General features: G+C 35.8%; 1 protein-coding gene across 1 annotated transcript; it reads left to right on the top strand.

Moving 5' to 3' along the window:
• Positions 1 to 75239: 75239 nt before the first annotated feature.
• Positions 75240 to 136148, top strand: TACR3 (tachykinin receptor 3; the record flags this gene model as incomplete). Its single annotated transcript, XM_082653141.1, has 5 exons — positions 75240 to 75784; positions 99491 to 99679; positions 101433 to 101583; positions 134211 to 134407; positions 135836 to 136148. The coding sequence occupies 5 exons, from the start codon at positions 75240 to 75242 to the stop codon at positions 136146 to 136148; spliced, it is 1395 nt and encodes a 464-aa protein (XP_082509267.1).
• Between the last annotated feature and the right edge of the window lie 8031 nt (positions 136149 to 144179).

The following is a 144179-nucleotide window of genomic DNA, read 5'->3' as shown; positions in this document are numbered from 1 at the left end:
TGGCTTCTCCCGTTGCGGAGCACAGGCTCCGGACGCGCAGGCTCAGCGGCCATGGCTCACGGGCCCAGCCGCTCTGCAGCATGTGGGATCTTCCCGGACCAGGGCACGAACCCGTATCCCCTACATCGTCAGGCGGACTCTTAACCAATGTGCCACCAGGGAAGCCCAAAATTATTTTCATATGATACAGATTGAATTGACATAAGATATGAATATCAGTAACCATTGTATGGGATTTTTCTTTGTTATGTTTTTTGTTATTTCACCTTAGCAGATAGGAATGGGGAGCAACTGTTAGCATATTTTCGGAGTGCAGGCAAAAGCAGGCAATAATCTGGCAGCAGGACTAGTTAATCCACAGTATTACTCAACTTTGTTTCATTAAAGCAAGATTAAGGAGTTAAGACATTCAGAAGCACAGCAACAAGTATCAGTATTTTTTTGTTACAAGTAGCGAAATGCCTAGGTGAAATTTACTTAGAGAAAAAAGTGTTTGCTAGTTTAAAACCGAGAGGTACAAAGTGTATTAACCTTAATTATGGATTGATACAGGTCTCAAATTATTTAAACATAAAATGAGTATGCCACCTCTAATCTTTTTCTAAACCACATCCTTAAAGTGGGCTCTCTTCTCAGGACTGCATTATTTACAGAATAATTGTCACAATTCCATCTGGCACACCTTCTCTTGTCTACATCATCTGGTAAGGGAACGTCTTCTTTCCCCAATAACTCAAGGAAAAGCTCTGTAATCTAATTACACTGACTTGATTGGCTGACTTGGGCCATGTCCTTCATCTATCTAACTATCATGATCAGCAGGAGATGGCAATGAATAACTCAGCAGAGGTCATAAGTTCCACAATTAGAATTGAGGACAGAGTAAGTTTTATTGGAGCATCTAGGATACTTTCACCACAACAAATTAAAGTACTAATGCTAAAATAACGAGTGGACTTGTGGCTGCTAAACAACAAATGTGTACTACCTATCACAATCTTGAATGAAATAGAATCCTGACAAATGCCCCTTCACCCCTACATTACCCGAAGACTCATGTGGAGAGAATAAGAGCAGTCATTGTAAGAAATGGCTAAACACAGATTTCTGTAATTCATATCTTGTTTACCTGGATGCTGTTTTGAGAGTGAACACTTCGGCTATCTCCTTGAATAAACAAGTGACGCTTAGAAACCAAAAGCAGCCAAGCTACAAACCAGAAGGTGTCACTACCATCATATGTTATCAGCTGGCACTACCTTTATATGTTATCAGCCACATCCACCTTGAGAAAGGACAACTACACAGAGTAGTATGTCTTACAGGCAGTGATGTATGTGTAGTTGAATGGGCTTTTAGTGTCATCATTATTAGCTGTACCCTATGAAATAGAAAGTAGTCCTGATTTTGAATAGACTGCTGTTGGATGCTTAATTTTATCATTGAATATAGGGAGTATCAGGGTAATTTAGAGTAAGATGGTTACACACACACACACACACACACACACACACACACACACACATACACTTTTTAATTTCAGCCAAAAATTTAGATTATCTAAACCAGGCACATTTTAGAATATTTATTCTACTGGCAGATAGGCACCAATGCACGTAAAAGGGATGCCCCCAAAATATAATATTGTTTCTGTCTTTAAGGAACTCTCATTCTAACAATAATGGTAAGATTATTGGTAGTCACTAAGTACTTCATAAGTTCCTGGTAACTTAACTGACAATAACTCATTTAATCTTCATACCAAGTCTGTATTCTACAGGCTACTATTATCTCCATTTTAAGGAACAGGGAAGCAGTGGCATAATGCAATTGAGCTAATAAGTGGTAGATTTAAATTTAGGGACCTTGGGACTTCCCTGGTGGTGCAATGGTTAAGAATCTGCCTGCCAATGCAGGGACATGGGTTCGAGCCCTGGTCCAGGAAGATCCCACATGCCACAGAGCAACTAAACCATTGTGCCACAACTACTGAGCCTGCGCTCTAGAGCCCACGCGCCCCAACTACTGAAGCCCACGTGCCACAACTACTGAAGCCCACGCACTTAGAGCCAGTGCTCCGCAACAAGAGAAGCCACCGCAATGAGAAGCCCGCGCACCGCATGAAGAGTAGCCCCCGCTCGTCTGTACGCGGCAACAAAGACCCAACACAGACAAAAATAAAATAAAATAAACAGATTTTTAAATAAAGAAATAAATTTAGGGACCCTGATTCGAAAAATAGATTTCTTAACTATTCTGTGATACTCTACAGTCTACTAGGAACAAAATAGAAATCGAGCATCACTCTAGGGGTAAGAAAAACTTGTAAACACATATGTTTCAGCAGAAATAATGTGTCATAGTAAATGTATGATTATAGTAGGAAAATTCTGTAATGAGTCCATATAATATTAGAAATTGAGGCATCATTTTCTCTTTGTGATGATTCTAGCATGTTTTGTTGATAGCGTTAGTATTTGTGTCCTCAGCTGCACTTTTATCATGCTTTACTGTGGCACTTCACACAACATAAAATACTGATGTGTTTACAAGCTTCATCTTCTCCATTAGTCAATAATTTATGCCAGAGCAAGGACCTAGACTCTTTCATGATTGAATGTTTACCATTCAACACTACGAGCACAAAATAAGTATTTATGTATAAGTAAATTCACATTAAGAACACTTCTTTGACTGGAAGCAAAATATTTAAACCCCCAAAGAAGACATTTGCAACCTTAGATACATATTTATTTTACTTCAAATAACTCCAAATAATGTTAGTTAACTTATAAAACAAAAAACTATCCACAAAGCCTTTACTAACTTTAAATATCTACATTTTCTCTACTTTCAAATATGAGTTGGATGCCCTGAAACCAATGAGTTCCCTGTTTCTATTACAGCATGCCATTCATAATATACAGAGCTCTACTCATGTATACCTCAAAATACTACCAGAAAGTCACTGACAATACATAAAACATCTTCCCCCATCTTTGATATACCCATTTATTTTCTTCTGTCTATGACTGCTAAATCTTATTTAGAAATAAGACCTGTGTCCTTCAGAGTTTCTACAAATATATCACAACACATTCTTCACATTATTATGTGAATTTCCAGGGTCAGATTAAGTGGCCATCTGTATGTCTGTTTCCAAGATATTTATTAAGCAAATAATTCTAGGGAATGCAATATTATTGAGAGTCACATTTCTGAAAGATACAAATAAAAACAAGTTATGATTTAATATTAAAGGTGCTATAATGAAAATTAAAAGGTGCTATGGCAACTTTACCTAACCCTCAAGAAAGGAGGAGAAAAGGTATGAGCTTGGGTATTTCACAAGCAGACCAGTTTCGCTGTAATAGGATGATGGTAAAATGGGTTGAGAAAGTGTCAGAGAGTAGAAAGGCAGGCTAGAATCTTTCCCACCAGAGCAACAAGTTTGTATTTTAATCTATTTACAAGGGGAAGAGTGAACATCTTTAGGCAGCAAGTTGATGTAATATTGCATTTTAAAGAACATCACTTTGCCTGCTGCATGGAGAATGAACTGCAGTAGGAAGCATAGATTTAACTTCGAAAGATGTATAATCAACTCTAGTTTTTCCTATCTCCATGGGTATCTCTAGCCACTCAGATTTGTATCTAGAAATCCACTCAAAATAATGTTAATCATGCTATAACATAAAGTCAGTATGAAGAATGACATTGAGGGTACTGGAACTATTCAGATATGCATAGCTATGAAGTTATTTAGAAAGTTTAAGTACAGGAATTAGTAACTGACTCAACGTGAAGCTCAAGGAAACTCATATTGCATCTAGTGAACTAGGTAAATGCAGGCGTATCATTCACTAAAACAGAAACTTCAAGATGAAGTTTGTTTAGGAACAAGCAGGTTTATTGTGGAACATGTTGTTTCACTTCCATGTAAGACATTCATAAGTAGAGAACTGAAGATACTCATCTGGGATTCAGGAGTAAGTCTGGGGCCAGGATTAAAGATTGTTGAGGTATAAAATGCAAAAAGATGAAAAGAAACAAACTTAGTATAAGCAAGCAAGGGTGCCAAAATCTATGGGGCCAAAGATAGAACAAATGGGAACTAATATTTATGAAAGGAAAGACAAAACACAATAAACAAAAGAGAACCTCATAAAGGACACCAAATGTTATTGGCCACTTGACCTGAAAGAACAATTCTAGATAACATATAAATGCCATTCTTCCCATATTGATATGATCCAGATATACTGGTTTTCCACATATATGGGCACTGAGTAGCTTTTGATAGAAATATGAAAAATGTATCACTTGCATTACCACTCTTCCAACATCTTAAGTGGCTAATCTCATTATTTCAGGGTTCAGTGTGATATCTGATTTTGTTCAATTGGATAACACCAGCCAACACTTTTGGAACACACATTTCATATGACAGCCTGATTTATATATGAATTAATCTAATGAATAAATCTTAAATTATAACAGCAAGCACCAAATATTGATAATGTTTGGTCATATGTTTTTTTAATTCATAAAGTTACATTAAGAAAACGAATTATTAAATGGTAAATGGAAAACTAATTTTTAAATGAGGACTATAATATGCTCATAAAAAATAAACTAAGTAAAATATTACACAAAACCTATATTCTAACAAAATTTTTTCTCTTTCTTAGCTGCGGCATATAAGAACTCTAAGATGTAATCTTTGTCTCTCTATATATACTTTCTCCAATAATTCCTCTCCACACATCATACAGTCAAGCAGTATCTTCCCATGGGCATTTTTAAAAAAGGTTGTCTGTTGTCTATCTCTACAACTTTGTACACAATGGGAATATGTGCCATTCATAAAGCTTCAAAGTTAAATCTATTGTCCAATCAGGATCACAAACCATATCTGAATGATTGCATTGCCATGGGATTATATGTAATGAGCTCCAAACTACTGTAACTTTTACTATTACTGTTGTCATTCTTATTGTTAATTTAAAAAAAATCTACATAATAAAATTTTAATAATTGCTATTCTAAGTGTTCTGGTTATATCAGTGAACAAAATAGAAACAACAGAATAAAATTTTAAACACCTACTACCCTCATAAAGCTTACATTCTTACAGAGGAGATAGAATGATAAGCAAATTGAATAGCATTCTACATGATAATAAATATGGAAAAAAGAAAATCTATAGCAAAGTAAGGAAGAATGAAGTGTGTTGAAGGGTGGGTGTGGGGTTGGTTACACTCTTAAATGGACTCATCAGGATGGGCCTCATTAAGAAGATGTCATTTGAACAAAGACTTGGAAAAGTGAGGTTAGCCATGTGGATATATGAACAAAAGATAAATAACTGCATTTACTCAGAAAATCTAGGACACCATTAATCAAAAAATTGTTTTAAATTCAGCAAAGAATATCTTGACTAGTGTATTTTTTTGTAAATAAAAGACACATCTTTTGTCTTATAGATAGTAAATATTCTGCAATTATATTTTCATTTAACTTCTGGAGGCTGATATTGTATTCATCTTTCAGAACCCCAAGCATAGAGGAGTTGTGAATTTGCTCTATGTATGCATCTGTAACTGAACAGGACCCTATGGGGTCTTCCCAGGATAGAGCAACCCTACCCCATGTCCTCTGCCTGTCTCTTGTTTGTAGAAAAACTTTAGCCTCCTAGGCCTTCCCTGAGTTCCAAAGAATTAATTTAATCAGAGAAGTGAGAAAATGAAGAAACAAAGGAAAACAGTCAAGCAAGATAAAATAATTATAATTTAGCCATTAAACAAAGGACCTTTTAGTTCCTTTTCAAGGGCTATAGATAATATTCTCAGCCAAACCCTTTGAGCTGTTTTGTAGTTACTGAAATCCCCACAAGATGGAAGAAGTTAACTGGATGCTGCCCCCAAGCACGTAGACTTCAGACTGATTGGAATCAGAAGGTTGATGATGTTGACTCCCAATTACCATTACCTCACCACCAACCAATCAGAAGAATGTCTACAGGCTGATCCCATACCCCACAACCCTCTCCCTCACCCTGTCTTTAAAAACCTTTCCCTGAAAGCCATGGGGAGTTCTAGTCTTTTGAGCATTAGCTACCTGGACTCCTTGCCTGGCACCTGCAATAAACACTGCACTTTCCTTCGCAACTCGGTGTCAGTAGATTGGCTTTTACCGCACTTGCAAAAGGGGACTCAAGTTCAGTTCAGTAACACATCCATGAATGTTTAAAATAATGCTCAGTTTTCTCAGTTACTTTTCCCATATGTGCTATTCAATTGATTCTTTTATAAATTATTTTCTCTCCCAAGGTTAAAAGTAATATTTTATCTAACTTAGCCTCACAGGCAAATAATTCTAGATTCTGAGAATGCAGGCATCACAGTGAGGCACAGTACAATTTGGTTCAGTGTACATTTCATTACGATGGAGTTTCTGGAGTTCTAAATAAAATAAATGGCTGTGAGGGTATGTTATGGATGTTTCTGATTTTTACAATATTCTTCTGAAATCCCTGAATATGATAAAGTCAAAGCCTGCTATTTATTCAATACACTGATTCAAAAGGAAAGTATTATTTTCACACTTTATAATAATTAGCACTAAGAATTATTAATCGATCAACCTTTATCTGGGAAAGTTTTGTTCTTTTTAAAATTTATACAGTCATAAGAAAATCTTATGAAAACAACAGCTGCAATAATTTCACTTATCTACTGCCTTACAGAAACATGATTAGTAAAATATTATTTAGCATTTCTTAACTCTTCCAGTTGAGTTAATATTAATGTTTCTTATCTCTTTAAATTGGTTTATATCACCACATTTATGGACTCTGAGAAGCAATATTCTTTGAGTAAATACATATCATTCAATATTTTAGAAATGTAACCAAAATATGTACTTCTTCAGAGGTCACACATATATATACTTTTTCAGAAGCACTGTTGTCCCCAGTGTCTTAATTATGAACTACTAACATTTAATGGGTAAAATACCTGTGGTGAGCTTTATAATACTAGAATATATAAAAGGGATATTTACAACAATATTTCCTGGCATAGTTTTAGTATATTACACTTTTTAAATGGACTAAGCTTTAGAGGACTGATTTGACTTACACTATATGAGTGACTGAGCCTAAATTAAAAGAATCCTTCTTAATGAATTGTTAAGATGACCCCAAAGTATGTAAATTGACAATAGAGAATGACAGAAGAGGTAACTTTCAAATGTATGTATATTTTTTCAAAAAAAAATTCTTAAAATAATTTTAAGGTTTCAGTTAATCCCATACATAAAAATCGGTTTTACCCAGTTAACTGAATTTACTATTTAAATAAACCCAAACATATTTGAGGCTTAAACACAATTGATATTTAAGTACTTTCAATGTGAAGCATAAGATCTGAAAGTGGCTTTCAGTTTTCAACTCATCATCTGACTTAGATTTATTTATGTATTTACTGATGAAGATTTTAATATAAAAGGGTATATATTGGTACTGGACAGATACAGTTAATCAGCTGAAAAGGAACATAGGGAAGAACTCAACTTGATTTGTCCAATAGCCAATTCTGTACAATCTCATTGTATTTATTGCCATTCTTTCACCTCATGGTCCATTTATCTTAATATGACATTGTTGAGAGAACAGCTAAAATGCATGTTCCAGAAAGACAGTGTGGTCATCCTTTATGTAACCCAAAGAGAGAGTGTATTAAGTTGAATCTAAAATTGCCCCCCAGTGATTCTCATCTCCTGGTATTCACACTCCTTTGTAATGACCTCCCCTTGAATAAACTGTGGGTCTAGTGACTTAATTCAAATGAATAGAATACAAAAAATGTTATATCACCCACTTTTAATTATTATTTTTATTTGGTTAACTTTTTTCAATTTTTTGTTGTGGCAAAATACATATGACTAAAATGTATAATCTTTACCATTTTTAAGTGTACACACCAGTGGCATTAAATACATTCATAATGTTGTACAATCACTACCACCATCCATCTCCATAACTCTTTCATCTTGTAAAACTGAAACTCTATATCCATTAAACAATAACACCCCATGTCCCTTTCCCCCCAGCTTTTGGCAGCCACCATTCTACTTTCTAAGTGGAATCATACAGTTTGCCTTTTTTGCTATGGGTCTATTTCACTTAGCATAGTATCCTAAGCTTCATCAATGTTGTAGCATATGTCAGAATTTCCTTCCTTTTTAAGACTGAATGACATTCCACTGTATGTATATATAACATTTTGCTTATCCATTCTTCAGTAGATGGACACTTGGGGTGCTTCCACATCTTAGCTATTGTGAATAATGTTGTTATGAACATGGGTGTACAATTCTCTTGTATCTCTTCAAGACTCTGCTTTCAATGTTTTAGGTATATCCCCGACAATGGAATTGCTCGTTATATGATAATTCTATTTTAATTTTGTGAGAAACTGCCATACTGTTTTCCACAGTGGCTAAGAATAGCATATTGAAGCCTACAACTATTACTGTAGAACTTTTTATTTCTTCCTTTAACACTGTAAGTTTTTGCTTCATATATTTTGATGATCTGTCATCAGGTGCATAAATGTTTATAATTGTTATATATTCTTGCTGTACTGAACCTTTTATTAATATATAATGTCCTTTTCCATTCCTTGAAAACCTTTTAAACCTAAAGTTTAGTTTGTTTGATATTAGTATACCAACCCCACTCTACTTATGTTAGTATTTGCATGGAATGTCTTTTTTCATCCTTTCACTTTCAATCTATTTGTGTCTTTGCATCTAAACTAAATCTCTTATAGACAGCATATAGTTAGATCATGTGATCTTATTTATTCTGCCAATCTCTGTCCTTTGAATGGAGAGTTGAATATAGTTATACTTAAAATAATTACTGATAAGGAAGAACTTAATTCTGTCATTTACTATTTGTTTTCCACATGCCTTATAGGTTTTGTCTCTCAGTTCCTGCATTATGTCTTCCTTTGCATTTGTTTTCTGCAGTGAAATATTTAAATTTTTTTCTCATTTCCTGTTTTGTATATTCTATAGCTATTTTCTTTGTAGTTACCATGGGGGTTATATTTAGCATCCTAATGTTATAACATTCTAATTTGAATTTATACCAACTTAACTTCAATAACATATAAAATCCCTAATCCTTTAGAATTTCATCACCATTCCATTCAGTTGATGATGTCACAAAATTACATCTTTCTACATTGTGTGCTTTAAAACATAAACTCATAATTATTTTAAGTGCATTATAGAGAATTATATTACATGGAAATTATATAGAAAAATAAATGTAGTTACAAACCAGTTATAATAATACTAGCTTTTAGACTAATAATTGCTTTTTAAATATATTAGACTCTTAAATCATGTAGAAAGCAAAATGTATAATTATAACCTGCTTCATTAATATTAGCTTTCATATTTGCATGTGTATTTACCTTAATTGAATATTCATTTCTTTACACAACTTTAAGTTACTCTCTAGTGTCCTTAATTTCACCCTGCAGGACTTCCTTGAACATTTGCTAGTCTAGTGGTAATGTACTCCATCAGATTTTGTTTATCTGGAAATGTCTTAATTTCTCCTTCATTTTTGAAGAACAGTTTTGCCAGATATAAGATTCTTTTTTTTTTAGTTTTTATTGGAGTATAGTTGATTTACAATGCTGTGTTAGTTTCAGGTGTACAACAAAGTGAATCAGTTATACATATGTCAACTCTTTTTTAGATTATTTTCCCCTATAGGCCATTACAGAGTATTGAGTAGAGTTCCCTGTGCTATATAGTAGGTCTGGATTGACATATACACACTACTAGATATACAATTCTTGTTGGGCAGTTTTTTTCTTTTAGCACTTTGAATATATTTGTCTACTGCCTTCTGGCCACCAAAGTTTCTGATGAGGAATCTGCTGCTAGTCTTATTGAGAATCCCTTGTATGTAATGAGTTGCATCTCTGTTTCTGCTTTCAAGATATTTTCTTTGTCTTTGTCTTTCAAAGGTTTGACATAAGCTATCTAGGTGTGAGTTTCTTTGAGTTCATTTTCCTTGGGAGTTTGTTGACCTTTTGGATGTATATATTCATGTCTTTCATCAAGTGTGGGAAGTTTTCAGCCATTATTTCTTCAAATATTCTCTCTGCTCCTTTCTCTCTTCTTCTTCTGGGACTCCCAAAATGTATATGTTTGTCTGTTTAATGGTGTCTCACAGGTCCCTCAGATTTTATTTACTTTTCTTCAGTCTTTCTTCTTTTTGTTCCTCAGACTTGATAATTTACATTGTCCTATCTTCAAGTTCATTGATTCTTTCTTCTGCCTGCTCAAATTTGCCTTTAATCCCTCTAGTAAGTTTTTCATTTCAGTAATAGTACTTTTCATCCCAGAATTTCCTTTTGGTTTCTTTTTAGGTTTTCTATACCTTTATTTATATTTTCATTTTGATCACGCATCATTTTCTTGATTTTCTCCACATCATCCTTTAGTTCTCTGATAACCTTTAAATCAGTTGTTTTAACGTCTTTGTCTAGTATGTCTGCCATCAGGTCTTTTTCAAGGACAATTTCTATTCATTTATTGTTTTCCTTTGAATGAGCTATATTTTCCTGTTATTTTTTTATGTCTTGTGATTTTTGATCAAAAAATGGACATCTGAATTACTAATGTGGTAACTCTGGAGCTCATATTCTCCCCTTTCCCCAGGGTTAGTTTTTTTTTTTTTTTAATTATTATTTTCATTTATAGTTTGTTTATTCGTTGTTATAGGCTATCTCTGCAGCAGATCAGCCTGAAGTGTATACTTAAGGTCTTCTTAGGTATTATCTGTGCCTTGCCCTGGGCATCCATGGTCACTTTCTGATTTTCCCCATACATGCAATTGTTTTTGAATATTCTAGTCTTTAATGTGTGGCTCCCAAAAGGGGAAAAGAGAAAAATGAAAGGGGGGAGAGGTCACCAACCTTTAACTCTCCTGGATTTACTTCAGCTGGAGGAAAAGGGGCTTGCAACAATGGGGGAAAGTGCAAAATCATTGGACACACACCTCTTTGCCCGCACCTCTGTGATTAGAAGTAGCAATCATCAACCGAAGCACAGATCCCCAATATTTGGAGGACAGAATCCTTTTTATACCCATGTTGGCTCCTACAAGCTGTGTGTAAGCTGCCCAAGTGCACAGCTGTCTGCCACAGGACTGGGAATGGGAGATGGGCAGCTGTTACTGTTCCAAGAGCTGAAATTGACCAAAATTAACCTTAATTACCATCCAATTCTTCCCCTGGAAGTTGCAACCCTTCAATAAATCACAGAATTCTGAAATACTTACATCAGATAGAGTTTGCCAGTGAAAGCGATGTCTAGGTGGGGAGACAGATTACTGGTGCTTAATATTCTGCCATCTTCCCAGAATCCCTTCCCTAGGACATTACTTCAGAGACTGGGTACAAAAATATTGTGACTTATATATTGGGTGCTCTATCTTATTTGTTTTGCTCTTACTCTGAGTGAAGCCAGCTACCATGTTGTGACCTGAGATATTCAGTATCCTCATAGAAAGGAAATGAGGAAAATCTCCAGTTAACAGCCAGAGAGGACGTGAGACCTTCAGTTCAAAAGCACACAAGAAACTAAGTCCTTCCAACAACGATGTAATTTTTTCCCAGTTAAAACTTCAGATGAGAACCATGGCCCTAGTTGACTGACAGTTTGAGTGCAGCTTCATGAGAGACATTGAAAGTCTTCCAGATCACCTTTGTCCAAATTCCTAACATACAGAAAATGTGAAATAATAAATATTTGTTGATTGAAGCTTCTGAATTTGGGGATAATTTGTTATGCAGCAAGAAATAACTAATATAGAGAACACGATATATTCTGATTTGTCTTAAGTGTTTAAGTCTATTCCTTGATTTTTCAGTGCTTACTGAATTTTTTACCCTGTATCATTTCTTAATGTGTATTGATATTTTCTACCAGCTACAAAAAGAAATGCTTCTTCTGACTGGTCCAAAGTTGTGTCAATTTGCCTCTTCATTCTCAAGAATCAGGCTTATATTCCGCATTTATCTATCAAGATTTTGCTCATTTAAAACTGCCATTATTTGGGCTTCCCTGTTGGCACAGTGGTTAAGAATCCGCCTGCCAATGCAGAGGATATGGGTTCGAGCCCTGGTCCAGGAAGATCCCACATGCCATGGAGCAACCAAGCCAGCGTGCCACAACTACTGAGACTGCTCTTTAGATCCCGTGAGCCACAACTATTGAGCCTGCGTGCCACAACTACTGAAGCCTGTGCGCCTAGGTCCCATGCTCCACAACAAAGAGAAGCCACCGCAATGAGAAGCCCGTGCACCACAATGAAGAGTAGCCCCCACTCGCTGCAACTAGAGAAAGCCTGCGTGCAGCATTGAAGACCCAATGCAGACAAAAATAAGTAAATAAATAAATAAATAAATTCATTAAGAAAACCTGCCATTATGAAACTTTCCCTTGCTTCCTAATATTCTGCCACTGTTTCCTTAGCACTTTGCACATATCTGTTATTAACACTTATCACACTGTCCCACACTTTTGAATTTATGAGTTTTTCTCTCCATTAAGCTGTGAGATCATCAAGAGAAAAACCAGTTCTGATGTCTCTGTGCACCACTAGTGCCTGCCTGTGTAGCCATCTGCCATAGTGCAGAAACACAGTAAAAGTTGTTGAATGACTGGGTTTCCCATAGCATAGGGCATTCTAGCTAATATCACATATTCTTATGTACTGGTATTATTGTAAGCACTATATGCCTATTAACTCATTTTAGTCTCACAAGAATGTTATAAGTGGTACTATTGTAGTCCAATTTTACATATGAAGAAATTGAGCCACAAAGAGGTTGTTACTCCTGAAAGATTATATACCCAACTGCCTTGCCAATAACATGACACATAAACTTCAAATATATTCCCTCCATTCCACATGACTTTTATGACTTAACTATTAACTAAACTTTCCTTCTTTGAATCTCCCATTCTTATACTTTATAATTTAATAGTGGAAAAAATAAAACCAGAACTGGCTATAGAATTAAACATAAAGAAATATGTCACCATTTTATACAAGTATAAGATAATATTTGTTTAGTTACCACTGTGTACTTGATGCCCTTTTCAAAAATGTACAGCACCTTGATGTCTTTATTGACTGCAAAACTTGAAACTTGAATTAGTCTTGGACCTCAAGTTCTTTCCCAAATTCACTAATATACTTAAACACCATCCAAATTTTCCTGAGACTTTTGGGTTTTCAGTGCCTAAAACTAGGACAGGCCCAGGAAAATTAGGACAGCTGGTCATCCTACATTTATCTGACAAACATATCACTTCTACATAATATGAAATCACTGTTCCCAGCACAATGAGTGCACAATTTTCCCCTAGGCTTAACAACTGAAATTTGAAATGTATTTGACATTTTTCTGTTTATTCACATTACAAGGTCTCCAAGTAGTTTATTCTTAGAAACATATATATTTGGCATTGTACCTCATGTTAAAAATAACTTGTTTAAAGATTAATTCAGTCTCAGTACTAATGCTCACTGACACTCCAGGTATTTCTTCAATATGAAGGTATCCCTTGCATATTGAGTCATTCTTGTTATTTCTCTCTTTTTTCTTAGTGAGTCTAGCTAAAGGTTGTCAAATTGGTTTATCTTTTCAAAGAGCCAGCTCTGAGTTTCACTGATCTTTTCCATTGGCTTTTGAGTCTCTATTTAATTTATTTCCACTCTGATCTTTATTACTTCCTACTGACTTTGACCTGCACTTGTTCTTTTTCTCCTAGTTCCTTTAGGTGTAAGGTTAGATTGTTTATTTGAGATTTTTCTTCTTTCTAGAGGTAGACTTGCATTGCTATATATTTCCCTCTTAGTACCACTTTTGCTGTATTCCATAGATTTTGATATGTCATATTTTTATTTTCATTTGTCTTCATGTATTTTTTATTTCTTCTTTGATTTCTCCATTTATCCAACAGTTGTTCAGTAGCATACTGTTCAGTCTCCACATACTTGCGATTTTTCTAACTTTCTTCTTGTAGCTGATTTCTAGTTTCTTAACATTCTGATCAGGAAAGACACTTGATATGATTTCAATCTTTGTAAATTTATTGATTTGTTTTGTGTCCCAACATATGGTCTATCCTTGAGAAAGTTTCATGTGCACTTGAGAAGAATGGCTATTCTGCTGCATTTGAATGGAATGTTCTGCGTAAATCTATTAAGTCAATCTGGTTTAATGTTTTATTTAAGGCCACTGTTTCCTTATGGTAAAGATTAAGTAATCACTGTGTCATAAAAATAAATATTCAGTGATCAACTTCATCATATTAGCTCCTAGGTGAGGATGAATGTATCAAAAAGTAAAAGATGAATTGTGTCCTCAAGAAGTTCATAATGGTTTAGTAATTCAAGGGTAACACATAAAAACACTTAGAAAAATGGTAAACAGACTGCCTAATTTGGTTAACTTGTGGGAAACCAACCCTAAAGATTTAAGATTTTGAAAATTGAGTGGGTTAATGTTATCAGAGAAATCCCCACTCTGGAGAGAAAACTTGGGTTAGACCTGAGAAAAAGAACTTTTGAATTATCAGAGGTGAGATAGGAGAATGAAGTAAGAGAGACACAAAAAGGGTTTACTGATGTGTTTACAATGGGAGTGTAAAAAAGGAAGTAGAAGGAAGAAGAGTGTTGGTTTTTAAGAATATAAACTTGTAATTAGTAGTAAATAAGCCATAGAGATCTAATGTACAATAGTAATAGACAATGATATATATTATGTAACTAAAAATATGTAATGTGATAAATATCTCTACATCGGCAATCATATTACAATGTATAAATGTATCAAAGTAACAGGCTGTATACCTTAAACTTACACGTTACACATTAAATTTAGTCAATTAAAAAAAATAAAATGCATTGCTCCACAAGGCCCTATAGTACTTACCACAATTTGGAGTGCATCATAGATATTCATTTATTTTTTATTTGTTGAATTCACTTGTATTTCTTTACTCTAAAAAGTTTTTGGATCAACTTGCAACAACAGTATTAACAAAATAATTTATTAAATTTATTGAAAAGTTTTAAAAAAGAATTGTTAGATATTATAACCATCCCCAGACTTAAAGTGCCCTAAATAAAAATTCAATAAAATGGTTCAAATTATACTAATATATCTCCTTCACAAAAGGAGAGGAATTATGTTTTCGGAGTCCAATTCTGGATATAGTTTTAGTACAGAATGGAAGAGAAATCTAGGCTTTTTAATGTGATTGTATGGAGCATTTAATGAGATGTACTTTCTTGTTTCCCCCTTATTTTTAAAAAACATTTGTCCAAAGATATCCTCTGAATATGTATCTTTTTGTATTAAAATAATACAAAACTCTTCTTGACATGACATTGCTTAAAATGGCTCAAGTCATTCTCTGGCTCACCAAAGTTCAGGAGAGCAGTATTGTCATTACTATACCTGGAAGACAATCTGTCTGCCATTCAACCTAGAAGGAGATATTGTACAATACTTGAAAAAGCTTTCACAGAAGTGTTTCTCTTCCTCTAAAAGAATTATGTTTATTTAATTCCTTACCAAATATTTTATAGATTTTTTAAAAGATTAATTTTTATCATCATAGAGACGAGTTAAATTACTAAAAATTATAGAGCAAAGCTGAAGAATAGAATCACAGATTAACTTAGCAGGTGTGCAAAGGCACCATCAGCCATTTTACAGGCCCTATCAACCATATTTTTTGCAAAATAGCACTAATTATAGCTCTTGTAATTAGAAACAATGCTATGCATTCCCAAATTGCCAAGATTATATAAATGCCTATCTTGGCAGAAATTTTAAATCACTATAATTTCATTCTATATTTTGCTTACCATAATTATACTTTATTAAAACAACTAACTCACAAGAAAATGATACCAAAGCAGATGAGTTGTATTTTTTCATTCATTTGTGTTGTTACTGAGGTAAGTAGAGTCATAATGAATTGGGATTACAAAATTTTTGACTGAAATTGTGTTTTATCTGTGGCTCTCTTTTACACTAAAAGTGTGATGAAATTTGAATAATAAGAAAGAGTTTAGAGTTCAGAGGTTAATGACCTTGCATATATATACATCTATGCCAATTATTTCCCTTGCTTTCATCAAATGGGAAAAAAAAAATCTCCCCCAAAAATGGATCCTTCAAATTAGATTAAAAATTTTACTCCAGTATTTATTTCATTCTTTACTTTCTCCAATTATTCACAATAGAGTTAATATTCATTCAGTGGATGATTGCTTTTTGGTGCACGTGTGTGCGTGCGCGTGTGTGTGCTTTCTGCTTCTTATTACACCATAAGTTATTTGAAAGAAGGAATCACATTCTGTGTGTTTTTCACTCTGTTTAAATGGTTTATCCTCGTCATATCTGACTTTCTGTTTCTGTCTCACATACACTCACAGCACACATGCACGCACAAACCCAGAAGAACTCATCTATTGAGAAACTATGAATAATGTAGTGAATAATAGGTGAACAAGTAAATAGTAATAATAGTACTAACAAAAGAGTTATGATAGTTTGAGTGATTCAATTTCTGAAGATTTTCTAGTGTTTGATGAAAGTGAGGGGGGAAATCACATGTTGATGTAGGAAAAACATGAGGGGTAGGAAAGAAAGTCAATTTAAGAATTAGTTTTGTCCCCATGTAAGGATGACTTCTGGCCATCCATAAAGAAAAGAATATAATGCTGCCAGGTGGCCGACTGCTCTGCATAAGGGAACAGTTTGGGGTCTAAAGGTGAGCTACTGCCACTGAGCACAGGGCTCTCAATAGTGGAGAGAGCTGCAGAAACCTTGGTGAAAGGAAGGAGACGCAATGTTGAGAACACATTCTATCCATGAACATTTAGCTACTTGCATCATAAGGACAATATTGAACAAGTCCTGAGATGGTAGGAAAGAATGTGCATGTGTGACTAATCTCTTCAGGAAAAGGAAACAACTTTAGGTATCTTAAGGACAAAAGGATCTAAAACAGGAAAATAGATACTTACAAATCATTAAAAGAGCCAAAGGCATGGAAGTCAGGGGCATTAACTGCACTGCTAGATTCAGGTTTATTAACCACTATGCCTGCAATCTGGACATGCTACTATTTCTACCTCTGCTGCTTCAATACAACTGCCACACATCCATGAAGCTGTTGACTAAACATTAGAACATGGAGCTTCACCATCACAAACTTGCCTGTCTGTGAAGAGTAGCTTGTTAACTACCATAGTCATCAGAAGATGGCTTCTACTCCACTTCCATCTTTCACATATCACAGATCTGCATCTCCCTGGAAGAACCAAACTTTCATTCACAATCTTAAGTTTTATGCCTTATGAAAAATGTAAATTTTGTCCTTCTAATTCTTGTGATAAGGAAAAAATATTGAAGGGGGCGAGAAGAAATTCTACTTAACAATGGGCAATATCCAACAAAGGAGGCTGATTAATTTAACAAGAGAGTTATTCTTTCCATTCTTCTATGCTATCCTGTTGCTAAGCATTTACATTGAACACAATTATTTTCATGCTGTGGGTTTATTCCAAATGCTTCTCCCACATACCTCTGAATCTGGGGGATCTTTATCTCTATCCCTCTATCTCATGCAAAGTGGACAAGAGAATGGTGTTCTTTTTGAGAGAATTTCTCTATTCTATTGCTATTAACAACATGTCATGCAGAACCATCTAAAAATCAGGCTGTAATATTTTCACACTCAGTTAAGTTGCTTTAGAAATCATTCCATGAAGATCATACATGTTGGTTGAAGGAGGGGTGACAGTGACTAGGATTAGGCATGCTGGGAATGTGGGCAAGCATCCTATGCAATTTACATGTGACCCCAGGGCCTATGCAGGCTGGCTCTGAGTACCTTATCACATGGTGCTGTCAGTTTTGCCTGACTTTCTATCTAGGAGGAAGAAATCATACCCAGTTGATATTGGGTGGTTTGGATATTGGGAGTTGCAGAGTTACTACCTGATGTTTTAAGATCAGCTTCAGTCTTTTTCAAAGGTTATTATATTGCCAGGAGCAATTCCTCCAAGGAAAAGTACTACATTAATAAGTGTACAAGAGTTTTGTTCCCAAAACCTAAAAATCTGTAATGTGTCTCCTATCTCCAAGCAGACCTTGCCATAGGCTCTTTGCAGTATCCTGTAGCACAGATGCTACTGTTATAGAAAAGCCAAACATTAAGCAGCCAGGCTGCTTAACTTGCAACATATACCAAAACATGAGCCAAATTCATATGTGGAAGTTCTGAGTTACGTAGTAAATGCTATGGAGCAGCAAACCCGAATGTAGTGTGCATTGCCTTGGCAATACAGAAAACCATGTTTTGTTTTGTTTTGTTTTTTTCCTGTCTTAAGGAAAATGACAAATGGTTTAAGATGCACCTCTCCATACTTTGGTGGACACCAGGAGAGACTCTGAGCATGGATATATGAAATAGCATTTGTCGAGTGCGTTTCAGCCTATCAATTTCCAACGTTGTGGCTGGACTGGCCCTTGTGGCTCTTATTATGATTGCAAGACGCCTTCAGCAATAACCATCAGGAAGCTTTGGAAAAAAAAAGATTTATTACTTATAAGTCCTGGAAATCCCATGGCACACCTGGGGCCTCACAACAAGGTCATGGGGGAGGTGGTGAGGTGGGGGAAGAGAGAAAATGGGCCTGGGGTTCTGCTTTTATTGGGGTTGAGGGTCAGGACCTGGGGTTTCTTGGTCTCACTCTACATTGGTGAATTTAAAACATGAAAGCAGGAATTTAAGGAGTGAGAAGGAAAAGAAAAAGCAGCCCAAATTGTCAGTTATCAAAATCCACCAAGAGCTCTAAAACAAAGGAGCCTGGGGGATGGGTGGGGAGAGGGAGAGGGAGGGGGGAAGTGACTGGCCTGGTGCTTTATCTAGCTGTATGGCTGGGGCAATGTGTTTACTTGAGATAGCCATCTCTGAAGTGAATGTCTTGGCACTCAAAGCTTAAGTCAGGCACTTATAACACAAAAAAGAAAAACCAACTCTCAGGGCTTACACTAAAGCACTGCACACTTAGAGAACAGCAGGTAATTCATTGCTGACAGAGCACAGATTATAACTGAATGTTAGGAGACTGACAGATACCAGTCACAATGGATCTTGCTAACATATTAAGAAATTTAAGCTTTATTTGATAGGAGATGGGGGTCTGTGCTTTGGGGATTAATTCCAGCAGGCAGGAATTTATTCTTATTTCAGTAAAAATTACAAATGTACCTGGCCTGGCACTGACTCCTAGTCAGCATGTGACATATTGATTAATAGTGCTGCTTGGTAGCCATAAGACTTTGAAGTTTCAGGGAAGTTTGCACCAGCTTCTAAACAATGAGATTTATGAATTGCCCCTAGTCTTGGTAAGACCCCTGCATTATGTATCCAGAATATGCCTACATGACTGGTAGGGTATAAGGAACCCCAACTGAAACTAAAATTTGGGTCCCCTTATTCTGAGGTGTTCCATTCACACATTGGTGGTTTCTGGTTCAAGAAAGGACGTGTGTCATGGGAAGACCCTTAGAGAGGGAGGACAGCTGGAACTTACTCCTGGCCTCTCCAGACACGTTACTGTGAGGCAGGCTTTGGCTGTGATACATTTCCTTATTTTAATGCTGTGACTATATCGTACATCTTTCCTGCAATGAACTGGAGACTTGTCAGCATTGCCACTTTGGATCCTGTGAGTTTCCTTTAGCAATTAGCACTGTGTACCTGTCACACTAGGGCAGGCCATATGAAAGTATTAATCCATGAATGGTATATTGTTGGATGTAGATGCGAGGGAGGGAGACCACTCACATGTTTCTGGTTTGGATGACTATAGATAGAAACACCATCAACTAACATTGGAAACACAGAAGACACAGATTTTCTCTGGAATATAATGTGCATAGTCTCATCATAAGGTTGGATTTGGGTGTATTTTGAGCATCTGAATGAAAATATTTGGACAGTTGGATATATAAGTCTGAAAGTGAAGTAATAGTTCTTCTTGCAGTTGTAACAGTCATTTACAGAGATTTTTATAGAGCAAGAGTAATGAGATGAAGACTGATGATATTTAAACAGATGGTAGAACCAAAAGAGCCCATATTTCCAATCCTTAATATCATTCTCCTAGATTCAGATGTCATCATTGATTCTGGACTAGATTATGTTGTTTATGAACATTTTCTGATTGTCAGGTTGAAGTTTCCATTAACTGCAGTCAGGTAAGCATTTCACCTTTGCAATTTTATAGGGTTGTAAAAGTAAATTACCATGGATTGATCCTTTTTAACCTATAAAATACATTATCACAAAGGTACTGATTCATCAATTACATTTTGAAATGTGACCTTTAAAAATAACTGTGTCAAATGAAAATTGGCTCCAAGATAATAATTAAAATATATTTAAATAAAAATGACAGTGCAAATAGATAAATTTATCTGCTGACAAGAGAGTAGGGATGTAATAACAGAGTTATTGGTTGCAAGAGGCAGAAATCCAAATGATAAACAGCTTAGGAAACAGTAGGTAAATTATTTACTCTAGTAAAAATGAAACAAGAAAAATAAAGTTGGAACTAGCTTCTGGGTCCTTTGGAACTTGTGGTTAATTATCACCAAGTTATCTCTCTGTTTCTCTGTCTCTCTCTTCTTTTCCCTTGTCTATAAATTTCATTTACCACTGCTGATATCATGCCTACTAGTAACTCCCACTTATCTTTTCAGCCTTATCAAGAGAGACTAAAGGAACTGTTTAGTTCTATTTTTTTTTTTAATTCTCAGGGAAGGACTTAAGATGGCTTGTGTCACAGACCCACTCCTTCCACAAAGCATTTTTACGAAGAAGTGAGGAAATATAAGAATATGGCATAAAAAAAATGAAATTCTGCCATTGCAGCAACGTGGATGGACTTAGAAAATATTATGCTTAGTGAAATAAGTCAGACAGAGAAAGACAAATACTGTATGATGTCACTTGTATATGGAATCTAAAAATTAATATAAATGAATGTATATGCAAAATAGAAACAGACTCACAGATACAGAAAACAAATTTGTGGTTACCTAAGGGGAGAGGGGAAGGAGGAGGGACAAATTAGGGGTACGGGATTAACAGATACAAAGTACTATGTATAAAATAGAACAAGGATATACTGTATAGCACAGGGAATTATAGCCATTATCTTTTTTTTTTTTTTTTTTTTTTTTGCGGTATGCGGGCCTCTCACTGCTGTGGCCTCTCCCGTTCTGGAGCACAGGCTCCAGACGCGCAGGCTCAGCGGCCATGGCTCACGGGCCTAGCCGCTCCGCAGCATGTGGGATCCTCCCGGACCAGGGCACAAACCCGTGTCCCCTGCATCGGCAGGCAGACTCTCAACCACTGCGCCACCAGAGAAGCCCGCCATTATCTTATAATAACCTATAATGGGATATAATCTACAAAAGTACTAAATCACTATGAAATCAATACAATATTATAAATCAACTATACATCAATTTAAAAAAAAGAAGAAAATGGCAGCTGATACTGAATCATAAGTGGGGATGGTGAACAGGACTGGAGAAGAGTGAATCCTGAAAAGAGGATGATACTGTTCTCAGGACAAGAAGGAGGTACTGGGGAGAGACAGTAATTTATGTATGCTAAGAAGGTTATAGTAATCCCTTGATATTTTTGCTGTTGACATTAATGGTTTAGACTAACTGTAACAAAAAATAATGATGTTGTATATATATAGTTGATTCATTTTATTATAAAGCAGAAACTAACACACCATTTGTAAAGCAATTATACTCCAATAAAGATGTTTAAAAAATAATGATGTTTCCTTACATATGGAAATATATATTTTTATTGAGAAAAATTCAATCATAGGTACTCAAGACTAGTGATAAAAACCTAAACAACAAAATGAAATAAAGCAAAACTTCGTCTGACCCTCGCCCTACCACATGTAGAGCAATCAGGGATATAAAGCAGAGATAGCATTTTACTAAAAGTTGGAAGTTCTAACAATGAGTTTGAGAATATGTAAGAAATATTTTATTTTCCACCAGAATATGATTTAGAAAAAAGAATTTTTAATGAATAACTTCATATTAATTAAGGTTTGGGGTTTGAGAAATTATCTAAAGGCAGATATTAATAGTCCCTTTGTACATACTTGTTTTTATAACATAGATTCTGTTTGCTTACTTTTTATAAATTGTCCTTAATTTTTTATATAAGACAGTACAAAAGCAGCTAAAGTAATATGTGGCAATTCTAATAGAAAGAAGATATTGTAACTTGGTAAGAAGCCACCACCATTTTTGGTAAGTGTAAATTATTTATTTGGGGACAGTAAAATGCACATATCAGACACCCTTAAGGTAATCTAAACAAATATATTTTAAGGAAAGTTTAGTTAGGCTTCAATTTTTCAATCATCTGAAATGAGAGCATTTACCTAATATACTGGAATTATATTGAGAAGATAAGTATTCTTATCACATCTTTGTTATTAAATAAATGTGTTTTGGGACAAGATACTTATTCTCTTTGGGTCTAGTTTCCTTATTGAGAGATTTGGAATAAAATACAGCTTTTGAAATTTTTCGAGTAGCAGAATTATTTTACCAAAGGCAAAAAAAAAAAAAAAAATCCAATATATAAGACAGAGAAAAGCACATAGCTACTATGACTGAAGTCAACAGCCCTGTACACTTCACGACCCATTATCTCAGGTCCCCTCACCGCTCCCACTCATCTTTGCCCAAAAGAAAACTCCCAGAACAGAATGTTCTGGGGAATATCACTGAACATCTGGATTAGATGGTTCTTAGGGTTTTATACAGTTCTAAGATGATTTTTAACTCTAAGAAAAGGTTGGGGTGAGGGAAATGGGGAAATGATGGTCAAAGAGTACAAACATTCTAAGATGAATGAGTTTTGAGGATCTAATGTACAGCATGGTGACTATAGTTGACAATACTGCATTGTATACTTGAAATTTTCTAAGAGAATAGATCTTAAGCATTCTCACCCAAAAGAAAAAATATGACCATATGAGGTGATGGATGTGTTAATTCACTTAATTGTGGTAATCATTTCACAATGTATACATATATCAAATCATCACATTGTATACTTTATATATAATTTTATTTGTCAATTATACCTCAGTGAGGTTGGTGGGGGGGGAAGAGCTATTAATTATACTTAGTCTCTAATATTAGTTTAATGCTGTGAAGAATTAAACATTACTATTATTGTAAATAAAATATCAAAATAAAGGTAAGTTAAAATCTTACTCCTTAAAGTTAGACCATAACTATAGAGGTTCTTATGCCTCTGGTGTCTGGTGCATAAGAGGTTGGAATCAGTGTGAGCTTTATTCTTTCCATCCTCCATACTATTTAAAGGCAGCAGAGCCCTGTTAGCATCCACATAGAGAAAAAGAAAACAATTAACTTATAAGTTTGAATGTTATTATATCAGAGCTGCTGTTCAAATGGGCTTTGGAAAACACTGCTGTCCAATGAGTAAATGGAATCAGAAATCTAGTGATTATCGCTTTTAACTTCAAAATAGATTATCATTTATTTATTTTTGGTAATTTCCATATAGTGTTCAGCACTGTATCTGACTGCTCCAATTTTCTCATAAGCATACCTTACAAAACAGTTTTTCTATCCCACTGACAAAAACAGATTGTCTATTTTTTATTTTGAGTCTGTGAGACACGGATCCGTCCTTTTAAAGTGAGGTCTCTACTGTGCCAATGCTTAGGTCAGGGCATGCATGGCCCTGTGTGAGGTTTTCCTAATATGTGAATTAGGCTGTTGATTCTGACAAAGTCAGGAAAGGCCCTCTAGAGCATCACTAGGGACAAATTACAGGAAATCAAGAACTTTCTCAATTTCATTCAGACTCCATCAAACACTAGATCATATTTAAAAAAAAAATAACTGTTAGCTTACTCTCCTCTGATCTCAAGGCTGAAGCTTCTGGCTTCCCTAGAGTGTCCTATCAGGCATTCATTCGCAGAGTTGATACCAAGCCATTAGGTTAGTTTAACTGCTCCAGCAGTAACTAGTAGGAACTTAACGCTCCAAACTCCCCAACCCACAGTAGGCTTTATCCCAGTGCTGGCTGTCTATGTGTTTGTTAGGCATTTACCGCATCATTGTCGATAATATAGGGCATTTCCAGTGAGCACACCATCTGCCATTCCCCTCTCTGTTACAATAAAGAATTCACTTACAATGTGGTATCTGGGATTTTCTCAGAGTGAGGTGAGGGAATAGGATGGAATATTCCCTTCAGGGATCAACCATAGCTCATTTGGGTCTTCACACTGGTGGACAAGTTTTCCCAGAAAAGTTTGGTGGCAGTAGATCAGAACATACTATCATTGGGACTTCCCTGGTGGCACAGTGGATAAGACTCTGCGATCCCAATGCAGGAGCCCAGGTTCGATCCCTGGCCAGGGAACTAGATCTCACATGTGTGCCGCAACTAGAGTTTGCATGCCACAGCTAAGGAGCCCACTTGCCGCAACTAAGGAGCCAGCAAGCCACAACTAAGGAACCCTGGAGCCGCAAATAAGACTTGGTGCAACCAAATAAATAAACACGAAAATAAAAAAGAACAGAGGGAACCAAGTAGGATTCAAAAAAAAAGAACATACTATCATCATATATAATAGTATATACAGTATTTTCAGCAAATTGCTTTAATATACACTTGTGAGGAGAAAAAGAGACTACAAGGGAGAAAAATCAAAGTGCCAATAATATCTATGCTCTAAATTTTCTGTTCTGAACTTTCCTGTGTTTTCCTCATTCTCTACAATGAACACATGAAAGAAAAAAAATAATATTTTGTGGTGCTGGTTAGAAAGAAGGTACACATCCTGAAGTCAGGAGCTTAGGTGCAAAGCTGATAGGAAGACAGCATGTAGTTTCAGGAGCCAGTGCAGGTGACAAAAAACAAGTGACCCAATCCATTAAGAGAACAGAAAGAACTGGGTTTAAGTCCCAATAAATGGCACCAATAAAATAGCTAATCAGACCCCAGCCCTTCCTGGCTGTGGTATGGTGCTCACAGTGGGAAAAAGAGGTTGATACACTTCTGATCAAATGGTTCATATTCAAAGTGCTTTGTTTTACTGCACTGAAATAACAGAAGTCAAAACTATTGAGAACTTATCAATATGCCAGGGACTGCTCTGAGCATTCTGTATGAGTTGTATGATTGAATTCTTATAAACACCCTATGAGATAGGAAACCATTATTATGTCCATTTCACAGATGAGGACTCAGAGGTAAGGTATCCAGCTAACATCACAAAGTTATGTTCCAGTCCTGTTTTATTATAATATACTGAATTCCTATTTCTAAATGTTAATGATTTATTGCATGAAGGTTGTTGTCCCTTCTCAATTTAAGAAAGATGAAACAGTCACTGGAGAACAGGAAGATCATGATAGAAACGATACAGTGGTGCTAGGGCAGGGATGCTAATCACTGCATTCTGACATCTGAGTTTTTCTAATGTTGGCAAATTTCACTTTCATGTGCCGGACTGTGTAAAGCAGCTGCACTGATTTGTTTTATTTGCCTAATTAGTCTTTTATTTTCATTTTGTGCTTATGCCCAAATGATAACATGAATTGGAAATCTGTGATACTGGAAAAAAAAAACTACATCTTTTAACTTGTCTTTTACAAAATGATTAACTGAGGTGACATATTTACAATGACAGTACTTAATTTTCTTGCTTCATCCCTAACTGGACTTCCTGTCTGGTTTATGTTAGTGCTGTATGGTAAGAGATCAGGACCAAAGATTCAAAGCAAAGCAGGAAACAAATAATGGTCCTGGCATTGAAGAAGCTTAGGAATTGGAATTGGCATAAGTTGGGGATAAAGAAGCAGCCAGTCAGAAACCTCAGGATTAATGCAGGGAACAAACAGAGACAAAAGTCAAGGTCAAGTTAATAGTTATGAAAGCAATTAGGGTAAGTAGTACTTGTAGCCTCAGATACAAGAAGACCTATATTCAGGTGACTTCTGTCTCAGTAGGCAAACATCATGGTTTCTACCTATCAAAACAGTCAGATATTATGAAGGTCACCCCAGGGCCCATGAATAAAAGTGAGTGAGCCCAGAAGTGTGTGAAGTGGTACATAGCCTTGCTTTGGGAGAGTGTGTAAGCAGTGTAAAGAAGATTCTATATATAATAATTCTTATTGGCATACCTAGCAAGGTGCAAAGAAAAATGTGCAGCTATTTATCTGCTTACAAATAAAACTCTAAGCAGCTAGAGTTGAGATGCTCTTATTAGACCTTCAAAATTATTATATCATAAATAAGAAAAAATATTTGACTTAGTTTTGGCCCAATTTTGGTTATGTAAAGTAAATTTATAACAATGTCAAATTATGTAGTCACTTGCAAACTTTAATTTCTCTTTCCAGTATATATGGCCATGATGACTAGTCCTTGAAAAATTGATGAAAAACAATCCCACCAAGACAGTGAAAAAGAAGGGAATTCAATCTGTGTTATGAGGTCTGGTTCGATGTAACTGTTTCACTTAAATACTTGAATAAGCAGATGAAAGGCATCCTAAAGAAAGTATACAATTTTGGAGATTAGTTCAAGTTATCTATTCCTGTGAAACAAACCACCTCAATCTTAATGGCATAGGAGCAAGCATCCTAAGCCACTAGAAGTTGCATCACTTCTTACGACCTAACACCAAAAGCCACATGGTATCACGTCACTATAGTCACAAGGTCATCGAGATTCAAAGAGAGAGGGCATACACCCAACCTCTCCTTGAAAGAAATGTTGAGGTAAAAATGCAAGAACATGTGGAATGAGAAAGAGTGTGCACCTTCTTTGGAAAATACAATCTGCCACAAAGTATGAAACACATTTGACAGTAAATACATCATACAAACAACATAAACAGGTATAAATAAAGAAGAAAATATTATGAAATTAAGGTGATTTATGTCCAAATGCATGCTGGGAATATAGAACCTGCATATATTTATAAAGAAAGAAAATGTAAACCCCACTGTCTGATCTTTAGCCTCAGTGCCTTCATCTTAGAGATTAGGGGTCTTCAAAGCTCTTACATTTTCTCATCATGGCGGAAATGTCCACTTTTGTCCCTGAACTTAAGAAATGGCCTTTCTCGAGATTAGCAATGGGATGGGTTGTGAAAAGCCTATTGAAGGGCGAAAGCACATTGGAAAAATTCCATATCACTACTATCTACCATTACAGTTTAATTTTGTTTAAAAATCTAGGTTTATTTATACTAGTTTTTCAGAGAAACTGAAAATAATTGTGGACAAATTGGTTCAGAAGATACTAAAAATGGTGGAGGGGAAATCACATAAATTGAAAACTACCTAAGACACATTGATTTGGTTGATTTTTGAAAATACTATCAAGGGGAAAACTGCTAAAAAAGATGTACATACTGATCTTAGTCAATTGCAAAGTAATCAGTATTCTTTAATCCATTTAATCATTAAACAATGAACCCTAAATTTTAGTTAATCTAGGTATGAATGTTTCTGGTATTACATTTTTTTCAATTATGTAGATTTAATTTAAGTAACTTCAAGACATATCTAACAGACATAAGTGTTCATATTCCAATGGAAGTCAGAAATTGACATAAATTTAAACTAGCCGGGACTTCCCTGGTGGCGCAGTGGTTAAGAATCCGCCTGCCAATTCAGGGGACATGGGTTCGAGCCCTGGTCTGGGAAGATCCCACATGCCACGGAGCAACTAAGCCTGTGTGCCACAACTACTGAGCCTGCGCTCTAGAGCCCACGAGCCACAACTACTGAGCCCACGTGCCACAACTACTGAAGCCTGCACACGTAGAGCCCATGCTCTGCAACAAGAGGAGCCACAGCAATGAGAAGTCCACACACTGCAATGAAGAGTAGCGCCCGCTCACTGCAACTAGAGAAAGCCCGCAAGCAGCAATGAAGACCCAACGCACCAAAAATAAATAAATTAATTAATTAATAAAAAAATAAACCAGCCATACTTATATTGTACAATACTTACTTTGAAATTTTTCCATTTTTTGAATTAGTTATAAGTTAATATTTCACACCTTTGAACCAAGCTCCACCTGACCCTCAGTGCTCCCCTCAACTGCAGGAATCTTGAAATGCAAAACCTGTTCAAGGTAACAGGTTCATCCTTTACAACGGAACTATCAAAAGAATCTTCAGTAATGCCTTTACAAATGGCTGTTTCCTGGTAGACAACAGCATTATTGTACCTTCAGTCTGAGTTCCATCTGAACCTAAAAGATGAATGTTGTTGTTGGCAAATTTTTTAAAAAATTTATTTTATATGGGAGTAGACTTGATTAACAATGGTGTGTTAGTTTCAGGTGTACAGCCAAGTGATTCAGTTATACATATACATGTATCTGTTCTTCTTCAAATTCTTTTCCCATTTAGGTTATTACAGAATATTGAGCAGCGTCCCCTGTGCTATACAGTAGGTCCTTGCTGGTTATCTATTTTAAATATAGCAATGTATACATGTCAATCCCAAACTGTCAATCTATCCCTCTCCCCAACCCTTCCCCCCTGGTAACCATACTTTTAAGGAAAGTGTGGGCAAATGAAGGACAGAACATACACAAGAGATCACAGAACAGTTGCAGTAACATTGAAAGCTCTCAATAACTATTTTAAAGCCTAATTCCTTTCATAACTATTAACCTGACTTTGACTTTTGTCTCAGTTTGTTCACTCCATTAATCCTGACTGATGGTTTCTGAAGGTTATAACATTTATCTGAAGATATCATTTATTTTATAATTTAAGACAAGTGTAGCGGAAAATTTAATAACATTTTTGATTTAGTTTACTATGGTAATATTACAACTTCTCTGATGAATATTTTAAGAAGTATAGAAATTCTTTTTGGGAGAAGAAATTTCCCGATACGGTAGAAGCATCTGTCTCTATTGTTAAATCAAGATTATCTTTTTGGCTCCAACTCGTCTCTTCTCAATACTGTATAATTTCTATATTATTGGTTAATTTTATTTTCTTCTAAGTAAAAATGCATAGTGGGGAAATAAAGGGTGTGTGGAAGTAAGAAGTAAAATGTAATCTGACTGCTGTAGCTGTTAAGATTAGTTGCAAAGAAATGAAAGCAAGGGTAAAAGAATGTAAACATGTCAACCATTTCTTAATTTTTTTTTTTTTTTTGGTGAATCATACACATTGTATAGATTAAATACAGACCACATTCAGGGAGAAATAAATCTTGCTAAAAGAGCAGAAAAAGATAGTATATAGAGAAGAAAACATATCTAGTATTGCTCACCCAAGAATATTCACTGTAATACTCAAATACCATCTGCACACGAGGTATGCGTTTGTGTGTGCGCAATAATAATACACATAGAAGTTATCTCACAGCTCTATAAAGATTAAAAATGAATACATTGAGTAAATATAAATTCACACCTTAATATCATCACCACTAACAATAGCAGCCACCATTTATTGTATAAAATATGATGATGTTTTGAGCTTTACATGAATTCTCTTTCAATCACTTTACCATCTCCATGGGGTAGGCAACATAAGAACTTTGAAGCTTAGACAGTATAGTTTGCCAAATCTTTGCTTCCTGTACCTGGGAATCTGTTTTTTTTTCTTTAGCTTTAGGAAGTTTTCAGCCATAATTTCATCACATATATTTTCTACCCTTTCTCTCTTCCTTCTCCTTTTGAGACCTCCTATAATGTGAATATTAGTATTGCCTGATGTTGTCTCACAGGTACACTAAACTGTCCTCATTTTTTGACTTTTTTCTTTCTTTCTTTCTTTCTTTCTCCTTCCTTCCTTCCTTCCTTCCTTCCTTCCTTCCTGTGCTGCATGGCTTGCAGGATCTTATTTCCCTGACCAGGGATTGAACCCAGGCCCTCGGTAGTGAAAGTGTGGAGTCCTAACCACTAGACCACCAGGGACTGGACCTAACTGTCCTCAGTTTTTAAAATTTGTTTTTCTTTTCGTTTTTCTCATTGGGCAGTCTCCATTATTTTATCTTCCAGATCATGTATGTGTTCTTCTATGTCACCTTGTCTGCTGTTAATTCCTTCAAGTATGTTTGTCATTTCAGTTATTGTATTCTTCAGCTCTATCTGGCTCTTCTTTATATTTTCCAGTACTTTGTTAAAAATTCTCACTGTGTTCATCTATTCTTTTCCCAAGTTCCCTTGGCATTCTTATTACTAATGCTTTGAACCCTTCATCTGGTAAATTATTTATCTCTGTTTCATTAGTTGATTTTTCAGGGTTTTTCCCTTTTTCTTTCATTTGAAACATATTCTTCTGTCTTCTCATTTTGTTTAACTTTCTCTGACTCTATGAAATTAGGTGAAACAGCTACCTATCTCTGTCTTGAAGTTGTGTCCTTGTTTGGGAGCGTCCCTATGCAATCTACATGTGCCCAGTGGCTTTGTCTGTAGAGCTGGATTTGAAGTAAGCAAGCTGCTAGGGGCATGGTCCCAACCTGATTCATTCTCTGCCCTTTCCACCCAACTCCATGTGGATCTTTATAGGATTGGATGTAGAAGAGTCTTTCTGCCAGTTTCCAGTTTGTTTTCATGAGAGTCGCTCCACATATAGATGTATTTTTGATGTGTTACTGACGGAACGTGAGCTCAGCTTCCTCCGACTCCACCATCTTGATCACTTCCCCCTTCTTTTCCATATGTTATCTAAGGTTTTGTCTTCACCATTTCTATACCTAATATTTTGCTTGTTAAAAAAACAAAATTCAACTGAGTAAAGATCTAATTGGCTTTATCCAATGACTCATGAATTGGGCAGCATCCTATCTAGTAAATAGAAAGACGCTATGAGGAGTTGTACAAAATGGAGGGTTTTTATAAGAGGAAGGTGGGACAAGGAAGTTATTACCAAAAAAAAAAAAATTGTTTCAGGACAGGCCATCGTGTTTCAAGGGAAGGGAAGGGAACGGCAGAGGACATTGCCTCTTCTTCCTTTGGGGGCTGGAGAGGGCCTATGTGACAGATTATCTCATTGATGCTGAACAGATAATTCCAGACTAGCCAGTTAAGGTTACATTCCTGGAAAAGTTTAAACTATAGTTAGGTCAGGTATTAAATCCAGGTTTGGTATCTTGGGATTTAGCACAGGTGATGCCATTTTGGACTTGTGGTTTCCCTTTAACAGCTTCAATATTAGAAATTTTCTGATAATGATATCAGATAAAAGTTGAGTGTCATCAACTTTATACTACTCTATCAGAAAATTAAATTTATTAATTCATAAATTCATACTTACAGTTAATTTCCTTAAAAAAAAAAAAACAAAACCTAAGTTTGGGGGAAAAAAACAATGATTCCTTGGAACACAGAGTCCTAAAATCCATTTTATAAATGTTACTTGAAAATATGTTAGCATGAATTTTAGCCTTTTTAAGAAATGAGATGCCAGCCTTGATTTTACTTCCCTAAAATATGTCCATTTACAGCAATAAATTACAATATATTCTCTCCATTGACCTCATAAGCATTAGGAATGTTGAAAAGAAACAAGCCCAAAATGGAGTAATTTGTGTTAAGCCCCACCACAACTTAATAACTAACCTAACTGCAGTTTCAGCCTCTCCCAGGAGGGGAATTTTAAACCAATTGGTCTGGAATTTCCTGATCAACACTAGTGAGGTAATCTACCTGATAAAACCCTCTGCCTTCCCCGAAGGGAAGGTAGCCTTGCCTGAAATAATCCACACATTTAATTTCTTTGTCCCAACCTCCTGCCTATAAAGTCTTTTTTAAAAATAAATTTATTTATTTATTTATTTTTGGTTGCGTTGGGTCTTTGTTGCTGCACACGGGCTTTCTCTAGTTGCAGCGAGCAGGGGCTACTCTTTGTTGTGGTGCGCGGTCTTCTCATTGTGGTGGCTTCTCTTGTTGCGGAGCATGGGCTCTAGGTGTGCAGGCTTCAGTAGTTGTGGCACGCGGGCTCAGCAGTTGTGGCTCCTGGGCTCTAGAGTGCAGGCTCAGTAGCTGTGGTGCACAGGCTTAGTTGCTCTGTGGCACGTGGGATCCTCCCGGACCAGGGCTCAAGCCCGTGGCCCCTGCATTGGCAGGCAGATTCTTAACCACTGCGCCACCAGGGAAGCCCTAAAGTCTTTCATTTTGCACAGCTCCTGGGAGCTCCCTTCTACTTGTAGATGGGATGTTGCCTGATTCATGAATTGTTGAATAAAGCCAACTAGATCTTCAAATTTACTCAGTTGAATTTTGTTTTTTACCAGGAAAGACAATTGCTTTGCTCCATTTTTAAATTTCTCATTCAGTAAGATAAACAATAATAGCACAAACCAGAGGAAAGAAGTTTGAGAAAATGAGACTACTGCCTTCTGGGATGGCATATCAATTAATCAACTCTAGCTTCTTCCTTCTGCTCCTGGCATTGGTTCAACCACATTTACTTACTTTTCTCTATTCTAACTTGCAGTGTCAGGTATAGGGTTGGCAGATGTGTGGTTCTCAGCTCTTTTCTTCTTGAACAGCACAAATGATATTACAAAGCATACAAGCCTGCTTGTATGCCTTTAGAGACAATCTGCCCTACTCCTCTACCCAATAATTCACTTCAAGTTGAAGTCCAGTGTTTGTTTATAGGTTCTTTTCTTCCACCTGACTTAGATGTGGCACACATTAATGTATTGGATAGATCTTTTTCTGCTGGACTGTGCTTTCTGCTCTTTACATGAATTTAAGTTGTAATAATCATGTATGACTTAAATGCTAATTGAAGGTCAGAATACCACTTCAGAAAAAAAAAAAGAAGAAGAACACATTTTGCAAATGACCAGGCTCTGAAAAAAATTGGTCAAAAATATGATCTATTTCCAGCTCTGAAGATTAAATAAGCTACTAGCAATTTCCCTGAGTCTGTAGGTATAACATAGCTTGCTACAAAAACTAAGAAGATTTGAGACAGCAATTTTTTTTCAATCCCTTCTTAGTCTGTGTCCTTTCTAGCGTTGACCTGAAATAGACTGCCAAATATTTCTCCAGCAAAGATGAGTTTATTTGGAATCAGCAGAAAATTGCAATTTAAGGTCTGCAATCATGGCAAGCCACCTGAAAATCCCTCCCAGTGGCAGGGGAAGGGGAATACTTTTATAGGGAGGAAAAGGAAGTTGGAAGGGCTATAGCAAACCGAGTCCATGGCTTTTCATTGGCTGAGCCCTTGCCAGGAAAGAAGAGTCATTCTTCTTCCTGTTGGGCTCTGCTATCATAGCAGGGTATGACAGCTCCCCTTTCTGGTCTCCCAACTCTATTTAATTAGAGTTTCTGTTTATTAATTTTTTACACTAGGAAGGGAAAACTATGCTAGGAAGGGAAAACTTCTAATAAAGAAAAACTACCTATCTGCTAGTAAGACACTGTGTCATTAGTAAGACTAGTGAAAATGGAGGTGAGGTGGATTTTTTAAAATCTCCTGTGCTTTTATTGGTGCAGGAAGAAAAACAATCCTTGAGTAGAGGCTATAGGCACTGAAGTGGAACAGAATTTGCCACCCCAAAATACACCTCTTTGCATAAGGATTATCTTAAGTTGGTTATTTCTAAGAAACGTCAGACACAGGAGAATCTCTGAAAACTGAGTAGAAGTTAACCTTTGGTAAGGGACATTTACCTTTATAAGGGAAATCTCCATTTGTAAGGGTGTCTTCCTCTCTGTACCAGGAAGAGGAGGATAACTAAATCTTTAGAAATTCATATCAGTGGAGACAGCAACTGACTTAAACCTGCAAAACAACCTTACCCTCGTTTACTGTGCTTTGCCTGATAACTTCCCATAACTGGCTTCCCTCCCTTACCAAGATCTTTTTTTTTCTTTAGCTAGAGATGATATTTAAGGTGGTGGCTTGGGCCATTTTGGGGAGTTACTCAGTTTTCTTGGGTCTCTCTCATTGATACAGGAGGTATACATGTTATTAAATTTCTGTTTTTCTCCTGTTAATCTGTCTTTTTATTATTGGGGGGCATGTTTCAGCTAAGAACCTAGTAGGATAAAGGGAAAATTAGTGTTACTCCCCATAACATGAAATGAAAAATGTTAGTATGTCCCAGTGCACTCCTGGTTTAGCAACGTGCTTTTTCAGTACAAAATAATTTGTTAAAATTGATGCTGCCAGGTAGTTGGCTGGCCATAGAATGTGCTAAAGTCATATATACATTTGCTTGCCCATAGAAAATCACTGAGTAAGCCACAAGTCTCAATATTTTAGGATTTTCTTCCCAGCCATATTTGTCATTCAAATTACTCCGAAGTAGAGGAAAATTGCAAGTACTGTAAGAGTATGCTGAAGTTGTAAAGCCCTTTGTACTGAGTTCAAAATTTCACTTGGAGAATACATAGAACTTTTACTCAAATTTGCTGATAAAGAAGAATGTGTTTACTTTTGTCACGCTAATCTAATTTTGGTCTTAATAGTGGCCCTAGGAGGAGCAAAAGTCTCTGGCTGATAGCTAATTAAATCTCTGTGGTCTTTGGTGTTTAGTTGATTCTCATTTCTACTGCATATAAATCATCTGGATTTGACAGAAAGAGAAAAGATTTACTGGGAGTCCTATATCCCAAATGATTGCCCTGAAGAAAGAAGAAACCTTCATTCCATCAGAGTACACAATTAACTGATCTAAATAAAATACCATTGACCTGGGAGCTCAGCTGTTTTTAATTACTGCTTCAAAGCATATTGAAGTATAATTTGTTAATGAGTTTAAGTAGTTAGAATGAATGGTCAAAGTCTTTATCTTTGGTCTTGCATATGAATTTTTCTGCAGTTATAATATATGAGCGATAAAATGGCAAACAACCCTATTTTGAGGTTGCTGGAAAGTAAGAAATTTTCCTCTATCCTAGGTTCTTCTGGATGGTCTAATTATATTGACATAGATTAACAGGAGAAACTCAGATAAAACTTTAATAACATGTATACCTGAGAAAGACTCAGGAAAACTAAGTAGCTCTCCAAAGTGAATAAAATCCTTACCTTAAATGTCAGCTTCAGACAAAAGAGGATGCTGGGGGTAGTGGTTTGGGATTTCAAAGGGGAGGAAGGCAATTTACGTAGAGAAGGAAAAGCAAATGTTTGGTACACAGTCGTTTGCTGGGCCCTGCAGAGACGATTCAACAGAGTGGACTCTGATCTCTCAGCCCTGCTGAGTTGCCTCCACCACAGCCGGCCCATATTCTTTTCAGATTTCTCTGGTGGTAGCCCTATTCTGGGAACATCCCCTTTATCTAAATTCTTTTAGGCAGTTAAGGGAGAGGCAACAAGAAAATCTTCCTGAGTCTTCTGTTTCTTAAAATTCATCAGTCTAAATTAATCCTTATGTCAAAGAGACACATTTTGGGGTCACAAATTTTGCTTCCCTACAGTGTATTCTTTGATCAGTCACATTGCAAAATGGGTTGTAGTAGGAATCTGGACAATTATTGTCCCTGTTTTTAGCAAACTTCCAAATCTAATGGGATAAACACTCTTGGTAGTTAAATAATTTTCCTTCATAAGTTTAATATTTGCTCTGATTCTATTCAGTTCAAATATATTTGAAACAAATGTTGAACACCTACTATGTGCTTTCATTTTTTTATTAATTTGTAATTTCCCATTTCCTAAAAAGGATTTAAGGCAGTAAGTCAATTGAGTTAATCCGTCACTAATTTAATCAAAGGGATATTGCTAACTGTGTTTTCCCCACAAATATTCCTTAAGTAATTAACAAATCATGCCAAAAAACTGGTGGTTTTAGAGGTAAAAATATTCCTGCAGCACCATGTTTAATAAGTGCTTTTCTTTTGTATCATTCATATTTTTTACAAAGCTACATAATTAAATGATATCTATGCTGACATTTTTTCATTAAAGTAATATAAATGGGTTATACCTGATTGTTGAGAATAGCTATAGGATAATTAATAATTGTATCCTTTTGCCTTGAAAGTATACATCTGCTACACACATTTTTTTAACCTGAAATTTCAAAGAAGCTTTTGCTTAAAGAGGTTAGTAATTGAAGCCAAAAATAAACAAACAGAAATTATGCACTGAGAAATCAAACAAGAACAATTCCAAAGAGGTCTATAAAACTGCACAAGTAGAGAATCATTTTAGCAATGAAATTGCTGTATAGAACAATACTGTAAATATTGAGAATGGTTTATTATTTTCATTACTTCTTAGTCTTTGTCTTATCTCTTCACATTAAATCACAAGTCCCTTAAGACTGTCTTTTACTTTTATTTTAGCTCTTAGTCTGGAGCACTAGAACTCTATTTCACAGCGATAGTGTTCAAATTGCTGATCATCAAAAACCCCTGGGAATTTAAAAAATACAAGTGAGACTCAGGATCCCAGAGACATCCTCAGAGATTTTGAATAAACCAGTCTGCAGGAGATCACAGGAAGATGTCACAGAAGTTCCATAAAGGAATTTGATGGTCAGCCATAGGACTACAAAGCCACAAACTATGCTGCTGTTGGGGCCCAGGGCAGACCACCCCAAAATATGCCTCAATGGCATATTGATTATTTTGGATTAAAGTTACTTAAGAAACAGCCAATGCAAGAGGGACACTCTGACCCACCTCCGTGTCTCCCTGAAAGCAGGAAATAAACCTCTCAGGTGAAAGGTGTACTGCCTGCCTCTGGAGACAGAAGGACACTCTTATTGCCAGAGACAGAGAATTTGGGGCCAAGAAGCCTATATAAGCAAACCTTGTTACTTCTTTAATTTACTATCCCAAGTCCAAACTCTTATTAGATTCTTCACTAATTGAGCACCCCAAACCTAAGTTTCTTAGTCCTGTCAATTCCTCAAAAATTGTTTTTTTGTCTGAAAAGTATAAAAGCTGCCTGCTTTGGCCACTTCTTGGGTCCTATTTCTATGAGACTTCTGTGCACACAAATTTTTTTCTCTTTTTTTTCTGTTATTCTGTATTGTGTCAATTTTGTTATTAGTCCAGCCAAAAGACTGCAAAAGGGATAGAGGAGGAAATTCCTCTTCCCCAACACTGCCTTATCATTTTCATATTAAGTATAATACATTAATGTTTGCTATGTATAAAGTGACATAATTTGACTTGATTTAAAACCTAAGCATTTTCACTAAGAATGACCTTAATTTCCTGACTATTAATAATAACTTCTATTATTCTACTTTAAGTAGATAGAACCTAAGAAATGTGGTAACATCTGTCTTGGATATCTGGGACATGTTAACATATTTTCACTTAAGGTTAAAAGAAAAGTTTTCCCCATATTTGATACTTTTGTTCTGATCTCTTTCTGTATTGAAAATATTTTCTTTTTTTAAATACATAAAAGTTAAAATGCACTACTCATTTAATCTTAAATTTCTGTATTAGGATTCTGGCATATTTATCTAAAGCTACCTCTACTCTTCAAAACAACATACAGCAACTATATAAGATTAAAAATAAGGTTATTAACAAGTCATTTTATTTATGATAGAGGTTCGGCTGCTATAACAGACAACCACAACAACAGAAAATTCTTCAAAGTAGGAGTTAATTTTGCTTTCACCTAACAGTCTGGGCATAAGAAGTCAAAGCTGGTTTGCTAACTGCCTGAGATCAGACACGCAGGGTCTTTCTATCTTGCTCCCATTAACCCTTGGTATTGCTCCTATCGAAAAAAAGGAATCACTAGTCAATCTAAGAAAGAAATGGAAAATTTTATTAGAGCCAACCTGAGGATTATCACCTGGAAAACAGTCTTTCAGAAAGCTCTAAGGACTGTTCTGAAGAGGTAAGGAGGGGAGGCAAGCATGTATGTGACTTTGGCAAAGGGGTACGTGCAATCAAACACATACCTTGGTAGAAGGTTTCTGCTATTCCCAAGGGACGAATATCTTAGTTAATGGTTTTAGTGCTTTTATAAGTATGGGAAGATACAAGAAACTGGGTTCATAAAATTTTCTCCTGAAAATATCTAACGGGCCAGTTCTGCCAGTTTTCCCAGAGCACAGCGCCGCATCCCAATCTTTGCCCTGAATTCCTTTCAGAGTGTATTATAGGTCAGTGACTGCAGCGACTAATGACTTAATTCTTATAGAATCAGATGGTGGGCAACATTCTTTATTTTATAATCCCCTCCCTTCCGGTCTTATTTTCGACGAAGGGTTGGGAGGAATTTTGTGACCAATTTATCTTATGGTACTAGGGATTCTCATTCCCAGATCAGGCAAGGATTTCACTGATAGGCCACTAGAGTGCTGTTACTGGACCAGGCCCTGTTAACAGTAGCCAAAATCCTCTGGACTGCCTGTTTTACTAGTCTGTTATGATCCAGAAACCGGTTCCCTCTTCCCATATCTAGAGTTACACTATTACAATCGTCGATATTATAGAACTATATATTTGGTCAATTGTTTCAAGTCACCTAGTCATCATTATTTTTATAGGATGCTCAGTCACACATCTGGTAATTCAAAAAACAATAATCTTATAAAATAGGCAGAATACAAGTAATATAGCTAGTAACATTAATAAGGTTATAAGTAAGTATTTAAGCTAAGAACTTCCATTAGGTGTGGCCCAGTATATCCTCAGGTCATCTGGCCCAGTCTGTTCTGCACCAATCACTATCTTTAAGGGAAATGATATATTGGAATTGTGCATAAAGTTCACCAAAGATATCTGCACATAAAAGGCAAGTGGTGGGTCACTGTGACCCCTTACAGGATTGAGAAAGGAATGTTACCTTCTAAGGAGTTACATGGCTGGCGTCAGAAGAAAAATTGATCATTATGGTTGCGCAGGTATCCTGCAATTGGGAAGGTCTGGTTAATGCATAATACAGATGTATAATGCACACTACTGGGGAGAGGAGACCCAAATGGGCAGAGGAAAATTTTATGTTTAAATTTTTCTTGTCTTGACTTAAAATATGCATTTTATTTCATCCCTCCCATCTACATGCTCCCAGGAGGCTTCAGCACAACCACATTTCAACCAGTGAAAAAGGAGCAGGGACAAGGGACAGTGCCCACTTTCTCTTGCACTGGAAGTCATACACATCACTTTTGTTCACACCTCTTTAGCCTGAATGCAGTTATAGCAGCACACCTAGCAACAAGGGAGACTGAGAAATCTAGCCTTTAGTTGGACAGTCATGTACTCAGCTAGAAATTATGTTATTGAGGAAGAAAAGAAGAATGGATATTAGTTGGCAAGTAGTGGTCTTTACCATCCATCAAGAATAGGATACTTTATGTGGGGCAAGTGAAATGAACCAGCACCAACCACACCAAAGGCCGGTCTTCATCCAAAGAAGGTGATGTTGTGTATATGGTGGTGGGACTGGAAGGGAGTCCTCTATTATGAGCTCCTTCCAGAAAAGCAAATGATTAATTCCAACAAGTACTGCTCCCAACTAGACCAACTGAAAGCAGCACTCAACGAAAAGCATCCAGAATTAGTCAACAGAAAATGCATAATCTTCTATCAGGTTAATGCAAGACCCCATGTTTCTTTGATGACCAGGCAAAAACTGTTACAGCTTGGCTGGGAAGTTCTGATTCATCCGCTGTATTCAACAGACATTGAACCTTCGAATTTCCATTTATTTTGGTCTTTACAAAATTCTCTTAATGGAAAAAATTTCAATTCCCTGGAAGACTGTAAAAGTCACCTGGGAAAGTTCTTTGCTCAAAAAGATAAAAAGTTTTGGGAAGATGTAATTATGAAGTTGCCTGAAAAATGGCAGAAGGTAGTGAAACAAAAGGGTTAATAAGTTGTTCAATAAACTTCTTGGCGAAAATGAAAAAAAAAAAAGAATAGGATACTTTATGTAGGAAGAAAATTACCCCTTGTTTTCCATAGGCGCATATCAAAAGAGAGAAATATTTGCTTTTAATATGATGTTAATGCAGTAACTGAATGTATTTGTTTTTATGCAAATGATAAAGTACTATCCTATTATATGTACATATGTACAATCATTTTGTTAGGTGCTGAAAGGCAAAATATAAAAGGTACAGTTATAGCTCTCGAGGAGTTTATAATAATGGCTGATGTGAGTTGGAAGGTAGAAAACAAATACTAGCATTTACATAATTAAGTCAGAAGACTAAGGCAAGTGCCATCAGAAATGTGCAGTGATGCTGTGGGGGGTATGGTTTCAGAGAAATGAAAGTTTGTATTTAGTTACAGGGTTCAATAAAGGATAAAATAGTACTTGAAGAATGGTTGCAGATCTTAAGGCAGAGATGAAAGAGCACATGAAAAGCAGATACTTTAAAGATGGGAAAGCTTTAAGGTCATTTGAGGTATAAGTAACTCAATTTTATTGTCCAGAGGAGCAGTGGTAAAAGATGAGGTCAAATTGTCAGTTAATAGGCATATAGTGGATAGCCTTAAATACGAGACCTTTAGAATCGGTTTCGAAGGCAATTAGGGGTTAGTGAAAGTTTCTTAAAATGAGGGATATATTGTAATCCACTCAACAGAAGAATTCTATCTTATTCATTTCTGTGTTCCCAGCATCTAGAGCAATGACTCATGAAGTGCCTGTGAGATAAAACATTTGTGAATCACTGAATGGGTGACAGAACATGTACCAAAGGAAAATTAATCTACGAGTGGTGTGTTGAATAAATTGGAAGGAGATTATCATACTACTTGCATCATTATGATTACTGTTAACATAACATGCTATTAACATTTAGTGCCCAGTTTTTGTCAAGCACTTTACAAGCCTATCTCACTATTGACATCAATCGTATAAGGTAAAATACAATTTTAATCTCATTTTATAGAAAAGGAAACTGAAATTCAGAGGGTTAGTAATCTATCTAAAGTGTCCAAACCCAGGACACTGATCTCCTGTCCCCAAACACTTAACACTACAACTGTGCTTCATCTTTCTGAAAAGACTTTGCTGTCTTCTCAAATAAAAAGAGTTCAAGTAAGGCAAAGCCAGTCTTCTCAGGTAAAGCAAGGGATTAAGTCACAGGCTAGGAATGGGGGAAGTACATGTGGAATTAAATTTCTGGAGAGGAGGTTTTAAAAAGACTTGATTTGATTCTATGAGCAAATTAAAGTACTGTTGTATCTTTGGTCCAAATGATGTAAAAAAGTGTGGAATCTAACTAACCCAACTAATCTAGGAGAGGAAAAATACCCAACTCTTGCCACCTCCAGCCTTCTACATGGGAGAAAGAAAACTCTCAACTCCAGCTTATTTTAGCCCTCCTGTTCCTCTTAAGGGGGAGGAAAATAAGAGGAGGAAAAACTTGTGAAGTTCACAGTCAAGAGGTATAGGCTCAATAAAGGACTAAGACCTAATCATAGCAATAGAGAAAGCTTCCCCTCCCCAACACTTCACCGCCACATCACTAACAGCCTAACTACAGCAGTTTGGTTTACCCAGTACATCATGTCTGGCTATCAAGAAAAATTACAAGGCATACCAAAAGGCAAAAAAAAAAAATCAATTTGAAGGTATAGAAGAGGCATAAGAAGCAGACATGGCAGGGATGTTGAAAATATCAGTTTGGGAATTCAAAACAACTATGATTAATATGCTAAGGGCTCTAATGGATAAATAGACAGCGCAAGAACATATGGGCAACGTAAGCAGAGAGGTGGAAAACCTTAAAAAAGAACCAAAAATAAATGCTAGAAATTCAAAATACTATAACAGAAATGAAGAATGACTTTGATGGACTTATTAATAAACTACACACAGCTAAGGAAAGAACCTCTGAGCTGGAGGATATATCAATAGAATCCTCAAAAGCTGAGAAGCAAAGAGAACAAATATTTTAAAAACACAGCAGACTATCCAAGGACTGCAAGACAACTTCCAAACAGGTTATATACACATATGGGAATACCAGAGGAGAGGAAGTAGCAGAAGAATCGTTTGAAATAATAATGACTGAGAATTTCCCCAAATTAATGTCAGACACCAAACCACAGGTCCAGGAAGCTCAGAGAACACCAAGCAGATAAATGTCACAATTAAACCTAGGCTTGGGAATTCCATGGCAGACCAGTGGTTAGGACTCCATGCTTCCACTGCAGGGGATATGGGTTGGGGAACAAAGATCCTGCAAGTCGCATGGCCTAATATATAAATAAATAAATAAATAATAAGTATAAAGTGAGGTCACTTAGATGAGTATTCTCTTTTGGCATCAAGTGCTTCATAAGAATGTTGTTTAAGGCTTAAATAGATTTAGAAGTATGAACAGGGCTTCACACTTCCCTTAAAAAAAAACCAAAACTATGTAGTCTTATCATTTTCAAACTACAGAAAATCAGACACAAAGAAACAATCTTGAAAGAAGCTAGAGGGGAAAAGCTCCTTGCCTATAAAGGAACAAAGATAAGAATTACATCCCACTTCTCAGAAATGATGCAAGCAGCAAGAGAATGGAATGAAAAAATATCAGTGTTGAGGGCGGAAAAAAATGTACCAATTTAGAATTTTGTACCCTGGAAAGTTATCCTTCAAGATTGAAGAAGAAATAGACTTTCTCAAACAAGTAAAAATTGAGGAAATTTGTTACCAGTAGACCTGCCTTGCAAGAAATGTTAAAAGAAGTTCTTTAGAGAGTAGGAAAATAATATAGGTGAGAAACTTGGATTTATATAAAGAAAGGAAGAGGTTGAAGAAGAATTAAGTAAAAGTAAAATAAAAACTTTTTTCTTATTCTTAATTAATCTAAAAGACAACAATTTGGGGCTTCCCTGGTGGCGCAGTGGTTGAGAGTCCGCCTGCTGATGCAGGGGGCACGGGTTTGTGCCCCAGTCCGGGAGGATCCTGCATGCCGTGGAGCGGCTAAGCCGGTGAGCCATGGCCACTGAGCCTGCGCGTCCAGAGCCTGTGCTCCGCAACGGGAGAGGCCACAACAGTGAGAGGTCCGCGTACCGCAAAAAAAAAAAAAAAGACAACAATTTGTTCAAAATAATGATACCACTAATGTATTCAATTTGTATGCATATATGCATACATATACATAGTGTGTGTGTGTGTGTGTGTGTGTGTGTGTGTGTGTGTGTGTGTATAAATGAAATGGATGACATTAAGGATACAAGGTATAAGAGGGAGGAATTGGGACTATTTTGTCATTATAAGGTACTCAAACTACCTGTGAAGTGTTTAGTGTTATTCAAAATTGGGCATGGATTAGCTGTAAATATATATTGCAAATTCAAGGCCAACCACAAAAAAAAAGGTAAAAAAGAAAGTACAACTGATATGCTAAGCAAGGAGAGAAAATGGAATCATATAAAATGTTCAACTAAAACTAAGAAAAGCAGAAAAGACATGAAAGACAAAAATAGAACCAAAGAACAAGGGCAACAAATAGAAAACAGAAATAAATACAGATTATTAACATAGCTGTCAATGATCTAAGTACACCAATTAAAGACAGAGATTGTCAGAATTGAATTAAAAAACAAGAACCAACTATAAGAAACTCACTTTAAATATATAGACACATACAGATCTCAAGTAAATGGATGGAGGAAAATACACCTAATGCTAATCAAAACAAAGTAGGTAGAGCAATATTAATTTCAAATAGAGCAGACTTCAATGCAGGGAAAGGTATCAGGGATAAAAATGGGCGTTACATAATAAAAAATGATAAATGGGGCTTCCCTGGTGGCGCAGTGGTTGAGAGTCTGCCTGCCGATGCAGGGGACACGGGTTCGTGCCCCAGTCCGGGAAGATCCCACATGCCGCGGAGCGGCTGGGCCCGTGAGCCATGGCCGCTGAGTCTGCGCATCTGGAGCCTGTGCTCCACAACGGGAGAGGCCACAACAGTGAGAGGCCCGCATACCGCAAAAAAAAAAAAAAAAAAAAAGATAAATGGATCAATCCTCCAAAGGACATAACAATCTTAGCATGTATGCACGTAACAAAAGAGTATCAAACTATGTGAGGCCAAAACTAATAAAAATACAAAGAGAAATAGATATAGCTACTATCATAGCTGGAGACTTCAACACCTCTCTCTCTCTCTCTGAAATGCACAGCTCCAGCAGGCACAAAATCAGTAAAGATGTAGTTGAACTCAATAACATCATCAATCAACTAGATAAAATTGACATCTATAAACTACTTCATCCAACAATAGCAGAATACATAGAGACAATATCAAGAGAAGTAGAAGACAAACCACAGACTGTGAAAAAATATTTGCAAAAGTCACATCTGATAAAGAACTGTTATCCAAAATATACAAAAAAAAAATTAAAACTCAAAAATAAGAAACAACCCAGTTAAAAAATGGGCCAAGACATTAACAGACACCTTACCAAAGAAGATATATGAATGGCAAATAAGCATATTAAAAGATGCTCCACATCATATGTCATCAGGGAAATGCAAATTAAAACAGCAATGAGATACCACACAACTATAAGGATGGTCAAAATCTGGAACACTGACAGCACCAAATGCTGGTGAGGATATAGAGCAACAGAAAGTCTCACACGTTGCTGGTGGAAATGCAAAACAGTACAGCCACTTTGGAAGACAGTTTGACTATTTCAAACAAAACTAAACATAGTCTTACAGTATGCTCCAGCAATTGTACTCCTTAGTACTTCCCCCAAAAGAGTTGAAAACTTATGTCTACACTGCACTCAGATGTTTATAGCAGTTTCATTCATAATTGCCAAAAGACCTGGAAGCCACTAAGATGCCTTTCAGTGGGCGAATGGATAAATAAACTGTGGTCCATCCAGCCAATGGAGTATTATTCAGTGCTTAAAAGAAATGAGCTAATAAGTCATGAAAAGACATGGACTAACCTTAAATGCATATTACTAAGTGAAAGAAGCCAATGTGAAAAGGCTACACACTGTCTGATTCCAACTATATGATATTTTGGAAAAGGCAAAACAGTAAAAAAAAAAAAAAATCTGTGGTTGTCTGTGGGTAGGGTGTGGGAAAGGGATGAATAGATAGAGCACAGAGGATTTTTAGGGCAGTGAAATTACTCAGTATGATACCATAATAATGGATACATGTCATTATACATATATCCAAACCCATAGAATGTATAACACCAAGAGTGAACCCTAATGTAAACTACTGACTTCGGGTAATTAGGATGTGTCACTGTAGGTTCATCAATTCTAACAAATGTACCACTCTGGTGGAGGGTAATGATAATGGGGGAGGCTATACAAGTGTAGGGGTAAGGGATATAGGTAAATCTCTATACCTTCCCCTCAATTTTGTTGCTTACCTAAAACTGCTTGTAAAAAATAAATTCTTAATTCAAAAAAATATATATTTTCAGGAAGGATATAGGCTTTCCAAACTTTCAGCGGTCCATAGCACAAGAAAAGTTTAAAAATCTGATATAGACTATGTAAATGTAACAAAAGATTATTTTCTTGATAAGACATAAAAGATTTTCCTTTCATGAGCAACAGCGTGAAGAGTAGTGAAAATATAAAGTGTTATCAAGGAGGTAGAAACCTAAAGAGGAGAGGTAAATCTGATTTGCAGGGAGTGAGTCAGTGCAGAGATTTTTGTATGGCAGTGACAAGGATAAGAGATTATTTTAATAGGTGGCATGTTAGATGAAACTGGAAGGTAAAGTAATCGAAGAGAGTTTTATGAAAAACAAGTTGGCTGCACATCACAGGAAAGAGAAAATATCTATTTTGGTTTAATTTTCAGTTTAGACATCAATTATATTTCTTCATAAAGTTTGGTTTATGTGATGATGTCATTTATTTTTGAAGAAGAGTCATCATAAAAATTTTGGACTGCTTTCACAGAAAATTGAAATTAAAGTACTGTAATGCTCGGAAGGGCAGTAACTTGTTCAAAGATCTGAGATGAAGAAAACAGTTCCTATCCATACATTCTCTAGGCCTTTCCAATCCTTCCTTTTATTAGTCCAAATTCTTGCCATGGAAATGACTATATAACTAATCAAGTTATTGATAGAGCACATGGAACCAAGTGGGTAATTATTTCACTAAGGACGCTTGAATACTTCCTAAGGCTTAGTAGGCACTAAAATCGAGTTCTTATGGTGTCACTAATTTAATTTAATTAAGTTCATTAGAATTTACTATATTTCTAGAGTAAAAGTAATCTCAAAGGAAGTTATTTTTTCAGAAATATAAGTTTAATGATAAAGAGCATTTAATAAACAACAGGAGTGAGAATGGAGTTCATATTTTTAAAAGCTTTGATATCTTTGGCTACAGAATATGAATGAATCAGTCAACTTCTGTGGGCAAATGGCCTTCCAAAGTAATTGAGTCCTAAATGCCAAACTAAAATAGTTTGCCATAGACTCAATGAAAATGTTCTGTTCTAAGAATGTTCCAACTGATAGTAAATTTAATAAAGTTTAGAAATGTCAAGTTGAGTTTTAATTCCAAGTTCATAGCTCCTAGAATGTAATGTGTTACAAATTCAATATACTGAGACCATCCTTCTCCAGCTTTTTAGATTGCAGCAATAAGAACTTCAGAGAGCAAACATAATCAAGACTCTATTTTGCTTATGTCATTCAGAAGTTCAAATAGCTGATCTGAAATACAAACCTATAGGGAGCTATTTTAAAATAAAAATAATAATAATTGTTAGGTTCAGAGTCTCCAAATCAGGCTGCTTTTTTTTTTTCTTTTTGATAACTAACATTTATTTGGCATTTACTATGTTCTGTATACTTTTTTAAAAATTGTAGTTGATTTACAACATTGTGTTAGTTTCAGGTGTATAGCAAAGTGATTCTGTTTTATATATATACACACACATATATATGTTCTTTTCAGATTCTTTTCCCTTATAGGTTATTATAAATTATTGAATATAGTTCCCTGTGCTATACAGTAAGTCGTTGTTTATCTCTTTTATATATAGTAGTGTGTATCTGTTAATCCCAAACTCCTAATTTATCCTTCCCCCCTCCTTTCCCCTTTGGTAACCGTAAGTTTGTCTTCTACATCCCTGAGTCTATTTCTGCTTTGCAGATAAGTTCATTTGCATCATTTTCTTAGATTCCACATACAAGTGATATCATACGATATTTGTCTTTCTCTGTCTGACTTCACTTAGTATGGTAATCTCTAGGTCCATCCATGTTGCTGCAAATAGCATTATTCAAATTAGGCTGCTTTTTATGATATCAAATAATTTGGCTTAATTTTTAGTGTCTAGTTAGACTAACCATGGAATAAAAAAAGTTTTAAATGGTAAAACTGCAATATATCAGTTAAACATCTACCTGTTTTATAAAAGATATTATTTTTCAGTAAATATTTAACTATCTTGCTTGAGGACAAAATAGGTATCTATGTGGCTAATACAAGTGAAATAATAACTTGATGTTTAAGTATCTTAGCTACCTAAAACAATTATTATATCAACAAATATGAGTCACAGCTTATATAAACAAAACAACTGATTTGGTTAATAATTTTTAAATTTTAAACAATTATTTTGTCATTTATGTAAATATAATTTAGCCTTACTAATAATATCTTACATTCAAGCTTGTGTAGTCATACCCTATAAAAGATAAGGATAAAATCTGAAATTACCTTTTAGGAAGGCATTCTATTACACATAAGTTAATACCTTATTGAAAGGCACTGTTTCACTCATTTATGAATGCTCCTGTTATGTACTCTGTAATCCCAGAGTCTTCGGCAACATAACAAAATGTCTTGACGTTCCCTTCCCCCTCCTTGCCATTCCCAAAGAAGATACAAAGGTTCTTTATGAAATTCAGTCATTTTTCTTGAATAAATGGTCCTTGCATTTTGTAAGCCTTTAATTAATTTCCAGAGCTCTAAAAAAGTTGATTTTAACAAATTTGCCAGTTATCATTGCTTTTTTTTGAAGAGAGGATTTTCAGAAGTCCTTACTTTGATATTCTGGAAGCGTTTCTATACTTGATTCTATTTCAACATTTTTAATCTTGAGTTCTGATTTTTGATTACTAGTATATAGATATGTCATTGTTTTATATATTTATTTTGTATACAGTTTCCTTGCAAAACTTGTTTAATTCTAGTAGCTTTTAAAAAATATATTTCACTAAATTTCCTGTATAGGCCATCATGTCTTTTCGCTTTCCAATTTCAATGCCTTTTATTTCTTTTCCTTGTGTTGGAACCTCCAGCATAACATCAAATAGAAGCAATAAAAGTGGATCTGTGCGCTTTGATTCTGATTTTAAAAGAAGAGTGTTCAGGTTTTGACCATTAAGTATGAGGTGATCTGTATATTTTTTGTAGATTCCCTTTGTCAAATTGGGGAAGTGGCTAAGATGTTTATATGAGGAGTGGATATAGGGTGTTGTCAAATGCTTTTTACGTATCTATTAAGATGATCATCTGGTTTCTCTTCTTCAGTTGGTTAATATGGTTAACCACATTTATTGATTTATGAATGTCGAACCAATCTTGAACTTCTGTGATAACTACCATTTGGCAATTAATGTTTTAGCCTTTTGATGTACTGTTGGATTCCATTTGCTCAAATTTTGCTACAAAATACCTCACTTACTTTCTTGAGGGTTATTGGTCTATAGTTTATTTTCTTGTAATGTTATTGTATGGCTTTGGTAACAGCGTAACACAGGCCTCATAAAATAAATTGGAGTGTATTTGTTTCCCTTCAATATTCTAGAATAATTTGCATAAAATTGGTAATATTTATTCCTTAACTGTTAAGTAGAATTCACCAGTAAAGTCATTTGGACCTGGAGTTTTCTTTGTGGGAATCCAATTCATTTAATATAGTGCTATTCTGATAATCTGTTTCATATTGAGTGAGATTTAGTAGCTTGTGTTTTTCAAGGATTTGCCCACCTCAGTTGGGTAGTAGAATTTTTTGGCATAAGGTTGCCTATAATATTCACTTATTTTCCTTTTTAATATCTGCACATATTGTAGTGTTGATACCTCCTTAATTCCTAACATGGATAACTTTCGTCATGTCACTTTTTCCCAAGTCATTTAGGCTGGAGGTTTACCAATTTTACTGATATTCTCAAAGAACCAGCTTTTGGTTATTTGGGCTTTCTCTACTAGATTTGTCTTTTTATTTCACTGGTTTTTCAGTCTAACATTTCTCATGCTTAGTTTGGGGTTTTTGTTCTTGTTCTTCTAAAAATTTTTTGTGGTGGAAGCTGAGTTCATGTATTTGGGAACTTATATTCTAGTAATGACATTCTGTGATACCAATTTCTAAGTGTTCTTTTAGCTGCATCCCAAATAAGTTTATATGCTGTATCTTCATTTCTATTTAGTTGAAAATATTTTCTAATTTCTTGTTTGATTCTTTTATGGAATCATGAATTATTTAATGGTCTAATTTAATTATAAATATGTTAGGATTTTTCAGATATCTTTCAGTTATTGACTTCTATTTTAATCCCATTTGAGCAGAGAACAACTCTATATAACTTGAATTCTTTTAAATTTATTGAAACTTGTGTTATGGCTTCAAATATAGTCTGTCATCTTAAAAAAGATTCTGTACACACTTTAAAAGAATATGTATTCTATTGTTATTGGTGGAGTGAACACTAAAAACACTTTACTGGGGTAAAATATAAATAACTAAATTTTAGTGTAATATAAACTCAGTACTGGTTGCTAATGTAGAGGAAGGTAATGAATTTGTGTTCAGGTTTATCTGACTAATATTTGATCCTTTCCAAATTCTATGTTATCATCTAAGTCACTTTTAATCCTAAGCCTCATTTTTTTTTTCCTTAAAAAAAGAGGGGAGGCTTCCCTGGTGGCGCAGTGGTTGAGAGTCCGCCTGCCGATGCAGGGTACACGGGTTAGTGCCCCAGTCCGGGAAGATCCCACATGCCGCGGAGCGGCTAGGCCTGTGAGCCATGGCCGCTGAGCCTGCGCGTCCGGAGCCTGTGCTCCGCAACGGGAGAGGCCACAACAGTGAGAGGCCCGCGTACCGCAAAAAAAAAAAAAGAGGGGGATTAATAATGCTTACATTACAATTTGGTCTTGATTATTTATCATGGGTGTACACTTCTAAAACCGAGCTACTCACCTATTTGTTCTATTGAATAATAAGCTATAGAGGAGCAGGGAGCATGTCTCTACTGCTAAAGAGTTTATCCACTGTGCCTAGGATACTGCCTGTCAAATCGTAGACAGTCTGAGTATTTGTTCCAGTTTCCCTTGTTTCTCAGTATTAGAATGCTCTCATAACTATCCATTAAAATCTATTTATGTGTGTGCTTTTTATTTCAACCTTCATATAATTCAGTTTACTCTTAATAGATAAAAAATATTTCCCAGCTTCAATGATGAGTCATACCTGAGAGAAGAACAAATTATGGAAATTGTGTACTGATATGTGATTCGTGATGGCCCATGTTGCCTCTACCTTTTAAAAAAGTTTTATTTATCTGTGATTCTTTGAAAAATGTCATAAAGCTCTCTATGAGTGGTCATTTGACCTACTAAGAATAAGGGTACATTTAAAATAATGAAAGTAAATATCATTTGTAATAATAAATCATAAGTCAATGAACATCTTATTTTTATAGCTCATTTCCTCTCAGATTTACTTGGCTGGAAACGTAGAGTGGTTGATCAAAACCATATTATGAGACCCTTTAAACCTCTTTATCATTGCCTGTCTCTACCATGAGGCTGGCAAAGCTCAATCTCATTTTTTAGTCTCCTTTCAAACTAAGGGTTGTCTATGTGACATAGCCTTGCACAAGGAAGGATTCCAGTGAGAAGGCTGTTACTTTCCTGATAAACGCATATAGATGCTACTTGACTTTTTGCTTGATTTATTTGGGGAGGTTGCACTTTATTTTTTGCCTTGAATGAGAACACAAAGTCTATAGATCTAATGGTCATGAATAGAGATCATCATATAAGAATGGTAGAGCATAAAGATGGAGATGATCTAGGTCTTCTTATGGAATTATCTGGTAGAGAGTTCAACATTAGCAAGTACTCAGTCTAAATTTCTTCCATGTGAGAAAAATATAACAAGAATTATTGTTTGTGTCTTTCTGTTAGTTCAGGCCATATTTCTAACCGATAAAGTTGACTTTCCTGACAAGCAAATAGTATAAATTCACACTTATTATTTATTTTAGGGTTAACATAATATTTAGAACTTTTGGACTCCTAGCTATTATCTTTAATACAGGAAATGAAGAGAGAAATAATTAAAAGTCAGATAGAATCTGTCCTTCAGAGAAGTTTGGACAATCAAAATTAGAGTGATACATATCATATAAATTAATTTACATTGCATGTATTAATATATATACTACCAAGTGCTTAACAGTTCCATACACCCAAAGTCTAGTCCTGGTCCTTCAAACCCTCATAGTTAAATCACCTTATACTTACTTAATCTTTCAGGTAGGTAAAAGTGCTTTCATATATCATCTCAATCATTTAAAAGTCCTGTGAAGGTGAATATTTTTATCCCATTTTTTTAACAGATAAATATATATAATAGTCTTTCTGATTCAAGCTAGTTAACTAAAACAGAAAGTTTTCCTTTTGTCTTTCTGAATCCATAAAAATAAAATTATAGAAATACAAGTAATAAACTTACTAAATGTGTTAAGATCAAATAACATTCCCCCCAAAATAAAACCATGAAATTTTATTTAAAGATATAAAAGAAGTCACAAATAAATGTAGAGATTTCTCATGTTTCTCTATGGACAAATTTGATATTGTAAATATATTATTTCCTCAAAACACAGTCTATGAATTCAAAAGAATTCCAAACAAACCTCAAAGGACTCCTCATGGAACTTGAAAATGAATTCTAAAGTTAGTTTGAAAAAGAGAGAATTGTTCAAGAACAGCTAATTTAGAAAGTTAAAAATAATAGGGCAGTAAAGTAATTACCAGGTTATTAAAAACATATACATATGGTTTTGGTATAGGAATACTTATGGGATCAATGGACCAGAATGGTGAATACAGATACTGATTTCTGTTAATGTGAGAATTTAACATAAGAGAAATAGGGCATTTATTTTTTTGTAGATGAAACTTGACACTATTTTACAAATGGCTGTGGAAAAAATGGCTGTCCGTTTGGAAAAAAAAATATTAGATTTCTATCTCAAAGCATTTATCACATTCTAGACAAACTACAAATGAACGTTAAATACACACACACACACACACACACACACACACACACACACACAATCTATAAAAACATTCAAGGAAAATACCTTAAGGCAGAAAACTTCTTCCCAGGACAAAATTCAATATCATCAGAGGAAAGATTGTCAAATTTGACTACCAAAACACTAAAACCTTCTTTACAACAAAGATAGCAAAAAGTTAATGGACAAATGAACACGTGGGAAAATATTTGCCACATAAATTAATATTCATATCTACAAAAAGCTCCTACAAATATAAACTAAAAGATAAATGCCTCAATAGATAAATGCATACAGATCAATAGATAAATACATAAGGGTTATGAGCCAGGTAATTAATAGTAGAAGTACAACTGGTTAATAAAAATAAGAATTTCAACTTTAGCATTTATCAGGAAGACACAAATTAAAAACAAAGATATAATATTATTCACCTATCAGACTTTTTAAATTTCTATTTCTTGTCTGATTACTGTGGCTGGACTTCCAATACTATGTTAACTAGAAGTGGTGAGAGTGGGTATCCTTGTCTTGTTCCTGATTTTAGAGCAAAGTCTTTCAGCTTTTCACCATTGAGTATGATGTTCTTTGTGAGTTTGTCATAAATGGACTTGATTTTATTGAGATACGTTCCCTTTATGCCAAATTTGTTGAGAGTTATCATTAATGAGTGTTGAATTTTGCTAAATGCTTTTTCTGCATCTATTGAGATGATCATGCGATTTTTATTCATTGCGTTAATGTAGTAAATAAACAAACAAACAAATATCCTTACTCAGGGAGTATTAATTCCTGTACGCCTGATTGTCTTCACATATATCAATTAAAAGTTGTTCAAAATATTAGAAGTGTTGGAAATTAAATCATTTTTAAATATTAAAATTTCAGAAAAATATAGTAAAATAATAGTGGTGATCATAAATACCTTTGTCTTTCAGTACATAGTATAACCTTGATAACTTTTGTTAAATAAATGAGTGAATTTATTATAAACAACATATCTAATAGGAATTCTGAAGATGAAGAGACCTCTGTTAGCTGAGGTGACCTGTGAAGATTTCAAGAGCCCAGAAAACACAGTGTAGCAATTTTTAATGTATCTAAGGTCTTTGTCTTTTACTAACATATTCCTAGTTGGAAGCAGTTGGGAACATTGCTTTAACAATGATAATACTACTCTCTCCAGTAGCCAGCAGTTGGCTACAATGCAATACATATTATCTTGCAAAAACCAGAAAAACTGAAAATATGTCCCTTATTTTTCTTATATTGAAGAATATTGACTACATATGCTTCTCCTTGATTTCAATCTTCCAAGTAGTTTATTCCAAAAGCACCTATACCTAGTGGCATTATCTTCATCAAAATAGACGTCATTTTCCTATTGCAGGAAGCATTGGTATAACTCTGTATAAATAAGGTTGAATATTCTGTATAACCATTTTCTCTGCTGTGTTCTATTTTACTTACAAAAATCAATATTATAGTTGGCCTCTGCATTGATAATCCACTCATAGGAAACAGAGGCCTATTATTTAATGTTTAATGTAAATCAATACAACTTATTTTTCTTAGTTTTTAAACTAATATTTTCAGATGTAAATGAGGCCCCTGAGAACATAGAATTTACTATGCCCCTTTGCTCATTTAATAACTTCTCACTTAATAACTGCTCATACAAGTAAAATACTGAAATAATGGCACAGAGGTAGTACTCATATTAACCTAGTTGAAACCATTTGGAATTTGGTGGAAAAAAAATCAAATGAATAATCTGAATTCAGCCACCATTTACCATATCACAGACTTCAAAGACACCACAAGCATATCATGGATTATAGACACATCATAAACTGAAGGTGAATATTTTAATACCCTCTCTTCATTTCAAGGATACTTAAGGAAGGAAAACTCAAAAAATCTTCAGTGGATGAAACCACAAATGTGACAGACCATTTTTCTTCACCAGTTTTAAAGAATTCATGGTTTCCTTTAAGTGTTCCATTCCATAATATTTTTTAAAACTTTTATTGGAGGATAGTTGATTTACAATGTTGTGTTAGTTTCAGGTGTACAGCAAAGTGAATCAGTTATATATATACACATAGCCATTTTTTTTAGATTCTTTTCCCATATAGGCCATTACAGAGTATTGAGTAGAGTTCCCTGTGATGTATATAACATTTTATATGGATTATAAAAATATTATTTTTCTTAGTTTTCTTCTTGACACATCCCTGTGATCTCACTGTTTGTTCATTAGGATTTGTAGAATCCAAATTAACTGATAATATTATTTGTATGTGTTAAATAGATGATTTGAAGAAAATTTCCCAACTACTTTTTCTCCCTCCAACTTCCTTCTAGCACTCCCTACAGCTCAGCTACATCTACTGCAACTATTACCTTCCTAAAATTATGAAAAACATACATTTAATAGCATCACTCCACCTCTTAAGTTCCTCCTCAATGGTTTCCCAATGCTTTTAGTATAAAGGGCCAAGTTCTTAGTATGAGATACAAAGCCCTTTGTGGATCTAACCCTAGTTTACATAATCTCAGATCAAACTATCCAGCTCATACTTCGTGCTCCAATAATATTCTCTTGTGTCTGTGGTTTTGCACTCATTGTGTTTATTATGCTGGGAATAACATTTTTTTTCCATTATTTATCCAGCTAAATTCTAGTCACTTTCAAACTTCAGCTCCAGTTTTACCTTTCTAAGAAGACCTTCCCCAAGAGTTAGTAATTTCCCATCTTCTTTGCTCCTTAACTACCCAGTGCACACTCCCATTACAGTATTTCTCCTGGTGACTTGCAATTTTCATTGGGTCTATGTGTCCCAATAAAGTCTGAGTGCAGTATTTTACTATCCATATTATAGGTACAACACACAGAGTTGTATATATACAAGAGTTTTATATATACAAAAATTATACATATATATATATATATATATATATATACAATCAGTTAATGTATATTGAATTAATTACTCAACCACCACTTCTTATTGGTAAAAAAAAAATTCCCTTTTGTCTGATTCTTCCTTGAGGTTAATAGCAGTAAAGTTCTTTCTTGAGAACTATACTAAAACTGTACACTCTCAGTAGCTAATATTTCTAACCCATCATATTTGAATTTAATTTTTCACTTAGTTAACCTTAATATTTTAAGCACAGCATAACACAATAGTAATAAAAGTTCTGTGTATTATTATACAATGATTTTCCTAGAGGTGATACAGTATGGTAGAAAGAAAATGTAAATTTAAATTTAAAAAAAAATCATGATGTCATAGTATTACAAATTGGTTTCACTGTTATCTACTGAAACACTAATAATTATTCTGTGAATTAAAGAATTCTTTGGCCAATAAACTTTCTGAGAACTACCAGAACTTAACATAGACTTTATACTAATAAAACTCTTTGCTTATTTGGTCATTGCATGAGTTCAGCTGCATTTAAAAGAGACTCAACTACAGCGGCTTTAGCCAATATGTTTCACAAACAAGAAATCCCATGTATAGTGGCTTTAGTAGGTCTACAAAGCATCACTGTCTTAGATTTGTTCTAACTTCTGCTCCACCACTCTCATAATTACCTCATATTACCAAGATGGCAGTCAGCGCTCACCCTCTCATCTGAATTTCAGGCAGGAAGAAGAAGGAAATGCCAAAGGGCTTTCAGAAGTCACCAGAAAGATTCCCACTGAAATTGCATTGACCAGAACTGACAACTTATCCTAGCTGAAGGGAGGCTGAAATATGATTTCTGGCTCTTGTTGTTGCAATCAAAACTGGGCTTCTGTGAGTAAAGAATATAGGCATATTGGATATTGGATAAGCAGCTATCAGTGACTTCCATTATCATAAAACCATTTTTTGTTCACAAATGTCAAGGGACATTAATATACCATGAGGCAATTCTTAGAATAATGGTGCTTTAAAAACAAATTAGAAACTAAATCTATGTACCTATCTTCTCCCACACAACCCTTCTCCCCAAAATTATCATATGTAAAATATTATAAAGCATAATTTATGAATTTCATCATATTAAATCAAAGTAAAATTCTTGGAATGAAACACAAATTGAAACTTTTCTTGTAGAAAACAGACTTTGCAATAGGAACAATTATAAAATCAACTGAAAACGGTTTATAAAACTTATGAAATATCTTTTAGAAACAATTTCTTCCTTTGTTGTGCATTATAATGTTATGCTAAGTATATGGTAATGTCGATTCATGTTTTATTTGTAATTCTATCACAGCTTTGTAGCATTTACATAACTTAAAGTTTAAAATATCCTGCCTTTTGTTTAAAAGTTTTAGAAAAAAATTTTCCTAGAATCTTTGTCAAGAGTTGTGACTTCATGAAATTTGTTTTAGGCCCTCTGTAGAAGTCATAGACTATTCCCCAACTCAACCTTACAGGTAACCCTGTGATAATCCTCCCAATTGTGACTGCCTGCTGGATGTTCATCATTCTTGTTTCAAGAGGATAGGCATTGCTATGCTATGCACTGCATCTCTACCACACCACATGAGACATCTAATGAATACTAGCTGAATGGATGCAATGCTTCAATAAACTAATACATTGTGAGACTCACACCAGATTAAACAAACCTGATTTCCTCATCATTACCTTTAGAATATTCTGGCTATTCTGGGAACAATAAAAACTTGCTGCCTGTTTCGACAATCAGAAAGACAGATCAGAAAGACTTGGAGAACTACCGCTGTCAGAACACTGTGGTTATTTAAATTGTATTCAACATCTGTAAGAAAAGAGTAATTATGCCAATAACGTCATATGAATTGGAGATAAGGAAAAAAATCCTAAATTAGCAGCATCAAATAAAGCATTAACTGGAATTCATTAAAATTTTAAGTTCTTCAAATTTTGATTTACTATAATCAGTATACTAACTTATTATTTTGCTTATTCGCTATTATCAATAGACCCATATTGTGTTACGCCAGAGAGCCAAATACAATCTACAATTCAATATCCTTTCACTTCCCTGAGCTTCTTTTTTATCCCCACCAGCTATCTCTAACAATTAATAGCAATGCTTTGTGTTCATGCTATTATTCCATATTCAATACTAAAGAATAATTATTTTCTCTCTTTTTATAGTAGTACATATAAAATAATGCTTGAATTGTTTTATTATAATGAATTATTTTCAAAGATAAAGATGTATATAATGAGGACAAGTGGAGTGAATAAACAGAGAAGAGAAAAAGAATAATGCAAGTGGAGAGAAAATGAGAGTTCAGAGAGCAGTAAGGAAGTACAGTAAATCTGCGTCATTGGAGGAGGAAAGACTGGGGAAGACTGACACGAAACGCTTTTCTAGTCTAACTTTCCAAATGGAGCTGGAATAAAGCTTCCCACTTTAAAAGTAAGACAGTTCTCACACGCAACAAGGGGTGCAATCATTTCTGTCTCATCTCTTACTTTAAACTTAAAGTGCAAATAATAGCCCTATTATGAGTTCTAGAGAAAATGGGAGCAGAGAAGCCAATTTAAAATTGGTTATTTAGGCAAATGTTCTTGTTGAAACTTCACAACTGTTGATCACCAGTCTCTTCACTTATTACATCTCTGGTAGGTACTTAAATTAACAATATCTTTCAGTTTATAAATTGTAAAAAATCTCTTACATATGTAGAGCCTTTAAAATGAAGTAAATGTAAGACAATTTATCACTCTATCAAAAATATACAATTGTGCACCCTGGTTTTTATTATGAAAAAGTAGTATATCAATATCATTATTTTGAAATTTTGCCTTTGAACATTTTTACATGTAATTTCAAATTTTTATTTCTTTAGGTATCTATTAAGTCCTTGAATTAATGTTATTTATAATCAAAGCATTCTACTAATAGCAGTTCTCCTTTTAATTGTATATGCAGTAATCATTTCTCAAATTTTCCTCAAAACCATGTTATGCATTAACAAATAACTCTACTAGGACTACAAATAGTCAAAAAAATACAGAGAAAACTTGCAAGTATTTCCATGTAGTACAGAAAAAACAGTCTCTCAAAGTCTCTGACATGACATTACTTAATGCTCAGTGACAATTTTAAATTAGTTTGTGGAACAAATGACAAAAAGAAGCCTCTGTGATCAGTGGTCAATATATTGTGGCATGCAGCAATATTTACAGTTGAAAAAAGAACCAGAATATATAATCTTTTTTTTTTTTTTTTCCGGTACACGGGCCTCTCACTGTTGTGGCCTCTCCCGTTGCGGAGCACAGGCTCCGGGAGGCCATGGCTCACGGGCCTAGCCGCTCCGCGGCATGTGAGATCTTCCCGGACCAGGGCACGAACCCATGTCCTCTGCATTGGCAGGCGGACTCTCAACCACTGTGCCACCAGGGAAGCCCCAGAATATATAATCTTGTGATATCTTTTTATTTGGCATCTCAGCTTAATCGATAAGACATTTAATCAGGGCTAACTAGTTTATTGCGGTGGATGAGTATGTATTTTATATAGTTATCTCTTGCCTCCAAGTAACTCCATTCTATGTTCTGTGTCTAAATTTGCTCAACTCTATAGTTGGAATATATGAATAAATATTATCTTCATGCTGAGCTTGACAAAAATCCTTTTGCTAGGTCAATCAAAGGTACTAACACCTGTGAAGTGAAACATCACAGACCAAAAGATATAAACTAAAGGATCAAAAAATTGGACTTACACTAAACAAAATGGTTTTATGTTTATGTCTGGGTAAACACCTTTATTCAGTAAAGTCCTTTATACTAAAGGACTTTATATGCTTTATACTAAAAATTTTTAAATCTGAGTTTTCAATAATGAAAACACTTCATAAATGAAAGTATTTTCTTACTCTCAAATTTAGTCTTCCAATAGGATAAGACTCTAGTAACCATGAATGTCTTTAAATATATGAATAATCCTTGACAACAACAAAAATCCAAGCTTCCCAAGCAATTTACTTCCAGTTTCAGCAAAATGTAGGTTGAGGAAGTGATTTCTTCCAGTCAGATACCTGGGTTTATTCTGGAGCCATTGCTTACTAGCTGTGTGACCTAGAACAAATTATTGCTCCTTAGCTTTCTCATGTCCGAGATAGAAATATGCCCTCTGAAATATTATCTAATATCTACCTCACAAGTGTGACGGAACTATTAAAAGATAGAACACAGGCAGAGGGTTTAGAAAGGGGCCAGCACATATAAAATTCTGAATAAATTCCAGATGCTATTATTTTTGTCATTCCTATTATTATTACCAATTGTTTTCCAAGTAATACATTTTGGTGGCTGATGTTCAACTAATTAACCAGTAGTTTGTGAGTTCTCTTAGAAGTTAATGGACCATCTCTGCCTACTCTAGAAAATTAGAATTAGTAAGTAATATTGGACGAATGGACCCACAAAGGCCAGTTAAATTCTGGCACTCATACTCCTTCCCTCAAGAGAGGGAAGGATTCAGGAGAGTTGAAAGCACAGGAAAATGAATGACAAAAGAAAACAAAACACAGTCTAGTCCACTTGGATTTGAGTATCAAACTCTGATTTTAGGAATAATGTAGAGATGAGCTAGCATAATGGCTTAAGTAGGGGATTTAAGGAACTTCTCTCCCTTCTAGGTACTTGGTCTGAATCTTTAAAATTTACCAGAATCTTCTTAGTAACTTTGAAGAAGAGAGTAAAAGGTAAGTAAGACGGCTGGGTGTTATCCTGGGTGGGAACAGTCTGGGCTCTTCACCGCAAAAGGAAGGAGCGCTCCACACCTTTGTGCATGACCTTCTAATTCAGCAGCTCCAACAACTTGCAATCATGCCTCAATCAGACTTCAAATCTGACAATCTGTAGCAACAGCCTGAGGCTGGAATCAACCAAAAATTTATTTACTCATATGTCTGGCAGTGGATTCTGGCTGTCTTGTGGGACCTCAGCTGAGACTTCCCCATGACCTCTTCATAAGGCCTCATAATATGGCTGCTTCAGAGTAATCCAACTTCTTAAATAGCATTTCAGGGCTCCAAAAGCGAATGTCCCAGTGACAAGTTCATCACCTCTTCTGACATAGCCTTTGTAGTTGTGCAGTATTACTTCCACTGCATTCTATTCATTATAATTGACTCAAAAGCCCACTTAGAATTCAAGGGAAGAGGATGAGAAGGGTGTCAAGATCAAATTGTCAAAGAACACACAGGATGGGAAATATTAGTGTAGCCATCTTTGTAAAATGTCATCTGTCACAAAGAAATAGCATTACAATATATGAATAATATAGATCATATTAAAGAGCAAATAAATTAATTGCCAAATTTTGGAAATACACTATGAGTCTGAATGAATTTTAGGAAGTGTAGGTATCAGTGAAAACTACTCTAGGAGCAAATAACCTTGTGGAAGAGACTGGCCCTGAATTGGACCTTGAAATATATGTGGTATCCTTTAACAACTCCTATAAACTTCAGAAAAAAAGTACATATTAATGCCCAGCTGGTCTCCATTTTCCATTTAGAACCAGTTATAGATCGTGATTTCTTATTAGAGCTAGTATTTAAAAGAGGAAGGAAACTTTAGTATTACTGACAATGACAAATATGAGAGTAAGAACTTCTAAAATAGGCTAAAACATAGCTATTAATATAATAACAATTTTCCTAATATAGCTAATAAAAATTTTGTTTAATTATGGAAAAGAACAAAATCCTCAGGTTGTAACAAAATCCCAGGTTAAAGAAATAAAGATAGCAACTATAAAGACTCCTCACTGAAAGAATATCAATGAATGGATTGTTCCATTTCATGTTAAATACCTTTTGAACAATACTTTTTGAGTATGTTTAAATAACTTGGAAGGTAAGAGAAAAAAAATCCTGCCAGCCAGTCTGATTCAAAACAAAGGACTCACTTTACATAAGTTATTTTCTGAACATCAGTTGCTAGAAATAGCATTCTTTCTCTGAAAAACTAGAAAAGATGAATTTACTTTCAAAAAATCAATTTATAATACAGAAAATTGTTGCCTGAAATATTCTGAATATACTAAATCTAGTGGCTAAGGATATTATTAATTAGTAGATAGTAGTAAAGTTTCAAATATAAAAATGAAACTGAAATTATATCAAATTTAAAAAATCAAAATGCCTTACATTACAAAATGATATTTCTTTATTGAACAGATATGTCTGCTTGTGAAACACATCTAAGAATTATAAAGCGCACTGAGCCACAGATAAGATGGCTTAGCCAATAGGCCATTTTTTTTGCTGTTTTTTAATTTTTATTGGAGTATAGTTACTTTACAGTGTTGTGTTAGTTTCTTCTGTACAGCAAAGTGAATCACCTATATGTATACATATATCCCCTCTTTTTAGGATTTCCTTCCCATTTAGGTCACCACAGAGCATTGAGTAGGGTTCCCTGTGCTATACAGCAGGTTCTCATCAGTTATCTATTTTATGCATAATATCAATAGTGTATAGATGTCAATCCCCATCTCCCAAACCACCTTGGTATCCATACATTTTTTCTCTGCATCTGTGTCTCTATTTCTGCTTTGTAAATAAGATCATCTATCTACACCATTTTTCTAGATTCCACATATATGCATTATTATATGATATTTGTTTTTCTCTTTCTGACTTACTTCACTCTGCATGACAGTCTCTAGGTCCATCCACATCTCTACAAATGACCCAATTTCTTTCTTTTTATGGCTGAGTAATATTCCATTGTATATATGTACCACATCTTCTTTATCCATTCCTCTGTTGATGAACATTTAGGTTGCTTCCATGTCCTGGCTATTGTAAATAGTGCTGCAATGAACATTGTGGTACATGTCTCTTTTTGAATTATGGTTTTCTCAGGGTATATGTCCAGTAGTGGGATTGCTGGGTCATAAGGTAGTTCTATTTGTAGATTTTTAAGGAACCTCCATACTGTTCTCCATAGTGGCTGTATCAATTTACATTCCCACCAACAGTGCAAGAGGGTTCCCTTTTCTCCAGCATTTCGTGTTTGTAGATTTTTTGATAATGGCCATTCTGACCGGTGTGAGGTGATACCTCATTGTAGTTTTTATTTGCATTTCTCTAATGATTAGTGATGTTGAGCATCCTTACATGTGTTTGTTGGCAATCTGAATATCTTCTTTGGAGAAATGTCTATTTAGGTCTTCTGCCCATTTCTGGATTGGGCTGTTTGTTTTTTTGATATTGAGCTGTATGAGCTGTTTGTATACTTTGGAGATTAGTCCTTTGTCAGTTGCTTCGTTTGCATATACTTTCTCCCATTTTGAGGGTTGTCTTTTCATCTTGTTTACAGTTTCCTTTGCTGTGCCAGAGCTTTTAAGTTTCATTAGGTCCCATTTGTTTATTTTTGTTTTTATTTCCATTTCTCTAGGAGGTGGGTCAAAAAGGATCTTGCTGTGATTTACGTCATAGAGTGTTCTGCCTATGTCTTCCTCTAAGAGTTTTATAGTGTCTGGCCTTACATTTCGGTCTTAAATCCATTTTGAGTTTATTTTTGTGTACAGTTTTAGGGAGTGTTCTAATTTCATTCTTTTCCATGTAGCTGTCCAGTTTTCCCAGCACCACTTATTGAAGAGGCTGTCTTTTCTCCATTGTATATTCTTGCCTCCTTTATCAAAGATAAGGTGACCATATATGTGTAGGTTTACCTCTGGACTTTCTATCCTGTTCCATTGATCTATATTTCTGTTTTTGAGCCAGTACCAACTGTCTTTTTTGGCTGCGTTGGGTCTTTGTTGCTGCATACAGGCTTTCTCTAGTTGTGGTGAGTGGGGGCTACTCTTCGTTGAAGTGCATGGGCTTCTTATTGCAGTGGCTTCTCTTGTTGTGGAGCATGGGCTCTAGGTGTGCAGGCTTAAGTAGTTGTGGTGCATGGGCTTAGTTGCTCTGCGGCATGTGGGATCTTCCCAGACCAGGGATCGAACATGTGTTCCCTGCATTGGCAGGTGGATTCTTAACCACTGCACCACCAGGGAAGTTCTACCATACTGTCTTGATTACTGTAGCTTTGTCGTATAGTCTGAGGTCAGGGAGCCTGACTCCTTCAGCTCTTTTTCTTTCTCAAGATTGCTTTGGCTAATCATGGTCTTTTGTGTTTCCATACAAATTACAAAATTTTTTGTTCTAGTTCTGTGAAAAGTGCCATTGGTAATTTGATAGGGATTGCATTGAATCTGTAGATTTCTTTGGGTAGTATAGTCATTTTCATAATATTGATTCTTCAAATCCAAGAACATGGTATATCTCTCCATCTATTTGTGTCATCTTTGATTTCTTTCATCAGTGTCTTAGAGTTTTTCATATACAGGTCTTTTGCCTCCTTAGGTAGGTTTATTCCTAGGTATTTTATTCTTTTTGTTGCAGTGGTGAATGGGATTGTTTTCTAATTTCTCTTTCTGATATTCTGTTGTTAGTGTATAGGAATGCAAGAGATTTCTGTGTATAAATTTTGTATCCTGCAACTTTACTAAATTTATTGATTAGTTCTAGTAGTTTTCTGGTGGCATCTTTAGGATTTTCAATGTGTGGTATCATGTCATCTGCCAACAATGACACTTTTACTTCTTTTCCAATTTGATTCCTTTTATTTCTTTTTTTCTCTGATTGCTGTGGCTAGGACTTCCAAAACTATGTTGAATAATAGTGGCAAGAGTGGGCACCCTCAATAGACCGTTTTTGGAGCAGTGGATCTTCAGCAGGCTGGGCTTTATCCACCAAGATTTGGTATCATTTTCCCTTGACCATTACAATTTTTGTTTATATGGTGAGTCCTGCATTGCTCTTAACCTTCTTGCTACTGTGTGCAATTACATCTTGCAGTCTTCCATCTGGCATAGTATTGTCAAAATGCTATCCAAATAAAAAAACTGCATTTGCTCCCTTTGGACTACCCACATTTGAAAACTCTAGTTATATTTCTCACCAAGCAACCCTGTCCATCCCTTTTCCTGCCTTGCAAGTATAACAAAGTACTAAAACACACAGTGCCTTTTTTGTTTCTATTTCAAGTTTACACAATTCAACATAAACTTTCTAGAAGACACTTCTAGATTTTTAATAATCCTGTATAAAATATGATCTATTTTAATTTCACTTAATCATTTTAAAGCATGACAATGTTTATTGAATACACTATGAAATACTTTAATATTGCTAGATATGCATTCCTTTAAAAATAATACATAGCAAGAATCATTAGTTTGACAGTACACAAAAGCATGGCAGAAATATATGAAATAGATGTTCTAAAAATTTATTAGTAGACTTCAAGTTTCAGCTCTGACATGCAAAGATCTTGGAAGTCTTCACTCCCATCCTTATAATGAGAAATAGTTGGACAAGCAGAAATTTGATAACTTTGTTTAGACCTATCAGAGAATTGAGGTCATAGGGCAAATGCCACCCTGAAATGTGGAAAGAGATGTGTATACAGAGAGATACAACAACCAAGATTTGCTTATCTGGAGCAGAAGCATACAGAGCTATAACACTGAAGATACATATGGTAAGAATTGTTGGAGACTGAGGATGGACTAGCATAAGAGTAGGACTATAGTTTTAGAGGAACTCGCACTTTCATGGGCTTCCCCTCCAAGAATCCTACCAGGTATTCATTGCGCGGCTACAGGAAAGATCCTGTTGTGGTTCTGTCAGAGTGAGGAGAAGAGTGACCACTGTGAAACACTCCCCAAACCTTCTCCAGACAGAAGCTGTCTCTCCAGGTGAAAGAACTTTGAAGCACAATTCTGAAATCCTATTTCAGCTCAATAAAGGGAATCCTGCCTGCTCCAGCCCTTCCTACCTTCCTGTCTCAACTACAGGGAAAAACTATAATTGACAGGGGACAGGGCTTTAAGGATATAAATTAGGAATTCTTTAGACAGGAAGGGAATAGGTGAAAAAGTTTAAAAAAAAAGAAACTATAAACTGGAAGAGGATCAAGAACACTGTGAAGACCACAGCTGGAGGCAAAGTCCCACTAAAAGACTGAGAAATAATCAAAGGATTATAGAAAGTTTTCCCTCCCCGACACCTTACCATCCCTGTAAAAGGGCTCCACTATAATAATAGTAATTACAACTGAAAGAGCTGCAAAGCTGACTCTCTCTAAGGAACAATACATAGAGAAGCCTCTAGGACAGGAGAGAAGACAAAAATGAGGACATTAGAGGAATTTGAAGACTGTGGTACCTATAGCTACAACAAACATTAAACACAGTCCGACTACAAGACAGATGAGCATAAATCCTCACACTAAAGGCCTATTTATTTTATTTCCTATTACTCAATACAACATGTACAGCTCTCAACAAAAAATCATAAGGCATGCAAAAAGGTGAAGACATACAATCAGAAAAGACAACACAATCATCTGAACTAGACTCAAATATTACACATATGTTGAAGTTATCAGAAAAGAAATCAAAATATTACGATTAATGCTAAGGGCTTGTGAAAGAGTCCTCATGACGACCCTCAAGCTCCATGGTTCCCTAGAAGGACTCTCAGGACTCAGGAAAAGCTGTTATACCCACAATAAGTTTATTACAGTGAAAGAATACAGATAAAAATCAGCAAATGAAAAGATACATGGAGCAAAGCCCTGAAGAAAAGAGGCACATGCTTCCAGGTGTCCTCCCCCAGGGATTCATGCAGGGCTGCACTTAATTCTCCCAGAAATATGTGAGAACACATGAGGAGTGATGCCAACAAGGGAATCTCATTCAAGCCTTGATGTCTTGAGTTCTTTTTGGAGATCAGTCACACAGGCATGCAGCAACCACGTGACTTAGCTACTCAGATTCCAGATCCCCCCCGCCAAAAATAAAGCATTACATGTATGTTAGAATAACTACAATACGAAAAGCTAAAAATAGTTGGCAAGGATGCAGAGCAATAAGAACTTTCATTCCTTGCTGGTGGGAATGTGAAATGGTACAGCCATTTTGAGAGACAGTTTGGGAATTTTTTACAATGCTAAACATACTCTTACCATGATCCAGCAATGGCAATCCTAGGTACTTCCACAACTGATTTGAAAACTCATATCCACATGAAAGCCAGAACATAAATGTTTATAGCAGCTTTACTCATAATCACCAAATACTGGAAGAAATCAAGATGTCCATCCACAGGAAAATGGATAAACAAACTGTGAGACATCCACACAATGGAATATTATTCAATGATAAAAAGGAATAAGTGAATATATCATGCCTCACAAAAACATGGATGAATTTAAATGTATGTTGCTAAGTGAAGGAATTCAGCCTGAAAGTGCCATGGGATTTCATTTTTATGATATTCTGGAAAAGGTAAACTACCAATTTGATAAACAGATCAGTGGTTGCAGTGGTTTTCAGGGTTTTGTGGAAGAAGGATATTTAGAGTGGTTAAGCTATTATACGTAATACTGGATAACGTTACTCTTTGCATTTGTCTAAACCCATGATTATGTACAACCACAGAATAAATCTTAATGTATGCAAATTAAATTTTAAAATCATTTACAAGTTTGGGAGAATCCCACAATGGAATGCAGACTGTGACAAAAGAATCTAACTGTATTAAAAAATGTATTAAATAACCTCATTCATGAGGGTGGAAGAGAAAGCTCTGAGCTAAGCAACTTTGGAAATGACTGGAAATTGTTTAAAGGTAAAAGAAAGTACACATAGCACCTGTACTCTAATTGTTTTCTCACAGACAAGTTAACAATTCTGAAATCACTATACAAATATAATGGAATTGAACAATTAAGTAAATTAATGTCTGATGGTGAATTCCAGGTTTATCACAGTTGGAATGGAACATTATAGACAAGCAAAGAGAAGGCTAGAAAGATCCATGCAGTACTAGATTAGAGTTAGAGACATTAATACTAATACATATTTAGACTAATAGGGAGAAAGATGGATACACATAGAAATATTTGTCGAAGTGGGTATATACAAAGGCTAGTATTTACACATATACTTGCTTCCTCTAGCCTCTAAGAGGGTCTAGAAGCAAGAATAGCCCAGTAGCAATAAACACATTCAGAGCCCAGATTTTAGTTTCTAATACCATTCTCCAATCAAAAGAAACAGGGCTCCTCAGATAAATGTCTGATTCTTAAGGTGGGGCAGGAAATATACCTGATGACGCTAGACCATCTTATAGTGCCAGAAAGTAAGAAAACGCTGAAAAATAATAATAATAACACAACAATGGTAATTCAAAGGGACAGAGAAGCCAACTAAAAGAGCTCAATGGCCAAAGCTGGAATAATTTGAGCAAAAAATAAAGATGAAGTGGTACTAAATTATAACCCAAAGTATAAAATAAATATCCATGACTCAATACTGATATAAATAAATAATTTAATAAATAAATACATGGGTGATAAGAAAAATACCCCATGGAGAAGAATTCCAAATAATTTATGTAGCTACTCTGCCCTCAAGGAGGTGAAGCATAACTCCAATTCATAATTATGGGCTGCACATAGTGAGAACTGCCAAAGAATACAATATGGAAAGGAAGAAAAATATGAGAGGGACCTTCAAGATGGCGGAGGAGTAAGATGTGGAGATCACCTTCCTCCCCACAAATACATGAAAAAATACATCTAACATGTGGAACAATTCCTACAGAACACCTACTGAACACTGGCAGAAGACCTCAGACTTCCCAAAAGGGAAGAAACTCTCCACGTACCTGGGTAGGGTAAAAGAAAAAAGGAAAAACAGAGATAAAAGAATAGGGACAGGACCCGCACCTCTTGGAGGGAGCTGTGAAGGAGGAAAAGTTTCCACACACTAGGAAAACCCTTCACTGGCGGAGACAGGGGGGGTGGCGTGGGTGGGGGAAACTTTGGAGCCATGGAGGAGAGCGCAGCAACAGGGGTGCAGAGGGCAAAGCGGAGAGATTCCTGCACAGAGGATCAGCGCTGACCAACACTCACCAGCCTGAGAGGCTTGTCTGCTCATGCGCCAGGGTCAGAGGGTGGCTGGGAACTGAGATTTAGGCTTCAGAGATCAGACCCCAGGGAGAGGACTGGGGTTGGCTGAGTGAACACAGCCTGAAGGGGGCCAGTGCGCCACAGCTAGCCGGGAGGGAGTCCGGGAAAAAGTTTGGAACTGCCTACGAGTCAAGAGACCATTGTTTCGGGGATGCGAGGAGAGGGGACTCAAGAACACTGACTAAATGAGCTCCAGAAATGGGCGCGAGCCGTGGCTATCAGCGTGGACAGCAGAGACAGGCATGGGACGCTAAGGCTGCTGCTGCAGCCACAAAGAAGCCTGTGTGCAAGCACAGGTCACTATCCACACCTCACCTCCCAGGAGCCTGCGCAGCCCGCCACTGCCAGGGTCCCAGGATCCAGGGATAACTTCCCCGGGAGAACACACGGAGTGCCTCAGGCTGTTGCAACGTCACGTCGTTCTCTGCAGCCGCAGGCTCGCCCTGAATTCCATATCCCTCCGTCCCCCGCCCCCTCCCCCCCCCCCCCCCCCCCCGCCGCCTGAGTGAGCCAGAGCCCCCGAACCAGCTGCTCCTTTAACCCCATGCTGTCTGAGCGAAGAACAGACGCCCCCAAGTGACCTACACGCAGAGGCGGGGCCAAATCTAAAGCTGAAACCCAGGAGCTGTGCGAACAAAGAGAAAGGGAAATTTCTCTCAGGAGCAGCGGATTAAATCTCCACAATCAACTCGATGTAACCCGCATCTGTGGAATACCTGAGCAGACAACTAATCATCCCAAAATTGAGGCGGTGGACTTTGGGAGCATCTGTACACTTGGGGTTTATTTTCTGCATCTAATTTGTTCCTGGCTTTATGTTTATATTAGTTTAGTATTTAGAGCTTATTCTCACTGGTAGATTTGTTTATTGATTTGCCTGCTCCCTTCCTTTCTTTATATATATATTTTTTCTTCCTTTTTCTCTTTTTGTGAGTGTATATGTATGCTTCTTTGAGTGACGTTTTCTGTATAGTTAGCTTTTACCATTTGTCTTAGGGTTCTGTCTCTCCATTTTTTTTAGTATACTTTTCAGTGCTTGTTATCATTGGTGGATTTGTTTATTGGTTTGGATGCTCTCTCCTTTTTCTATTACTCTTTTTAAAATTAATAATATTTTCAATTTTTTATTTTAATAATTTTATTTTATTTTAATTTTTTTCATTCTTCCTTCCCCCCCCCCCCTTCTCTTCTGAGCCATGTGGCTAACAGGGTCTTGCTGCTCCGGGCAGGGGTCAGGCCTGAGACTCTGAGGTGGGAAAGCCGAGTTGAGGACATTGGTCCACCAGAGACCTCCGGGCCCCTCATAATGTCAATTGCTGAGAGCTCTCCCAGAGATCTCTGTCTCAATGCTAAGACCCAGCTCCACTCAACGACCAGCAAGCTCCAGTGCTGGAAACCCCATGGCAAACAACTAGCAAGACAGGAACAGAAACCCACCCATTAACAGAGAAGCAGCCTAAAATCATAATAAGTTCACAGACACCCCAAAACACACTACCGGACTTGGTCCTGTCCACCAGAAAAACAAGATCCAGCCTCATCCACCAGAACACAGGCACCAGTCCCCTCCACCAGGAAGCCTACACAACCAATGAACCAACCATACCCACTGGGGGCAGACACCAAAAACAATGGGAAATACGAACCTGCAGCCTATGAAAAGGAGACCCCAAACACAGTAAGTTAAGCAAAATGAGAAGACAGAGAAACACACAGCAGATGAAGGAGCAAGATAAAATCCCACCAGACCAAACAAATGAAGAGGAAATAGGCAGCCTACCTGAAAAAGAATTCAGAGTAATAATAGTAAAGATGATCCAAAATCCTGAAAATAGAATGGAGAAAATACAGGAAACATTTAACAAGGACCTAGAAGAACTAGAGAGCAAACAAACAACGATGAACACCACAATAAATGAAAGTAAAAATTCTCTAGAAGGAATCAATAGCAGAATAACAGAGGCAGAAGAAAGGATAAGTGACCTGGAAGATGAAATAGTGGCAATAACTACCGCAGAGCAGAATAAAGAAAAAGGATTGAAAAGAATTGAAAACTGTCTCAGAGACCACTGGGACAACATTAAATGCACCAACATTCGAATTATAGGGGTCTCAGAAGAAGAAGAGAAAAAGAAAGGGTCTGAGAAAATATATGAAGAGATTACAGTTGGAAACTTCTCTAATATGGAAAAGGAAATAGTCAATCAAGTTCAGGAAGCGCAGAGTCCCATACAGGATAAATTGAAGGAGAAACATGCCAAGACACACATTATTCAAACGATTAAAAATTAAATACAAAGAAAAACTATTAAAAGCAGCAAGGGAAAAGCAACAAATAACATACAAGGGAATCCCCATAAGGTTAACAGCTGATCTTTCAGCAGAAACTCTGCAAGCCAGAAGGGAGTGGCAGGATATTTAAAGTGATGAAAGGGAAAAGCCTACAACCGATATTACTGTACCCAGCAAGGATCTTTCACAGAGATAATAATAAATGACTGAAAGATGGATGAAATGCACAGAAATGTGAAGTTCTTGGCTGGTGGTCTTACTTTTATCAGATAAACTGTAAATAACATCATTTGCTGAGCATAGAGAGGAAGATGGAGAAGAAAGAGAATTGCAGAACAGCTGAGAACCGATCACAGGCCCATATGGAAAGAGGGTCTGGTAGACAGCGAGAATTGCTAAGTAGCTGTCTACACAATTAAGTGGAGATGATCGATTGTTGATTGTCAGCAATACTCAGCAGCCTGATTGTTGGAGTCCATAACTCACTAGGAAATGACCCAGTGTAACTGCAAAGCAGGTACGATGAAATAATAAAGGTAAAAAATAAAGCAAGCAGCAAAGAGTGGACTATCAGGATCTAACATTGGTAAAAAGAAAAAAATCTCTCAACATAGTGGGAAACAATGAACATACTGAAGCTAAAAGTGTGGGAGAACTGTCACATGGAAGATTATTGTCAGAGACAGAAATCTGGAAATTTGACTTTTTCTTTCTGAAAATAACTCTTTCACTAGCCAGCAACACTACCTGAAATTCTACCCTGATATGTTTATTTTTAGGAGGCCTGTTAAAATAAAAATACAAGCATGAAATATGCCAGATCGTTTCCTTGAGTTGTAAAAGAGGAAAAAATAATTAATATATGACCAGCATCCAATCTATTAATGTAAATTGTAGTAAATTACTGGGGCACATCACCAGTATGCATTCTAAGCAAAAATATGGAGAGTAAATAACATTTGGAAGAAATGTAATCTATTACGCATAATAAAATAGGCAAACATTTCTTGGTCATTAGGAATAAACTGCAAGCACTCACATAAATGATCATAATTTGTATTACAATTATTCAGTCAAACCAAGATTTACACACTATTATCTAAAACCTATTAATGTCTCCTAGGATACCATGCTTGGCTTATTTTCCAGATCCTCACACATTTGCATAGGTGCATACTCACACACACTCCCAGGTTTTAAATGTGGGAGTACAGGATTCTCTCTAAGTTACCTTCTAGTGGGTTAACATTTTCTCAGCCTCCCTGCTCCTTTCCTCAGTGGTCCAAGGCTAAGGCTTTTGGAGTTCTTACGGTAAGTGAAAGAGGATGAGAAAGAATTAGGAAAAAAGAAGAGTAGGCTCAGATAAGAGCAAGATTCAGATCCTGGAGCTACTATGGCCAGATTATTCGCCAAATTCTCTTAGTTGGGAAACTTCCTCCTTAACCATTATCTCCTAAACCTTCCCGTTTTTCAAGGCATAAGTTTCTGCTGAGTCTATCTTTCTTTCTGGCACTTCATTTTATGTTTTAAGCGAAGTTAACAGAATCCAGTAGACACACATCCTCCTACTTAGTTACGTACTCCCATTTTTCTCTGCATCTTCCTATTCTACTACCCTTAACACTTGCTTTAATGTCAAAAACACTACTGGACTACAGGCTCCATGAGGACAGGGTTTGTATCTGGTTGTCTCATTGCTACATCCCTAGTATTTGGTACAGATTTGGAAGGAAGTACACTCAATACACATTGAAGGAATGACTGAAGCAACGCATGAACAGTAACTACTCTACTGGGACACAGGGAAAGTCTCTCTACGTAAGGCAGATCTAAAAGGAAAGCCATGAGCTGGATCCCTCTCTTCCTCTGAAAGAAATCAACTCTTTAAACGCCTTTCATTGTAACTTCTTCTAATTCTATCACCAATCAATTTTTGTCATATCTTCTACTCATGTTTAAGTCCAATGAGGACAAAATCACAACTTATAATGCTCTGTATGGATAAGTAAAACAGCAGTGTAAACTGAATAGATTTCCACACCACTAAGTTTACAACTGTAAATATTTGATCAAAATATGCATAATAACCAAACCACATCATGACCCATTTCCTAATCTTGATAAATGGTGTGTTTCATACAAAGGAATTTTTTTTAACAATTATCCATTGATTTCATTAGGGAAGAAAGAGGCTTTCACTTGTAACTCAAGTAATTCCCCAAGATGGTGAATTAACAGAAAGAAGTAATTTGCCTTTCAAAAGAAAATGATTTAATTTAGAATTAATAAGCAGGAAGTGTGGAGTCTGTTAACTTATGATTTATCACATGTTTTTGCAGGTCTTTCTGGGAAGAAATAGCAAATAATAACCTTTGATAATTATCATTTTCAGCATGCATTTATTTTGAAGTAGGGTTGTCTCCACAGAATTATTATCAGGTTGCCTCAAACTTACTTATGTACACCACCTTTTTGTCATAAGAACTATAAGAAGGAAACTATTATTCATTACCAATCACCCTAAGTCCACTTATGCAATAATCCGGGTTTTTAAAGAATAGGTACTTAACTGGGAAACTAAAGAATACAGTGTTCAGAAATCACAAGCTACTTTCTCTTGAAGCAAATAAAACTTGCTCTCCAATACATCTTACCTGAAAATGTTTAGATGAAATGCACATTGTAACAAGAGAGAAGGGCACTAACATTTATTGAGGTCTCCCTCCTGTCTGGTATTGTTGAAAGGCTGTTGAAACTACTCATTCCCATCATTACCCTGAAAATTAGATTTTTAAAAAAATCTTCATTTTCAAGTGAGGAAATCAAAGCTCAAAGAGTTCAAGTGTGGGGGGGAAGAGTTCAAGTGTTTTGGGGGGATTGCTAAAATATGTGTAACCCTAAATCTCTTCTCACCTGCCCCTCAAGAGACTAATAAAAGACAGTCTGGCCCCAGAACATCTTTTTTTTTTTTTTTGTGGTACGCGGGCCTCTCATTGTTGTGGCCTCTCCGGATGCGGAGCACAGGCTCCGGACACGCAGGCTCAGCGGCCATGGCTCACAGGCCCAGCCGCTCCGTGGCATGTGGGATCTTCCCAGACCGGGGCACGAATTCGTGTCCCCTCCCTCGGCAGGCAGACTCTCAACCACTGTGCCACCAGGGAAGCCCCCCAGAACATCTTGATAAATTGTCTGTGAGATCCACCTAAGCACAGGCTCCAGCTTGCACTCCACAGAACACTCCAGCTCACCTGCTCTCACCCAAAGCTCAGAAGTCAGGCCTGCCTGTCTGCCCAGGAAATTAAGGTTATCCTTGCATCCTCATCAGTGTGTCCTCATGGTCAGGCCCTGAAAACTAAGGCTCCAAATGTCCAAAGCCGTACAGCCATGTGTATGTATTTAGATTGCTTACAGGATACTTTCATCCCAGAGCAATGAAGAAATTCAAGTCTTGTCCTTGTGTTTCAAGAAAATCTACATCTTGGAATCTCTGATTTACCCTCATTGTTTTATGGCATTCCAACCTGAGCAGAATCCTCCAGGAAAAACCATAGTCTCTCTCTGCCTGGGGGAGAGGAGGGGTCGGATTTCTGGTGATAGAGATTAGAAGAAGAGGGGAAATGGGTGGATTTGGGAAGGGGGAACGAGAAGAAACGGGATCTGAGAAGGGAGAATAGAAACACACGAGCAGAAAGTTGAGTGAAATTCCAAAAACCAGTGGCACCTAACAAAGCGCGCGGCTCTCGGTGCCCACAGTCCGCAGTAGGCTGCACCCACACATGCTCTAGCCCTAGCTGAAAAATCTCCGGGGACCGTGCCTTTGCTTTACGGGTGAATGGTTAAACTGGTTTAGAAAAGAATAGTCCACAGTAAATGTCTGAAAGCAGGGACCTCAGCAAACTATCTTGAAGTTAAAAGACGAAAAACAATCTTGTAATGATTTTACGTATGAGAAAGTGCAGCCCTTCCTTCAGTGTATCAACCCGCCGAGTAGCGAATGAATGAAACCCAAAGGGCGGGGGTGGAGGAAAGGAGGGCAATCTTATTCCAAGAAGGGGCTCGTCAGTTCCGCACAACGTCACGGAAGCAGGGCACTATAACAAACTATAAAGCTCGCAGCAGCCCCCGATCCTCAGCGCTCCAGCCGGTGCCCGGGAACTCGCGCAGGGGCGACCCCGGAGTTCTCCGCGGGCGACAGCCCTTAGCATCTCTTTTTCCGACTGTCTCATCCTGCCTGCCTGCTAGGTTCGCAGACTCCTCGGGGAAAGTGCCTCCCTTCTTCCCATCACCTGCAGGTTCAAAGCATCCCTTAACCAGAAAGGGCTGTGGGTACCTTTCTACCCCGCTTTCGGGCGGGGCTGAGGTCCACTGAGCAGCAAAGCTACCGGGAAGCAGAGAAGAACTTCGAGGGAGACTGCCCGGGCGGGCAGTGGTTGAGCGAGGGGAACCGGGTTGCCGACCCATCGCTATGGCCTCGCTCCCCGTAGCCGCGAACTGGACGGAAGGGGGAACAGCGGGTGCGGACGCCGGGAACCCGAGTGCCGCGCTCGAGGCTGGGGCAGCCGCGGGAGAGGCTGACCCCGAGTGGCTGCAACTGCTAGCCCAAGCCGGCAATCTTTCCGCTTCCTCCTCCACGCTGGGACTGGCCGCGGCCTCCGCGGCGCCTTCGCAGTTCCGGGCCAACCTCACCAACCAGTTCGTGCAACCGTCTTGGCGCATTGCGCTCTGGTCCCTAGCGTACGGCGTGGTGGTGGCCGTGGCGGTCTTCGGGAATCTCATCGTCATCTGGATCATCCTGGCCCACAAGCGCATGCGGACCGTCACCAACTACTTCCTCGTGAACTTGGCTTTCTCCGACGCCTCCATGGCCGCCTTCAACACCTTGGTCAACTTCATCTATGCGCTTCACAGCGAGTGGTACTTCGGAGCCAACTACTGTCGCTTCCAGAACTTCTTTCCTATCACAGCAGTGTTCGCCAGCATCTACTCTATGACGGCCATTGCAGTGGAGAGGTGAGGAGAAGACCGGGAGGGAGGAAGAGGGGGAGGGAGAGAGGAGCTGGGCGGTGGGATAAGGTTACAAAGGAAATGGTGACAAAATGGGTTTGATAAAAGGAAAGGGACCAGTTAAAAGTTCTTGAAGAGAGGAGGTCACTAACCCATTTGTAGTCTTCTAATGGCTGAATTGGTTTCTGCTTCTATGGCCTCCCCACTCCCACCCTAATCCCCCTGATCCCCATTAAGGGCATCTAGAAGGACTGAAGAAGGTGAATGAGAGAGATGGGGAAAATCTGTCATTCAAAGTAGGACAAACTCAGCTAGAAACGCTTAGTACTCGCACATTTTCTCAGATGGCTTCAAGCAATTGCCACAAAAATTATGTTATCTGTAAAATGTACTTTTTGGCTTTCCTTCTGTCAGTCGTTATTCTGTCAGAGAAATGAATGATAAGTTACCCTTCTCCTCCCTCTGGTTTGCTGGTCCATCCCCTTACCCATCCTTGCCCCAAGGCCAACACTGGTTTGGTCTCCCAGTTATGGAGGATCCATCAGAGGCAATAAGCTCCCTCCAAATGATTGCCGTCAGCTAGCAGTTTCCACAGTGTTTCAGGTAGATTTCACTTTCAGTAATCTGTGAAGGCCATGAGATGGGTAAACCCTGTGTCTGGAAGATGGCATCCAAATCATTCAGATGATGGGCAACAAAAAGCCCAAAGAATAAGTGGTTAAGAAATGAGGCACACCGGGCTTCCCTGGTGGCGCAGTGGTTGAGAGTCCGCCTGCTGATGTAGGGGACACGAGTTCGTGCCCCGGTCCGGGAAGATCCCGCATGCCGCGGAGTGGCTGGGCCCGTGAGCCACGGCCGCTGAGCCTGAGCGTCCGGAACCTGTGCTCCGCAACAGGAGAGGCCACAACAGTGAGAGGCCCGCATACCGCAAAAAAAAAAAAAAAAGAAGAAGAAGAAGAAATGAGGCACACCGCTTTATAACTGTTGAAGATAATCTTTTAGAATGTCCCCCCATCTACAGTGGGGATTCTGAGATTCTCAAGCAATTTTAAGAAGCTGGAGAGACCTCCAACAGTTGTCCTCGGGTTCCAGTTTATGAAATTTCTGTGTGTTTTTTTTCTTTCTCATATTGAACATTATGGACTATGCATACTGTGTTAACACAATGGTAAACCTCTACCTGTCACTGATAGTTACATTTTAATTCAATGTTATGCTAAAAAAGAAACACACCAGTTGATTTTAGTCTTCATTTTATGATTGGCAGCTTGCAAGGGGGATGCATGGAGGCCGGGGGAGGGGGTTGAAGTCACTTTAACTTCAAGTAACAATGTCCTCATCTGTGAAAATTAAAAAAAAACACTTTTTTTCTATATTAACGAACTTGTTCAAAGTAAAATGAGGCTTAATATTAATTCTTACATTAAGCCACCATTATGAGAAAAAATAAGAAAAAACGACTTTTTTTTTCCGTAAGTCCATCCTCTGTGTTTACTATTTTGAAATAGTGATCATAGAGGTCTTGATGACATAAAGCTTTAGAAACAATTTTCAAATGCCACGCCCAGGGGGTTAAATTGAAGGAGCAATGGTTAGTTGCCACTAACTAGGATAAGTAAGCATAAAACCACATTTTAAAAGCCTCTGAGGGCTTCCCTGGTGGCGCAGTGGTTGAGAGTCCGCCTGCCGATGCAAGGGATACGAGTTTGTGTCCCGGTCCGGGAAGATCCCACATACCGCAGAGCGGCTAGACCCGTGAGCCATGGCCGCTGAGCCTGCGCGTCCGGAGCCAGTGCTCTGCAACAGGAGAGGCCACAACAGTGAGAGGCCCGCGTATAGGAAAAAAAAAAAAAAAGCCTCTGAAACTGCCAATCTTCCTTTCCCCTTTATCTCTGATTTTCCACAAGTATCTCACCCCTTCATATTTGTAGGGACAGAGGTGAGTACAAAAAGAAATAAAATTAACCCCAAGTTGGAGAACAAGTGAAATTGCCTCTAATCTTGCTCTACTTTATATATAACACATCCTACATATATATTACCTATGTTTTAATTGAGAATGCAGGTGTTAGAAAATTAATAGAACAGTTTATAATGAAATATTATCTTTTTAAAAATGTATGGCATATCCCACTTGACATACAGGGATATTAGAAAATAGAAAATATTTTCTTCCATTTTCTAAGCACATTTTTGAAGTTAAGTTAGAAACTCTAGGAAGGTTTATTAACATATGGTAAGGGACAATTTCAGGGCATAGGGTCCAGTATTGATTAAAATATTTAAAGAATTTTTTAAGTGACAGTCACTGTTTTTTACCTGGAAACCTTAAGGAAGTAATTTAATATGTTTTATTTAATAATTCAAAAGCATTAACAAACACAGCAAAAAATACTTTATATTCTTCAAACCCAGGGACACCTGACATAAATAATTTGTAAAATAAATATTTAATCTAACTGAAGTAAGTTATATTTTTAGCCAAATAGATAAAAAGTTATCTTATATGCTATACTTTAAAAAATTTGCTTCTCATAAAGCTGTTATGCAAAGTATTCATAGAACCTCTATTTCTTTTGAAGCTTATTATGGACAGATAAAAATATATAGTCATAAAAAATCATAAGGCCTGAATGTGGTAACAAATTATCTAAATGTATTGTGGTAAATTTTACCATTGCTTTAAATATTATGGTTATAAATACTTCGGTAAATTTTTTTAAAAAACATCTTTATCAGTCTTTAATTCTAGTGCCTGAGCCAATCTCCTCATTCCTCTCTACTTTAGGGAGAGCCACTGCCCATGCAGTTACATTCTTTATTACAATAAGACTTGACTCATTATTTAGCCCAGATGATAAACGGCATGAGCTTAGCCCAAGATAAACTGGTTTACATTTGCATTCTTTGCAAAACAGTAACTAAAACTATGCTTTGGAAAAGATTACTTTTAGAAAATTTTTTTATGAATCTTTAGCTCCTTTTACAATTTGTAGTTATTATTCAAGGATTTTAAAATATCCCATTTGCAGTCACTAAAATTACTGCTGTAGTGTGCTGTGAAAGTTCGATTAAAACTATCAAACAAATTCAAATTCAAGTGAAAATTCTTATAAAATTAATCCTGAGTACATAATGAAAGCAATAAATGTGTATTAATTGAATGAATGAAACATAAAATTATCACAAAGTAAGGTGAAATCAGAAGTGTCTCTTAGATAACTAGCAGAACTCCAGTTGATATCAATGTTACATTAACAACACTGGGAGAAAAAGGAGTTTATATCATATTTAACAGACACAGTATAAAAATGCTGAATATATAACATATTCTTACACACTAATAAAAATATATATCTCTAATATAAAAAGAACAAAAGTAACAAACAATTCACAAAAGAAGAAATAAAAGTGTCTAACAAACATTAAATTATGGATTGCTTATATTCTGTATCTCCATTTTTCACCTGTTATTTGCTTCTCAAGACATTCAAATCTGAACTCTTTTCCCAACACTCTACCCAAAGAGCCATATTGAGAAATCCAGTGAGCATTTTAATCCTCGACTTCCTTGACCTTTTAGTAGTATTCCTCACAGGTGGCTATTGCCTCTTGGCTTCCAACTGTCCTGATCACCTCCTACCCACTCAGCCTCTCTTCCATGGCATTATTAATTCTCAATAATTAGAATTATTTCTAATTCTCTGCCTCTATGTAGTAATTAAATGCATAGGTTCCACAATACCAAATCCTGGACCTGATTTTGTCCTTACTTTATTCTCTATTTCTAAGTGATCTCATTCAAACCCACAGCTTCATTTTTCACTTTTGAATGAACAGTTTCCATTTTTTCTATTATCTAATTGGTTTTCTTTTGAATTATAGAAGACACATAACAATCCATACAATAAAGTAGACAAATATAAATGAATGAAAAATTAAAACTAGAAAAAATAGAAAGGGAGAAAATAGAAACAAGATGGGAGTGAAGTTATAACATGGACATTCAGGTCAAAAAGTCCCAATCATTTATGAAAGTTAAGCTTCAAATATGTCTCTGAGCCTCTTAGTGAACAAACAAAAAAGGAAATAAAATCAGTAAATTTGTTTACACTGTCCATATAAACAATATATACACATTCCTTAAGGGCTTAGGAATTTCTGACATTTGAGTTTCAAGAAATTCTTTGTATGGGTAATTAAGAGGACAGTGTCCTCAACCACAGTGTCATAAATGCAAAAGAAGATTTCCCATAGGTGTTTGCTTAGCATTCCTCTGAGTAGGCCAAAGACATATGCCAAAGCAGAACTCAGTGAATGATATTCTCAGGGTAAAACCTCTATCTGAGCACAGTTTCCAGATGGTCTGGTTTGTTGCATTGAAAAAACTACAAAAAAGGATAAAATGTATTTCCTCCAAAAGTATTTTTTTCCACCTGAACTTTGGATATAGCTTGAGAATCAGATAATTCAAAGTTGTAACATATGGCAAAAGCTCTACAAATCATTCTCATTCCAGTCCCCAGTCTCTGATCCTGATCCATCCTCTATACCAGTCTCTTATTGAAACTTATTTTCCCCTCATGCATTATAAGGATCATACATGCACAGTGAAAACAATTAAAAATAGAAATATTAGAAAGTTAAATTTACCTGTAATTGTCCTACACCCCAAATATAGCCTATCTATGATCTTCATGTTCACATTTCAACTCTCCCCTCATTTTTTGTGATATGTATATCTCACATAGTACATTATGTACATGCATAAATAAAGATATATTTTTAAATTACTAAAATAGTGCCACATTATCATGTCATTTTAAATTTACCATACAGTGTTACTAAAATTTATTGAACAAATTATAAATCTTGGACATTATATGTTATGAAGATATAGATGTTTATCTTACTCTATAACATTTTTACTTTAATTGTTTAAATTACAGTAAGTACATATAAGATAGAAATAATACATACATATGTTTTAAAACTCAAAAAGTAAATGGATCACCAGCTTAAAATCCTCTAAACCATCTTTGAGCTCTGCTCGTGTACCTGACATTTCCACTTGGGGTCTGAAAAGCTCCTCAAACTCCTCCAAACCCATTATCTTACCTCCAAACCTCTTCCTCTTCCAGTGTTCCCCATTTCAATAAACAGTACAAGCATCCATTCAGTTGTTCAAATAGCTCCCAATCTATTACCTTCTTTCTGACTCTACCCCCACTTCCCTAGTCCAAGCTACTATCATATCTTTCTTGGACTACTAAAAACACCTCTTAATTGGTCTCCCCACATCCAATCTTAATCCACCTTAGTATATATAAGAAAATGTTTCTGCACTCCTACTTAATGCTACAATGTTTTCCCATTGCTGTTATGAGAAGAAGAATATTCTTAATCCAGATAATAATACCTTGGATAGCCTGGTTCCTTGACCTGTGCAACTTCAACTCATACTATACCTCAACTTCCTAATCTTTGTTCTAGCCACTCTGATCCTCTTTCAAGTCCCTGAATGTGTGATGCTATCTTTTTGCCACAAAGCCCTTAAACACAGTTTTCCTTCTGTCTCAAATTCCCTTCTGCCCATTCCTCATTAGTTGAACATACTCCTCATTTAGATAACAGCTTGAATCTCATTTCACAGGGAAACGTCCCATAAGCCTCCCAATTTAAATTAAATGTCACTTTGTAGATTCTCTTAGCACATGTTAGACATAGCATTTTTATATATTAAATTAAGAATACTTGATTAATAATTTCCTCTAATAAACTTATAAGCATCATAAAGACAAGTTCCCTCTGTTCTTAGTCTTTATTGTATTCTTATGCCTATCATACTGTTTTGCACATGGTAAGCACACAATCCAGATTCCTGAATAAAAGAATCATAAAAGTAATCAAATAAAAATTAAAGTGATGAGATATAACTTTTTTCCATTAAAATCGGCAGAGATTGCTAAGTTGTAGTAAACATGGCATTTTAACACATGATTTTAGATTGAACCATATGTAATTGCCAGTTTTTAATAGTTTAAAATGTCAATTAATATTTCATATGGTTTAATCTAACAGTTGGGTATATATTGTCAAAAATCTTTCAGGGTGCAATTTTCCAACATGTTCAAAGATATTTTTCAAATCAAAATTCAAAGAACTGAAAACAACTAAAAAGCTCAACAAAAAGAAATGAATGATGAGGCATCTAAAAATGAAATTCTATGTAGAAATTTTAAAATTACATTTGAATATAACATCAGTTCTTTCAAGTCTCTAGGCACATGTATATAAATGTCCTAACATTAACATGCATATCCAAAATTTTTTAATCTTTTTATAACCTTTGCTTATAAACCATTTCTTGCTAGTCTCCAATTATTTCTTGCTAGTCTCCAATTAGGAAAGTCTGATGAGAGTTCATCAGTAGTCCTCCTTAGCACTTCCATTCTCCTCACCATACCCTGGCCAGAGAGAGAGACAGAAAGAAAGAAACAGCAATGTCAGCACTTTGGTACAGAACATAATAGTGTCTCTGGAAGAAGCCATGCCTTTCTCCAGTTGTTTTGGGCATATTGCATCCAAATCTGCAGAAGTCATAAATTACAAACTGCCCTCTGCCTGAAGTTTTTGTGATGTCTATTTGTGTTCCAAATAGAATTTGGAGGAATTATTTTGTCCCTAATCTTTGCTCCATTAACAAATTCTTAAAGACCAGTGTTCCTTCATCTTCTACTTGCAACTCTCTCTCCCTGGGGCTCAGCTCTAAACCACATGTCCAGGATGAGGAATTGTTTCCCTACTTCCCTATGCCTCATTGCTTTGAGAATACACCATTCTTACTGAGACTTGCTCACTGGTATGTTGGATAAATGGTGCAAAATATACAACTGGGGTTTGAAGCCCCACCACTTCATTAGACACAGTCAGAGTCTGAATCCCACTTTAGACTCAGCAGGATCTCTAACACACGATGAATTTTTAGACTATGGATTTAACAGTCTGATATAATTCTATATGTGCAATAAGGTAGATATAGATTTGATTTTCTCTGAATGCTGAGATTTTGGGTAATTTTGTTTTCCTTTATACTTTTCCTTTTCTAATTATCTACAACAAAATGTACTTCTTTTACATGAAACAAAATACATTGCTAATTAATTAAAGTTCTGAAGATGGATGGTGGTGATGGTTGCACAATAATGTGAATGTACCACTGAACTGTACACTTAAAAATAGTTACAATGGTAAATTTTATCACTATAAAAATTTTAAAATATTAATTAAATAAATAAATACTGTTTAAGGACCTAATAATGACTCTGAGATACACGCTAAAGAGTTTAGACTCAAGGAGAGAACAACTCGATTAAACTTTGTATAGATTTTTAGTGATAGATGTTTTATGGAAACATTTTTAACACACTTTCTAGGCTAATTTAGAAATCATGAAGACATCTCTGGCAAAAGAGTACCTTAACATTACAATGGATTATTTTGTAAACTGTGAAATCTTTTCCCCAGGAATTATGTAAAGATATCACACCTATGTGGAGTAATTTAGAAGACTGCCTAAAGATACAGGGATAAATTAGCTCAGTATTTCTATTATTTAGTCTGGTATATGACAAAAGTTTTTAAATATTTGCTTAAGAAGTCCCCCATTTTGAGTTTGTATTATTATCTATGACTTTTTTTACCTTCAAATCTGCCCAAATATCAAGGTTATTTAAATTTTTCTTTTACGCATACCTGTAAGTAAGGAAAATGTGTATCTGATTTTATCACTAAGCAACAAAGGGCTCAATTGTGCTCTGGAGCTGATTTATACTTGTTAGAGGGAATCAACTGCGCACATTTCTTCTCAACTCTGCATTTAGTGATGTTACTTTGGTAGCTTGAAATCATGGTAGGAGTATTTACACCACAGAAATTTGCAAATGCTAGAAGTCATGAGTTTTGTTTTGTTTCTGTGGTTTTTTTTCCTTAGAGTGCTTGTGGTTAAACATTTACCAGCACACAAATCACTATATTTGTAGTCATTCACTCAATAGCTATTTCTTAAGTACCTTCTAAGTATTAACATTGTATAGATATGGGGCACACTGGAATAAACAAGACAAACATGTCCCATATCCTAATGAAACTGTAATTAATATCTTCACTTGAATCCCTCAGTTGTAGTCCACCAGAGTCCTAAATCCAATAATCTATTGAACTTCAACATCTGAAAGTTTAATAAGCATCTCAGAATTTACATGCTCCAAACAAAGTTCCTGATTTTCCTCTGAAACTTACTCCTCCTACAATCTTCTGAGGTCAAAAATCTGAACCCTAGGTCAGAACTCTTGGAAGTATTCTCACTCATCTCTTCTTTCATACTCTATGTCCAATCAATCAGAAAATCTAATCACTTTTACTTTCAAAATATATGTAGAATCTAATCACTCCTTAAGATGTCTATCGTTGCCTCCCTAGTCCAAGTCAATATCATTTCTCACCTAACTGGTTTCCCTACCCCTGCTTTTGTTCCCCTTTGGTTTGTTCTCAATGCAACAATCAGAGAGATCCTGTAATGTGTCAGATAATATATCCCCTCTACAAATCCTCCAATGGCACCTCAGTTCTCTCAGGGTAGAAATCAAAGTTCCTACAACGGTCTATAAGAATTTATAGTAACTGGTTCTTTGTTACTCTCCAACCTTATATCCTACTACTTACACTCCACTGCTCTGCTCCACCATCACTGCTTTCCTCTGTTACATCAATATACTAAGCGTGTTTCCACCTCAGGATCTTACACTCTGTGTGAAACACTCTTACTCCAGACATATTGTTCATTACCTGTACTACTTCTGGACCCTGACTACTCTATTTGAAGTTGCTTTAAATTTTTCTTTACCACATGTATCACCTTCTAATATACTATATAATTAGCTCATCTGCAATGTTTATTGTTTTTTGTATGTCTGCCCTACTGGATTCTAAGTTCCATGAGGACAAGGCTAGACCTGTGTCTCAACTGAGTAAATGAAGAATAGATAGAGTCTATGGTAACTGGGAACACATAGCAGGGGAAAGCACATTTATAGTGTTAGAGCAGTAAAACACAGAAATGTAGAAGCATTTTTTAAGTTCCTTATTTTATAGAAGTATAGAAAATATCTCCTAATAAATTGGCTATGAGTAGTTACTATTTAAATAAAAACATTTAAAATATTCTATACAACCTAATATGTGATTATCATACTGAACTGTATCATCTATAAAGAAAATGATTAGGAGATTTTCAAATGAGCATAGGAAACAATTTTGAAGAAATTAAAAACTCACAAATTGAGTGTTTATGTTGAATAAGTACTATTAATCACAATTCAGAATTCTTAGATGAATAAACTTACTGAATTTAAAAGACGTCACAGTGCCATATGTATTGATTTTTATACCTTCAAATTAAATAAATATGTGAAGGCCGTTTTCCCCATTAAGTTAACTACGTGGTATAAAATAAATTCAAAACTCTTAAACTTACATCATGTTTTCATTAACTTAAAATGTTTTACTCCTAAAATAAAAATATTTTCAGTATCTCTTCAACAAAGATTTACATAAGCTAAATTTCATGTTGAAGGCTGTGGTATTTCACAAACAAACTAGTGTAATAATATTTTTTAAATAATAGAGTACAATGCTTTCCTATGTAAGAAATTACTGACAATCCCTATTGACCAGTCACAAAACCATTGATGAGACTATCTTTAATGAACAAGAATGAAACTGAATAAGGTCTCCTTAGAAACATATAAAAGGACACCATTTTAAAGTTTTAGCAGCTCAAAAATAGAACACATATGCCAAAGAACACACACACACATAACCAATTCTATGCATGCACAATTCAATACACGCAATCCTTGCTTTGCACAAATTTCAGTTACCAAGATGATTTATTTATATAACACCAGTCCCCTCAACAGCATGGCTCAAGTTTTTCTTACCATGTCACATTAACTGTGAGTACTTGCATAATGTAAAAAATTATCTGCTAGCTCTTAAGCTCTCATGAATCACTCCACAAATAACAGATGTACTTCATAATCAGTGACCAATCATATTCCTATTTTTCAAAATCTGTTACTGATTGGTCACTGATTATCTTAGTCAGTTCATGCACAGAGAGCAAAGCACATAGTTGCAGTGCCTCATTGTCTTTCAATGATAAACTCAAATGACACCTTAGAAAAATGGCTAATCAAGAGAAGGACTTGCCAACAAAGAGGAAGAAATAAAAAGTGATAACACTGAAAGTGAAATTCAAATCCAGTATAGGTGAAGATGAAGAAGAATAGCTGAATAAGAGAATGTTGACAGTCACTTTACAAGAGACTCTAAATATGCAGCCAGAGGAAATTAGTGAAGGTGAATTTATCAACATGAATGAGGAAGATGATAGTGACAAATGAGGAAGATGTCCCAGAGGAAGAGAACTGGCAAAAATCTTCATATGAAGAAAAAAAAAAATCTCAGATACTTCACCACTTTCAAAGTTCAAGGATAAAATGTTGGAAGCTGATTCAAACTCACAAAGGAGTATAACACTCTTCCAAGGTATAGAAAACATGTTGGCTCTGTATATGTTATATGAAAGAATAAAGTAAACACTATTCAAACTACTCATGATACCTTTATATTTTTTTCTAAGACTTTATTTTTAGAGCAATTTTTGGTTAACAGCAAAATTGAGGGAAGGTACAGAGATTTCCTATATATCCTCTGCCCCCCACACTTGCATAGCCTCCCTGTTATCAACATCTCCCACCAGAGCGGTACATTTTTTACCACTGATGAACCTAACTGGCTCATCATAATCACCCAAAGTCCATAGTTTACATTAGGCTTCACTCTTGGTGTTGTACATCCGATGCATTTAGGCAAATGTGTAATGACATGTAACCATTATTATTGTCTCCTCCAGAGTATTTTCACTCCCCTGAAAATTCTCTGTGCTTTGCCTATTCAACCCTATTCCCTTGAACCCCTAGCAAATACTGATCTTTTTATTGTGTCCATAGTTTTGTCTTTTCCATAATCACATAGTTAGCATCAAACAGTATGTAGCCTTTTCAGATTGACTTCTTTCACTTAGTAATATGGATTTAAGATTTGTTAATGTTTTTTCATCGCTTGATACTAGATTTCTTTTTAGCAGTGAATATTTCATCATCTGATGTATTGGGTTGGCCAAAAGGTTCGTTTGGTTAATGAATACGTTGTTCAATAAAGTTACTCATGAAAATGAAAAATGTGTCTTTTATTTTAACTTTAAACCAAACGAACTTTTTGGCCAAACCAATACCATAGTTTATTTATTCATTCATCTAATGAAGGACATCCTGGTTGCTTTCAAGTTTTTGGTAATTATGAATGAAGCTGCAGTAAACATCCATGTGCAGGGTTTTGTTTGATTTTTGTTGTTGTTTTGGTTTTTTGTGGGTTTTTGTTTTGTTTATTTTGTTTTGTTTTGTTTTGTGGACATGAATCTTCAACTCTATTTGGTAAATACCAAGGAGCACAACTGCTGCTGGATCATACAGTAATAGTATGTTTAGTTTTTTAAGAAGCAGCCAAACTGTCTTCCAAAGTGGCTGAACCATTTTGCATTCCCACTAGCAATGTATGAGAGTTTCTGTTGCTTCACATCCTTTCCAGCATCTGGTGTTATGGATTTTCACCATTCTATAGGTGTGTAGTGGTATCTCATTGTTGTTTTAATTTGCATTTACCTGGTGATATATGATGTGGAGCATCTTTTTGTATGCTTATTTACTATCTGCATATCTTCTTTGGTGAGGTGTCTGTTAAGGTTTTTGGAACCTTTTGGGAACCTTATGCATATGTTAAATCTTTTGTAGTTGTCCCACAGTCCTTGGATATTCTCTTCCGTTTTTTCAGTCTTTGTTTTCTTTGCTTTTCAGTTTTTATGAATTCTACTTATATATACTCTAGCTCAGAGGTTCTTTCTTCAGCCATGCTCAGTCTACTAATAAACCCATCAAAGGCATTCTTCATTTCTGTTGCAGTGTTTTTCAACTCTAGCACTTCTTTTGGTTCTTTCTTTCTTAGGATTTCCATCTCTCTGCTTACATCGCCCAGCTATTCTTACATGCTGTCTGCTTTATCAGTTAGAGCCCTTATGATATTAATCCAGTTGTTTTAAATTCCCAGTATGATAATTCCAACATCCCTTCTATGCCTGGTTCTCATGCTTGCTTCATCTCTTCAGGTTTTGTTTTTGGGTTTTTTTTTTGTCTTTTGATAGCTGGACATGATGCTCTGGATAAAAGGAACTGCTCTAAATAGACTGTTAGTAATGTGGTGGTGAGGTACGGAGGAAGGGGAAGCATTCTAGAGTCCTATAATTAGGTCTCAGTCATTTAGTGAGCCTATGCCTCTGTTCTGTGAACTTCACAAGTGTTTCTCATTTTTTTCCCTCCCTTTATTTTTTTTAAAAATTTTTATTGGAGTAAAGTTGATTTACAATGTTGTGTTAGTTTCTGCTGTACAGCAAAGTGAATCAGTTATACATATACATATATCCACTCTTTTTTAGATTCTTTTTCTATATAGGTCATTACAGAGTATTGAGTAGAGTTCCCTGTGCTATACAGTAAGTCCTTATTAGTTATCTGTTTTACATATAGTATAGTGTACGTATATCAATCCCAATCTCCCAATTTATCCCTCCCCTGCTCTTTCTCCCCTGATAACCATAAGTTTGCTTTTTACTTCTTCTTAACAAGGACTGCCCTCAGAGGAAACTAGTTGGCCAGAGTTTAATCTGCTGGGGTATTATTGGAGTCTAACTGTCCTGAGGGGAGGATATACTCCAGTCCAGCTGCATCAGCCTTCCACTTGGGAGAAGGGAAATAGCCAACTCTAACCTACTCTAAACATCTGTCCCATCTAAAGGGAGAGAAACATCTGTGTTAAGAAGAATAGTCTCTGATGTGTTTAAAAAGTCCTTTTCCCCTTCATCCTGCTAGAAGCATGAGGGGGTGTTTCTCTGATATATCTAGTGGGATCATGGTCCAGTTCCTGGAAGTAACTCACAGGATTGTGAGGGGCCTCTGCTATATTTCCAAAATGTGTATTTAATAATCTAAGGGGAAAATGTAACATTCTATAAAGCAGGACAAAATTATTCTACCACAATTTTACTTTGTAGAAAGATCTAAATGTTCATATGCTTCCTCATTACTCTTTTATTCTGTTATTAATTTACTTGTAGAAACCTGGACAATCGTTCTGCCTTTGCTGTAACCTATTCCATACAACTCATCCTGAGTTTCATTACTTTTGCGTAGTAATTTCCATTCATCTTCTATTTGGATATGTTTAATTTGTTAATTTTTCCATTTGCTAATTTTTAGCAGAGAACATTCTAAAGGGTTCATTCAGTAAAAACAAAAAAAAAAATGAAAAACTACAAGCAACATATACGTTTCAAAAAAAATGGAAAGAATTGTTGACATAATGAATGATCCTTTATAATTACATCACATTTGTTATGTTCAAATCTTTTTTTATCTTTACTAGTTGTTTTTGTTGTTGTTTTGTCTTCTTCTATCAGTTATTGAGAAAAGTGTGATAGCCCAACTATGATTGGGAATGTATCTCTCATTTTAGTTTTGTCCATTTTGCTTTGTATATCTTGAAGCAATATTTATACAAATCTAGGACTGTTATGCCTTCCTATGAATTTATCCCTTTTGTCATTATGAAATGTCCCTCTTTACATTTAGTAACACCTCATGCCTTAATGCCTAATTTTTGTGATGTTTTTTGAATTTTATTTTTATACAGCAGGTTCTTATTAGTTATCTATTTTATACATATTAGTATATATATATGTCAATCCCAATCTCCCAATTCATCCCATCACCCACCCCCAGCTTTGCACTCTTGGTGTCCATATATTTGTTCTCTACATCTGTGTCTCTATTTCTGCCTTGCAAACCAGTCCATCTGTACCATTTTTCTAGATTCCACATATATGCGTTAATATACAATAGTTGTTTTTCTCTTTCTGACTTACTTCACTCTATATGACAGTCTCTAGACAATCTTTTCTTTGGTTAGTGTTTACATGGTAACCCCTTTCACACAAACATTTTAACACCAAGAATGTCTAATATGATTAGAAGTCACAAATTTGATCCCATGATGTGTGGAAATGTAAATTTTAATTACATAACTTTTTTTAATTTTTAAATTAACATGTACTAAAACTGACTTTAATTGATGTACAGATTTAGGATTTTTAATGCATGAATCTATTCATGCAACAGTCACCACCATCAGGACACAAAACTATTTCATTACTACAAACAAACTCCCTCATGCTATACCTTTGTATTCATACCCGCTCTCTGCCCTAAAACCTGGGAAGCACTGATTTATCTTACTCCACTGTAGTCTGGTCTTTTGGGGAAAATATCATATTAATATAATTATACAATACGTGAACTTTGAGACTGGCTATTTTCACTCACCATAACATCTCTGAGATCTAAGTTGGTGAGTGTATCAAAAGTTTGCTCGTTTTTTATTGCTGAGGGTATTCTTTGTATGGAGGCACCAAAGTTTATTTGTTCATCCACCCTTTGCAGGGTATTTAGGTTGTTTCTAGTTTTGAACAATTATGATCTATTCATAGATCATAAACATCCATTAAAGATTTTTGTGTGAAAACAAGTTTTCATTTCTCTAGAGTAAATAAGTAGGAGTGGGATTACTGGGTCATTTGGTAAATGTATATTTAACTTTATAAGAAATTGTGGAAGTGCTTTCCACAGTGGCTATACCATGTTGTATTCATACCAACAGTGTATGAATGTTCTACTTGTTCCAGATCTTCATCAGCAATTGGTATTGTCAGTATTTTTGTTTTAATTTTAGCCATTTTAATGTGCATCTTGATGTGCTTTTAATTCACATTTCATTAATGGATATTTATATTAGACAAGTTTCATGTGCTTATTTGTCATTAATGCATCTTCTTTGATGAAGTGCCTATTCAAGCCATTTGCCCATTTTTAAATTGGATTGTTTGTTTTCTTACTATTAAGATTTTATTTTTAACAGCTTTATTGAGTTATAATTTACATACCATAAAATATACTCATTTTAGGTATATGATTTAATGATTTTCAGTAAGTTTTTAGTTATGTAACCATCAACACAATTTAATTTTAGAATATTTCCATTACCTCAAAAAGAAACCTCACTTCCAATTTTGTAGTCACTCCCCATTCTACGTGCAGCCCTAGACAACCACTAAGCTATTTTCTCCTGCTACAGATTTGACTTTTCTGGAATTTGATATAAATGGAATCATTTTATATCACATATAGTCTTTTGCATAGACTTGAAATTTTTAATTGGGTTTTTAATTGGGTTATATGTCTTCTTATTAAATAGTGAGAGTTATTGTGTATTTTGAACACAATTCCTTTACTGGACATATTATTTGCAAATATTTCCTCCTTGTCTGTGGTTTGTCACTTTACTTTCTTCCTTGCATATTTAAAAAGCAAAAGGTTTTAATTTTCATGAAGTACAGCATATCATTTTTCTCTTTTATTGTTTGTGCTTTTGTAGGCAGTTCTAAAAAATCATTAGCTATCCCAAGGTTGTGAAAATTCATTTTTATGTTTTTTTTCTGATAGTTTTATGGTTTTAGATCTCACATTTATATGTGATACATTTGGAGATTATTTTTATGTGTGGTGTGACATAACCGTATAATTTATCTTTTTGCATGTGGATATCTAATTGTCCTAGCACTGTTTGTTGAAAAAATACAATTTACCCCCATTAAATTGCCTTGGCACAGTTGTCAAAAATCAACTGAACATAAATGTAAGTGTTTATTTCCAGACTCTTGATATTTTTGCTTCACTGATCTACATGTCTATTTTTATGCCAGTACTACACTGTCTCGATTACTGTAGCCCTGTAATAAATTTTGAAATATGGAAAGTATAAGTCTTTCAAATTTGTTTTTATTATTCAAATTTTTTGACTATTCTAGAAGGTCTGTACTTCCAAATTATTTTTAAGATCAGTTTTTTAAATTCTGGAATTAGAATAGGAAGTTTTATAAGGATTCTGTTGAATTTTTCAGTCAATTTGGAAAGCATTGTCAGCTTAACAATATTGAGTCTTCCAATCCATGATCATGGACTGTCTGTCTATTTATTGAGGTCTTCTTTAATTTGTTTCAACAATGCGCTGTAGTTTTCAATGTATGTCTCAATTCTTTTATTAAATTTCTTCCTATGTTTATTAAGTTATTCTTTTTTTTTACATCTTTCCATTTATTGAGGTCTTTTTTAATTTGTTTCAACAATGCGCTGTAGTTTTCAATGTATGTCTCAATTCTTTTATTAAATTTCTTCCTATGTTTATTAAATTATTCTTTTTTTATATACATCTTTATTGGAGTATAATTGCTTTACAATGGTGTGTTAGTTTCTGCTTTATAACAAAGCGAATCAGTTATACATATACATATGTTCCCATATCTATTCCCTCTTGCGTCTCCCTCCCTCCCACCCTCCCTATCCCACCCCTCCAGGCGGTCACAAAGCACTGAGCTGATCTCCCTGTGCTATGCGGCTGCTTCCCACTAGCTATCTACCTTACGTTTGGTAGTGTATGTATGTCCATGCCTCTCTCTTGCTTTGTCACAGCTCACCCTTCCCCCTCCCCATATCCTCAAGTCCGTTCTCTAGTAGGTCTGTGTCTTTATTCCTGTCTTACCCCTAGGTTCTTCATGACATTTTTTTCTTCTTAAATTCCATATATATGTGTTAGCATACGGTATTTGTCTTTCTCTTTCTGACTTACTTCACTCTGTATGACAGACTCTAGGTCTATCCACCTCATTACAAATAGCTCAATTTCGTTTCTTTTTATGGCTGAGTAATATTCCATTGTATATATGTGCCACATCTTCTTTATCCATTCATCCAATGATGGACACTTAGGTTGTTTTTGGTGCTACTGAATAGACTTTTTTGAAGTTCATTTTTAGATTGTTCATAACTAGTATATAGAAATACAATTCATTGAACTTGTATTCTGTGACCTTGCTGAACTTATTAATTCTAATGGGTTTGGGGTTTTGTGGATTCCTTAGGAAGATCATTTCATCTGCTAATAAAAACAGTATTACTTCTGTCAGTAATAAAGACAGTATTCCTGTTGAATTTGGATGCCTTTTATTTCTTTTCTTTCTTTTTTTTGTAGTTGTTATTGTTGCTGTTGTTTGCTGTTTTTTTCATATCTGATTTTCCTCTTTAATTATATTTTCATGATACCTTATTAAGGTAATTTGAGCACAAATTATTCAATGATAGAAAATGACAGAAAAACAATTTTAAAAATCACCTCCATTCATTCATTAATTTAGTCATACAATAAATATGTGTCGGGTGCCAAATATGTGCAGTCATTATCCTAGATGCTATGAATATATTTATTATCTAAGTATATATCCAATAATGTATTATTATCCCAGTTTAGAGGTTATCTATACCTTCTTTCTTCCATTTGCACAGTTAAATAAGCATTTACATCATCACAATTTAATTACCTGCAGATTGGGTACTCCTTCTGCTTGATGGACAACATCATCTTTCTGAGTTTAAGGATAACAGAGTGGAACTGCCACAGGCCACTTCAAAAAGGAGTTTAATATGGTATAGGCCATATTAAACAAAACTGAAGGAAATTAATTCCTAGTGCACCCAAAGAACTTACAGAGTCTCCAAGTATAACATGCAACATTTCTATTTAATCATTGAACCACTGAGCACTAGTTGCCCTGACTGATGTTACATAGAAGACCTTAGTGCTCTCCATATAAGAAATTCTTCTAAAAGGAGAGATTTGAAAGAGAAATAACCTATAATGCACTACCCTGATGGAACAGTTTCTGTTGAAAAGTTAAAACAATATTAAAAGAAGTTTTTTTTTTTAATCCTTAGATCAGAATTTTGGCATGAACTTATTTTTCTTTCTACTCTGATCACAACTAGCTAAGAACCACATTAAATAAGTTATCTTTGTTTATTTTTGTCTCGAGCTAACCACAGCAACATTTTTTAAATTCTCAAGTGTTAATTTCATTTTATTCAATATAGTTTTAGAGTGATTTAGGTTGAGTGTCTACTGTGCCTGATATTGCCTAAGTCTCCTTGAATACATTGTGTTATGTAATGTCATTTTAACCTCATAATCATACTCTACGCCATGTTTATTCCCATTTAGCAAAGTTAAGAAAACTATTCCTTTTAAAAATTGCGTACACGCTTAAGTTTTTATTTGTAAACAATTATTCACCCATCCATCTGTCCAAATACTCAACAACTATTTGCAGTCACTATTCAACAATGATGTTGACTACTATAGATACTTTGTTAGGTACTACAGAACACAGAGAAGAATAAATCATACCTCCAATGAGCTAAAATCATTATGAGCATAATGCTGTTGCAGCACTGAGGAGGTAAAAACTAACTCTGCACAGAGAGAGGGAAAGAATCTACAGTGATCAGTCTATAATATGAGTGGAAATTAAAGGATGGTTAGAAGTTTTCCAGTCATACAACTTTAGAATAACATATGAAGCAAAAGGAAAATCACTTCAGCAAGGAAACTAGCATGTGAAAAACATGAAATTATTATCTGAGCTGGATAATGTCCATTTTTCAATTCGTATCTACTCACTATCTATTCCACTCTTTTTTCTGCCCCTCCCCACCAGGCTGACTACTTCTGTAGACTGACTGTATCAATAGGGTCCCTCACTCTTGGGTGTCTTCTTGGCTTTTTCTAATGCGAGACCTCTGGAGGGGATGGGAAGAAGGAGAGTGCCTTTGGGATATATCTACCACTCTTGCCTTTCAGGATTGCTGCAAATTGGCTAAGTCTCCAGCTGTATACATATCTCTTACCAAGTGCTCCTTCCTAGGGCTTCATCTCCTCACTTCAGATTATAGGATCCTGAATTTACAGACTAAAACAATGTCTACTATGGCCAGAAGCAAACTGGAAAACAGTAAAATCTATATTATTTCAGGCAAATATTACTTAATATAATCAAATAAACATCTGAAGACTGTACTCTCTCTTTATACCAAAAATTTTAAATGTATATAAGCATGTAAAGATCCAGAAACAGAGCTTAATAAAAACGCTACCAAAAGGAAAAATTATACCATATACCAAGAACAATTACAAAATGGAAAGGCTTACTTACTGAGAGCAGTAAAGTTATGTCAAAAAATTCTGTTTTGCAAAAGACATCATCTTTTTGATGAAAAAGACCCCTTCAATTATGTCAGGAAAAGAAGTACATGGTAAAGGACATTGGTCCTGTATTAGAGTGAAAAGGAAAACTAATAAAAGATGGCATTATAATGTGAGCTTCTGATGGATATTTCTGAGAATTTCTTCCTCTATGAAAGACAACAAAAAGTGACTTTAAAACTTGCTTAGGTGTTACGCTAATTGGAAGAGTAAAGAATCCAATCTTAGCTATTCTTTGTGAAACAGTCAGAGTAAGGAGACTCTAACGTATTTGAGAATCTATTTGGTGGGGAAAAATGGTAATGAGAAGCTCAGACAAACACCTAGTAAAATCGAGTGTGATCATATCAAAGATATATATTTCTTTAAAGGAAGAATAAAGTACTGACACTCATTTGAGAGAGATTGTATCCTGGGTTTGATAATTTCTTCTCAAGGTCCAGAGGGTATTTATTTGACCCTAAGGATCCATTTTCTTCATGCTTACTGTTGAGAAAATTATTATTCCAGGAGAGAGTCACAGAATAGGAAACGTTGATGCCACAGTGAATTCCTAATCACCAATTTCAAATTGGTCTTCAGCAGTGCCTGGAAGTTCTACCTACCTCTTTGGTCAACGGGCTCTCCCTTTCTACAATATTTCAACATTTCTTTATTTTCCTCAATCATTAATGTAATTCAATCTCCAGTGGTAATACTCTATTCTAAGCAGCAATCATCTCTCATCCAAACCAAAACAATAATGAGGTAACTTACCTTCTTCCTTCCATTCTTTCCCTCCTTCAATCCATTCTCCAGACTAAAATCTGATTACTCTCCCCTCCTGATTGAATCACCTCAATTACTTTCCAGAGCACAAAATTCTATAACCTGAACTACAACTTCGTTTCAAATCACTTTCCCCCTTCACTTTCAGCATTTCAATTACATTAGCCCTTAGTTCCTCAAGTGCACAATGCACCCACCCTTACCCATCAAATTGGTTTCCTAGGGCTACTGTAACAAACTAGCACAAACTGAGTAACAACAGAAATTTATGTCTCACATTTCTAGAAGCTAGAAGTCTGAAATCAAGGTGTTGGCAAGGGCCATGCTCCCTCTGAAACCTATGAGGAAATTCTGCCTTGCCCCTTCCTAACTTCTCGTGGATTGCTGGCAGTCTTTGACATTCCGTGGCTTGTAGATACATCACTCAATCCTCCATCTTCATGTGGCAATCTCTGTGTGGTTCTCTGTTTCCAAAGTTCTCCTTTACACCTTATATTGAATTAGGGCCCATCATAATGACCTCATTTTAACTTGATTACCTATATAAAACTCTATTTCCACATAAGGTCACCTTCTGTGATATTGGGTGTTAGGACTTCAATGTACCTTTTTTAGGGGGACACAATTCAACCCATAAAAACCCACCATTAACACAGGAGTTTTTCACATGTTGTTTGTTCCCCCAGAAATCTTTGCAACGCTCACCCTTTTGCTACCTTGCCTAGTCACCCTTTCAAGTTTCAACCCAGAATGCTTTTCTTAGGGAAGACTGGTTCACAATCTAAATGTTTTCCCCAGTAAATGCACTCACACAGCCATAAACATTGCCTTTGTAACACTTATTATATTTGTAATTTTATGTTTATTGGTGAGATTATTTGATTAGTATCTATCTACTTCATTAGACTGTGAGTTCTGTGAAGGTCATTTTTTCTCATTGTTGTATTACTACAGTATCTGGGATACTACAGTAGATATCCAAGAAATGTTGGCTGAATGAATGAATAATAGATCAGACCAGAAATGACAAAAATGTCAGCTTGAAGTTTCAAAATGTCTACTTTCACTAAAGTGTTAGTTAGTGAGAACATAAATTGACTGTTTCCATACAATCCAACTAAAACAATATTCTACCTGTCAGGAAATAATTTCTCTAACATTAAACTAATTGACAAAAAAATCAATAAGAAATTTGTAGTTTATTTTGAATTGTCCATGCTGTAGTAGCTGTACAAGACTCTAAACCTGCTCACATCACTCAACTTCTCATTACAGTCTCAAAAAATCAGCTGTCTAAATATTCAAATAGCATTCATAAATTTCCAGGCAAGCGAAAAAGCAAAGATTATAAGATTGAGAAATAGTCAGTTCAGTACAACAAAATTTATTGATAAGTACTGTGTCTGACTCTGGAAACACCATAAAGCAACAGTTCAATGTAATGAGAGAAATGCTATGGTGATTTATAGTCCATCGCAATGGGAACAGAAATGACCAATCATAATTATTGCCTTTATATATTTGACTTTCGTCTTTAATATTGCACATAAATGCTTTTGAATTTAGAGACAAGATGCGACTTCTGATTCTCTTCAAGTCATCTACCTTATATATTTTTCTTTCTCTCCCACAATTCCTTAAACGAGTGGTTATATTCAAAGCCATAATCTGTACCTACGTAGACTTTGAGGATTGGCAGAACTGGTTTAGAATTCCAATTCCTACCATTTGGGACATTTTAAAATACTTTACTTAATCTTTAAGCCTCAGCTTTCTTTTCTGTAAAATAGGATAATATTAGTTGATTTATTGAATTTTTCTGGATACTAAATGTATATATATGTATATATATTGTGTGCAATAAGTTGTCTGGTCATGCTTAGCAATCAATATATGTTGCTATTATTATCTTTACCAACATAAGCATGAGAGGTGAATTTTAAACAGTTTTCAGTTTCAAACATGTGTATTTTATTTTCTTTGTATGATTCACTTTATTTCCCTAAACCAAGGTACCATTTTATGATTACTTTTTTCATATCTAACATTCACTTTTGCCTAATAGCTGTCATACATAATAAATTAAGAGTACTTTCTTTAAGTAAATTACAACTAAAGTTAACGTTATGAATAGTAGGTAGATAAGTTCCAATATATCTACTGAAGATCTAATTCTGCCTAATAGTTACAAAAGCAAAGAGCAGTAAACAAGTTAATGAATTACCCTTATTTTGAAATAGTTACATTCATAAGATTAAATGTTTTGGTTTAAGTAATACTCATTCTTTGATAAAAATATTACCTTTGAAAACTTTTCATACATAAAAATATATTTGAGAAACACAAAATGGCCGATAGTAAAAATAATACAATTAAATAAATAAGAATGTGTTTTATTGCTAGAAATGCCAAAATATAATTCATTTGGTGTATGTTATTTTCTACTCTGAGTATTAGCCATAATTTGGCAATTAGCCATTTTATCCAATTTAAAACTGGAATTTAATTCTCCCAGACATATTCTTACTATTTTACCAAGTGCATAAAGCTTGACTTCTGTTACCATATTCAAACAGTTTCTAATTTCTCAAAAAGTTGCACTCTAGGGCTTCCCTGGTGGCGCAGTGGTTGAGAGTCCACCTTCCGATGCAGGGGACACGGGTTCGTGCGGTGATCCGGAAGGATCCCACCGCAGCTGGGCCCGTGAGCCATGGCCGTTGAGCCTGCGCGTCCGGAGCCTGTGCTCCGCAATGGGAGAGGCCCCAACAGTGAGAGGCCCGCGTACCGCAAAAAAAAAAAACAAAAAACAAAGTTGCACTCTAAAAATCATATGTAAATATTTTAGAGTCTTAAATATATTTTCCTATAACAATTATGTTATATATAGTTACATAGATAAATACTATGGAGATTTATATGATACAGTATGAATTCAATTTTAGAGGTAATAGGAAAGCATAGCCTCAGTCAAACTTGATTTATTCATCCTTATCTAAACCCTGAACTTGTCTCTGGATGCTTTTAAATGGCTATGTTGACAATAGCCTTCTGAGGGATTCCTCATTTTGTCAATCATGTAGACATTATCCATATTAGTTGTTTTGAATTTTCTTTTTAAAAAGTTAAACATACATAAGAAAAATGGAGGTTTTGGGGTACAGAATTCATATTTTTAAGCACTTAATACGCATCTTTCCAATTCCATCCAGCAGACATATGAGTTCTGATAATGTGTTAGGCACAGCAGCAAATAATCAATACCTTTCACTTACATTATTTCTATTGATCATTACTTCACCACTAAGAGAGGGGGGTTCTTATTTCTATTTTAAAAGTAATGGAGTTCAAAAAGTTAAATAAGTGACAGGATAGGGTTTGAACCTTGATCTGCCTGATTCCTAACACTATGCCATAATTATTCTATGCTGCCTTTATACAAGCAAAATCTTTTTCAGTTTGTTTATCAGAAGAGAGATAACCCTGGCCCTGGAAACTCCTCTGAAACTCATTTTAAACTCCATTAACAAGATAGCCAACAAAATGGTTTTGCTTGTTTTTATATAGGTATATGGCCATTATTGATCCCTTGAAGCCCAGACTGTCTGCCACTGCAACCAAGATTGTCATTGGAGGCATTTGGATTCTAGCATTTCTACTTGCCTTCCCTCAGTGTCTTTACTCCAAAACCAAAGTCATGCCGGGCCGTACTCTTTGCTATGTGCAATGGCCAGAAGGTCCCAAACAACATTTCACGTAAGTTAACACTCTATTACAATTTTCAACTAAATGTGTTGAACACGTAATGAACTACAGGTTGGGAGCAACTATTACATAGATAAGCCATAGACATTTCCCTCAAGGGCTCACACATTACTTGGGAAAGAGACACGTAAAAATACTATACTACAATATGATATAGTCAATTCGTTTGCATAAGTTACAAAGGTTTCTAACTGGAAAAATGTGAAGACCTCTATGTGGGGTAGCTCTGGAGAGTTTCTGGAGGAACTGATAAGATCACTGGAAATGAAAGTGCAAAGGAAAGCCAGGTTGTTATCCACTGAGAAATGAGCCAGAAGGGAGGAACTGAAACCCAAAGGTGCAGATTGCTCTTTTAAGAAGCCTGGCTGAAGGGAAAGGAAGTCTTAGTAGGTTCTAGGTTGTGTTCCTTTGTTTTAGCATTAAAGAAACTTAAGCACTAGGTTAGAAAGGAAATAGGAATGCTATATGATAGAATCTGATATTTCATAATTTGAACCCACCTTAAGAAAAGCAAATGAAAAAAACATAATTGTTCAATTGTTTGCATTTTGGTTTTTATGCTGACCATTTAAATTTTATTTCAAAAAATTCTTATTTAGTGAACTATTTTTTCCTTTAAAAATAACAAATGATGCAAATACAGTGATCATCTTTTAAAGCAGCCATTTTATCCAACTCTGCTCTACTCAGAGTGCAGATTTTTAAAGAAAAACATTAAGAAGTACTTATTAAAGGAAAAGCAGGCAGCAGTTATTAAACTGAGGACTGCATCTATCCATTATATACTATTAATAATTCTTAGGTTGTATGATAACAAAATTAATTTAATCAAAATAATAAAATTAAATTATTTGTTGACTTAATTCCCCATTGACTTAGTTAATACTTAATAAGCTATCAGGGTACAGAAATCAAGAAGATTTAAGATTCCCTTTACCAAAAAAAAAAACCCAAAAAAAACCTGGGATTGAGAAGACTAGCATGCCAAGCTCTTTAATTACTTTAAAGCCTTCATAAGATAGTAGAAGCCACCCAAAAGTTTATACAAATTCTAATTTGGCTATTATGTTATTGGTTGCCCTTCTAGTCCTCCCTAATTGCATCCTGATAATTTTTATTGAAAGCTATGAAATCCCAAAATTTAGTTATAATTTATAGTATAATAATTTTGATGTGACTAACACACCTGTATATTATTTACCAAATTTAATGATGCAATCAAATGTACCATGACTTTGGAAAAATGCCAGTGTGACTCAGAGCATCTAGTCACATTTTCTTCATTTGGTTGAAGAATGATTTATTTCAAATATGACTGATGTTGTAGGATATATGTAATAGTTTTACATAGGAGAAAATATGTCAATTCATCAGTTTAATATGTCCCATCTCTTTTCCTCCGATTATACATTTAATTAGGTTAGCTCAATGACTACCAAGCAGAGAAAAGGCATTCATCCTGAACTTCTATGCAAGGGAGAACGTGTGTAGTTTAAATGAGCACTACAGTTCAGCTATAGTTTTCATACACGAAGTAAAGATTGACAAAGATCATCTGGTAGCATCTGGATGATTGTAAGTGACAATAGCATAGTATTGTGATGGGTTTGTGAAATGAGGACTTAGAGAAAATGTGGGAATAATCTTTGGCATGTTCAATTATGACTTAAAATGGAATGAATTCAAAGTCTTACTATTTCATTCCAATACACTCTTCAGTATATATTTTTCTTATTTCTTACAGTTACCATATTATTGTTATTATACTGGTGTACTGTTTCCCATTGCTCACCATGGGTATCACATACACCATTGTTGGAATCACTCTCTGGGGAGGAGAGATCCCAGGGGACACCTGTGACAAGTATCATGAGCAGCTAAAGGCTAAAAGGAAGGTACCGTTTCATATAATTTATCCAGCATTTGTGTGAAGAGAAGGGAAAAAACCTAGTTATGGCATTTTAATATAATATGATTTGATGCTTGACTCCTACTTTTTTCCTGTTTTTTTTAATCAACTTTTAATTTTACTTTCCTTTTATCTTCTATAAGCCACTGGCCATGTACAATATCAGTCTGGGATATTGTTACTTCCTTACAGAAAGACTTTTTATTACCTTTTGCAGAGTATTCTTAATTACACCACGTAAAACTTCTGAAATTTCACTGTAGGAGTCCCAGTGGATTGTATTTCTGCAGCTCTAGCTATCTTTGTCCTTTATTGAACAGAATGCCTCTGATGTACTATATAGTCTTTCAGAAGTTTCATTCATCCCACATGCCGCGGAGCAACTAAGCCTGTGTGCTACAACTACTGAGCCTGTGCTCTAGAGCCCGTGAGCCACAGCTACTGAGCCCGTGTGCCACAACTACTGAAGCCCATGCACCTTGAGCCTGTGCTCCACAACAAGAGAAGCCACCGCAATGAGAAGCCCGCACACCACAATAAAGAGTAGCCCCCACACGCCGCAACTATAGAAAGCCTGCACGTGGCAATGAAGACTCAACACAGCCAAAAATAAATAAATAAATAAATAAATGTGTTTTAAAAAATGTATATTATCATCCAGGTATAAAACCAACATTTTAGTAGTAGATTTTCTAGGGAAATTAAAGTCAAAAACCATGAAATTATCTTTTTAAGTTTCTGTCATGTATAACACAATATTTCCCCAACAAAGAAAAATAAATATTGTAAGCACTTTTATATAGAAGTTCCTAATTTTTTACCAAGTATTTTTCATTAAGATATTTTGAGAAACGTTTGTATTTTGGCTGATAAATCAAAGAACACCATTAGAACACACATGCTTTTTATACTTCTGAAATTATATAAATAGTTTAATTCATCAGGATATAATGAAAATTTATCCAACTGGGTATTTCAAAACCCCATTGTCTTAAAGGAAAATAACTAAAATCAAAACAAAGTCAAAAAACACCTAAAATTTATAACAGATATGAATAATATTATCATGAAATACTCCTAATTGAAGCAGTGAAGTGTAAAGAAAACTAATAGCTGTTCGTTCCCTCTCTCTAACTTTTACCCCACCGGGGATACAACTTGCAATCAGGTGTACCGCCTACCTCTAAGCTTTGCATTGATCGCAAATGTCACTTGCTTTGATTAAATCTTCTTCCTAAGTGGCAGTGGATAGGAATTATTTTGAAAAGCCTAGAAAAGTTTCTGTGTATTCCTTTCTGGTTTGCTACAGTACTTGAGAAGTGGAAATGTTTATTCCTTTCGAAAAATAAGAAAAGATAGCACTTTAGGAGGAAATATCTGCAGCCCTTTAGTGCGTCACAATCACTTGAAAAGATTCCTCTATGGATTACCCATTAATATTTCTCATGCTGCAATTACAGGTGCAGGGAAGATTGCAACCAAGTTTACACAATGTGGATTTCTCAAAGGAAAATTAAGTTTAGCATATGAAATCAATAACAAGTGCTACACCATCAACATAGAGAAATTTGTTGCATTTCTATACACTAATAGCAAACTATCAGAAAGAGAAATTAAGAAAACAATAACACTTACAATTGCATCAAAAAGAATAAAATATCTAGGAATAAGCTTAACCAAGGAGGTGAAACACCCATACACTGAAGACAATGAGACAGTGATGAAAGAAATTGAAGAAGACACAAATAAATGGAAAGATGTTTTGTGTTCATGGATTGGAAGAATTAATATTGTTAAAATGCTCATAGTATCTAAAGAAATCTATAGATTCAATGCAATTCCTATCAAAATTCTAATAGCATTTTTCACAGAAATAGAACAAATAATTATAAAATTTGTATGGAACCACATACAAACACTGAATAGCCAAACCAATCTTGAGAAAGAAAAATCAAGCTGAAGTCAGAATGCTTCCTGATTTCAAACTATATTACAGAGCTATAGTAATTAAAACAGTATGGTATTGGCATAAAAACAAACACATTTATCAATGGAACAGAATAGAACCCAGAAAAGAACCCACACATATATGCTCAAGAAATTTACAACAAAGGAGCCAAGAATATACAATGGGGAAAGGACAGTCTCTTCAATAAATGGTGTTGGGAAAACTGGACAGCAACATATAAAAGAATGAACCTGGACCACTATCTTACAATTCTCAATACTTCAGAACATGCTCTTGTGAGAATAGTATCAATTATTGTCGATTTTATAAAATCACTCTTTATATGGATAGATTAGATTAAATCAAACTCTTCTAGTTCTAAGTTCTCCAATGTGTTTGAGACTCAGTCTCCTTTCTACTCTGTTTTATCTGGCTGTTCATGCATTATCACCATACTGGTTAAATTAATGAAGCTTTATATGTACTTTAATATCTGATAGGGCAACTCTTCACCTCTATTTACTCTTTTTTTCCCAGAATTTTCTCAGTGATTCTTGTTTATTTTTACATATAAAAATTCATAAAATCATTTTGTTTAGTTAAAAATGATTTTTTGTTTATGGAATTAGATTATATTTAAACTTTGAGAGAATTGGAAAATACATATTCAGAGAAATATAGAATGGGTTGATGAATGGATAAACAAATGGCATTCTTTTATGTTACTCTTAGACAATTTAATGTAATGACTGGGAACAGAGACTCTTATTCAGTGTGCCAAGTTCAAATGCTGACTCTGGCACATACCTTGGGGAATATAGCCTAGCTGAGCCTCAGAGAGGTTACAATCCCTATAAACTGAAATGAAAATAATAATAATGCATATACTATGTGGTTGTATAGGGATTAAATGAGGCAATACTTGTTAAGTACTTCAAAAAGTGCCTGGCACATAGAACTGTTCTCAGTAAATGGTACCCATTACTTTAGGCACTTTACTGTGAATATATATGCCAGTACTGTGAAGATAAGAAAACTTCATGTGGTAGAATAGTAAAGAGGTATAAAACTGGCCATTTATCTTTTTAAACATAATATTGACCTACATTTTACAGTGAGTCACAGTTTCTAAATAACTCTCACATGAATATTATTTAATTCTCACAGTATCTATGTGATTTTTTCTTGTTTTACATAAAAATGAAATTGAATCTCAAACTCACAAAATTAATATGTAGCAGAACTTGGACTTGAATCCTGGACAAAAGTTTTTAGAGTTGAGTTCTTTTAGAGAACTTGCTCAAAGGACCAGGTTTCAGAAGGATACTTTACATCTGAGTATTTATATTATATATATATATGTGTGTGTGTATATATACATATACATGTATATGTATATACATGTATATACATGTATACATATATATGTATGTGTATATATATATATATATATATGTATATGTATAGTCTCATACATAGACTGTACTAATCTTCACAATATCCCCAGGAGGTAAGCCTAGTGGAAACTATTTTCTTCCATTTTTAACAAATCAGGAAACTCAAGCTCTTTTACCTTGCTTAAGTAGTTCTTAATGTAGACTTAAATAGTCTTAACTAGACTGTTTGAATAATTGAAATTTCACTTATCTCAACAATATATCATTTAATATCCATTTACAATTCTTCAGTTTATAATTAAACCTCATTTAAAAATAAGTTCAAGTACTGTTAGAGGATACAAAAAAATAGAGGAGGAAAGAATAAGGTACTTTAAAATTAGGTTAGGTTAAATTAAAATGATGGCTGGTAATGTCCCTAAGAAATGTGGGGCATTTTATCACAGGTAAATTCCCAAATCTGTTGTAGACTACTGAACAAGAGAAGTGCTGTACTCACTATTGTCTCCTCAGTGCATAGCATAATGATTTCTGGATGGTGAATTAATAAATAATTGAAAGAATAAAGTTTTGTGAATCAGCTGCATTCTTATTTTATACATAAGAAAATGCAGTCATGTGATGTGACTTGCTAAAGGTCAAAAACCTTTAAATGGAGAACTAGTTCTGGAAATTAGGCTTCCTGAGTTCCAACCTGATACTCTGCCCCTAGACCCAGTACAGAGAGGAAAGATTTTAGTCTGAATCTTCAGGACAAAGTTCATGTCTTCAGGATTATATTATATCCTCAGGACCAAAAATGAGGTCTACTTATCTATTGCTGAATAAATGAAATTGTTCTTGAAAGTTTTCCATATTTTGTTAAATAAAAATATTTCTTAGCCCTGCCACTAGTAAAATAATATAGGACTCTCCCCATTATAGATTATTGATATAGTATTCCAGTAAACAAAAATTTCATGTTAGTAAAAAGAATTTACACCATGCATATACTTTTGTTTTTACAAGGGTTTTCTATATCAGTTTGCTAGATGTCAACACATGTATTTTGTGATCAATAAATGGATGTTAATTATTGGTGATAATGATTATATTAATTAAAAAAATTTTTTATTGGAGTATAGCTGCTTGACAATGTTGTGTTAGTTTCTGCTGTACAGAAAAGTGAATCAGTTATATATATATACATATATCCACTCTTTTTCAGATTCTCTTCCCATTTAGGTCACCACAGAGCACTGAGTAGAGTTTCCTGTGCTATACAGTAGGTTATCATTACAGCAGGTTGTCCATTTTATATATAGTAGTGTATGTCAATCCCAATCTCACAATTCATCCCACTCCCCTCACCCCCCTTGGTAACCATAAGTTTGATTTCTACATCTGTGACTCTATTTCTGCTCTGCAAATAAGTTTATCTGTACCATTTTTTTAGATTCCACATATAAGCCATATTATGCGATATTTGTCTTTCTCTTTCTGACTTACTTCACTCTGTATGACAATCTCTAGCTCAATCCATGTCACTGCAAATGGCATTATTTCATTCCTTTTTATGGCTGAGTAATATTCCATTGTATATATGTACCACATCTTCTTTATCCATTCCTCTGTTGATGGACATTCAGGTTGTTCCATATCATGCCTATTGTAAATAGTGCTGCAATAAATATTGGGGTGCATGTTTCTTTTTGAATTATGGTTTTCTCTGGGTATATGCCCAGGAGTGGGATTGCTGGGTCATATGGTAGTTCTATTTTTAGTTTTTTGAGGAACCTCCATACTATTCTCCATAGTGGCGGTACCAATTTACATTCCCACCAACAGTGCAAGAGGGTTCCCTTTTCTCTACACCCTCTCCATCATTCATTATTTGTAGATTTTTTGATGAAGGCCATTCTGACAGGTGTGAGGTGATACCTCATCGTAGTTGTGATTTGTATTTCTCTAGTAATGAGTGATCTTGAGCATCTTTTCATACATTTTTTGACCATCTGTATGTCTTCTTTGGAGAAATGACTATTTAGATTTTCTGCCCATTGTTTGATTGGGTTGTTTGTTTTTGTGATATTGAGCTTCATGAGCTGTTTGTATATTTTGGAGATTAATCCCTTGTCGGTTACTTCATTTGCAAATATTTTCTCCCATTCTGAGGGTTGTCTTTTCATCTTGTTTATGGTTTCCTTTGTTGTGTAAAAATTTGAAATTTAATTAGGCCCCATATTTTATTTTTGTTTTTAGTTTCACTACTTAGGAGGTGGATCAAAAAAGATCTTGCTGTGATTTATGTCAAAGAGTGTTCTGGCTATGTTTTCCTCTAAGCGTTTTATAGTATCCAGCCTTACATTTAGGTTTTTAATCCATTTTTAGTTTATTTTTGCATATGGTGTTAGGGAGTGTTCTAATTTCATTCTTTTGCACCTAGCTGTCCTGTTTTCCCAGCACCACTTATTGAAGAGACTGTCTTTTCTCAATTGTATATTCTTGCCTCTTTTGTCGTGGATTAGGTATTCATAGGTGCATGGGTTTATCTCTGGACTTTCTATCCTGTTCCATTGATCTATATTCCTGTTTTTGTGCAAGTATCATACTGTTTTAATTACTGTAGCTTTGTAGTGTAGTCTGAAGTCAGGGAGCCTGATTCCTCCAGCTCCATTCTTCTTTTTCAAGATTGCTTTGGCTATTCAGGGTCTTTTGTGTTTCCAAACAAATTGTAATTTTTTTTTGTTCTAATTCTGTGAAAAATGCCATTGGTAATTTGATACGGATTGTGTGGAATCTGTAGATTGCTTTGGGTAATACAGTCATTTCCACATTATTGATTCTTCCAATCCAAGAACATGGCATATCTCTCTATCTGTTTGTATCATCTTTGATTTCTTTCATCAGTATCTAATAGTTTTCTGAGTACAGTTCTTTTGCCTCCTTAGGTAGGTTTATTTCTAGGTATTTTATTCTTATTGATGTGATGGTAAATGGGATTGTTTCCTTAATTTCTCTTTCTGATCTTTTGTTGTTAGTATATAGTAATGCAAGAGATTTCTGTGTATAAATTTTGTATCCTGCAACTTTACCAAATTCCTTGATGAGCTATAGTATTTTTCTGGTAGCATCTTTAAGATTTTCTATGTATAGTATCATGTCATCTGCAAACAGTGACAGTTTTAGTTCTTATTTTCTAGTTTGGATTCCTTTTATTTCTTTCTCTTCTCTGATAGCCATGGCTAGGACTTACAAAACTATGCCAAATAAAAGTGGTGAGTGGACATCCTTGTCTTGTTCCTGATCTTAGGGAAATCTTTCAGCTTTTCACCATTGGGTATGATGTTAACTGTAGGGTTGTCACATATGGCCTTTATTATGTTGATGCAGGTTCCCTCTATGCCCACTTTCTGGAGAGTTTTAATCATAAATTGGTGTTAAAAGTTGTCAAAAGCTTTTTCTGCATTTATTAAGATGATTATATGGTTTTTATTCTTCAGTTTGTTAATGTGGTGTACCACATTGATTTGCGTATATTGAAGAATCCTTGCATCCCTGGGATAAATCCCACTTGATCATGGTGTATGATCCTTTAAATGTGTTGTTGGATTCTGTTTGCTAGTATTTTGCTGAGGATTTTTGCATCTATGTTCATCCGTGATATCAGCCTGTTATTTTCTCTTTTTGTGATATCTTTGTCTGTTTTTGGTATCAGGGTGATGGTGGCCTTGTAGAATGCGCTTGGGAGTGTTCCTGCCTCTGCAATATTTGGAAGAGTTTCAGAAGGGTAGGTGTTAAGTCTCCTCTAAATGTTTGATAGAATTTGCCTGTGCAGCCATCTGGTTCTGGGCTTTTGTTGGACGTTTTTAAATCACACTTTCAATTTGAGTACTTGTGACTGGTCTGTTCATATTTTCTATTTCTTTCTGGTTCAGTCTTGGAAGGTCGTGCCTTTCTAGGAATTTGTCCATTTCTCCATTTATCGGTGTATAGTTGCTTATAATAGTCTCTTATGATCTTTGTATTTCTGTGGTATCCATTGTAATTTCTCCTTTTTCATTTCTAATTTTGATTTGAGACCACTCCCTTTTTTTCTTGATGAGTCTGGCTAAAGATTTATCAATTTTGTTTATCTTCTCAAAAAACCAGCTTTCAGTTTCACTGATCTTTGCTACTGTTTTCTTTGTCTCTATTTCATTTATTTCTGCTCTGATCTTTATGATTTCTTTCCTTCTACTAACTTTGGGTTCTCTTCATTCTTCTTTTTCTAGTAGCTTTAGGTATAAGGTTAGGTTGTTTGTTTGAGATTTTTCTTGTTTCTTAAGGTAAGATTGTATTGCTATAAACTTCCCTCTTAGAACTGTTTTTGCTGTGTCACATAGATCTAGGATCGATGTTTTCATTGTCATTTGTCTCTAGGTATTTTTTGATTTCCTCTTTGATTTCCTCAGTGACCCATTGGTTATTTAATAACATATTGGTTAGCCTTCATGTATTTGTGTTTTTTATAGATTATTTCCTGTAATTGAGTTCTAACCTCAGAGTGCTGTGGTCAGACAAGGTGCTTGATATGATTTCAATTTTCTTAAATTTATCAAGGCTTGATCTGTGACCCAAGATGTGATCTATCCTGGAGAATGTTCCATGTGCACTTGAGAAGAAAGTGTATTCTGCTGCTTTCAAATGGAATGCCCTGTAAATATCATTTAAGTCTATTTGGTCTAATGTGTCATTTAAGGCTATGTTTCCTTATTAATTTTCTGTCTGGATGATCCATTGGTGTAAGCGGGGTGTTAAAGTCCCCCACTATTATTGTGTTACTGTTGATTTCCCCTTTTACGGCTGTTACCATTTGCCTTATATATTGAGGTGCTCCTATGCTGCATACATAAATATTTACAATTTCGTATCTTCTTCTTGGATTGATCCCTTGATCATTATGTAGTGACCTTCCTTGTCTCTTGTATCAGTCTTTATTTTCAAGTCTATTTTGTCTGATATGAATATTGCTACTCTAGCTTTCTTTTGATTTCCATTTGCATGGAATATCTTTTTCCATCTCTTCACTTTCAGTCTGTATGTATCCCTAGGTCTGAAGTGGGTTTCTTGTAGACAGCCTATATAGGGCCTTGTTTTTGTATCCATTCAGTCAGTCTAAGTCTTTTGGTTTGAGCATTTAATCCATTTATATTTAAGGTAATTATTGATATGTAATTCTATTGATAATTTCTTAATTGTTTTGGGTTTGTTTTTGTAGGTGTTTTTTCTTCCTTTCCTCTTTTGTTCTCTTCACTTGTGATCTGATGACCATCTTTAGTGTTGTGTTTGGGCTGCTTTTTCTTTTTTGTGTGTGTATCTATTGTAGTTTTTTGGTTTGTGTTTTCCATGAGGTTTTGATAAAGCAGTCTATATATATACAAGGTTGTTTTAAGTTGCTGGTCTCTTCGTTTCAAATGCAATTCCCATTTCCAACTTCTCTTTTCACTGTTGCTGATTTTAATATTATATTTTTTATGGATGATTTCCTGCCTTTACTGTATGTTTACCTTTACCAGTTAGCCTTCCCATTTGTGATTTTCTTGTTTCTAGTTGTGGTCTCTTTGAAGTTTTTTTTTCCCTGCCTTCTTTTTTTCCCTGCCTTCTTTTTTTCCCTGCCTTCAAACTTCCTTTGGCATTTGTTGTAGGGCTGGTTTGGTGGTGCTGAATTCTCTTAGCTTTTGCTTGTCTGTAGAGCTTTTGATTTCTCCATTGAATCTGAATGACAGCCTTGCTGTGTAGAGTGTTCTTGGTTGTACGTTTTTCCCTTTCATTACATTAAACATATCATGACACTCCCTCCCGGCTTGCAGAGTCTGTGCTGAAAAGTCATCTGATAACCTTATGGGGATTCCCTTGTATGTGATTTGTTGCTTTCCCTTGTTGTTTTTAATATTTTTTCTTTGCATTTAATTTTTGTTAGTTTGATGAATATGTATCTCGGCATGTTCCTTCTTGGGTTTATCCTGTATGGGACTCTGTGCCTCCTGGACTTGGGTGACTATTTCCTTTTCCACATTAGGGAAGTTTTTGACTATAATCTCTTCAAATATTTTCCCAGGCCCTTTCTCTTTCTCTTCTTCTTCTGAGACTGCTGTAATTCAAATGTTCTTGTGTTTGATTTTGTTGCATAGGTCTCTGAGACTGTCCTTTTTTCTTTATTCTGTTCCATGGCAGTGATTTCCACCATTTTGTCTTCCAGCTCACTTATCCATTCTTCTGCCTCAGTTATTCTGCTATTGATTCCTTCTAGAGTATTTTTCATTTCAGTTATTGCATTGTTCATCTCTGTTTGTTTGTTCTTTAGTTCTTCTAGGTCTTCATTAAACATTTGTTGCATCTTCTCAATCCATGCCTCCATTCTTTTTCCGAGATCTTGGATCATCTTTACTATCATTATTCTGAATTCTTTTTCAGGTTGATTGACTATCTCCTCTTCGTTTAGTTGTTCTGTAGGTTTTTATCTTGCTCCTTCATCTGCAACTGATTTCTCTGTCAACTCATTTTGTCTAACTTTTTGTGTTTATGGTATCCTTTCCACAGCCTGCAGGATCACAGTTCCTCTTGCTTCTGGTTTCTGCCCCCTGGTGGGTAAGCTGGATATTGAGCTGGGCCACCCCTTTGCTCTGTGGTTGTCACTGCCCTGTCAGGGGTATGGTGTGCTCCCTAGTTGTTGAAGTAGAGGCCCTGAGATATGCATCTTAGCTGTGTTTCTGATCTGTGATGCAAGGTAGGCAGGATTGAAGTACTCCCATTGGGAGAGAATCCTCTGAGTATTCCTCCTCTGGGGTTGTTCACCTGTGAGTGTGCTCTGTTGTGTCCCCTTTCATGCTTTGTGCAGGCTCATAAAGTACACTGTTGTTGGCACTGCTGTCAGTCCCACCTTAACCTTGGGTATGCTGGCAGATGGTCCTGGTGACTCACAGGTGTTGTTTTCACCAGGCCACCAGTGCAGATCTACTGAGGTCAGGTTCCAGGACTGCAGTAGTCATGCACCTGGACCTGCTGTGGGAGCTATTGAAGCAGCTCAGACTCTGGCCTGGCACAACACCTGCATGTACATGCCCACAAAGCCCACAGCTACTAAAGCCAGACCTGTCTCAGTTGCAGGAACACTTGTCTATTCAGATGTTCCACAGGCACTGAATTTAGGAAGTCACCAGTGGAGGTGTAACTCTGCGGTTTGCATAGCCATGAAGAGAGATTTCAGCTCTTCTTCCTTAGTTGTACAGCCCCTCCATGTATATACTTCTCATTGTAAAATTCCAAATTCCCTTAACATCAAACTGTGCTGAAAAAAAATGCCTCCTTTCTTTCATAGAGGAAAATAACACTTCAGTGTTTTGCAAAACTAACTTTATCAACATCAAATATAAACTGCCTGGTCAAGAAAATAATTAATAGAGAGGTTAAGTTAAGAGAATGATGGATAGCAGGGAGTATACTCTTAGGCTTAAGTGGTGCATATCTCCAAAACCGATTTACTAGCCCAGCAAATATTTCCACAAGCCTCCCATTCTACCCCAGGCCCTCAGCTGGTAACATCAGCTAAAAATATTTTTCCTAAAAACAAAAATCTTTTCTAAAATGCAAAGAATACATGAATAATCTCTTTCTTGACAGCTAGGACACAGGGGTTGATACAGTCAAGGGCTTCCTGGCACCAAGGAGGATTTCTGCTCTGCTATAAAGATGCAAGTTTCCTGGCAAGTGAGACCGCTCTTTAATGAGGGTACTGTTCCTCTCCACTTTATTCTAACAGGCTTAACCTTAAACAGAAAGAAAACCAAGGAAACTGTTTTTCTGTTTGTTCGACTTGAACATTTTACTCCTTTATCTCATCCCCAGTTGGCTGTTTGCTTTTGAGAGCCCTTCTATTTCCCCTTTCCCCTTTACTCCTCTTTCTTCATTCCTGCCTTAAAGGAGACAGTTCCTTTTGAAATTATTTTGCTGTTCCATCTTTACATAGTCTTTGCAACAAGGGACAGTGCAGTCCTTAAAAGTGCCTAGAATGACACCTGTCTGCCCCCCACATAGTGCTCTATAAGTGATTCTGACTCTTGATTTTGTATGATAGCTAGTTCCCGATAACCTACTGTTTTCATTTACCCTTATTCATATGACCCAGATTTTAAGTAACTTCATATATATCACTTTTTTTCATTTTCATGTATCCTGAATGACAAATGTGAATTTTGCTGAGGATTTTGTACATTAGCCCAAAGGGAGAATTTGCCTCTCAGAACATAAATCTCTTTTGGCATTTCTTTACAAGTCAGCTCCCAGGCAATTGTATGTGTCTCTCTCTCCCTTTTCATCTTTCCTTCTTGCAGCCTCTACTAGATCCATTTCTCTGCCTCAGAAAGCCTATTCACCCATTATTTTTCAAGACAAATCCAGCACAGTTCCTATAATCCAAAGATCCTATGATTCAAATAATTCCAAACTTGCAATCCCCACCTACATCCGTTACCCTTCTCAGCAAACACAATATTCTCCATAGACCCAATTTCACTCTCCTTCAAGTCAGGAGAGGATTATAAATAGAAAACTAATGTTGTTGTTGTTGTTATTGTTGTTTCTGTCACACCAGGTTGCACATGAACCCTTTATGCATGTGATTCTAATTACTTGCTCCAAGTCTTTTCAGATGTCTTTCTGCTACTGTTTTCATTTTTATTTCACTTCTGAAAAGATTTCAGAGAGACTTTCACCTCTACTACTTTGCTTAAGTAGTAGATTCCCCAAAGGACTATGATTCTCTGTACTTCTATGTGCTTCACGCAGTGTATTTCCAAACTTATGGATTTTTAAAATTATTTGTATTTCTCCCAAATCTGTTTTTAACCTGTTTTTATTTGGAAATATTTAGATCAGTGAAATAATATACTGTAAATAGTTCTTACCTTTGGACTCTCAGATATTAGCATCAGATTATTTCTGCCTTATAATTTCATCATTCTCCAACATGATCTGAAATGAAAATTATAAAAAGTCTCTGAAATAGAAATTCCTAAAGCCTTTTTCCACGGCCACCTAAGCCCAGATGAAAAGAATGATTTTCACTGACACCTTAAAGGAACACATACATGCCTCACATATTAAATCTGTAAAGGAAAAAAGCATCCTAAAAGAACTGAAAACAATGGACAGAATAGTAGTTGCAAAACCAAGGGAATAGGAATTCCAGTAATAAATAGAATAAACAACAGGTCCTTCAAATGCTACCCATGCTGATTAAAAAGCAGAAGATCAAGTATTAGATAATAGTTCCCTTCATACACAGTGCCTCAAGGAAATTGAAAACTAATGACTGGTGACAATAAGTTTGTATGCCACATTTAATCCAGTTTGAACAAGAGAGAGTGTTCAATTTTAGACAAGTCTTCATGGAGAACTAGAAGACACTTTTTCTTTCACTTGACTGAGAATACAAGCCAGGTCTCCATCATTACAATACCTGGAACATTACAATCTAACTTCTAGACATAAGATTTCATGAGGCATCTCCTGGAACATTTCATTATCAGACCACATATTTTCACTAGGAAGTATTCAGTACAGTGAGCACGAACTCTAGTGTTTTGAGGCAATAAATAAATCAGCTTACATTTACTTAAGGATCATCTGTAATACAATGAATGGGAGATCCTAGGCCTTACAATTCCATTTCTATTGCTCTCTTATCTCTTTCCTATAAGATATCTGAGAATTTAGGCAGCTTTGAGCACATGATTCAAAGGTAAAGGTGTATACCCATACCTTCTTCAAGTCTCATAGCCTGAGATGGGAGGCATAGTTGAGGGACATTTTGCTGTAATGATCTAATTTCTTAATGTATATAAGGCATATCAATGGCTACTCTGTTATATTCTGTGATAACAAACCAAAAAATTTTGTTATAAGCAAAAGGGACTATTTTCCAGACATGAATTTATTAATGGTATTTTAAAATTTTAGAGGAAAGTCACAGAATCTCTGTCTTTGGGTGATTTAACAGTACAGATCAGATTCTCATTTCTCTGAAATGGATCCGTTTTTTCATACAACTAAAGTACCAAATTATATTAGTTGAGCGGGAAAACGCTTATAGCTTTATTTATATTAACTTTAAGTAGTAGGAGAGAGAATTAATCTATTCATTTTGAATCCTTTATCCAAGAAAATTGTAGGTATATTCCAATTTGAGAGCAGGTAGATCTAGCAAATGACCTCACAACATTCCCAACGATCATTTTTCCCTACGATTCATTTTGATTAAAACTTTAGTATGCACTTCATTTTATTTTTGTAAGTGTGATTCCCTAAAGCTGATGAATATCCTTCCCCAGTCACGTTGATACTGGTCTCTTCCAGGTCTGATTGTTCCTTACAACTGAGCTCCACGTTTTCACAACAACACAGCTCTTCTGCAGTATTATATTTGGATTCACTTCAATGCGGGGATGGGGGTTCAAGTGGCCACAGACTGCTGACTAGGCTCACTGTCTGCACACCTCATCCAGCTACTGCTATGTTCCTCTGATCACTGTCTTATGTTTTTCATCAATACATTACCTGTGTTCTAGATCCTGGGCACCTCCTTCTCAAAAGTAGTCATCCCTCAATTAAACCATCTTTCTTCTGAACCATGACCTCTTTCACTTCACTATAATTCTCTTCCAAAATATAAGCACATTCACATCTCTTCCATCTTGTGTTGTTTACATTTGCTTTCTCCTCTTGTTTACCAATCTTTTGCTCCTCTTGTTAATGCTTTGTGACTTCCAACGTACCATTCTGCTGAAACTACCCTTGACAAAGATACCTGTGCCTTCTTTGTTGTAAATTCATTGGATATATTCAGTCCTTGATCAGACTGACACAGTAGATACCTTTTCATCACTCACCACTTGAGAAGCCTCTCCTTCCATGGAATTTGCCTCCTTTCTCTCTGCAGGATATTCCTCTTTAGTATCCTTTTCTGGCTTTTCTTCCTATACCACTTCAATGCTACTCTTTACCCTGCAGGCCCATTCTTCATATCTTTATAGCTTTCATATACAGTCTTATTTGGATAATTTCATCCACTCCCACGACATCAACATCTTTGAAAATTACTCCCAAATCGACATTAACATTATGCCCATATCTAGACTCCTCTTCTGAGGTTCAGGCTCTGAGCTCCAGATTAAAATTCTATTAACCATCTCTCGTCCCAACCCTATGTATAACAGACAGTTCAAAATAAGCATGTCAAAATGAAATAACGGTCTTTGTCGAGACTTTGAAAGTCTTCTTTCCATTTCATAGAATATTACTAATATCCACAGAGTGACCAGACAAAAGAAACTGGAAATAATCTGTAACATCTCTCTTTCCTCAACTGAAACTCAATGAGAAAGTCCTTCAAATTAACTCTAAAAGCACTCAAATATAAATATATATTTTTCTTTCCTAAGCTCCTGCTCTACTTTTGTTTAGACTACATAATTTCTTACCTAGATTAATATACTCATCAACTAATGATCCTCCTGCCTCCATTAAATCTAATTCAAGTAAAATCGATTCTACACTGCTTTCAAAGTAATCTCTCTAAAATCTAAATTTATTAATACTCTCCTTAAAATCCTTTAATGGTTTCTCTGGCCCTCCCTAATCTCACTTCAATCCATCTCTCTTACTTTCTTCATCAGCATATCTTATATTATGCACTACATCCCCAGTCAGTTAAACTATTTGTAGTACTAGAGTGAGGTATGAGCTTTGCATATTTTATTTATGTGACTAGGACACTCTTCCCCCAACTCTCCCACTCCTTTTCTGCTCCTCTCACCTGGATATTTCCTATTTGTCTTCAAAGCTGTATCACAGGCACTTCTTCCTCTAGAAAGCCTCTTTGAAACTTCCACCCCCAATCTGCATTCAGTGTTTGTCCATGTGCTCCCATTACATCACACAGCAAACTCTAGCATGCAACTTACAACTTTACATAAGAAACATCCATTTGCTTAACTATCTCTTCCAACAAACTTTGCAAAGCTGAAGGGCTCAAGTGAATCATTACTTTAAAAATAATTATTATTACACATGAAAGCTTATACTTATTATGAAAGGCAGAATATTTCAAAATGAATGAAAGTTTTCTATTTCTTTGTTTGCTTATTTGTCTTAAACCATGACTCAAATGACTCACAGTCTTCTAATATTTATGACTCAAATAAAATATTAATATTAAAAGATCATGACTCATTTTGGCTCTCCAAATCTGGTTTTCATTTTTGATAAGGCATTGTACATCAATTCTCATGTCTTGTGAGTTGCTAGCAAAAATAGACTCTAGCCAGAAACAGAAGCAATTAATGTGAACTCAGCACTTCAATGATTTTGCTAGTTTAATGGTCCTAAAAAAGTATTTTTCTCTTCTAGTAGTAATAGAAACAAAAGAAATGTCTTATTCTAGGAGTATAATCTTGGAAAGTGATGAGATACTGACAAAATGAATCAAGCATTATCAAGTACTTATCAAATATTTACATAGTCAGAATTGAAATGAAACATCTAATACTTTATTAAATTACTTCAGATATTGTTCTAAGATTTCCATCTGAATATTTTACAGTTTTACAATTTTCATATACCTCCTGAAATTCTCCATCTTTTAAGCCATGTGTTTCTGTAAATACTTTAACATATTTTTCATAGTTATATAAAAACCTTACCTATTAATTGCAAAACCTACTGACTCATTTTTTCTTGATTATGGGTCACATTTTTGTATTTCTTTGCATGTACGACAATTTGGAGTTGTATACTGGGTACTGTGAGATATGATGTTAAGACTCAGGGTGCCATTCATCTGAAAAATGCTGTGCTTTCTCTGAGCAGGCAGTTAAGTTGCTGGTAGATCATTCAAATTTGCAGAGGTTTGGTACTTCGTTAGGATGAATCTATTTTAGTTTTGCCCTTGGTTTTAAGGTTAATTTCTTAATCCTAGGCATAGTATTTAATCTTAAGGCCTAGACCTTGTGGGAAAACCCAAGTTGTCTACTGAGACTCTAGTTTGAAGAGACTCAAACTTTAAACTCTGTCTCTCTTATATGAGGAGTAGCTGCTAAAATCTCTCCCCTCTTACAGCCTTTCAGCTGTTTTTCACCTCCTAAGATGCTAGTAGCCTTGTCTTGTGCATTGCAGGGGAAGTCATGGAATTCAGAGAAGTTTATATATGTATGAATCTCACCCAGGTTATGTAGTATCCAGTTTCAGCATAATTTTGACCACTCTCCAGTGCCATAAAACAGTTTTGTAGTTGTTATTGTAATTTATACTTTTTCCAGAGCTTATAGTTGTTCTTAGGGAAAAAGACAGACAGATAGATAGATAGATAGATAGATAGATAGATAGATAGATAGATAGATAGATATAGATATACATATACACACTCAAGTTACTCTGTATATATTATAAACAATATACACTCTATATACTCTATACAGTATATACAAACTATACAATATGTTGATGTTTCTGATATTACAAAGATCTTTATAATATATCCTGTACTTTTTCTTTGGTTGTGTCTTTCATGTGTTGTAGTGACCCACAAATTTATACTAACGTTTCACTTAAAATTCAGTAGTCTCCCAATAACCTCTCTAGGAGTTTCCTCTAGCACAAGTCACTAATTTCTGACATTACTGGTCTAACTGAACCCATAAAACTTAATTTTCTGGAACACCACCAATTTTCCTGACATATCATGAGGAGGACTTAAATTTGATGTTTTAAAATATATTTCTGGAATTGTTAGAGTAAAGGATATTTCTCTTTCCCAGAAATTATTCATGCATCTAAAGGAGTAAATATATAGACAGGTTATTTTTATTTTTCTCAGATGAACTTTGCAAACAAATTGAGATCTTAAATACCAATAAAAAAAGATACTGAGATTATATGCCTTGGATTAATTTTATGCTCTAAATATTATAGTTAACAGTTAAATGGGCATTAGAGTCTAGGTAGTTTTTAACTTTGTAAAAATATTTATGGTCTTTTTATTGTTCAATTAATATTTTATTATATACATTTCAAGTTCTTAATTCTCCAGTTATAAAACTAAAATATAAATTAAGAACAAAACATTTATTCTTTTTCTTCCTCTGGTAATGATCTTATTCATTTTTTCCTATAGGAAAGATTTTCAAGCAACATCTGTTATGTTGTTATCTTATAGAAATATGCTGTGTTGAAGACGTGACAAAGCCATTGTGACTATAAAATGATTGGGCTTGTTATGTTTTAAGCTGTAATGGAAAACATGGAGTGATGCCATATCTCTCTATCTTTATCTCTATTTCTGTTCACAATCACATAAACACACAAACTCAGATTAGCAGGAATTATGATTTTAAAAAAGTTGTTTTTAAAACTCCTATTGTTTGCATACCTTCTCCCACAAAATTTGATAGAACACCTTGGCTCTCCAGTACCCAATTTTCATTTTACCCACTGTCCCCAAGCCCACCACCGGAGCCCTCCATTGCCTTTATAAAAGCACATTCATAACCAACTTAGGCCTCAGTACCAATAATTTAAAATATGCTTATAAGTTAGTCAAATCTTGGGAATGAAGTAAAAATGAATATCTCAGTGTGCCCTAAGTATTTTATGAGCCTGGCATTCTCATTTCCATTTAATCCTCACAATCCCTTGTATGATGAGTGTTCTTATCTCTACTAATAAGGCTACTGATGTTCAGAAAGATTTAATTTACCCCATGTTACATAGCTATTTACAGTCAGGGCCTAGATTTAAATCAAAGTCTTTGAGTCCAGTGCTCTTGACACTGCTGTACACTACTGTGTAATGAACTTCAAAGTTCGCTTCTAACTATTCCATAAAGTTATGTGCTTAAATGTACACCACTGATCAGCTACTTGATAAGCCATTTAAATTCTTTGCCTCAATACTAAATAGAAACAAGTTTAAAACTTATACTTTAAAATATCAGAGAAAGAATTTCTCTCAACAACTCCGTAAATAAGTTGTGTGCCTCTTCCAATTTGGGAATTACTCTTCCCAGGCCAAACAATGAATTATGGTATATTAATAGAAATATTAAAACTAATATCAAAAGAAAAATGTTACTTTCTAGAAAATATCAATAGGTAATTACCAACTCAAAGGGAAACTCTAGAAAATAATAGACCTAAACACATTGACAAATAAGAACTTGATATTATAATGTCTTACATTTAGTATTACTAAAGACTGAATTGTGTCTCTGCTAAATTCATATGTTGAAGCTCTAACCTCTAATATGACTGTATTTGAAGATAGGGTCTATACAGTGATAATTACAGTTAAATGTGGTCATCAGGATGGGGCCCTGATCCAATAGGATTAGTGTTCTTGTAAGAGGACACACCAGAGAGGTCACTCACTCTCCCTCTCTCCTTAAATACATATGGTGGCCACCTACACACCAGGAAGCAGAACTTCACCAGAAATCAATCATGCCAGTACCCTGAACTCAAACTTCCAGTCTCCAGAACTGTGAGAAAATGCATGTGTGTTATTGAAGCCACTCAGTCGATGGCATTTTGTTATAGCAGCCTGAGCTAATTAAGACAATTATTATTTTATTATTAGCTAGTAAAATATAACAATAGCTTTGATAGCAAAGTCCAATTAGGTGGTTATTGCATTAGTCCAGGAGAAAGATAATGATGCTTTCTCAGAGATTATAGTAATAGAGATGACAATACAAAAAGATTTAGACATATTTTGGTGACTTGGCCAACAGGATTTGCCTAGGTATTGAACGGGGCAGTGAAAATGAGGGGATGCAAAGAAATAAGCATGACTTCTAAATGTCTAGATGGGTGGTGGTGCCACTTACAGAGATAGGGAAGTTCACAGAAAGAACAGCCTTGGAAGGGGGGGTGGAGAGGGGGAGTGGAGAATGGAGGGAAATTTTTTAATACATAAATTTTGAGATGTCTTTGAGATATTCAGACAGGTTACCTATCTGGGGAAGATGGTGGCCTGAGTTCTACCTTCTCATCTGCCACATGCTAAGTCTTCTGAGAGAAGCAGTAACTGTGATAGGAAAGCAGGCAGAGCTCAGCAGGGTGTGTGAAGCCAGAAGGTGGTACAATCAAGGAGAGAAAAGCACAGGGTTTTATGCATCAACCTCATTATTCCGGAGACTGTGAAAGTGCTAATACGCCCACTACGGCCACACGGGGCAGACTAGACTGTCTTTCTCCATCTTCCAAGGACACAGCTGACTAATAGGAGAGAAGACTGTGCTCTCTCTGTCATGTCAGATTGCAGTCCTGAAAAGAATACTCAGTTTATCTTTACAGGCAAAGACAGACAGGGCCTAGACTTGGCAAAAGGAAGTAAGAACAAACCTTAGGGAACCCAGCTGCTAGAAACAAGACAGAGAAGCAGAGCACTTAGAATAATCTGTACTTCATGGACTAAAACACAAAAGGTAAGATCTCTTAATTATGGCATGAAAATCATGAGACTAAATGTATCGTTTTTAAATTTAAAACTCCAATTGTTGAAAAAGAAGATGTCACCATTGAAAAGTGAAGAAATATATCAAAACACAAACAGATATGCAAAACACCTAAGGATCACAAGGGAAAAAAATAACAGAAGGTTAGAGAAGAGGTCTAGCTTAGCAATATGGAGTCATTCACTTGAATAGAATTTAATGTACAGAGAGATATTCTATTTACCTTTACGTCCAGAATCAGCCTCTTCTACTTCTTGACAACACTTCCTGTTAGAAAATAAATTCTTACCTACTAGACCTTTCACTTTAATTAAAACACAGTTAGCTGGGCACCTCCAATACATACCAATAGCATTAATTAAAATGAGCATATAATGCATACAATGCAAGCACAGTACCTTGCACATAACAGGGCCTCAACAAATTTTAGTTTCCCTTCTGTCTTAGGAGGCAACTGTTTGTCCCTTACTTTTACTCTTTGAGATTTTATTTATTATTTATTAACTTACTTATCTATCTATTTATTATCCTCTTTCTTAAACAGTCTTATAAAACTAAATGTACCTACATATTGTTATCTTTTCTGAGTTATTCCTTTCAATAAAAAGCAAATTCTTTCTTTTTACCATTACTGAAATTAAGGGGAGAAAGCACAAGCTTCTAGAATATGTGTTTTGACTTATATTTACCTTAGGGTATAAATAAATCTACACTGACATAATATCACACATCATAAAAATAAGTTTGTATATGAAAGTAGTTTCTTTAGCCACCATTGAAATAGAATGCAATGAATATGCAATGAACAATCCAGACATGTATCTATCTTTCTCTATTAGTAACATATTAAAATTCAATTCAATGGCATAATGAAGCCTATGCTATTGTAATGATTAATTTTATGTGTCAACTTGACTGGGCCATCAGATACCCAGATAGCTGGTTAAATATTATGTCTGGGCGTGTCTGTGAGGATATTTCCAGAAGAGATTAGCATTTGAATTGGTGGAATAAGTAAAGCAGATGGTCCTCCCCAATGTAGGTGGATGTCATCACATCTGTTCAGAGCCTAAATACAACAAAAAAAGCAGAAGGTTGAATTTGCTCTCTGCCTGACTGCTTAAGTTGTGACATAAATTTTCTCCACCAGCCTTCCTGGGTCTCCATCTTGCAGATGGCAAATTGTGGAAGTTCTTGGCCTCGATAATTGTTTGAGCCAGTACCATATATATGCATATATATACAAAACGCTCAATAAATATTTGCAGAATCAATGAATTAACAATGTATGAAGCAATGCCATAATGCCATTAGCTAAACTGATGAGGAATAGATTAGATGATCAGGAAAAAATGTATTCTCCCCTAGAGCAAATATATTTTTATATAAAAATGAATGTGCTCAGAAATTGGACTACTTCTAGGAAGGCCAAAAATATGGAGTATGCAATAGGGAGCTGTGCAGTATAATTGATATCATAGCAGTATTAGTCAGGGTTCTTCAGTGAAACAGAACCAATAGTACAGAATATATTCATTCCTATCTTTCTATATTCATTTTTATATTCATTCATTTCCATGACATTAAATATCATCTATAGATCTCTGACTCTGAAATATATATTCCAAAACAATACTTCCTCTATGAGCTCTAAGTTTATGCAATAATCAGCTGCATACTTGATGTCCTTGTTTTGGCTATTTCTGAGGTATTTTTAGATTATAATATACAAAACTGATCTTTAAGTCTCCATGTCTGTCATAAAAGCAGACTCTTCTACAGTCATCCAAATATTAGTAGTTGGCACTTCCATTCACCCAGATATTAAATTCTGAAAAGAGTCATTTTTAAACTTCCCTTTCCCTCTCACTATCATCTAATTCATCACTAAATCCTAATGAGTCCCTCCCGAAAAATATCTCCCATTTCTGTACTTCTCTCCACTTCCATTGAAATAATTCTCCAAGATACTATCATTACAACAGTCATTAGGTCCACTACCACCACCTCTCCAACTCATTTCCCCAGATCTACACTTGTTCTCTTCAACTTTATTCTCCATTCAGCATCCAAGATTTTTTATTGAGATATAATTTTAAATATAACATTATATTAGTTTTAGGTATACAACATAATGATTTAATATTTGTATATATTGCTATATGATCATCACAGTAAGTCTGGTTAACATCCATCAGCACACATAGTTATAATTTTTTCTTATTATGGGACTTTTAAGATCTACTCTCCTAGCAACTTTTAAATATACAGTACACAGTATTATTAACAATAATCACCATGCTGTACAAGATGATGTTTTTAAATTCTAAATCAACTCATGCAATCTGCCTAGTTTTTCAGTGGTTCCCTGATATAGTTAAGAAAATAGATCAAAGCAATTGCAAACCCCCCAAATAACCTATGAGATCCTGCAGAATCTTGCTACCACTTACTCTGCCAATCTAATTCTATGAAACTTCACTCTTCATTTACTATGTTCCAGTGACACTTGCTCTCAGCTGCTCTAGCACATCAAAGTTTCTCCCAATTCTCAGTCTTCACTCACACTATTATCAGGACATAGAATGATGTGCCCTTCATTCTTCTCTCTGTACATCCTCTAGGTTCCAGCTTAAATATTACTTCCTCAAATATAACTTCCATTGCATTCCATAAACCTAGATATAATTCTTTTTCTCCATAGAATTCATCATAATTTGTAATTTCATATGTATTTGTGTATTTATTATATAATGACTACATCTTTAATAGGATGTAAATTCTGTGAAAATAGACAACTTTTTTTTTCTTTTTTAATTTAGCACTGTATCTTGAGAGCCTAGGGCCTTGGTTTCTTTAGAAAAGTGGCATTATTGTAGAACAATTGTAATTTAAGGATATAATAGATCAAGTAAGCAAACATAATTGAACTTCTTTCTTAAAGCTGTACCTTCACATGGTTCATATAGCTATTCTTTCCAAATATCCTGCTAAATACAAAAGCCAAGGGCAATAATAATGATTTTAATTTTGGTTTGAAATATATAAAGGTGTTTTTGTTTTATTCACTGAAATAATATTTTTGAAATCCTATTATGTGCATGATAGGGCAAAAAACTGGTAAGACAAAGATAAATGATATTTTTTGCAATTAAAGTGTTCATAAAATGGTTGGTAAAATTAAAATATCCTCAGTCAATAGGTATTTATTGACTGTCAAGAACTATGCTAAGTTTTGGAGACACAAAGATGAATAATGCATGTCCCCATATCCAGACAGAAGAAAACAGAAACGTGCTCGACTGTAATATGTATCTGTGTTATAAGTATAGTATGCTAAGTCTAATTAGGAAGTATTTAACCCTACCTGCATGAAGAAATGAGGGAAGCTACTCCAAGAGGTGAACTTGAGGTACTCTCCCAAAGAATGGAGAGAAAACTTTACAGGGAAAGAAATTGGATTAGGGCATTCCAGTGGTAAACCTGTGCAAATCATGTAGATTTATTTCAAGGTAACTACAAATAAGGACAACATTTATTTATAAACCATGTTTTCTTAGTTTGTCATATACTATAGAGAAAAAAATTAATTTTCAGTGACTGATCTTATTTTCTATAGAAATATAGAAAAGAGTAATCTTAAATATTCTAGATTTATGCTGTTTCAAAAAACAATTAAAGTATGCACACCTTTAAGATAAAAGCCAATTGCAAAAGACACTGGCTGGCTCAACCTTTCAGACCACAATTTATTAACAACACTGTGTTTCTAAAAGGACAAGATATATAAACACATATCAAGGCATAAAATCTGCTGTTCTGGCAAATGATGTCAGCCTAGCCCTTCACCTGGCCAGGCGCATTCTCAAGATACCAGATCCCTCCTTGCAACTTCTAGAACAGAGAAGGATGAGATGACCTGGCAGTTGATTGCAGCTCTTTCCTCTTTTACACCCTCTTCCCCAGAAGGGTAACTGAGACAGAAATCTTCTTGACTCTCTCCCCCACTTCTGTCTGTCAAAAGATCCTAAACCCTAACAGTACCTATTTATTTGAGACTAAAACAGTCCTTTCAGCAGACTTGCTTTATGGTTTCCAGGTATAATGAATATATGATATTGTCAAAGATTTATGCTTTTTTTCCATTTGTCTTTAACTGTGTTTGACATAAATAAATAACGTGGAAGTAAGTGGTACCATATGAGCACATAAAATATTTGAAGTATTGAGTCCCTATTTCATAGTTTTAGTACAGATAAATCTGTCCTTATTCATGTAGTGTTAGATCAGCCAGGTTCCAACCTCAAATTCTCGGGCCCACTCCACCATTCCAACTTATTTTCTCACTCTTTTCCCTTCCAGATTTAGAAAAATATCTCATATCACATAAATCTCATTTGAGCTGTCCCTTAGTGGAATAAGATTCTTTGACTACCCTTCACTTAAGCATCCCCTGAGAATGCTACGTGAGGAAAGAAGCAAAGGCTATTTTTCAGGGTCTTGAGAAGCAGAATGTATACAAAATGATCCCTAGCTAATGAAGAAGGAAGAGGCCCAGTAATCCTAGCTCTGAACTTGCCTTTGGGATCTTAAGAAATCATCTCCCTCCTTGGTTTTAAATCCCTCATCCATAAAATGGAGAAACTATATGGTCAAAGGTTTTTCATGGAGTTTAAATAAATTCATATATTTGAAAGTTTTAAAATGAATATAAAAAGCACTAAGGCTTTTACTAAAATCAAAGAGGGACACAACTCCACTGACTCATACACCACTTCTGCCCTCAAATGTATCCACTGGCCATACGTCTCTCAAACGACAATGTAACTATCAGCTTGACTTTCCTTTCGTGATTCTCAAAATGACTGTTAGAACTACCTGGCTGAGTGCGTCACTCCAGCAAGCTGAGCATTGTTTCTGTAGCACAGAAACTGTGTCATCACAAACTAGCTCAGAAAGGTAGTAAAGGGAAAGATAAGGAAATAGAAGTTTTGAAGGACAAGATAAGAAAGTCCTTAAGTAGAGCACAGAATGAGAAATTGTAAAACACTGCTATACCTTCCAGAATTTAAGAGAGAGAAATTTGAAATGTAAAGTCAGGAGTGGGCTCTCTATTGTTGTCCAGTTACAGTGTAACAACCCAGGCCATCTCAATAAGTAAGATCAGAAGATATTGATCAAACAATTTCAAATTCCAGTCCCATTACCAAACTATCACCTTGTAGTTCATTATGAATGATACATTTATATATTTTGTCCATATGTTCTGCGTATTATAATTTTATTACATTTTTGTGTTATTAGCTAGATGTATACCTTTAAAGTAAACCACATTTTTAAACCATATTTTGACATTCTTCCCTATTCTACTATAAAAGAAGCCTCAAAAACATGACTTGGCCCCAATATTCATAATGTGTGACAATTTGTTTTTTGTTGATTCTTGTTGAAGTTGGTCTTATTTATTTGAATAGCTGAAATACTGGTAGATAAATTTGCTTCTATTGTTTTATAAACCATAGAAATTTTTTCTGGCTATTTTCTATTTTAACTATCTTCCTCTAAATACTAACAAGCCAGATCTGCTCCTTCAGAAGTGAATACCTAAGTTTGATAACAAAGAAGCCTTTTGCCTTAATCAAAGGAACCACTCTTCAGTGTAAGCTCAAGTGACAAATTCAATTGGATTTTTGACTTGTATTACAACCACAAAGAATCTATCACCTTGCCCAGCAAGTAAGCTTTCTCTGTGCTTGTCATTTCTGTTACAAAGGAATTATCAAGGAAAACAGTGCTTGTGAGGAAGGCCATATATAACCTAAGAGAGGCTCAAGTGATGGAAATAGAGATCCTGGTCTATCCTTTACTTCCCCGAAAGCAATTTCCAGGCAATCAAAACCTCTCTGGAAGTCTCCATTTTCACTGGGAACTTGTATAGTATTTTGCCTCCTACTTTGCTGGAATTAAGCCATATGTAATATACTCTCCTTAGCATTTCAAACGCTGTATTAATCTATTCAGGCTGCATAACAAAATACCATAGACTTGTAAACAACAGAAATATTTTCTCACAATTCTGGAAGATAGAAGTCTGAGTTCAAGGTGTCATCAAGTGTTGGGTTCTTCTAAGATCACTCTGCTATGTTGCAGATGGCTGTAACCCTCTATCTTCACATGGTCTTCCTTCTGTGTATCTGTATTCTAATCACCTCTTTTTTTTTTTTTTTTGCGGTATGTGGGCCTCTCACTGTTGTGGCCTCTCCCGTTGCGGAGCACAGGCTCTGGACGCGCAGGCTCAATGGCCATGGCTCACGGGCCTAGCCGCTCCATGGCATGTGGGATCTTCCCAGACCGGGGCACGAACCCGTGTCCCCTGCATCGGCAGGTGGACTCTCAACCACTGCGCCACCAGGGAAGCCCCACCTCTTCTTTTAAGAACACCAGTCATATTGGTTTAGGTCCCACACTAATGACCTTATTTTAACTTAATTACTTCTTTAAAGACCCTGTCTCCACATACAGTCACATGCTGAGGTGCTGAGGTACTGAGGGTTAGAACTTCAATCTATTAATCTGGGGGAGTGACATCAGCAAGATGGCCAAATAAGATGTCCTTCATCATAGCCCCACTCAACAACAACAATTTGGCATCTATCCACGGGCAAGAGTGCCTTTGTAGAAACTGGGAGATCCAGGTAGGAGACTGTGAAACTGCAGTGCAGTCCAAGAATGAGGAGAGTCACTTTGAAGAATGGCCTGCACCCTGGCGGCTGACTCACCTACCACGGTCTCAGCTACAGATCCAGAAACAGCTTCATACCTCTGAGGACTTGGCTACAGCCCCGTCTGGCTTTGGTTCCGTCACCAGCACCATAGCTGGGAGAGTTTTGCCCACAGGAAGACAGATAATAGACGTACAGACCTCTGTTTGGCTGTGAACCCCTGAGTGGCCCATGAACCAGCTCTGCCCCTGCTTAGTTGTGAACCAGGAGTCCCTTGAAAAAAGTGATTTAGACAGTCACCCACGGATCAGAGAGCCTTTGTGGAAGTCCAGGAGTCCAGCAGAGAAGTTCCAGCACAAAAAAGTCTGAGATTGGATGCAGTGGAAAGAGTAAGAGGAACAAACTGACTTTACACACATCACCTCTTCCCCAAGGTGACACAGCTCAGTGCCAAGAGGGCCTTCTCAGCTGTGATTTCTCCCTGGGGGGGCAATAAGAGCATGTGACGGCGGAGTGCCAGGCTTCCTCGGATGTGTGCGGCCCTGCCAAAGATACCCATCTCTGTCTCCCTCCATCCAGAGGACTGTGGAGATCTGCACAACTAGGGGACAGAGAGCAGCTGGGAGAACGGCAGGCAGGGCTCCAAACTGAGCGTATCAAAGGGACTTGGATCCTACTAACCCATCATGGACTCCATCAGGAAGCCAGCTCACAAGCCACTGGGGATGCCTCACAGATGTTAAGAGAGTAGATCTTAAATGTTCTCAACACACACACGCACAAAGGGTAATTATGTGATGTAATGAAGGTGTTAACTAACCCACCTGGGATAATCATCTCACAATAGATACATGTATCAAATCATTATTTTGTACACTTTAAACTTGCACAATGTTACATGCCAATTATATCTCAATAAATCTAGAAAAAACTTCTAATAAATAAAAAGGCATGTAAACTTTAAAGAATGTAGTGGTGAGGACATAATTGAGTCCATAACAAGCCTCCATAAGTTTTTATCTTTAACCATGATCCCATAACATCAAACTTTATTTCCTCTTGCCTTAATGGACTTCTTATTCTAATGTCCTCCCATCTTCCTTTTTGTGGCTGCTGGCTGCATTCCTTTTTATGTCTTCAGATCATCATAAACCTGAAATCTTACAATACTTTAAAATTCTAAGTTTCCAGCGGAAAAGTGAAATTACATTAAAAATGAAACATGACCAATGAAGCGTAAAGAAGTAGAATCCAAACACAATACTGCACACGCACACACACACACACTCACACAGAAATATTTTCCACATTCCATGTATATACACATAGGGTTTTCTCATTTGTTTCACCTTGACATAATTCCTTACAGGCATTGCTCTAAGCTAATGTTAATTGAATAGTCATGCTAGTTGGAGTTGGCAACAGTATCAAATTTCTTGGATGACACTAACAAAATACACCTATAATCACATCTAATTCTGAAATTACTGGCAAAATTCAACTCGTCTTCTGGACTATCCTGAACTTTTTTCACAAGTGTTACTACTTAGTTCTCTTTTTCTCCCTTGGGACTGAAATTTTTAAGCATGTTCTTTTAAACTGAAGCAGCAAAAGCCCAACCTAAATAGTCCAAGAAGTAGTACTTTAGATTTTGATGCTTGTCATTAATTTTTTTCCATATCTTACTCTTGAGGATATTATTTTAATTTGCTAGTATGAAGTTAGAATAAGCAGGCCTGTAATTTTGACCTAAGGAGATATAATCGTTATTTAAGAACATCTGTGCAGATAAAAGGTACAGAGAAGTGGTAGGGTATATAGTCCATGGGATGGTTCTTCAAAACATGCTCTGAGGTTTTAATCAAAACAAGAAGTTCCTTCTCACATACAGTTGACCATTTCCAATTCAGACATTTAAAAAGAATAACTTCCCCCTTGAAGAATATAATTCCTAGATATTTTTAAGGTTGGCAATATTTCCTAGACTGGCAAATTAATTTCCTAGACTGATTCTTTTTTCTCTTACAACTTAAAACCTCAAAATCATCCATCCTGCATTAATTTAATATGATAGATAAGAACAGCTGCAGGTATTCCAGTCTAACCTGTACAGGATAGAAAGTCAAAGATTTTTTTTCCCTGATACCTGAAGAAAAGGTGCCCAAAGCTTATTCTCACTAACTTATGACGTGCATTTCCATCCTGCCTATGTATGAGTAAAGTGGATTCTAAACTATTAAGAAGAGGCAATGTTGCTATAAGAGCTACCTCCCTTGTCCCACCTCCCTTCTTTCTCAACTGGTAAGTCCCTGTGCCAAGGACAATGGATGGCCACAGCTATCCATGTTGCCATGGAGAGTAAATCCAATCGCCTCAGAAGCTGGATATGTCTTTCAGCTTCAAGAAATACCCAACATCGATCAATCTTTGTATCAAGTTACAATAAAATTTGTTAAGCCATGATGAAAGATTTGAGTCATCTCTATTCCAGTCTCTTATCTTGCCTAAAACATATCAGGAGTTTCAGAAAGTCCACCAACTTTCCTGCTTAGCATATGTAGCCTGTCTGAGCTAGTACCATTGTCCAGCCATGAGACACAGGGGAACTGAGCAGTTGCACATCTATCATTGCTCAAGGTTTGTGCTTCAAAGTGCTCTTTCCCTTGCCTTTTTATGAGGAAGATGATTACAATTTCTTGATTTCAGCATTTCACAAAGCAAGGCAATTTTGTCCACCCAGGAGCCTACTTTTGCATTTACATCAAACCTGGGGGCCTAAAAGTTTGATATATGAAATCATTCCAGAAGATTTTATGAGCAGAGACCCAAGGTAATGGTTAAAATGTATTTGAGAGCAATAAATCAATAAAATATAGCTGTTGTTTCACGATAAAAGATCCTTTCTTTTAGGTTCTTTTAGATTTTTCCTAAAAATCTTCAAATAGGTTTCTAAATGTTTTGCAACAGGGTCCTTAAGGCCATATATATGTGAATTATAAGTTATCTGATACTCTGTTTCTACACATGCACTTTAATTTTCCCATATTCCAGACTTCTTCCACATTGATGGTAGGAAGTCACATTACAAGACTCTGATAGCCTTTGCAGCTCTTCAGCTATTGTTGAAAAACAGTTTCATGCAAAGGGAAACTGGTTAGTCTGTATAAAAGCAATTAAATAAGCTTTTATGTACATTTGCTGATTCTGTATTTAACACAGTAGCTTGTACCATGTTCACATTGTCATAAATATTTTTCTTACCCTTAACATTTATTCAGAACGAAATGCAATGCTTTCATGCATTCAAAATAATATATCGGTAATACTGTTTGTGCACTAATATGCTTTACCTGAATTTGTTTGCCTAGAAAAGGGAAATAGCTTTATATACACATGTTCATTTTAAAATGGGAGGACAAATGATACCAGTGATTCATGACACAGTAAAACTGTGAACATCACTTAGCCAACTAAAAGTCTTTTAGCTTTTGTATTCAGTTTCATTTACTTATTTTTCAAAACTCTGAACACCAATTATGTGTGAAATCCAGTCTACATGCCTGAAATACATAAGTAAAGAAAACAAGCAGAACATTCTTGCTTTTCTTGTGTTCTAGCATAAGGAGACACAAAGTAAAGAATAAACACAACCAACTGAAAGTAAAGAGCAAGCTAAGGGGTTTGGGGTGCTGGAAAGACAGATTGCGATTTTAAATAGGCTGGTCAGAAAATGATTCACAGAAAAAGTGACAACTGTGCAAAGGTTTGAAGGAGATGAGGTTGCTAGCCAGTGAGAATAACTGGGGGAAGAAGGAGAGGGAGAAGCCAGGGAGAATAATCTTGGACAGGAGCTTGTGTACGATGTTCAAGGAACAATAGGATGTTCACATATTGAAGAATGAAAAAAAATCAACCAAATCCATGTCATTCAGTCTAAACTTCCCTGAGTCTACAGGTAACATGCATTGAGTCATTCCTGCTTATAATAAACTAGTAAGTTTCATTCCTGCTTATAATAAACTAGTAAGTTCTCATAAATATTTTCAATTTATTTACACGTTTGCATCCCCATTCTTATGCAGTTTTAATTTACATTTTTGCATTTTTCATTATATTATAATCTTCTTCAGGATAAGGAATTGGTTCTCTACTCATTATTTTTCTCTATTATGTTTTTTAGACCCAATAGACATTCAATAAATCTTAATAATTGTAAGCAGAAAAAACAGACTTAAGCGGCTGAGTTTTAAAAATTTTAACTTAGATTCCATGAATCACAGTCATCAAATCTTTTGGTCTTTGCCTCAGCTTCCTAAAGTGCAATTGAAAACCAATTAATAAGTTGTTAGATGTGTGAAACATTGTATAAATGTAAAATTATAATCAAAGAGACTCCTTACTTGTATTCTACAAATATATGAATAAAAAATAGGAGAGATAAAACGCAGAATTCTGAACACAGTTATTCAGAAAAAAATGCAATTGACAGAACATTGAGAAAATCAAAACACTGCATGGTGGGGCCAGTGATGACATTCTGTGAGCTACTGACCTGGATTTTCAGCTCTGATGGCCAATTACCATCAGCTAATACTAAATACCTGTATGCTAACCGCGATTAGGCCCTTGGGAAAGCTTTGCCTTCCACACTGATCCATTTCATGCCTTGTCTATTTCTAGAATCATGTCTCTCATGATTTTTAATCTTGTCAACTTTCATCTTAATCCCAGCTTGCAATCACATAATGAGTCCAGTACTTAAATAATGTACTTTCATAGTTTCAAGATGTTACATAGGCTGTTTACATCAGGACTTTCTCTGATTGGTGTTCTGCGACTGTGGCTAAGCCTCAAAATTATTTTATTTATTATTCTAAACTTTTTACAAATTCCCAAAAGAAGTATGAACAAATTTACTCGACAGATTGGTAATGGAAATATTAAATGAGGTTATCCGAGGATATTGTTATTATTATTTCCTTTCACATAGAAAGCGAAGCTACTCACGGTGTTCAATAACTTTCAGTCTACCTTTCTTACAGACACAATGGAACAGATTTTATCTTATTTACAGACACACAAAACATCCTCCCATTCAACTTCCTGTTACGAATTGTACATTGTCGTTCATTATTCATTCATTTTATATCTAATTATCTATCTCCAGCAATACACTAGAGACTGTGCTAGATGCTGGGGACGTTAATATAATTAAGACATTCTCTATGTCTTTTAGGAATGTAAAGACTAGTGGAGGAGAAATAGAGATTGACATTCTACTTTGACTAGAGCTTTCCAGCATATTGTGGTTCAAAAGTTAGAACAGAGGAAATGACCCATGCTTACCAAACTCAAAGAAATTGGTATACAAACCAGTTGTATAAGTCAATTGCCTACTTACAAATTTAAAAGTAGTGATATTTTCTCAAACTAATGTGAATATCCTTTTTCACTATCCAGAGAAACCTTTACCAATATCAGATTAGAAAAGAAACCAAGGTAACATTCAGACGGTTTCCCAGTGAGAATGGTATTAGAGTAAAGAAATCTAAATAGTCATAACCTATACTCAGGCTATAATAAACACTGAAGAACGCACTCAGCCACTACAGCCTGATGTACCCTCACTGTGACTCAACAGTCAGTTCTCTAGATATAATGTCTTCACTATTTTACAGCTCAGGCTAGCACAGCCAAATCCTAGCTCTTGCTTCTTTCTCCCCCAGGCTTTTTGATGTTTTATAAACACGTATTTTCTTCAAGCCAATTAAAATATATTTGGTTCTGTTTGAGTGATTGCCACCCATTCACTAGGTGACACAAGCACGCTTTCTTGAAACTCACCTTAGGTAACTATCCTTATATTATCTTGCCATTTTTTAATATATTGACTATTTCTTAGGCATGCTATGTATTTAACTGTATTGGCAGAAAAATATGATTTGCAGTAGGCTATTAGAACTAATAAATACAATGACTTTTATATTTGCCAAAAATGACCTCTTTCTGTCTTCCCAGGTTGTAAAAATGATGATTATTGTCGTGGTGACATTTGCCATCTGCTGGCTGCCCTATCATATTTACTTCATCCTCACTGCAATCTATCAACAACTAAATAGGTGGAAATATATTCAGCAGGTCTACCTGGCTAGCTTTTGGCTGGCAATGAGCTCAACCATGTACAACCCCATCATCTACTGCTGTCTGAATAAGAGGTAAACACAAGATTACCAAATGCAAGCTCCTTTTCACTTCTGACTTCAGTGAAAGCATATAATGCTGTTCCAGCTCCCTGATGCACATTTAAAATTCAAAAGGAAGGGAAAATTGAAAAATTCACTGAGAGGAGCACAGAGCTAGATATTTTTCTAGATTCCTCCCTATTTAATGAAATAGCTCACCTTAACAATTACCTCCTCAAAACAATGCTTTTAGGGATTCTAACTGGGTGGGTTTTATATAGGCCAAATTCTCTCTCCAAACCCTTTAGAATTATACTTGCCAAAGAAAAAGAAATGCCCTGTTATTAATTAAAGGAGGAGAGTTGAAAATGGGCTCAAGTCCCCGAAGAAATGAAGGCACATCGTAGAAATGCACAGACGGAGAGATGATGGCATATGTGAGTGGACTCTATTAAAAAGGATGTCTTGTAAATAGACTTCAAAATAGAAGGTGTTGTGAGAGCAACAGAAGCAACACTAAGGAAAAGAATGACAATCCTCCTTCCAGCATAATGAGGTCAGCGAGTTAGACAGGGTGCAGCCTCTGGTGGAGGGGGCGCTATTTTTTAAAGTGAAGTTGGAAAGAAAAGTAGAAATATTCACAGTTCAATTTAAGACTGGGAAAAAAAAAGGTAAACTGTGGTTTCCAGATAAAAAACACCTTAGTTGTAAGGTCAGCACATGGAGGAGAAGGGTTAAGTTTCATAGGGTCAATAATTTCCTTAATAAACCTATATGGTTTAGCACAAGCAGAAACTGAATTTCATGGAAGTAACTACATGACCTAAATCCTAAGCTCGCTTTCCAGTTGGACCTCTACCACACCGTTCCTCAAGTTTCTTAAAAACTACTAAATTCTTACTTTTTTTCAGTAAGTGCATAAGCCATATATCAATTCAAACCTCCCCATAAGCAGTACATCTGTTTTTAATCAACTTCATGTAATGGTTTACAAAGCCAAGGATTTTGCACTTTCATATATGATTAGATAAAAACCATCCAGATAAGCAATTAATTTTAATATTAAATGAGACTTTATAAATGTGTAATTATTTCTGTAAGGAGCTATTTTGAAATATGTCATTTTTAAGTGCCTTACCCAGCAAACTTAATTCACTTATGTAAATGTATAAAATTATTGAAGAAACACACACTCTTTCTTTGGCATATCGATTAGTGATACTGTGCTTTTACTATATGATGACTTGCTTCTCATTGGTGGAAAATTAAGATTCAATTCAAACAAGAAGAACGTAGAAGACTAGTACCAATACTGTGGCATAAATTCTAAGAGTTTGACTAAAAAATTAAATTTAAAAACTGAGTTGGCTTAACTGCATTAAGTAGGGCTTTCTGAACCAGTTGAAGGAAATTTCCACTTGAAAACATGACTTTTTCTTCCCATGGCCTGCTTCTCCTCAGATTTCGAGCTGGCTTCAAGAGAGCATTCCGCTGGTGTCCTTTCATCAAAGTTTCTAGCTATGATGAGCTGGAGCTCAAGACCACCAGGTTTCACCCGACTCGGCAAAGCAGCCTGTACACTGTTACCAGGATGGAGTCCATGACAGTGGTGTTTGACCCCAATGATGTGGATAAGACCAAATCCAGTCGGAAGAAGAGAGTGCCTCCAAGAGACCCAAGCTTCAACGGCTGCTCCCGCCGGAATTCCAAATCTGCCTCCACCACTTCAAGTTTCATAAGCTCACCCTATACTTCTGTGGATGAATATTCCTAAATCCATTTCCTCAGCTGAAAGAGTAGGGTGAGGCCATCATGGTGCCACCATAGGCCCACACCCTCCTGATTGTCGGTCAGCCCTGTCCTACATACTCTCTGAAAATAGAAGGGCAATTTTTAGGCAACTATGTTTCAACTGAGAAAGATAGCATATAAGTGTAACAAAGACACTATTCAGATATTTGCCCCCTCAAAAGTAAAATGGCCTTTGAATTTATTCTTTGAAAACTGAATTATTATATGTAACAGAAAAATATACTGAAAAATACTTGTAGAATGTTCCATTTTTCTCACTGAAAAATTGCAATATACATTTGTGACCCTAAGGTGACATATGATTTTCCCAAAAGATTAAAGAACCTTTAAAATATAATTATGTGAATGAATTAAAACAAAACCTATATAAAATGATATGTTTTCATCTATAGCTATAAAACAGAAAAAAAGTTATATGACTAATTTTACCACTAGAATGATGGAAAATTAACCTCCAGGAGTAAAAGTTAATGAAAATCTTTGCAAAAGAGAACTAATTCTGTGGAATAAACTTTTTTTGAGATTTAAAGATTTTCTCCAAGAAATGTAACTGAAAAAGAAATCTAATCAAATTATTAGGCATCTGTACATATTATTTTCTTTACATTTTTATCTGGGAAAGTGGCTTCAAAAGAAAAAAAAATAATTATTTACTTTTTGACCATTACATACATTAAAGCGCCAAAAGCTAAGAAACAAAGTTAGGGCCTTAAAATGACAAAGCAAATCCTTCTGATCCTCCCTATTTTATTTTTCACAAATATTTTTAAAAATTTTTAAAAGATAGGTAGATTACAAAACACTAAAGATGCTTTCTAATGGAGAAGGGAAGAATCTCTGACTACCAATTTTTTTTTTTTTTTGTGGTACGCGGGCCTCTCATTGTTGCGGCCTCTCCCATTGCGGAGCACAGGCTCCGGACGCGCAGGTTCAGCGGCCATGGATCACGGGCCCAGCTGCTGCGCGGCATGTGGGGTCTTCCCAGACCGGGGCACGAACCCGTATTCCCTGCATCGGCAGGCGGACTCTTAACCACTGCGCCACCAGGGAAGCCCCTGACTACCAATTTTTAGGCAAGAATTAAAGATAGTAATTCATAGTTATGACAGCGGACAAGAACATCTACTAGCTCCAAAGGGAAACGTGTTTCTCCTCCATAACCCCAGGAAAAAGTTTAAGGTGGATGTCAACTTAATACTTGTACAGTGCCCTTATTCTCTCCCCTTCCCCCACTGAAAAAAGAGTAAGGACTAGGGGAAAGTATCAGAAAATATACTCAGATGCAAAGCCTTAGGACAAAAAGTTTATGTACTGCCTATATGTATATTAGTGCCTATAGGTAAGTCAAGTAAGATGTAGAAAGCTGAATCAACTGTTAGAGTAGAAAGCTGGACCAAACTTGGATAAATGTGAAACAATACCAGGTGAACGAGAATCATATACACCTTTCCACAGAGAGAGCCTTCCTTTTGTCTGCTTAGATAATTCAGAAATTCCTCCAGAAAGAAATGAGCTAATGGTCCTAAAGAAGCATCTGTTTTACTACAAGCAAAAATATACTGACCCATTTCTGAAATCCATAACAAAACAAGGTACACCATTAAGCACAGAATTTATCTTCCAGACCTCAGTGCTTATAAACCATCTTTTCTTGAATTAGGGATACTGTCACTCCTGCTCAAGAAAGCAGAAACCTCCTGAGAATGTGGTTGTATAGTACAGACTTCTCCTTTAAAATAGTCAGATTTTTAAAGCTATCCAGCTAGAATAATTACCTATAACACTTTACTGGATTTTTATGCCTCCATCAATACAGAACCTCCTATTTTTTTTAAAAACAAGATAAAAGCAATTATTTCAAGAGAATATCACGGTCTATTGCTCCTACAACATCAAATTTTCCAATCCTACCCCCTGTTTTGGACCTGAAGTCAGAAATATTTAAATTGTTACAAGGTGTTAAAAAAGTCTACACACCCCTCATCCTATGTGTTTAAGCTGAATTTCTTCTGATTACACCAACAAACAAGTAGATGCACATACATACATACACACACATGCAAGTGTGCAGACACATACAGTCTGTTTAATGTATGTAAGAACTTCAAAGAATTAAATTCAAAATTGAATGCTGAAATAGTAGTGGCCTTTACAGAGCTGCCACGAACAGTTCAATAAAGCCTGTGAAGCTTGTATGCATGCTTTAGATAAGCAAATGTATTATCATTTACTACCTAATCGTTGAGTATGTTTTTAAGTGTTCATTCCAAAATATGTAAATGCTTATCATATAATGTGAAAGTGTCAAGAAAAAGCCTAATATTTTAAAGCAAACATTTCTTCTTCTTAAATTTATAAATGATTGTGGAACTAGCATTAATGAACGTTCTAGATACATGGGACCACATTCAGCTGTAGAATAGGAATGTGAAGTCTGGCCCTCAAAATCAATGTAATCATCCCTAACCAAAATACATTAATACTGGGTCGTATGGTAGTTCTATTTTTAGTTTTTTAAGGAACCTCCATACTGTTCTCCATAGTGGCTGTATCAATTTACATTCCTACCAACAGTGCAAGAGGGGTCCCTTTTCTCTACACCCTCTCCAGCATTTATTGTTTGTAGATTTTTTGACATGGCCATTCTGATTGGTGAGGTTATAACCTCATTGTAGTTTTGATTTGCATTTCTCTAATGATTAGTGATGTTGAGCATTCTCACATGTGTTTGTTGGCAATCTGTATATCTTCGTTGGAGAAATGTCTATTTAGGTCTTCTGCCCATTTTTGGATTGGGTTGTTTGTTTTTTTTGATATTGAGCTGCATGAGCTGCTTGTAAAATTTGGAGATTAATCCTTTGTCAGTTGCTTCATTTGTAAATATTTTCTCCCATTCTGAGGGTTGTCTTTTAGGACAGGAATAAAGACGCAGACGTCGAGAATGAACTTGAGGACACAGGCAGGGGGAAGGGTAAGCTGGGATGAAGTGAGAGAGTAGCATTGACATATATACACTACCAAATGTAAAACAGATAGCTAGTGGGAAGCAGCTGCATAGCATAGGGAGATCAGCTCGGTGGTCTGTGACCACCTAGAGGGGTGGGATAGGGAGGGTGGGAGGGAGACGCAAGAGGGAGGAGATATGGGGATATATGTATGCATATAGCCGATTCACTTTGTTATACAGCAGAAACTAACACACCATTGTAAAGCAATTATACTCCAATAACGATGTTAAAAAAATACTTTAATACACCTGAAAAACATAACTCCTGCCTTCACACATTACGGAAACTCAGTATAATTTAGCAGGACATCTAAGGAAAAATATTGCTCCAATCAGCTGTTGTATTCTTTTTGTTGTTGTTGCTTTGCTTGCCAAGTATCATCCTTCTGGCATGATGCAAATACCTGAGTTCCAGAGAGTATCTTTAATACTTTTTAGGGAAAACTGACATCATTTAGTTAATACTCATGACTCTTAAACCAAGACCTTATGAAGCAGAATATTTTAGGTTCAAAAATTTGAAAAGTAATAATAATAAAATGAATGAATACAATATAAAAAAATGAAAGAGATAAGATTTTAGTCCTTTTGTCTGAATTTTGACACTGAGAACTGTAGAATAATACACATGGAAACCAGCTTTAGTAGGAGTCATGTTAAATAAAGCTATGCCAGTATTTTCATATTTGTCAGGGTTTGGAAGAATTTGCCTCCAAAATTCACTCTACCCTCTGATGTTCAAGTTCATTGTGAATCTTTTTCACTGTTTGTAGGCAAACAGTGGCTGGAAATACCAGGCAGATGGTCAAAACATCCTAGGTGTTTTTGTACTTAGATCAACAGCAGAAAAATACAAACTATTTTGAGAGAATTCTAAAAGACTCAAAAAACCTTGCATCATTTTAAATACTGTTTTTAAATACAAAAATAATAAACATTGTATTTTCATTATTTTGCATCTGAACAAAGTGTTTTTGAAATTCCCTGCATGGGAAAAAATTAAAGCAAATATGATTACTATAGAATATAATCAAACATCTTTTTTTTTTTAGCAAGCTCAGTATGCTGCTGCATTTTTTTAATCTCCCAACTTCATGACAATGACATTTCTGACCCAGCAGCCAAATTCATGTTCTTTTCCAGATCCTGCCAGTCTCTTATAAACAGAGATCCTATGCATTTCAAAGTGAACTCCACCCCTACAATGCACACAGAAGAATGCCAAGAAGCTTAGTATCATACCTCAGAAGAACAAAATAAATGTGAAAAATCAATGCTGCCTAGCTCAGAATTTGAATTTGATTTTTGTTAGTGCAGAATTTCATCAGAAAACTTCTGATTAGTGTCCGGTAATTTACTCCATCAAATACAAAGGCAGGAAAATTATAACAATTTCTCACATTTACCAGTAAAAATTTGAGTTCCCACTTATTTTTGTCCGTGTGACAAAAGTTAAGAAAATTCAAGCATGACACTGGCCAGGTTGTAATATTTTCCTTCGGGCCAAGCAGGAATGGAGAATAATGTCCAATAGTTCTGAACAAGTTCAGTAACTGTGTGTTGTAAAACAGCTTGGCAAAAATTCTGTGTACATAAGAAATAAATGTATATAATGTTTGTAGCTAGTGAATAAAGTATTTTCAAGTTGTGATAATTATACGGAGTAGATTTAATACATTCATTACCCTTTGTATATGTGGTAATATGTAACAGATTTGATTTCTTTTTTATTTTCCTTTAAAAGCATTAAAAATAATATTAAAAATAAAAGCAGTCAATATTTTCCTACTGGAACATATGTTCCAAAACATATGTCATGGAACGTCCTACCTTGTCTAAACACACTCACCTAACCATATCTCAAAACTATATTGTGCTTCCTCCTTTATTTTTCTCCATAAAAATGTCTAGCTTTCCTAAATTACCTTGATTCGGAAAAAGCATCTATGGGGAGCAAAGGTAGCAAACTGCAGAAGAATATTCTGAGTAGTTAGCAGCAGCAGGTTAATTGGAACACAGGCTGAAAAGTGCATGTAGCTGAGTATAGAGCAGAGCGTCTTAGAGCCATGGCATCAGAGCTATAACAACTGACAGACTCCAGTTTAAATCCAAGCCCCACCATCTGCTAGCTGGGGGACCCGGGGCAAGTGATTCTCTGCACTGAGCTTCATTTAACTCATCAATAAAAAAAGAGAAAATAATAATTTCTTCAAAGTGCTAATGTGAGGATTGAATAAACTACTGCATGAATAAGGCAGAGGCAAACATTACATAAATGTTCAAAAACATCATTAGTATCATTGTGTGCATGGGGGGATTAAAGAAACCCTTGTTGCCCATATGATTCTGCCCCCATCCAAAGCTCTTTGAGGGGCATAAGGAGACTATAGTCTCCTATCCCTGAGCCCTGGGCTGTTTTCAGAGTCCCCACAAGATCTCAGGGATTACATAAGTGTTCTGGAAATTTGCCATCTGGCCATGGGCCCTGAGCAGGGAAAGCTATACGGGTGAAGGGTTAGAAATGGCCAATTAAGAGAAGGAGTAGCTTCAGACATGTGAAACTAAACTCACTTCTTAGGAAAGGTGCAGCCATTTGAGGTTGAAGAATAAAAATGTTGAACTTCGGAAGATAATAGATGACAGGAAAAGCAGAAATTTTTCTTTCTGGTTTCCTTGGCAGCATCACTGACTGCTCTCTCAGGGCCTCCTCCCCCATGCTCTGAGGAAGAGTGCTCAGGGACAATTCCAGGTCAGGTGGCAGCAATGACCCACACTGACTCTCCATTTCCACCAGCTGCAAGGACATCTTATTTGATTCAGTCCCTCAACCCCATTTAGATACAAGCATTCCCTAACCTAACCTACCAACTCATTGAAGAAGCAGGAAGGAGAGAAAAGAGCAAGGGATCTTCACCAGCTCACCACCCATCTAAAGCATTGGGAAATCCTCTAAGCTCTTAAAAGATATCCAATGTTCTACTGACTCACACTGTATCAACTGCTACAAACATGGTCCAAGATGCCATCATTTCCTGCCTGGATTATTGCAATAGCCTCCACCCCACGCTCTCCTTAAAGTTTATTCTCAAGAAAGCAACCAGAGAGATTCTTTTAAAACTGCATCACATCATCTCTCACCTCTGCTTTAAACCCTCTCATGGCTTCCCATTTCACTCAGAATAAAAGCCAAAATCCTTACAACGGCCTAGTGATGTGGCCCTTCTTAGTTTTTCTGCTTTTCTCTTCCATGCTCACTGAGATCCATGGATCCATCTACATCGACTTCTTTCTTAGCATATGCCAAGCATGCTACAACCTCAGGACTCTGGAACTGGCTATCTCTTTTGTCTAGAATGTTGTCCACCGAGATAACTGCATGACAAGCTCCATTATTTTCTTCAAATCTTTGCCCAGTGAGGCTAATACTGATTACTTTATTTAAAATAGCAAATCCTTACCCCCACCCCAAACTATTCCTCCCAATTTTCCATCTTGCCCTTTATTTTTTCACAGCATTAATCATTTTTTAGAATACCATATAACTTATTCATTATATTTAGTATCTACTCCCCTGAACAGATGTACAAGTTCTACTAGGGAATGGGCTCATTAAATAATCATTAAATGAATGAGTGAATAAAAAAGTTTTGATGCAAGGTATAGTGGAGATTGAAGTTCTTCATAAAGCCATCATTTCTCAATGCCAGAGTATGTCAGATGACATTTTCCTACTGTCTCATACCATCACGCCCCCTGTGTACACTCTTCACTGTGATGCCAGGGCTGGTATTTTGTAAAATACACTCTCCAGACTCCCTTATTGCCTGATTTTCTGTTAGGTACTGTAATGGGAGTCATTAGAAGGAACTCAGAGTGTAGAAGGAGAGAAATTCTGGTCAGTGGTATTCCAGCAGCAGCAAAACTCTACCTTCTTCAACACCCCCAGCACTAGCATTCCATGCACCCTCCAAGATAACAGTAGCAACTGTACTGTGCCCCTTTAATGATCAGATACCAACCACACCACATTCCCTCACCAGAAGGTCTATGACATTTTCACAGAGTCCCAAGCACCAGCCCACTGAGGTCACTCTTCTGAGTTCTGAGTCCAGCAATATCTCCTCTTACTTTTTTGTATCCCAAGATTCCACACCAAGTATGTATTTCTGCATTGTATCAAGACCTGATTTTTGCTCTTTCAGGCTTCTAACATCTATGGAACTAAAACCTCTGCTTGAAATACCTAATGTGATTTACCTTTTCCTTACTGGGCTTCTTGGATTCTGGCTTAGTTTAATTATGTCTTTGATCTCGAATACCATCTGAACCCCCAATCAATGGAAAATTGGGCATTAATAATCAATGGCATGCAATGTCATTGTGATTAAATTATCACCTTTGGTTACTTGGGATGAAAGGCCTACTGAAGGCAAGACTTTGGGAAGTTGAATGGCAGCTGTACTTATTTATTGTGGGATTATTAACTACAATGACTGAGGAGGGGAGGTAGTAGTATTTCTAATAATATATATACTAGAAAACATACACAGAGAAAATGATGAGCTTAGGCCTTTAAACTTTTATCACAAGTAATTATTGGAAGACCATCAGTTTTATAAGAGGGCCCTAAAATAACCTCTTATTTTAGGCAACCACAGAGCAGATATGACTAAAAATTACTCCTAAAATTTAACTGTGTGGGTTGCAGAATTACAACATCGGTTATGTTCATAGTTCATTGAAAGAGGAAGACAGTTTCCCTTGAGGAAGAACCTTGCAACACAACCACAAGTATACATTATAAGTATCCCTTCAAGGCTTTCCCCAGAGGACCTGTGGCCTTTCACTAGAAAGAATGTGCACTGTCAAAAGAGATAAATATATATGTATAGAAAAATATGTATAGAATATGTATAGTGGGCAGACACAGATGACCCATCTGACCACTAAATGTCTATGAGCACTATTTGTGCTCAACACAGAATG

The sequence above is a fragment of the Grampus griseus genome (assembly GCF_964374135.1).
Source record: "Grampus griseus genome assembly, chromosome: 4".
NCBI lineage: Eukaryota > Metazoa > Chordata > Mammalia > Artiodactyla > Delphinidae > Grampus > Grampus griseus.
The sequence above is the reverse complement of the archived record's forward strand: the minus strand, read 5'-3'. Positions and strand labels throughout refer to the sequence as shown.